Source organism: Canis lupus, chromosome 23, assembly GCF_048164855.1.
Source record: "Canis lupus baileyi chromosome 23, mCanLup2.hap1, whole genome shotgun sequence".
NCBI lineage: Eukaryota > Metazoa > Chordata > Mammalia > Carnivora > Canidae > Canis > Canis lupus.
The window spans coordinates 22,536,613-22,647,189 of record NC_132860.1 but is presented as its reverse complement, the minus strand read 5'-3'; the positions used below and the strand labels follow the sequence as shown (position 1 = coordinate 22,647,189).

The window sequence follows — 110,577 nt, the reverse complement described above, 5'->3', positions numbered from 1 at the left end:
CACCCTCACACCCCGCCCACCTCCCCTTCCACCACTCCTTGTTCATTTCCCAGAGTTAGGGGTCTCTCATGTTCTGTCTCCCTTTCTGATATTTCCCACTCATTTTTCCTCCCCTCCTCTTTATTCCCTTTCACTATCTTTCATATTCCCCAAATAAATGAGACCATATAATGTTTGTCCTTCTCCGATTGTCTTATTTCACTCAGCATAATACCCTCCAGTTCCATCCACGTCGAAGCAAATGGTGGGTATGTGTCGTTTCTAATGGCTGAGTAATATGCCATTTTAATTCTTTAAATGTTGAAAGAGTAGAAATTTTAAACGCGTTTGTTGAAGGCAAAGGCAAGAAGAGAATGAATGATTATGAAGATTGGAAAGATTTGAGAGAGAACGGGTTGGCTTTTTGGGACCAGATATGAAAGGGAGTTGTACGATTGTAACAGGAAATAAAATGTAGAAGATATGTATGTGCGTGTGTATGTGTATATACATACATATGTGATGTGATTGCTGTCTTACGTGATTGCATATCTAATGAGTTTAAATCTGTATGAAGTGAAATAAAAAAAACTGTCTGTTGAGAAGGAGAGAGCTGGAGTTGGTGGATGTGCTTGGAAAAAATTAGGAAAAACTCACAGGGAGATGATGCTGAGCTAGATCATGTTGATAGTCATCAGGCAGTGTTGACAGTGAGCTTTAGTTTGATGATCATGAGATTATGGAAATAAAAACATACTTGGCTAAGGGACTTTCCGTCTTGATCTGAAGGTGTTGGGTTTTGCATACATACGTGATGGGAGGTCGGTGGAACAAGGGCAAGCAAAATACGTGTAAGAAAGCGGTTGATGTGATGAATCAGAATTTAACTTAGATTACCTAGGTTAAATTTAGTATCTTCTTCCATACGAATATCATATATATGCCATTTGCCATACACTCTATAGAGAATTATCTTTCTCACATGAGAGTCTAAGAAAAGACTCGCTGGTTTTATTTGTAGCTCTAACATTTGCTTACCTTGTGGCCTTTGGCAGATAAATTACCTTCTCTGTGCTCCATTTCTGCATCCTGAAAATGTAGGCAACATTATTACCTATCTCATAGAGTTTTTAAGAGCATTATAGAAGTGATTTCATGTAAAGTTGTAACTTGTGTAGTACTGTGAAAGTTTCCAAAATATTATTTTTTATGTTATGGAATTTCCTTGTTTGCTTTTATCTTAACCTGGGATTAAAATGTGTCAATTGTATATTTCCTCCACTAGAAGTCCTCTCTGTATTTACCAAGAGCAAACTTTATTTATTTATTTATTTAAATATTTATTTATTTATTTATTTATTTATTTATTTATTTTTATGTGGTTGGAACTAGAGGGTATTATGCTGAGTGAACTAAGTCAATCACAGAAGGACAAACATTATATGGTCTCATTCATTTGGGGAATATAAAAATTAGTGAAAGGGAATAAATGGAAAGGAGAGAAAGTGAGTGAAAATGTCAGGGAGGGTGACAAAACATGAGAGACACCTAACTCTGGGAAATGAACAAGGGGTGGTGAAAGGGGAGGTGGGTGAGGGGTTGGGGTGACAGGGTAATGGGCCCTGAGGGGAGCACTTGACGGGATGAGCACTGGCTGTTATGCTATATGTTAGCAAATTGAACTCCAATTAAAAACAAAAACAAAAACAAACACAAACAAACAAACAAAAAACAAGGGCACACTTTTAAAGATTCCCCTTTCAGTGCTGAGAAGGGGCTGGAGGCTGAACTGTGTATATCCATTTCCATATCATTCTCCATGATGAGGCACCAAACCTCAGTCTCAGAGAACATTCTGGTCTGCAAATCCCAGGTGGTAGAGTGTAAGGGAAATCAGGAGAGTAATTGCAATTGGCGTAGGGTTAGTGTGCTGGACACACTGCAGATTGAGTGTTAGGTTTTCCACCACTGACTTCCCTACATCTCAGGCCTCTTCTCAGCGCCTGGCATCTAAGAGTGTGTCACCTGAGCAATCACCTGGTTGGCACCACAGCTATGGTGGAGTTTTAGCTGTGAACTGTACTGACCTTGGCTCTGCCAGTTATCCAAAATGAGATCTTAGGTAAAATTTTCTCTCAGAGTGTTGGATTCTAGAGCAAAACAATAAAAAACAAATGAGGAGAATGCAAATACTTACTCAGAAGATTATTCTAAATGAGATGAACTGTGTAAAGCCTGACGTCTAGTAGGAGTCTGTCATTGTTAATTATCCTGTTATTTTCCCATTGTATCCCCACTTTTCTTAGTTTCTTTCTCTGTATGTACTTAGATTGTAGTTCTCTCTGGTCAAATCAACATATCAAATAATTGCATTATTATTAATATAATTTTTATACAATAGTATACAGTCTTCGGTATTCAAATGGGAATAGCAGTTTGAAGAGATTCCAGATGCCCAAGGGTAGGACGACTACAGGGTATCAAGTCTAGGGAATCTTTCTTAAAGAGATGAGCACTGGGAGTATCTTTCTTGGCAGATAGGAAAGAGGAGAACTAACCGGAAGGAGAGAGTGCAGGAAGAATTACCATACAATATTCTCAGGTTCACTATACACATTTTGTTTTTCAGACTCAAGATCGATTCATGAGACCACCCTGGCCATGTACAACCTGAGTAGCTACAACACAGGTGACTTCACCCTCCTGGGCATCCCTGGCCTTGAGCAGTACCACGTCTGGATCAGCATCCCCTTCTGCTTTATCTATCTCGTGGCCATTGTGGGCAACAGTATCCTCCTCTACCTCATTGCCGTGGAGCGGAGTCTTCACGCACCCATGTTCTTTTTCCTTTCCATGCTAGCCATTACAGATGTGATCTTGTCTACCACATGTGTCCCCAAATCCCTTACCGTCTTCTGGCTTGGTCCCCAGAAAATCAGTTTTCCTGGTTGCCTCACCCAGTTATTCTTTCTGCATTATAGCTTTGTCCTGGACTCAGCTATACTCCTGGCCATGGCATTTGATCGCTATGTGGCCATCTGCTTCCCCTTGAGATATACCGCTATTCTGACCTCCAGGACCACTCTCAAAATTGTTGTGGGAATTTCCTTCAGAAGTTTCTGCATTTTTGCTCCATGTGTTTTTCTTGTAAATCGTCTACCTTTTTGCGGGACACGCATCATACCACACACATACTGTGAGCACATAGGTGTGGCCCGGCTCGCCTGTGCTGACATCTCCATCAACATCTGGTATGGCTTTTGTGTTCCCATCATGACAGTCATCTCAGATGTGATTCTCATTGCCGTTTCTTACACCCTCATCCTCTGTGCGGTCTTCCGCCTGCCCTCCCAAGATGCCCGCCAGAAGGCCCTTGGCACCTGTGGTTCCCATGTCTGTGTCATCCTCATGTTCTATATACCAGCATTCTTCTCCATCCTTGCCCATCGCTTTGGCCATAATGTCCCCCGGACTTTTCACATCCTCTTTGCCAACCTCTATGTAGTTATGCCACCTGCACTCAATCCTATTGTCTACGGAGTAAAGACCAAGAGTATCTGGGACAAAGTCGTTCTCTTGCTCTTCCCTCGTGGGACTCAATGATGTAGGCCTGAAATCTGGGTGGGCAGGGTAAGTTCTTAGTGTATATTAGCTTAGAAACCTAATCTGTAGCCCTAGGTCCAGAGAAGGGACACAGATGAAAAAATTATTTGGTAATCAGAGCTGTGGTTTTGCCTGTAATTTTATTTTTTTTAATTTTTTTAATTTTATTTTTTTTGCCTGTAATTCTGGTCAGATTTTTACTTACTCATTCAGTTTACAAAAAAGTATAATCTGTGTCTGGGCAACTGTGTATATATATTTTGCAATTTCTTCTTATTGCTATGAGGTAATTACAAAACTCTTAATGAAAATAATAAAATTGCATCTCCTTTTCATGACAAATATTTTTCTACAGAATCTGAATAATCTTTATCCAGCTCCATAGATCTTAGCTGTTTACACATCACTGAAGATCAAGAAACTTCTATTGTGATGACGCTGAGGTTTGGGACTTTTACTTTGGTTACTCCAATCCATTTCTAGGCAGCTTCAAGCACAGGTTGTGGCACGTAATAGGTGCATAGGGAATGTTTATCATACAAATGAGTGGCAAATAATCATGAAATCAAAGTTAAGACTGCAGGCATTTATTGTGGACAAAGGAAGAAGGCAATCGGGAACCTAAAGCTCATTTTTCACTCAATCTTGGAAAAGTCGAATGAGATATGAGTGGTCAGAGGCCCCTAAGAATAAACGTAAAGGTGATGCTAACTTCCTATGGCCAATTAGAAGGAAAAGTACATACAGTATAAGATGTGGGTTTGAAACCCAGGCAGTTGGAAGAACCGGTGGCCCAAGTCTCTTCTTCCTTTTCATACCTCAAAGAGATGTCGTCCAATGCTAAACATGTCTCTTTATTTGTATGATTCTCTTTTCAAATCCAGCATGTCTATAATTGGGTCAGAGGGAGTCACTCAGTCTATGTTAAAGAATAGCTATTTTTGGTGTTTGCCAGGTGTCAAGGGTAGTTGATGTCTGCTTTTCTCCCAGATCCAAGGTGTCCTCAATGCCTGTTGCTTCTTTCTATACAATCTCTTCAAGTCCCCAGGGAGTGTGAGGACCTCCTCTCTCCCCATAGTGATCCCCACACTTGTCACTTTCCTCTGCAATGGAAATGCCAGAGTTCTACATGGTTTCTCTACTTCTACTGCTTTCCCATCCTTTTCACATGGGATTAGATTCATCATTCTACAGTAACTCTCAACATATAATTGTAATAAGTAAGACTGCTTTTGTGGACACAGACACTATAGTTTGAGTGTATGTTCTTTTCCTATGTGACAACAGTCACATATTTTCCTCCAGAATTATTGGGTATATTTTGAACACCATACATAGAGATGCTATGAAGTAAGTACAGGAGGTAGTGGAGGCAGAGAAAAAAAAAAGCAGTGATGAAGATTTTTTTTTAATAAGAAAAGGATTAATATACTTTCCCTCTACCAAGTGTTCCTATGCTTTTATTACATGAGGGTAAAGAATTAAGCTGTAGTCTACGTGAGAGATAATCATGATTCAGTTTCATAATCCGTAGTGAATATAAACTAGAAGACAGTGAGATGTTCAGAGAAGAGCGACCTCTCCTGCTATGAGAACAGAAGGGAGTATCATCAGAGAGCTCGTAGAGAGAAGGCCCCGGTAATTATTCATACTCTTGCAGAATATAGTTTCAAGCAACTCTTTCGTCTCTCATCCCAGTATAGAGCTGTTAGAACATCCTAAATTTCTAATCAGTAAAAGCAAAAAAAAAAAAAAAAAATGATATTTTTCCTAACAAAGTTGGGAATCATAAGAAGAAGCCAGTCAAATTGGGTTGGGAAGAGTGCATGGTTCAGGAAGAGGACCTGATGTGGCTACAAAGGCAGAAGGAAATGTAGACAAAATAAAATATCCTTATAACCTGCAGCCCGTTGACAAATACTTGAGGCAGGCTGAGTATGCTGATTCCCAGGAAGCTCCCAAGAGTCTGAATGTTACTGCCTTTCTAGAGGGAGAAACATCCTTAGTTTTACAGTAGCAAAGCCTCCAGAATGCTCTGGAGTCTTCCTTAGCAAATGAAAGTCCTTTTGGAACTTCCCTCATTTTTACTCCTCTCCCCTCCCCCTTTACGATCCTGGGGCAACAGTTCTTTCCGCACAGGACTGCTGTCCCTGTGCTTTATAATAGCACCTTGGCATTGAAGGTGTTTCAAGAATTCTTTTTTGGCCATCTGCTCTGGACCCCAAACATTACTATTCAAGTCACATCAAAATCACATCAACCACCTTACGTGTCCTCGACCCGTGGTGCAAACTTGTTGAGTACTTTCCTCTCCAGGGGTTTTTCAGGGGTATGATCTTAATGGAACACTTTCATGTGGATTGCTTGGGCTGCAATCTTCCAGGCTGGGGCTACTCTATGGGGAGGAGAAAGCTTGGCTTGGCTGGAAGTTATAGTACAATAGCCAGAATGATAACGATGAGGTAGCAGAAGGCATGCTGAGGACGAAGCACAAGCTGATACCCTGCAACCCTCCCCAACCAGGTGGGGTATGTGTGCCGTTCCTAGGCACTCCTGGCTGCCCTAAAGTTAAAGGAAGGAACAACGAATACATAATAGAGATGACAGCCCAGCCAGACACGAATCTTCCACAGTTTACAGATGTCTTAGTGATTTGCAAGGAAAAATATATTACCAATAACCTCACTTTCAGAAGGAAACTCTCAACTTGTCTTCATGTTAATGATTTGTTAGAGGGAAAAACAACCTTAACTTGACAATGGTAAGATCATGTAGGATCTTGTAGGTCCTCTTTAGGATGTACAAGTTCTTTTGAACTTATCCCCTTTTTCCTTATCTCCAACTCCCAAGTCCTGGGAGTTATTGTAATCTCCAACTGATGATATAAATCAGTCACCCCTCACAACCCTGGTGCAGCAGCTCTTTCTGCCCACAGGTCCTGTCCCTGTACTTTAGTAAAACCATCATTTTGTACAAAAGATGTCTCAAGATTTCTTTCTTGGCCATGGGCTCCAGAACTCACCTCACCTACATTCTGAAACTACATCAGTAATAAGACCCAGAAACTTGATGCCCTCTCTTTATTCCTGTCTTTATACAAAGTTGCCTGTCTTGGGCACAGGACAGCCTCCTAAGTGACTAACATGGCTGCCAATCTTCAGAGTCCTGTGTGGGGTTTCCTCCTCATTGGGCTAATGTGATCCCCTCCCCATCCCTGTTCTAGCTGCTTCTGGCAGAGAGACCTCCCCTAGAAACCGGCCTAAACAGTACCTGATTGAATTAAAACCCAACCAGGGACTATTTCCTAGGGAAGTTGGCTGAAAAGACTTCATATGTTGGAATGTTGCTTAGAGCCATGATGGATTTAAATCTTTACTGTTTTCTGTCAATATCCTCCACTAACTACTTAAGTTACACAACTGGGTGATTTCTTTGATCTTGTAAAACTTTTCTAGTGTTTCCATGGGTTTAGAACGTGCGGTTCAACATGGCCTTCATGGCAGGGCCTTTGCAGCAAGGCATCCTCGGTCCATATGCTGGCATACATCACAGTCTAGAATGCAAAGGGGAAGCAGGAGAGGGCAAGCCTCCCTCCTCCAAGGCCTTCAGGGCAGGCGATGATCAGAGCAATCTTGTTGAGGGATGGCTCCGGTCACTTTGACATCAAGAACCTCTAACATATCCTGCAGGCGGGAGACCACACAGGTAATGGGAGTTGGAGGGGCAGATTTTCTTGGTAATAGACCTTCTCTCTTCAGTCCCTAAAGACTCTGCCTTGGGATGCTCTTTAACCCACTGGAAACAATTCAGATTGCAGGATTTATGAAAAAAAAAATGGTGACTGGTCATCTCTGAGGTTGAAGCAGGAGAGCTAGGTTCTTATCTCACCTAGTAGAAGAATGAATCTTGCGGGCAAAAGAGAGCGAATAAAGTGATAGAAGTTTATTAAGCAAAGATACAGAGAAAGCTCTCAGGGGTGAGAGGGGGTCCTGACTGTTGCCAATGTGGGTCTCTTCTGATAGTCTTTGATTTAGAACTGACCAGAGAGCTTATGGCCTTAGCATTCTGTGACGTCTTGGTTCGAGTAAGGACTGGTGATACCATCTTTAATGGCTTCTCTTTTGGGGGGTCTGGTTATTCTTTGTTGTCACAGATGACTATCAAAAAAAGACCTAGGGCAGAGTGGTCTGGTTTGTTCCCTTATCTCTGGTTTCCTTACATCTCAGCATTTTGGGGATTTCTGTGAGCCTGATCCCATAGCCCCCTACCTATTTCTCCCTTCCTAGCTCCACCTGTCCCTTACTCCAGGTGATGAAGTTTTGAACTGGGAACCCTTTTTCTCTGTCTTCTGGCAGCACCTCACCTTTTCTGCCTTCTTTTCCTCTTGTGTCTGTATCACCATGGGTGTGGCCTTCATAATTGGCTTCTAAATCATCCTTGGTGCCTCTCCCACCAGTGGCTTCTCCTCCTCCTCCCCTTGCTCTCCTGGAAGAAAGAACACTCCTGGACTTATCACCTCCCATGTCCCCACCAGTGCCCCAGGTAAAAACTGGCAGTGGGGAACATACTGATTGATTTTTTAAATGTTTTATTTTATTTAAATTCAATTTCCCAACATAGTATAACACCCAGTGCTCTTCTCATCACGTGTCCTCTTTAATGCCCATCACCCTGTTACCCCATCCTCCCACCCACCTCCCACTCTGCAACCCTTTGTTTGTTTCCCAGAGTTAAGAGTCTCTCATGGGTTGTTTTCCTCTCTAATTTTCCCCTCTCAGTTTCCCCCTTCCCAACTGATTTTTCAGTGGACCCAGGTGGAACATAATTCAGTATTTAAACTAATTGAAACTTTTTATTCTATAAGCTTTACTAAAGGTCAAATAGCTGGTGTTATCTCTGTTGCAAGTTGTTAGCAAAAGGATGATTTACAATGATAATCTTCAGTCTCAACATTTCCATGGGTAATTGTTAAGATAGCTTTCAAAGTCTTTGGTCATCTGAAACTGTATAAAAAGTTTTGCTTGGGTGATAAATTTGGATTGAATTAATTGGATATCTAGGTCTTTCCCAAAGAGAATGGAATACTAAAGCAATGATTACCAAAGTAGGTTTGAAGTTTTGACTTATTGCAGAGAAATAAGGATATTTGAGTCTGTTGGAAAACATGTTTTGTGCTGAAATGGTTGATAAATTTGCCATCTAAGGAATTCTGGTGTAAGAGTTCACACTTGGTTAGTACTTAGTTTTCACTGGACACTAAGGTTTCTAAGAGTTAAAATTCTGCTAAATGTAATTAAGACTGATGGAAATAAGGGAAACAACTCTGAACAAAAAAGTTGTAAAATGCTTATGAAGGGAAATCGTTAGAAAGGAATTTTATATGTGACCAGGACTTAGGTTGACATGAATGGATTTTAAAAGTACTTTGGGGAAAGATTGAAATTCTACTTTTCTCAGTTCAAAGGAAAAAGTTTTCTTAAATCGTTTGCACTTGATAAGAAAAGGTAAACAGAGATTTTTTCCTTCTCTTTTATCTGCCCAGAAAACCAGGTTCTAGGTTTTATCTTTATCAGTTCTCTGTTTTCTTGGTTAAAACGTCTCAATATTAAAGGAGCTCAGTTTTGCTAACAACTATATAGCTATACATTGCCTTTGAAATGTCTTATTGCCACCTTGGTTAAATAAATAAGTTCAATTTTGCAATGATCTGTAACCCTATTTATTTACTCATGTGCTTTCAAAACGTTCTGAGGTTTTTGAACAAACTTCCCCAAGATTTGAATTGTAAAGAAAGTCACATTGACTCATAAGGTCTTTTTATTTGGTATGTCAAGTTGCTCTGGAAGCACTTATTGTTGCTTAATAAGTCTTAGATTATGCTTGGGTAAATGCCATTTTAGAGATGATATGCAATTTATAAAGCTTTAATATGTTCTAGTATAAGGCCATTATTTGATCTTCTTTTTTTTTTTCATTACTTGATGTTCTAATTATTGAAGTGTTATGTGTCACAGAAATAATGATTTCCTTGCCAGCTATATTGTAACCTCTCATCAGATATTTAACCATGTCCATTTTTGAGTCTTTTTGTCATTTGTAGTTATAGTTCTTATTCTCTTGCAACACAGGTTTCATCTTAGGAGATTCATCAAAAGGGCTTTTGACAAATGCAGGCTTTTGATACCTTTAAAGTCCTAAAGCTAAAATTGGTATTTCCACAACTTCCTAAAAAGCTGCATTCAGACTAAATACGAATTAGTAACATGGAACTAAATGAGCTTAAAAAGATGAGTATAGTTTGTGACTCTTGTTTGAATCTCATTACAGGACACGATTGGAAACACTAGTTATTTTACCCAGGCTTTGACTGGAATGTTATATTTGAGAGAAATGCATAGACTCAGATACAGCTAAACAGCTCTAAGGAGCTAAAGTTGACTTTATGAAGCATGAAGACAATAGAGCCTTTTGGAAAGGTTGGCCAGATGCCTTCTTAAGAGCTGCCAGCACCTTACCAGGTGAGTAAAGAATGTCACTTCCTGGCAAGTGCAAGAACCTTAGGATACTTTGGGGACCTCTTGAAGAAGAATTTGCCCAAATCTATAGGTATTGCAGGAATGTGAGATGGCAAGTACTTGGCATGGCTTCTGGCATGGAGAGACTACCAAAAGGTCAATCTGATTCCTTATAAAAAATATCAGCAAAACAGAGTCTAAAAGACCTATATGACTAGTCACTATTCTTACCGAGTTTATATAAATCATTAGGCCAAGTTTGTTAGAATTAGACTTGCTTTACAAATGAATTAGTACTGATTTGGTTATCTCTGATTTAAATGGAGGGTTATTATAGACAGAAAATGTGTCAATAACACATCTTTCTGGATACTATATTCTAAGCACTGAGACTCAAGAAAACTGGATTACTACTCTTTTACTATTAGGGCTTCTCAGAAGTGAGATTGCCTCCAAACCACCAATATGATTCTGTCCCTTTGAATTACTCTATGAAAAGCCCTTTCTCACTGTAGACCTGTCAATATATGGAGATTATAATGGTCTGTTAAATTATTCCCTTGAGGCCAGGTGAATTCATAAATCTCTAAATGCACACACAAAACATATCCTCCCTAAAACTAATCTGATGGTCACTAGCAACCACCATATAAATGACTGGAAGTCTAATACAGCAGGGGTTTTAACTTTAAAATGGAAGGGCCCCTACTGGGTCATAATATGTACTCTCACTGCAAAAGAGTTAGAGGGACACTCTTCATGGGCTCATATATAGAGAATGAAACCTTATCTCCTTCACATGAAACCAATGAGCAAACTAATGTGCCTTCTTATTCCTGTTAACCTGTGGAAGACCTCAAATTTCTCTTCAAACAACAATAAAGGACTGGAGGACAATTTTAGTCAACGATCAGGTCTTTTTATTCAGACTTCTATTTCTTACTATAATACTAAACCTTCTTTTGTTGTCTTTTCTGGTGCCTCCCTGCCTGGTGCCAAACTTCTAGCTACAGATGTTCTTTTCTACTCAAGGAGGTTCATATATGATGTTTACCTTGCATTGGCTGTCACTGCCTTTGGGAACTCCTATATGAATCGCCCATTTGATCAGTGTTGACCCATAGGTAGGGATATCTCTATGCCTCTATTAAGTAGGAAGAACTTATGGAGAATAAGACCTTCCACCCTCATCAACCTTAAAGATTTAAGGTTGTCAAAATTGTTCATAGGGGATTGATATATGAGAAACACAGGCAGAAGGAAATGTAGGGAAATTAAATGTCTTTATAACCTCAGCCCATGGAAAAATACTTGAGGCAGGCAGAGTATAATGTTCCTCCAGGAAATTCCCAACCATCTTAATGTTAATGCCTTGTGAAAGGGAAAAACAACCTTAGTTTGAGAATAGCAAGACATATGGTATCCTGCGAGTCTGTGTTAGAGCATGAAAATCCTTTTGGAACTTCCCTTGTCTTTACTACCCCCCACCCCGACCAACACCTACTCTCCCGAGAACTATATAATCAGTAACTCCTCACCATCCCAGGGCAGCAGCTCTTTTTGCCCACAGGTTCTGTCCCTATGCTTTAAGAAAACCACATTTCTGCACAGAAGACATCTCAAGATCTCCTTCTTTCTTCGCCCTCAGCTCCGGAACTCAACACCACTTCAAACCACATCAATGTGGCTGCTAATCGGGAGGATAAGAGCTACTTAGGTACAAACTGAGACCTGTCCTCCAAGCTCCTAACATTGTCAGTGGGCACATCTAACAGACCTTCCGCAGGAAGATACTTTATTATTCATATTTGTTTTATCAGTAAAAGTGGTATGAGTGTTTCATTTGGGTTGAGTCCATTAAGGAAAACATGAAAAAGTTGCCAATGAAGCTACCAAAAGGCAGCAGGAGCCAGGACTCAGAGATGAGAACAAAATGGGATATAGCAAAGGGTGGGTGTGACCAGATATACATGGTAGGAAGAGCAGTGTGTAGAGGGGACACTGTGGGGGAGGAGCACAAGAGTAATAAGCTGATCCTTTAGGAAGCCATAGAGTGATGTAGATAAGAAGTGATGTAGGTAGGAGCCATGTGTGATGTAGTTAAGACATGAAGGTAGCTAGACAATGAGAGAATTTGAGGAGATATTCAGAGGGAACAGCAATACATTTTTATAAAAAGACCCTGAATTCCTCCTGAGTAGTGAGGTGACATTTGCTGAGCCTAGGAACATTGAGAATGGGCACAGGGGTGGGTAGTGGATGCATTTTGGAGATTGATGGGTTTCAAGTAAAAAAGGGAGGCTCAGAAAAAGATATTACAGAATGGTAACCACTGGATTTACCAATGAGAACATACTGACTTAGGCCATGAAAGGAAAGAGCATCCAGGATCTGCTTCACTCCTGCCCAATTATAGAGATGGTGACAATCAACTATCCTGTTTTCTAGTATTAATGCTCACAGCCACATACCTACTACTCTCCCAGGACAGGGAGGCAGGGAGGTATGAATATCCATTGCAGAGCCTACGAAGGCCCCACTTTGAAGAGCAATAGAACATCTTGACATGGGCCATGTGGTCATTCTAAGAAATGTCTGGTGAGTCTCCGCTGTGTTAGACATTTTCACAAGCACTCGTCAACCTAGTTTGTCAACCCTTCTATAATCGCAAGAGGTAGGTACTATATTATCACCTTCTTACAGATACTAAGTGTTTTGTCTGAGCCCTTTATCCAAGGAGTGAGGTCAGGGGGCAAGAGTTTGAAGCTAGATGATGTGACAAGTGGACAACTGCAGGGCCATATTCCCACAGGCATGCGGGCTCATGTGCAATGCAAAATAATAAATATCCAGAGGCAGTATCAACTCCCAGGCTTGGGCATGGTTAACATAACTTCTTCACACTTTCCCCTTGAGAGTAAGAGGATGCCAGGGTCCCTCAGGCCCTATCTATTTACTTCTTTCCCAAATTGAATATTGGCCAGAAATAATAAATGAGCAGGGATTCCATCTTTCGACCATCCCTTGCTTTCTCCTTCACTTATTTCTTTGCTTGCTGCCTGCACTTCTTGCAGAGTTTCTAGCTGGCTGTCGGCACTACTTTTCTTCTTCCCGTGTGGCCCAAATCTCACGATTTAGGTGAGTGTTAGCTGTTTGAGGGGTGTGGCCTGAACCAGGTATTGGACAGAAAAAAAAGAGGTGGGTGAGCACTTAGGGCTCAGTTTCCAGGAGCCATACACTGAGACAGTCTCTTCCTTTCTGGGGTGATTCCCACATAGAATCCCAGGTCATGGTTACCAGAATTGCACAGATGCTCCGTCAAATGGATGACAAAAATCCAGACAGATCGACAGCTATACACCTGATTTGAGCATGGCCAAGCTAACTCTTGTCTCCAAAATTCTGGGTCAGACATGTGACAAAGACCCACCACTCTGACCTAAAGGATGGGACTAAGTCTGCAGTTGTGTGTGTGTGTGTGTGTGTGTGTGTGTGTGTGTGTGTGTATGCACATACATGCATGCATCAGAGGCTTCTGTAGGTTTGGATGCATCTATCTGCTCTGTTCTCTTCTTCACCGAGTGATCTGACAGTGAAGGATGATACAGATGATAGCAAATGTGGTCTATAGAGAGACTTACAACAGTCCGTGCTTGCTATGGGCTAGACACTGCACTAGGGAGTGGTTTGGGGGCATGCCTTTTATGTCCTAATAATAACTAAGAATTAGAGCTATTAGACCCTTTTCAAAAATGTGGGAACCAAGGAATTATACAGTTCAAATAATCTCACCTATATTCACACATTTTGTAAATCGAGGAGCTGGAATTTAAATGCTCAGCGAACTAATCTGGCTCCACAGCATACCCATGTGCCAATATTTCCTTGTGTTACTATGTGCATCTGTGTCGTGTGTGTGTTTCACCATAATATCCACATAAATATTCACGCATTTAATAAAGTGAATACTAATAATTTATATCATCCAATACCTATTCATATTTAAATTCCCACAATTATGCATTATCTCGCATTCCTTGTTATTTTTGTAAGCAATTCGATAAAGAATTGCTTTGTTGGTTCATTCTCTTAAATTTCTTTAGTCTAGAGAAGTATTTTTCTCATCTAAGCACCTTCCACTCTGTTAATAGCATTGACTTATTGAGCAGACCAGACTGTTTCATAGATTGCCCTGACTTCTAGATTTGCCTGGCATAAACGACAAACCTCAGAGATGACACAGACTATGTGTGCCCATGTGTGTGTCGTAAAGGCTTTGGGTGACTGTGAACATCTATTGTGTCTGAGTGCATGACACATAAAAAGTAGACAAGACCCCTCCTCACATGGGTATGAATGAAGGATGCCTGCAGACAAGCTGAAGAGCTGGGACCGACAGCACTGGGTTTAGGGTCCTGATGCTGGGTGCTGTTTCAGGCTGTGAGCAGCACATAGATGGGTGGGTTTTCACATGAAAGCTGAACAACCAAATCATATCTCTACTATTGGCGAAGGGTGAGTCTTAGGCCCCCCTGAATGCATAAGAAGGAGATGAAGGTCACTCAGCCAGAGAACAGGCATACTGAGCAGATGGGGGTTGGACTGTGGCCACTGTGTGAACTTGGGGTGTGCTCCCGAGTCTAGAACCTAAAATAACAGAGACACTTTAGAAGAGGGTTTCTGAGGCTTCCAGAAAAGTGTTTTTCTGTATAGATAAGGGACAATCAGAGAGGAAAGAAGAGATCATTCTAATCATTCTACTTCTGTTTTACCAAAAACAGATGGGTGGAGACCAGAAGTGTTGGTTTGACAGATGCTGGTCTGGTGAGCTGGGCCTAAGAATGAATGAAAATGGGGGCTTGGCAGGAGGCTGAATGTGAGCTTTGTCCATCAGGACTCAGAGGTGGAGGAACAGCACGAGCTTCCTGGCACTGCTGCTCCTGGTTGAGTGGCAGGATGTATGGTGGGTAATGTGTAGAATATAAATAATGTTTCATGCAAGACATTGCTGGAGATGCAAGGAGGTACAGGAACCTAGTATTTAAAAGACCAATTCTCCAAGTAAACATTCTGGGAATTCACTCAAGAAGTAGCGGTTCCAAAATCCAATTGTGAAATAGGTTGTTTGTTTTTTCATTGGTATGTGTGCATGTGCTTGTATGATGCGTGCAATGTGTGTAGGGTGAACATGTGCAGGTATGGTGTGTGTGTGTGGTGCAAACATGCGTGTAAGATGTATCTGTGATACATAAAGGGTGCTGGGGGGTGTGTTTTGCAGGAGTATGGGTTGGTGAATCTACTGTGGTAAATTGCATAATAGATTGTAAATATAGACCAGAGAATGTTTGAGATTGTGTGTCTGAGACAATAACTGTTGTAACATCTGTGCATCTATCCAATAGAATATGGATTTGCAAGGAAACAATCCTTCTTTTGGAAAGAAACATTGACAAAGTGTATTACTAAGTCAACATAATAGAATGTTATGCAGCTGTTTAGTGTAGAGGGTCTTGAAAATTATTTTTTGGGTGGGGGGGGTAGACCAGAGACTCATGAACCTCATCTCTATGGAACTTTTCTAAATTTTATTTAAGTTCTACATGTTGTTCAGCATAGGCTAAGAACTCGGCCTCTGTTTTTTGAATTAACTAAATTTTTGGATTTTTACCTCATCCAAAAGAATGTTGATCACACATATGTAAGAGCCATAGCCATCCAGCAGATTTAAAAGAGCAAATATTTATGGTGAGGCAAATTTTGATATTCCACATGACAGGACAAGCAAATCATGTCAAGATCTTGTCAAGACTAACCATCCAATAGTGTCTATAAAAGACACAAAAATTATTTCCACCATAAAAAAGTATACACTATAATTTTTAACTTTTATCAGAGGTATGTTATATCATGAGAGAGGAATTGCAGCCAGTCTGGAAGGCTGCCTGGAAGAGTAGTGTAAAGTAGCCGAGATGGCTAGAAGAAGGAACATCTTCTCTTGAGGTAGAATGACTATAGGTCTCAACATATCTGAGACAATCCTAGTTTACGCAAACTACCTGCTGTTGTTTCAACACAAAACTTTATTTATTTCAAAAGTATTCTACTTAACTGATATGGTCTTGTCGTATTTAGGGTCAAAAATGATGAATGGTTGGAAATGAGAGTGACTCAAGTGACCCTAACTCTCCTCTACTGCCCTCTGTCTGTCCCCAGGACCTGTATTTAGGTCATCATGTCTGCCATGATCATTTTCAACCTGAGCAATTACAACCCAGGACCCTTCATTCTGGTGGGAATCCCCGGCCTGGAGCATTGCCATGTGTGGATTGGGATTCCCTTCTGTATCATCTATGTTGTGGCCCTCGTGGGAAACTGTACCCTTCTCTACCTCATCACAGTGGAACGTAGCCTTCATGAACCCATGTTTTTCTTTCTCTCCATGCTGGCCACGACTGATCTCATCCTGTCCACAGCTGGTGTTCCCAAATCACTCAGTATCTTTTGGCTTGGGGCTCGAGAAATCACATTCCCAGGGTGTCTTACACAAATGTTCTTCCACCACTGTAGCTTTGTCCTAGATTCAGCCATCTTGATGGCCATGGCATTTGATCGCTATGTGGCCATCTGCTCCCCCCTGAGATATACCACTATTCTGACCCCCAGGACCATCACCAAGATTGCAGTGGGCATCTCCTTTCGAAGCTTCTGCATCATTCTGCCAGTTGTATTCTTGCTTACACGTTTGCCTTTCTGCAGGACACGCATCATACCACACACATACTGTGAGCACATAGGTGTGGCCCGGCTCGCCTGTGCTGACATCTCCATCAACATCTGGTATGGCTTTTGTGTTCCCATCATGACAGTCATCTCAGATGTGATTCTCATTGCCGTTTCTTACACCCTCATCCTCTGTGCGGTCTTCCGCCTGCCCTCCCGAGATGCCCGCCAGAAGGCCCTTGGCACCTGTGGTTCCCATGTCTGTGTCATCCTCATGTTCTATATACCAGCATTCTTCTCCATCCTTGCCCATCGTTTTGGGCATAATGTCCCTCGTACATTTCACATCCTCTTTGCCAACCTCTATGTAGTTATCCCACCTGCACTCAACCCCATTGTCTATGGAGTGAAAACCAAGCAAATAAGAGAAAGGGTCATCCTTTTATTTTCTACCAAGAGTTCAGAATGATGTTTAAATATGCTATGGGAAAGCTAAACCTTTTATAGAGGATATTAATGTAAGAAGAAAGAAAAAGTAAGCTAATAATATTCAAAGTGAGAACTATATACAGGTGCTTTTACATACCTGGGAAATGGTGTGATTTTTATGAAGGAGATTATTCTATGTATAAAAAATTCCCTGATGATCTGTTTACTTGTGGAATATGAGTTCACTGAATATGAATAGGAAGAAGAGGTCAAAACAGAGAACTGACTTACTTTAAAAGGAAAACACGTAAATTCTGAAATAGAGATTTGCAACTATAGAGAGAAAAATCTGTTAAGTAAGTCAGAAACATGAAGAGAGAGACTAAAAGTGAAAATATCAAAAAATAAATAACACTGAAAATATCACTCACTCTCCCGAGAACTATATAATCAGTAACTCCTCACCATCCCAGGGCAGCAGCTCTTTTTGCCCACAGGTTCTGTCCCTATGCTTTAAGAAAACCACATTTCTGCACAGAAGACATCTCAATATCTCCTTCTTTCTTCGCCCTCAGCTCCGGAACTCAACACCACTTCAAACCACATCAAGGTGGCTGCTAAGCGGGAGGATAAGAGCTTCTTAGGTACAAACTGAGACCTGTCCTCCAAGCTCCTAACATTGTCAGTGGGCAAATCTAACAGACCTCCCGCAGGAAGATACTTTATTATACATATTTGTTTTATCAGTAAAAGTGGTATTAGTGTTTCATTTGGGTTGAATCCATTAAGGAAAACATGAAAAAGATGCCGATGAAGATTAGTCAAGCTACCAAAAAGCAGCAGGAGCCAGGACTCAGAGATGAGAACAAAATGGGATATAGCAAATGGTGGATGTGACCAGATATACATGGTAGGAAAAGCAGTGTGTAGAGGGGACACTGTGGGGGAGGGGCACAAGAGAAATAAGCTGATCCTTTAGGAAGCCATAGATTGATGTAGATAAGAAGTGATATAGGTAGGAGCCATGTGTGATGAAGTTAAGACATGAAGGTAGCTAGACAATGAGAGAATTTGAGGAGATATTCAGAGGGAACAGCAATACATTTTTATAAAAAGACCCTGAATTCCTCCTGAGTAGTGAGGCGACATTTGCTGAGCCTAGGAATATTGAGAATGGGCACAGGGGTGGGTAGTGGATGCATTTTGGAGATTGATGGGTTTCAAGTAAAAAAGGGAGGCTCAGAAACAGATATTACAGAATGGTAACCACTGGATTTACCAATGAGAACATACTGACTTAGGCCATGAAAGGAAAGAGCGTCCAGGATCTGCTTCACTCCTGCCCAATTATAGAGATGGTGACACCCAACTATCCTGTTTTCTAGTATTAATGCTCACAGCCACATACCTACTACTCTCCCAGGACAGGGAGGCAGGGAGGTACGAATATCCATTGTAGAGCCTATGAAGGCCCCACTCTGAAAAGCAATAGAATATCTTGACATGGGCCATGTGATCATTCTAAGAAATGTCTGGTGAGTCTCTATTGTGTTAGACATTTTCACAACCACTCGTCTACCTAGTTTGTCAACCCTTTTATAATTGCAAGAGGTAGGTACTATATTATCACCTTCTTACAGATACTAAGTGTTTTGTCTGAGCCTTTATCCAAGGAGTGGGGTCAGGGGGAAAGAGCTTGAAGCTAGATGATGTGACAAGTGGACAACTGCAGGGCCATATTCCCACAGGCGTGCGGGCTCATGTGTAATGCAAAATAATAAATATCCAGAGGCAGTATCAACTCCCAGGCTTGGGCATGGTTAACATAACTTCTTCACACTTTCCCCTTGAGAGTAAGAGGATGCCAGGATCCCTCAGGCCCTATCTATTTACTTCTTCCCCAAATTGAATATTGGCCAGAAATAATAAATGAGCAGAGAATCCATCTTTCAACCATCCCTTGCTTTCTCCTTCACTTATTTCTTTGTTTGCTTCTTGCTCTTCTTGCAGAGTTTCTAGCTGGCTGTTGATACAACTTTTCTTCTTCCTGTGTGGCCCAAAACTCACCATTTAAGTGAGTGTTAGTTGTTTGAGGGGTGTGGCCTGAAGTAGGAATTGAACAGAACGCAGAGGTGGGTGGGCACTTAGGGCTCAGTTTCCAGGAGCTATGCACTGAGACTGTCATTTCCTTTGTGGGGTGCTTCCCACATAGAATCGCTAGTCATGGTTACCAGAATTGCACAGATGCTCCATCAAATGAATGACAAAGATCCAGACAGATCCACAACTATACACCTAGTTTGAGCATGGCCAAGCTAATGTTGTCTGCAAAATTCTGGGTCAGACGTGTGAGGAGGACCCACCACTCTGATCTAAAGAATGGGGTTAAGTCTGCAGGTGTGTGTGTTTGTGTGTGTGTATATGTATATGTATATGCACGTATGCCTGAGAAGCTTCCTTTGGTTGGGATGCATGTATGCTCTGTTCTCTTCTTCACCGAGTGGTCTGACAGTGAAGGATGGTACAGATTATATCAAATGCGGTCTATAGGGAGACTTACAACAGTCCATGCTTGCTATGGGCTAGACTGCAGCAGGGAGTGGTTTGGGGGCATGTTTTTTCTGTCCTAATAATAACTAAGAATTAGAGCTTTTAGACCCTTTTCAAACACGTGAACCAATGAATTATACAGTTCAAATAATCTCATCTATGCTCACACATTTGGTAAATCGTGGAGCTGGAATTTAAGTGCTCAGTGAACTGATTGGCTCCACAGCATACCCATGTGCCAATATTTCCTTGAGTTACTATGAGCTTCTGTGTCATGTGTGTGTGTTTCACCATAATACCATAGACACATTTAATAAAATGAATACTAACACTTTATATCATCCAATACCTATTCATATTTAAATTCCCACAATTACGCATCAGCTCCCAATCCTTTTTAGTTTTGTAAACAATTCATAAGAATTGCTTTGGTGGTTCATTCTCTTAAATTTCTTTAGTCTAGAAAAGTATTTTCCCCATCTAATCACCTTCCACTCTGTTAATAGCATTGACTTATTGGGAAGACCAGGCTGTTTCATAGATTTCCCTGACTTCTAGATTTGTCTGGCACAAACGACAAGCCTCAGAGATGACATTGACCATGTGTGCCCATGTGTGTGTGTTGTAAAGGCTTTGGGTGATTGTGTGAACATCTGTTGTGTCTGAGTATATGACACATAAAAAGTAGACAAGACCCCCCCTCACATTTTTATGAATCAAGGATGCCTGCAGACAAGCTGAATGCTGGGATTGACAGCGCTGGGTTTAGGGTCCTGATGCTGGGTGCTGTTTCAGGCTGTGAGCAGCACACAGATGGGTGGGTTTTCACATGAAAGCTGAACAACCAAATCATATCTCTACTATTGGCGAAGGGTGAGTCTTAGGTGCCCCTGAATACATAAGAAGGAAATGAAGGTCACTCAGCCAGAGAGCAGGCATACGGAGCAGATGGGGGTTGGACTGTGGCCACTGTGTGAACTTGGGGTGTGCTCCTGAGTCTAGAACCTAAAATAACAGACACTTTAGAAGAGGGTTTCTGAGGCTTCCAGGAAAGCGTTTTTCTGTATAGATAAGGGAAGGTCAGAGAGGAAAGAAGAGATCATCCTGCTTCTGTTTTACCAAAAGCAGACTGGTGGAGACCGGAAGTGTTGGTCTGGCAGATGTTGGTCTGGTAAGCTGGGCCTAAGAATGAGTGAAAATGTGGGGCTTGGCAGGAGGCTGAATGTGAGCTTTTTCTGTCAGGACTCAGAGGTGCATGAATAGCAGAAGCTTCCTGGCATTGCTGCTCCTGGTAGTGAGTGGCTGGCTGTATGGTGGGTTATGTGTAGAACATGAATAATGTTTCATGCAAACACATTGCTGGAGATGAAAGGAGGTATAGGAACCTAGTCTTTAAAAAAGCAATTCTCCAAGTAAAAGTTCTGGGAATTTACCCAAGAAATAGCAGTTTCAAAATCCAGTTGTGAAATAGGATTTTTATATTTTCAGGTATGTATGCATGTGTTTGTATGATGTGTGCAATGTGTGTAGGGTGTACATGTACATGTATGGCATGTGTGTGGTGTGTATGTGTGTGTGGTGCACACATGTATAAGATGTATCTGTGATACATACAGGGTGCTGGGGGTGTGTTTTGCAGGAGTATGGGTTGGTGAATCTATTGTGGTAAAATGCATATTAGATTGTAAAGATAGATCAGAGAATGTTTGAGATTGTCTGAGAGAATAACTGTTGTAACATCTGTGTATTTATCCAATAGAATATGGATTTGCAAGGAAACAATCCTTCTTTTGGAAATAAACTTTGACAAAGTGTGTTACTAAGTCAACATAATAGAATGTTATGCAGCTGTTTAGTGTAGAGGGTCTTGAAAATTATTTTTAGGCAGGGGGGTAGAGCAAAGACTCAAGAACCTCATCTCTATGGAACTTTTCTAAATTTTATTTAAGTTCTACATATTGTTCAGCATAGGCTAAGAACTCGGCCACTGTTGTTGAGTTGACTAAATTTTTGGATTTTTACCTCCTCCAAAAGAATGGTTAGCACACATATGTAAGAGCCTTAGCCATCCAGGAGCATTAAAAAGCAAGTATTTATGGTGAGGCAAATTTTGATATTCCACATGACAGGACAAGCAAATCTTGTCAAGATCATGTCTAGACTAAGCAACCAATAATGTCTATAAAGACCTAGAAATTATTTTCAGGGACTCCTGGGTGGCTCAGCAGTTGGGCGCCTGCCTTTGGCTCAGGTTGTGATCCCTGGATCCGGGATCGAGTCCCGCATCGGGCTCCCTAGGAGGAGCCTGCTTCTCCCTCTGCCTATGTCTCTGCCTCTCCTCTCAATCTGTGTCTCTCATTAATAAATAAATAAATCTTAAAAAAAGAAATCATTTCCACCATAAAAAAACTACACACTATAATTTTTAACTTACATCAGAGGTATATTATATCATGAGAGAGGAATTGCAGCCAGTCTGGAAGGCTGCCTGGAAGAGTCGTGTAAAGTAGCCGAGATGGCTAGAAGAAGGAACATCTTCTCTTGAGGTAGAATGACTATAGGTCTCAACATATCTGAGACAATCCTAGTTTATGCAAACTACCTGCTGTTGTTTCAACACAAAACTTTATTTATTTCAAAAGTATTCTACTTAACTGATATGGTCTTGTCGTATTTAGGGTCAAAAATGATGAATGGTTGGAAATGAGAGTGACTCAAGTGACCCTAACTCTCCTCTACTGCCCTCTGTCTGACCCCAGGACCTGTATTTAGGTCATCATGTCTGCCATGATCATTTTCAACCTGAGCAATTACAACCCAGGACCCTTCATTCTGGTGGGAATCCCCGGCCTGGAGCATTGCCATGTGTGGATTGGGATTCCCTTCTGTATCATCTATGTTGTGGCCCTCGTGGGAAACTGTACCCTTCTCTACCTCATCACAGTGGAACGTAGCCTTCATGAACCCATGTTTTTCTTTCTCTCCATGCTGGCCATGACTGATCTAATCCTGTCCACAGCTGGTGTTCCCAAATCACTCAGTATCTTTTGGCTTGGGGCTCGAGAAATCACATTCCCAGGGTGTCTTACACAAATGTTCTTCCACCACTGTAGCTTTGTCCTAGATTCAGCCATCTTGATGGCCATGGCATTTGATCGCTATGTGGCCATCTGCTCCCCCCTGAGATATACCACTATTCTGACCCCCAGGACCATCACCAAGATTGCAGTGGGCATCTCCTTTCGAAGCTTCTGCATCATCCTGCCTGATGTATTCTTGCTTACACGTTTGCCTTTCTGCAGGACACGCATCATACCACACACATACTGTGAGCACATAGGTGTGGCCCGGCTCGCCTGTGCTGACATCTCCATCAACATCTGGTATGGCTTTTGTGTTCCCATCATGACAGTCATCTCAGATGTGATTCTCATTGCCGTTTCTTACACCCTCATCCTCTGTGCGGTCTTCCGCCTGCCCTCCCGAGATGCCCGCCAGAAGGCCCTTGGCACCTGTGGTTCCCATGTCTGTGTCATCCTCATGTTCTATATACCAGCATTCTTCTCCATTCTTGCCCATCGCTTTGGCCATAATGTCCCTCGTACTTTTCACATCATGTTTGCCAACCTCTATATTGTTATTCCACCTGCACTCAACCCCATTGTCTATGGAGTAAAGACCACACAGATCCGACATAAGGTCATCCTTTTGTTTTCTACCAAGGGTTCAGAATGATGTGTAAATATGCTTTGAAAAGGTAATATGTTTTTATAGGGGATATTCATGTAGCACAAATAAGAAAAAGTTAATCTATTTAAAGTGAATTGTTTGTAACTGCTTTTGTGTACCAGGAAAATGGCATGTTATATACGAAGGAAGTTGGTCTATGTATAAACATTTCCTTGATGATCTGTTTGCTTGTGGAATATGAAATTGTATAGGATATAAGTAGGAAGAAGAGGTAAAAACAGAGAGCTGACTTACTAAAAGGACAATGCAATACAACTGTGCAAATTGATATTTTCAGCTGTGGAAAGAGAAAAATGTTAATTATGCCAGAGATGATGAAGAAGTAAGACAAAAAGTGAAAATATCAATGAATAATTCTTTATTTAGGGGATCTGTAGGTGGATTGAGAATATTTACAATAATATTCAATACTCATTATTATTCATGATGTGCATTGGCAGTTCTCTTTCGGTGCCCCCAACACATGAAATATTTCAGTACAAGCACTGTGAGCAGAATAATCTACCAGCAGTGATGCAATGAAGAGGAGAGAGCATATACTTTTCAACACCAATGTTTATCACCCCAGTGCTGGCAGAGGACAGTAGCTTCTAGGTTCCAAGACACATTGAAGAAGGGAACTGCAGAGATTGGGTCAGGAGATCTCATGCCAGTTCGCTGGGACAGTAAAGTAGATATTTAAACCCACTGGCCTGGAGCCTGTGGAGCCCTTGTTTACAGAGTGTGTTTCCTGGAAGGTGAGAGAGAATCAAATATCAGACACATAAGTGTGGTACAGAAGAGATAAACAGAGGAACTCTACAGGGAAGTAGCGCATGCATGAGAAGGTGCATCTAATTACACAAGGATCACATGGCACACAACACCATGTGTCATACTCGAAGAATGATCTAGAGTTCTTATGATAAATCTTTCATTTTTTAAAAATTATCCACTGCTTTAGAATTATCTGTTGAGTACTCACTGTATTGCAATGAGCCTCTAAGCAGTCGCGATATAAAGGTTAGTAATACAAAGAGACTCTTCCCTGCTCTATGGAGCTCATATTATTAGGAGAGAGATTCACAAGAAACATGAAAACAAATAAATTCCCTACCTTCAAAGAGTAATGTAACTGAGAGAAAAATGAAGTGAATGCAGTGATGCACTACAAGTGGGCAAGGAGGACAGTGGCAAAGAGGACAGCACATGAAAAGGTCCTGGGACTGGAAACAGTGTGACATGACTGTGGACAGAGGAGAGGCATGTGTGGCTGGAGCACAGTGAGGTGGGGGCGGGGGGTGTCCAGAGGAAGGAGGAAGAGGAACATGGTCAGGTCCTGTGGGACTGGAATCATCCAAACTTCGTTCTAGGAGGAGGAAACTGAAGCCTGCAGAGTGAACATGACTTCTCTAAGGCACACAGCAAGGCACTTATAAATGCAGAGCTTGAATAGGGTGTCAACTGGGTGTCAAACCCCCAGTTCAGAGATTTTCCCACTGCACATAACCTCACTCCTGAGAAAACAATGCCAGAGGGAAGAAAAAATAAGTAGGGATATCAAGGCCCATTTCTCTAATTTTGGTGAAGTCTGTGTTTTTATTATGCCCCATCCTACTAACTGAGGATTCTGCTCTAAGTACTAGCTTGCTAAATGTGCTCACAAATATCAGGAGATGACCTCTAATTAATTCTCTAAGAACATGGATTAGCTAAGAGCTGATATTTTTTAAAGTTTACTGAGGAAATCTAAATAAACAGATCCTGAGCTAATTTAAACATACATACCTATTTCATCCTGTTAGTAACTCAAAGCCATGGTTGTTCACCAACACACAGGAATGGCTCCCATGAAAGCTTAATGACCCAGACAAAAGCAGCACAGCAAGGGTCTTCTGCACTGTGTTCCTTACCTTCTCCCACCCTCTGTCTTTGGACCAGTTATTTTTATTATATTTCTACCCCTCTTCCCTGGAGGATTCGTTCATTTATTTTCATGACATATTATCTCTGTGTTGGTAAGTCTATATCCTAGTGTTCATATATGATCTTCTTGATAAATCTGTGTCTTTTTCCCACCTAATAGGGCCAGTATTAGCTTTAAACAAATAATGTGGATCATGTGGCTTGCAGATTGTAAAATATTAATCTAATGTTAGCTGTTAGGTTAGTATTCTACTACTTACCACTGCCTTTGTCTTTGTCATCTGGAAAGAGAATTTCATCATCATGTTTTGTTCTGAAGTCATCCTTATCATTTAAAAACCTCCTTCCACTTTACTATTTACAGGAGTAGAAAACAGGTTAAGCCTGGTGTTTCTTTTCCCTCAAGGTCAAATCTACTGCCCCATGTGCCAATGGCTTTTTGTGGTGAGACTGGCAGCAAACATTCTGTTGCAGTGTCAGGCCATGAATGACATTACATGTTCTGCTTGGATTTAATAAAGAATACTTATACAAATATCAGCAGGTAACTTTCTCACACACAAATTGACTTATCCTATATCTTTTTTCTTTTTCCAAATTCCTTATCCTTATGTTAGATATGAAATTAAAACCATACCATTTGGAGAATTGGAAGGTTTTACCTTCCCATTTTCAGAATTTAGAGCTGTGTCCTACAAATATTAGGGGTCCATGGATGTGTCTCTAAATCATCTCTTCCGGAGTTACCAGATGTCAGCATTCTTTAGATGTCTGTGTTTACATTTTTGGCACCTCTTAAATCTGAGCCCTACTCATTCCACCATTCCATTGGCCAACACCTTAACCAGACAGTTACATAGTGTACCTAGACCAGAGAGTGCACATATAGTTTAAATTATAAGGCAATGACGTCAAAATGTAGTTATTGTGCTTAGAAGAATAATGTAGGGGGGCACTTGGGTGACTCAACCTGTTAAACATCTGACACTGGCTCAGGCCATGGTATCTGGGTCCTGGGATCCAGCCTAGCATCAGACTCCATGCTCAGTGGGGAGTCTTCTTTTCCATCTCCTTCTCCGTGTCCCTCTGCTTCTCCCTCACTCATTCTAATATCTCTCTCAAATACATAGCTGAAATCTTTTTTAAAGATTTTATTTATGCATTTGAGAGATAGAGTATGAGTGAAATAGAAAGCATGAGCAGGGGTGTGGTAGGAGAGGAGGAGCAGAGGGAGAGGGAGAGGCCAACTTCCTGCTGAGCAGGGAGCCTGACATGGGGCTCCATCCCAAGACCTTGTAATCATAACCATAACCTAGGTCAAACACTTAACCAGGGATCCCTGGGTGGCGCAGCGGTTTGGCGCCTGCCTTTGGCCCAGGGCGTGATCCTGGAGACCCGGGATCGAATCCCACGTCGGGCTCCAGGTGCATGGAGCTTGCTTCTCCCTCTGCCTATGTCTCTGCCTCTCTCTCTCTCTCTCACTGTGTGCCTATCATAAAAACAAACAAACAAAAACACTTAACCATCTAAGCCACCCAGGTGCCCCTAAATAAATAAGATATATATTTTTTAAAACACAAAAAGTATGTAGGGCTTATTACAAATGAGTAATGGAATGGATTTACAAGGTCTCAGAAGTAAGGAGGAAGTTCAAAGTTTTTATGCTGTCCATCTGCCATTTTGAAACTTTTTTAAAATAAATACACAATGATTTATCTAATTTCAGTCCGGTGACATTCATGAAGTATCTGCTATAGGAAATAAATGCATACAGACTGGCAGTAAATAGAGATAGTAAGTACTACCCACATTGCTTACAATCAGAAAGCTTATGGGTTGGTAAAAAGAACGTATTACCTGTATAGATACTTTGCTCAGCTAATCTTATGCATTGCAATGAATGGCAGATGATGTTAAGGGAGCACAAAGGAGCATACTCAACCATTCCTCAGAGGCAAAGAAAGCTTTCCCGCAAAGTTCATTTCTGTGACTGCTTAGAAGAGCACAAAGCGCCCGGCGAAAGTCGAAAGTCGAGCACATCGACTTCTGCACTGCCCCCACCTGCACGAGGAAGAGCTCGCAGTCGGGCCTGGCCTTCTTCAGGTTCCCGCGGGATCCGGCCAGATGCCAGAAGTGGGTGGAGAATTGTAGGAGAGCATATTTAGAAGATAAAACACCTGATGGACTAAATAAACATTATCGATTATGTGCCAAACACTTTGAGACCTCTATGATCTGTAGAGCTATACATTTTGCAGAGGCATCAGAAAACTAAAGAAGGATTGGGTTATTTTATTTCTCAAAATTAACTGAAGCAGATACTTGTGAAGTCATTGGGAGAGTCCTTATAGGACAGTTCTTCGTGATATGCAATACCAACAATATTTGATCTTACCAGTCATTTGAGCAATCCACACAGGAGACACAGAAAACGAATAAAAGAATTGAGTGAAGATGAAATCCGGACACTGAAACAGAAAAAAAGTTGATGAAACTTCTGAACAGGAACCCAAACATAAAGAAATAAACAACAGCAATGCTCAGAACCCCAGTGCAGAAGAAGGGGGTGAAGAACAGGATGAAGACATTTTACCTTTGACTCTTGAACAGAAAGAAAACAAAGTACCTAAAATCTTTCTTTGAAATTTTGATTCTTATGGGACAACAAAACATACCTCTGGATGGGCATGAAACTGATGAAATCTCAGAGGGTCTCTTTACTCCTGATAACTTTCAAGCACTGCTGGAGTGCCGGATAAATTCTGGTGAAGAGGTTCTAAGAAAGCGTTTTGAGACAACAGCAGTTAACACATTGTTCTGCTCAAAAACACAGCAGAAACAGATGCTAGAAATCTGTGAGAGCTGCATCCGGGAGGAAACCCTCAGGGAAGTGAGAGACTCTCACTTCTTTTCCATCATCACTGATGATATAGTGGACATAGTAGGGGAAGAACACTTGCCTGTGTTGGTGAGGTTTGTTGATGAATCTCATAACCTGAGAGAGGAATTTTTGGGCTTCTTGCCTTACGAAGCCGATGTGGAAATTTTGGCTGTGAAATTTCACACTACAATAACTGAGAAGTGGGGGTTAAATATGGAATATTATCGTGGTCAAGCTTACATTGTATCTAGTGGATTTTCTTCCAAAATGAAAATTGTTTTTTTAATAAATTTATTTTTTATTGGTGTTCAATTTGTCAACATATAGAATAACACCCAGGGCTCATCCCATCAAGCACCCACCTCAGTGCCTGTCACCCAGTCACCACCACCGCCCACCCACCGCCCCTTCCACCACCCCTAGTTCGTTTCCCAGAGTTAGGAGTCTTTCATGTTCTGGCTCCCTTTCTGATATTTCCCACTTATTTTTTCTCCTTTCCCCTTTATTCCCTTTCACTATTTTTTATATTCCCCAAATGAATGAGACCATATAATTTTTGTCCTTCCCCGATTGACTTATTTCACTCAGCATAATACCAAAATGAAAATTGTTGCTTCTAGACTTTTAGAAAAATATCCCCAAGCTGTTTACACACTTTGTTCTTCCTGTGCCTTAAACATGTGGTTGGCAAAATCAGTGCCTGTTGTGGGAGTATCTGTTGCATTAAGAACAATTGAGGAAGTTTGTTCGCTCTTCCATCCATCTCCACAACTGCTTTTGGAGCTTAACAATGTAATTTCTGTCCTCTTTCAGAATAATGAGCAAAAGGGTAAAGAACTGAAGTAAATATGCCATTCTCAGTGGACAGGCAGGCATGATGCTTTTGAAATTTTAGTGGATCTTCTACAAGCACTTGTTCTATGTTTAGATGGTATAAATAGTGATACAAATATTAGATGGAATAATTATATAGCTGGTTGAGCTTTTGTACTCTGTAGTGCAGTAACAGATTTTGATTTCATCCTTACCATTGTTGCTCTTAAGAATGTTCTATCTTTTACAAGAGCCTTTGGGAAAAATCTCCAGGGGCAAACCTCTGATGTCTTCTTTGCAGCCAGTAGCTTGACTGCGGTGCTGCATTTTCTAAATGAAGTGATGGAAAATATTGAACTTTATCATGAATTTTGGTTCGAAGAAGCCACAAATTTGGCAACTAAACTTGATATTCAGATGAAACTCCCTAGAAAATTCCGCAGAGCACAGCAAGATAACCTGGAATCTCAGCTCACCTCTGAAAGTCACTATAAAGAAACTCTAAGTGTTCCAACAGTGGAACACATTATTCAGGAACTGAAAGATATATTCTCAGAACAGCACATCAAAGCTCTTAAATGCTTATCTCTTGTGCCCTCTGTCATGGGACAGCTCAAATTTAGTACATCGGAGGAGCACCATGCTGACATGTACAGAAGTGACCTGCCCAATCCTGACACACTCTCAGCTGAGCTGCATTGCTGGAGAATCAAGTGGAAACACAGAGGGAAAGATATAGAGCTTCCATCCACCATTTATGAAGCCCTACATCTACCAGACATCAAGTTTTTTCTTAATGTTTATGCATTGCTCAAAGTCCTATGTATTCTTCCTGTGATGAAGGTTGGGAATGAACGCTATGAAAATGGGTGAAAGTGTCTCAAAGCATACCTGAGGAACACTTTGGCAGACCAAAGGTCAAGTAACTTGGCTCTGCTTAACATAAATTTTGATATAAAACATGATATGGATTTAATGCTAGACACATATATCAAACTCTATACAACTAAGTCAGAACTTCCTACAGATAACTCAGAAACCATCGAAAATACCTAAGAGACTTTTAAAGTAGGCTTTCTCTTATGTTTGATATTTGGAAAACTCTGTAAGAAATTTGAAACATCTTACAGAAAGAAAAGCTGTCGGGTGTATGTAGGCCACTTAATCACCGAATATCTTGACTTATTGACCTCTCATTAAGTACATTAGCCATTGATAATCTGCCTATTTAAAACGGCCCCTGATTGAACTCCTGTGCTTTGGAGACATAACTGTTCTTCCAGAAGATAGCGTTGAAAGTGCCACATTACACTTCTACGGGATCTCTGCTACTAGCACTTGGGAATTGTTTTAGTTAAGTCATTTTAGACATAACATTTATTATCACTGGATCCAATTGTCGGGTATTGAGCTATCAGTTCTTAGGAGAAAATAGATTTTGAAGAGGTGTGGGCAGAAGGAGTACATTTTGTAAAATGTTACAAGGAAGCTCACGAGTGACCTTTGAATAGTAGGGGTGTTAGTATGTTAAAAATTTATAATGGAGTTAAGGGAGTTACCAGACAGAGAGAAAAGTGAGCTTGCCAAGCAAAGATTGCAGTGTTTGATAAAGATTTTGTCTTTATCAAACGAACTTAAAGGAACAAGTTATACTTAAAGTTTGAATGAGAGAACCTGCCATTGTTCCACATTGGGTTGTTGCTGTTTACATTCCTTTGTTGAGCCTACATCCTCATGAGCTGTTTAACAAGTATATGTTGAACACCTATGTCTTCGTAAGCTTTTTAGCAGGTGTATGTTGAACACCTCTGTTCATGGTCAAGACAGGATCAGAGGCCATGGATACTGACAACTGATTTGTCTGTTTTCCTCTGTCTTTTCCCATGACTATTATCTACTGCCTCATCTTGATTTATAACCAAAACCTGAAAAAATAAAAATAAAAAAATAAAAATAAACAAAACCTGGAAAACCTACAAAGATAAGTGTTTTGTGGTTATCTAGGAATAATACAGAAAATATTGCTGTTATTTTTGGTGAAGAAAATCAATTTTGTATAGTTTATTTCAACCTAAATAAAATGTGAATTTTGTTTAAAAAAAAGAAAGAGCACAAAACAGTTGAGCCACAAGAATAAGGCGAACAGGACCTGCCAGCCAGAGGGGATCACCTGAACCTAAGGTGAGAAACCATGTGTATCAAAAATCTGTTTGTCTAGGTTGCTGAAGAAAGCATCCATAGTGATGATGGCATTGCTCAGGGGAGTTGTAGGAGTTCAGCAGTGAGAAATAGGGGAACTCATAAACTAATCTTCAGTGAATCTAGGAAGCTGATTGGAATATCAGTAGATGAGATTTGTAAACTATCCCATAGCTTGATACTCTTTGACATTTGAACGTTAATAACTGTTCACACATTCTTTGCTTTCTCTTTTAAACTAATTAAGAGATAGTTATAGAAGTCAAACAAATGGATATATGAATATGTGCCTTATTTCTGTTAGTGTCATATTTGTGGATGAGCACTGGGTGTTATTCTGTATGTTGGCAAATTGAAGACCAATAAAAAATAAATTTATTATTAAAAAAATAAAAATAAAATTGTGAATGTGATATGAGTGTGTATTCAGGTTAACTTCCTACTATTTTATTTCCAAGTATAAACTTGGGGAGACACAACCTAGAGTAAGTCAAGATCTACTGATCTACCCTAGCTCATTCCTCTGCTGAAGAAAACGACTGAATCATGAAGGTGGATATACTTCCATGGGAACATATAGAGAGAGGCCTCTAGAAAAATTCTTCTCAAAATATCAATGAGGAAGGACCACTTTTTTTTAATGTCCCAAAACTGTAGATTAAGGTTTTTGTAAAATAAATTTCTAGAAAAATACATTTTTAAATAATCATAGAATACACAATCTCATTTCTATTATTGTATCCAAAGGCATAATATGTAAGTATTATTAGAATAAACAGAGGAAACAAAAGAAAGATTTGCAGAAATGTACATACTGTTTCTTGAAAGTGTGTATTGTGGTATTTACCGAAAATTTGTATTACATTGTGTAATTTTGTCATTCTGCAATTATAGTTAAACAAAAAGCTATGAGTGGAAGAGTGAAAGCCTCACAGTAAAATCCATTATATCCTTTAAAGCCATGTCATGCCATGCATATCATATTTAAAGTTTTAATGCATCAAATGAACTTTTATCTTTCTTCTTAATTTACCTAACATAACTTGGCTTGATGTCAATGCTACTTGTAAGCAATAATTTATGACTAAACCATTTTTTGGCGTATTGTTTGCTTAGGTTCTGCATTTCTACCCTTAGCAGTAGGCAAATGTGTCTCTAAAAGGTCTATTTTTTTAAGATTTTATTTATTTATTCATGAGAGACACAGAGAGAGGCAGAGACATAGGCAGAGGGAGAAATAGGTTCCCTACAAGGAGCCTGATGTGGGACTGGGATCATCCCCTGAGCCAAAGGCAGACGCTCAACCACTGAGCCACTCAGGCTTCCCCAATATCTGTGCATTCTTCAAGAGCAAATGAAATATACTTTTCCAGCTTTATTTGTTTTGTGAGTTGGCTTCTGTATCACTAACAAGTCCCTAAACATGTGATGTTATGTGGTCATTGTAAAATGGGCAGCCTGCTTAGGCACATACTCTGACAAACCACAGTACAGGATGGATTCCTCACTTGGAACTCCTAGGAATCAATTGTCATGTTTGCAAAGTGGACTTGCTGTTTCTGTCTCTGGACCATATCTCAGCCACTGCTCTCACATGCTCCTGCCCAGTGTATCCACACACTCTCTGCAAGGGAAAGGCCAGTCATGAGAAGAGTTTATTGGACTGTTCTAGAATATTGAAACACATGATTACTATAGTAATAAGGATGTTTTTGTTGTTTTTTGGAAACCAGTAGGTTTGTTCTGTGACAGTGTAAATACGGAACAAGTCATTCAAACTAGGTCTAAAAACAAATATAAACTGTGGGGGACATATTTTGAAATATCTGGTGTTATCACATCCTCTTCTGCCCTGATAAATGGAAGGCAGGGCATTTTTGAGAGAGGGAAGATTTGTGAAATACTGTCTACTATGAGGGTCCAGTAGCTACCCCATGTGGGTCCCGCAGGCATCTCAGATAGCCAGAGTTTGTCCTTAAGCTGACACTGTAAGCCACACACTGTAAGCTGACACTGTAAGCTGAGTAATGTGTCAGCTCTCCCAGGCTCAAACACCCTGCTGGTGCTCCGGTTTGCTGCTCTACTCTTCACACCACCTCTTGGGGAAGGTCCATGAATTGTCATTGTATAAAAGAAAAAAAAATAGCTCAAAGAATAAGACACTTGCTCTAGTCTGTTTAACAGTGGAATCTATCCCATGTTTGCCTGATTCAACAGCCCAGGCTCTTCCCCCACACTGCTTTGTCTGTATATCGGGCTAGGGGGCAGAAACAGTGCTAAGTAATGAGGACTGTCCATGTCTAGGTGGCAGCTGGGGTTGTTATTGTGCAGCAGGAAGCATGTCTCCATCTGAGTCTGCTGTGCCCCACCCAGGGCTCTACAGAGACCTCCCTGCTTGGTCTCTTCCTTTCCAGGGCTCTGAGTCCATGAGGCATGGAAACCTGGGGGGACTAAGAGAGTCAGCAGAGATGACTGCAGACTGTTGCAGATCCCTCATTAATAGTGCACAGCTGAGACTCACAGGTTCTCAATCCCACCAGGGACACAAGGTCCATGCCCCACCTGATGCCCTGAGAAGAGACCCATAAATTCTTCCTGCCCACACCTGCTCTCCCCAAGGCTTGCCTGAGAGTACCTTCAGAGTCCTCAGATCACTGATGCCCTAACTACTGAATGGACAGGCTGGAGCAGCAGGGACTGGAGCAGCACTGCATAGATGGAGGCTGGACGTCTCTTCATCATTAATCCCATCTCCCCAGCAGAGAGGTGAGAACTCCTGACCCATCAGCAGTAGGAATTCCTCAGCCAAGATCAGTGTCATGTACACAGGGTCTGAGGGCTCTTGAAAAGCTCATCTTCCTTGCCCTACCTGGATTCATCTCATAGTGAGCCAAGTACTGAAAGTCCTGATAGCAGTGCCAGCCCTCCTGTGAATCCTTCAGAAATACTTTGTCCTGATAGAAATGTGGTGTTTAGACTCATTTTCAGAGAACAGCTCTGGGGTGCCAGGGAGAGCATGGGTGGAGGCCAGTTGTGGCTGTTAAGTTTGAAAACTGGAGTGAAGTGTCATACTTGCTTGTCACTGTTTCTGGGTCAGAAATATGTGGAAGGTACAGGTTGGGAACCAAGGAAGAGAGATTAAAAGATATTCTCTATTTTATTTGGGAATTTTGTATTTAATCTACTTTTCTTGGCTCCATGATTCCTGTAAAGCAGGTGCATTTATTCTTACCTCAATATATGTAAAGGAAATAAAGGCATAGAGAGGTTGAATATCTTGTGCAAAGTCCCACAGCTGGTAGGTGGCAGACTAGGGTCTGAACCATATACTGTGGCCATGGAGCTCACTCCAAATCTTAACCACTATGCTAAAGGGGGAGTACATGGCAACAAGTGGATCGTTGTGCCTGGCTTCCCTCTCACTCCTACCTCCACAGAGAGCATGAGGATCATGAATTCTGATTAAACCAACGGCCAAAGTGCTTAATCCGTTCACTCCAAATCATATGACAAAGCTGGGACTGAACACATGCTGCCAGAGTTCAGTTCCCGAACTCTTCCCCTCTGCCTTCTTTCTGTGTGACTGCTTCCAGCTGCATTTAATACATTCCTTGTTCTGCTCCTCCCTGGACGGAACACTTGTGCCCCCAGCCCCTTAGGCAGGACACAGTCTGTGAGCCACTCTGAGGAGAAGCAGGCAGCGTGAGAAGGATCATCAGCACAGGAAGAGGGAGGACACAGGCTCTGGCTTGGAACCCACGGGGGCGAGGCCACAGATGGATCAAGGTGAGTCTGAGTCTGTGTCTGGTTCATGCAGGTGTGTGTGTCCCAGTGCCCCCAGTGACTCATGCCAGCAAGACAGCATGCCTGTGTGAATGGAGTCAGAACAAGGACCCCCTCAGAGTGGGGGGATCCCAGGTCAGATGAGCTGCTGAATCTGTGTGAGTGGCAGAGTAGCTTCTCCTGCCAAGAGGAAAAGTGCTGTCTGCTGGGAACAAGGCAAAGACTTCCCAGGCAGGAAAGGGTCCTGGACTAGGATCCAGGAGACCTTATTCCTTGTCCCAGCTGTGTGTGACCCAAGCCTCACTGTGCATTGGTTTCCTGATCACAGAAAGGGGCATGGACGGTGATGGCTGCGTGCATCGGCAGGTAGGAGCAGCTCCAGGGCTCCAGGCTGTGGCTCAGAGACACAGTCTCCTGCCCAGGAGTCAGGGGGAATGGCAATCCCACTGCCACCTCCGTCAGCATGTCCCTTGTGAACCCCTGACCCTGAGAGGACACTGAGGTGTGGAGGCCTGGAGATGAGGTGAGAGACCTGGCAGAGAGCAGAGCGGGCAGGGGAAGATGAGAAGCCGCTCCTCTGTCTACAGCCAGACACAGCAGAGCTTGAAGCTTGAGGTTGGGAGGAAGGTTCTCAGCCTCGTCCTCTTCCCCTTCACTTAGACTATGAGAGGAAGTAGAAGGAGCAGAGGTGTGAACTGTGGACATGGGCCATATGGAGCAATTTCCCTGGAATTTTGCTATTCTGAAGTATGCTGGCAGGGCCCACACCTGAGTACAGGACTTTCTTATGGGGCCCCTGCCTTCTATAGGTTATATTTGCTCTGTGGTCTTGGGAGTGACGTTCTCAGGCCTAAGGGAGTTTTCATCTTTCTTTCCTTGGAAAGGCTGGGCCTATCTTGTTAATCCTGAAAGGGTGTTCTCAGTGTTCAGAGGAGCCCAGAGGGCCTGGCCCTATTGTAAGAGAGGCAATACCAGAACCCAATAGTTGGCATAGCCTTATTCTTCAGAAGGAAGATCTGGTTTCTAAACCAATCAGATTTTTATTTGGGAAAGTCTATCCTCATTTATTACTGATTCTTCTCTGCAGGAGTCAAAACATGGGGGTGTGAGAGAAGGCCCAGGAGGAAGTGCTGCAGAGAAGCCTGGAGCAGACACAGACTGTGGGATGATTGATAGCTTTCCCTGGTGCCACCCTATTCTCTGCTCACCTGCCCTGGGTTCCTCACTCTCTGGAATAGCTCAAAATACTAAATACAATATGTCATGAGTTCGTGGACATAGCTGTGGTCTTCAGGTAGACTGTGGAAAGCACAGTATAGCTTAAACCTTTTTCTGTAGGCTGTTCCTTATTCACCTAAAGCTGAGAAGTAAAGCTATCCAAGTCCATGATTTTTACCTGCACTGCCATAGTGGCATCTGATCCCATTCCCTTCCATTGCAGCCCAGCCTCCATGCTCTGCCTTGTTCTCTGGGTAATCAGAGCTCTTCCAGACTGAATTCTTCAGAACCCAATGGGTCTGTCAATGGACAAAGAACAGAAGGAAAAAGAGCAACAAAGCTGAGTCAGGGGATGAGCGTTTACACTGGTCAAAGAAGGAATGAATGAATTTTCATGACCCAGTTACTTTGAAGTATGATGAATAGAGCTGGAGGGAGGAATGTCAAAGCCATGGGCAGCTGGGACAAGATACCAGATAAATTGGAAGGAAAAGACTGTTTGGGAGAGTAGATGAGCTAATAAAGTGGATTCTGGAGAAGGACTTTGGAAGACAAGTTTTGTCTGAGCATCTGTCAGTGAATGAAAGGAAAAATAGCCCTTCCACATCTCCAACCTTCCTACTTACAGCTTCATTGGGGTGGATGAAACATGGAGAATATTGGTGAGATTAGGCTTGGGTGACATGAGTAACTTCCTGCACAGGCTATCAGGAAAAGCATATTCCAATGCTCTTCTGTGCCTGGGCTGATTAGGAGACATTCCACCCAGAGAAGACTGTCAGAAGACTGTAGTTTTTTAGTCAGATGAGTTTTGATTCAAATCCTAGTTTTATTTACTAAATGTGTGACCTGTAGTAAGCCTGTTGACCTGTAAGAAACCAAATTCCTTCATTCATTTTATGGGAACATTAGCAAATCCACAGGTAGCTAGGGAATCCACAGGTCAGCATATGGCTCTCAGCAAATGCTGTAGCACCCAAAGTCCTGACCCTCATCACCACCTACCTAAAATCTCTGGGGAACTGGTGATTGCTTCTCACAGGCCTCATTCATACCCTGCAGGGACAGAACCAGGGTGAACGAGGAGATGGAACTGGATCCTGCACTGCCTGTTCTCAACCAGACTGTGCTCACCTCTGGGCCTGGGCCTTTTGTCCTGTTGGGGGTGCCAGGACTGCAGACCTTGCATGCCTGGCTTTCAGTGCCTGTGTGTCTGCTGTACATGGCTGCTTTGGCAGGGAATGCCCTTCTCTTGGGGCTGGTAGCCACTGACAAGACACTTCAGACACCCATGTACCAGCTGCTGGGGCTTCTGGCAGCCGCGGACTTGGTTCTGGCCACATCCACAGTGCCCAAAGCTCTGGCTGTGCTCTGGGGCCTGTCAGGGGAGATCTCCTTCGCAGCCTGCCTAGCCCAGCTCTTTGTAACCCATGTGACCTTCATTGCTGAGTCTTCAGTGCTCCTGGCCATGGCCATAGACCGCTATGTGGCCATCTGTCAGCCTCTGCGCTATGGGGCACTGCTTACCCAGCGTGTGGTGGGCATAGTGGCAGTAGCCGCAGTGACCCGTGGTGCCTGTGTCATGGCACCTCCAGTGGCCTTGCTCCAGAGACTGCCTTACTGTGGGCAGCGGGAGCTCCCCCACACCTACTGCGAACACATGGGTGTGGCTCGGCTGGCATGTGGCGACACACGCCCCAACGTTTGGTATGGCTTGGCCACCACATTGCTGTCTCCAGCCCTGGACTTAGGGCTCATTGCTGCTTCCTATGCCCTCATTCTCCGTGCTGTATGTCGCCTGCCATCCCATGGTGCCCGCTGCAAAGCCTTGGGTACCTGTGGGGCGCATGCCAGCGTCATCACTCTTTTCTACACCCCTGCCCTCTTCTCTTTCCTGGCTCACCGTTTTGGCCGCCACACAGTGCCCAGTCATATCCACATCCTCCTGGCTAACCTCTATGTGGTGGTGCCACCTGCCCTTAATCCTGTGGTCTATGGAGTACGTACCCAGCAGATTGCTCAGAGGCTCCGGTACTTGCTTCGGCTCTGGTGGGCAAGGGCAGTAAGGGATGTGGGCCCCGAGAGGGCCTCCCGTGGCAGTGAATGAGCACCTGTTTGCTGCAGGATGTGCCCTCAGATGGCTAAATGGTGCTGTGAGGCTCCTCTGCCCAGAATGCTAAAGAAGGTATCTTCATTATCTGCCAATAGGTGGCGCTCTGGTCACCCCAACCTTGTTTCATTGAATGAACAGAAGGCATACTGAACTCACCTCTTCTGGCCTGTGCCTAGTGTGGCTAGAGTTTTTCTGGTTTTTCTAACTATGTATTCATCCCCACAGTTACGTATCACACACATAGAACATGTTGGACCTGGACTGTGGCAAACAGGGAGGCCCAGGACACAACCTGGAGATCAAAATCTCATCTTTCTCCATCACTCTGCCCAGCCAGCACCAAATTAAGTGAAAGATGGCTTTGTGTAGGGCCTTCGGTGTGTGTGTGTGTGTGTGTGTGTGTGTGTGTGTGAGAGAGAGAGAGAGAGAGAGAGAGAGAGAGAAAGAGAGATACTAAGCAGGAACTCCATGTTTGCTGAAGGGGTGAAAACAGAAGGGGCTGAGGAAATGGTACAATATGAATAAAAGAGAACATAGCTCTGGAAACTTGACACAACTTTTTTTTGTATTTTTTTCTTTTTTTATTATTTAAAAAAATTTATTGGAGTTCAATTTGCCAACATATAGTATAACACCCAGTGCTCATCCTGCCAAGTGCCCCCCTCAGTGACCATCACCCAGTCACCCCACCCCCCCGCCCACCCACTTCCCCTTCCACTACCCCTTGTTCATTTCCCAGAGTTATGTTGACACAGCTTCTGACCTGGCTGATTCATACCTCAATCTTGGAAAAGCTGCTGGCTCTGGGAGGGAAGACAGTGGACTGCCCCATGCTACCTGCCTGAACTATTTCCCCTCTCTGCTCACAAGCCTAGCTTTTCTATGCTTTCCCAACTAGTTCCAATCACCAGGTTGAGTTGGCAAAACAGGAAGATGACCCTAGCACCAGTTGTCATGCTTCATGCTCTGTGTTCTTGCATGCTTTCTCCTCTCCATCCTTCCTTCCATAAAGTTCTAGTAACACCCACCTGTGGACAGTGATTCTGGAGATGCTTCTTGCTCCATGCAGCTTAGGGTGCCCAACTCTCATACCTCCCTAACCTCTGTGGCTCCCCTGGACCCATGGCTATGGCAAGGCTAGGCCAGAGGAGTTGATGGAGAGTGGATACCAGGCCTCAAGCAAGGAGTCAGAAGGTGAAAATCTGTAAAACAAGATGAGGGTATAATCTTTCATCAAAGATTGCCCAATGGAACTCAAGGTGTGTCTTCCTGGAGTCATATGTTCATTTAAGCTCTCCAACCCCTTCCCTAAAAGGAGAAGTAGAGACTTCATATGCTTCTCTCTACTGGGTATCATGTGTTGGGCAAAGGGCTCTAAAGGAGGGGATGCATTAGCAAATGGCCTTTATGCTAAATGCCTATGATATCTGAACTGGGGGAGCAATGACAAGTAGGAAATACCAAAGGATACAAATTGCTCAATGGAAAAATGGGGAAAATGCAGTCTTCATAGGAAATCTGACATGTCCTTAGGTATTTGGAGGGTTTAAAACTCACTGCTGCCTGGGAAGTACTCAAGAGACATAGTGGAAGAAGAAAGAACAGTTTTGAGTGTCTGGCACTAGGAACACTGAGCTATGACCCAGGAACCAGCTCTTCCTTTTCTTTGGGGTACCCTAGGCAAGAGCCCAGAGGACCAGAGGCTTAACAAGAAGATACTGGCCAGGGGGGCCTTCTTGAAGGACAGGCAGTGGAGGCTGTTGGCATCAGGAGCTGGGATTAGGAGAAACATTTGAATAGTGGGATGAGATGGAAACCTTTGGAGTGCTTAGAACAGTGAAAAAGACAGACTTCTAGGTGTGGGGAGGGCATGCGGCAGAACAAGCCAGCACAGGGCCGCACAGTCCCTCCAGGTATACAGCTTGGTCTTCCTCCAAGGGCCCTTGGTTACCAAAATGGCTTTTGTCCTAGAGATGGATCAGATGGAGTTACTAAATATCAGAGGAGTACTCTAGAGTATTCATGTTGAGAGAAAGACCGTAAACCCTCCTGAAAGGGACCCATCCCAAGGCCCCCACAGCCTGTCTCAGGTTTGCCTTATTCTGTTTGGACAGGAGAACCCAGCAGGATGAGGATATATCTCAGCTTGAGGACAGATGAGAGAGATCCTGTTCATGTAAAAAAGTCACTTCCACCTCATTTCTGGAAGCACAAGAGTGTCACAGCCTCTTCTCCCACGCCCCACCCCGTCCCCTCCCCACCCCTCTCATGCGCTCAGTCCTTTCAGGTGTTGAAATCTGTATCCCTCCTACTGAGACCATTCACTTGGACTGGAGATAAAAGGCTAGGAGGACTCAAAGGTCTTGTTCCCCTTCTATAGCAGAAACAAGATGCAGCCTGCCCTGGCCCTCACAGTACCCTTACTGCTGCTGCTCCTGGTGCTCCCAGGACAGCCTCAGGTACAGACTGGGGGTGGGGAGATCTCAATCAGGTGGGGAGGTGGTTCTGGGTTTTGGACTGGCTTCCCTCACCATTCTGATCTGTATCAAGAAGCCCCAGGTTCTGAGAGAGAGTGAAGGTGGAGAGGCCTAGGGATGTCTGGAACAAGGATGGGATACCCAGTCAACTCTGACTGTTGCTGGGCTTGGGTAAGCATTGAGTGAGAGAGGGAAAACAAGGATGAAGGTTAGAGAGGAGGATTTCTGGGCTGTCCACCCTGCTCTTCTATGAGGCCTCACTTTCTGCAGAAATCTGCCACCCTTTTCCTGTGTGAAGGATGCTGGAGCTGAGGGAGGCCAGCCTGGGCTATTATAGGCATGTGCCCTCTGCTTCATCATCCCCAGAAACTAAACCACTGGGCTGGGGTTGCAGACTGAAGACATAGCCAAATTAATTCCCAGGACCAGAGAAGCTACATGTGGGACTATTCAGAGAAGGACAGGAGTCACATATCTTGATTCTTGAAGAATCTGTAAGAACCCCAGCTGATTCTTTTTTTAAACTCTCAGTACCTCTAGTTTTTCACCTAAAAAAAAAAAGAAAAGAAGAAGAAGAAGAATTGAAGTCATATGTTGTCACATTCTTGTGAATGCTAAATATCAGTCTGGTGCCTCATGGTGCTACTAACATCCATCTCCTTTCTTTGACAATTTGGAACTCTGTTCTTGCTGTTTCGAGACAAAGTGAACTTGTGGTAATATACTATTCTCCAGAGTAGAAGTACTGTAGCCCCTAAACTGGTTCCCTAGGGACTTCTTTTCAGAGCAGCTTTCTTCTTCTCCACAGAGCCTTGAGGAAGAGTTTACTCCCAGCTCTGTGAACTGCGGCCAGAGCCAGCCAGAATATAAGGTAGAGTGAGGGAGGCCCTACTGCTAGGAGCTGGAAGGGGGCTCTGCTTCGGTTCTGGGAAGTCAAGGGAAGAGTCGCTCAAACTCATGGCAGAAAGGAACCCAGACAGTCATGAACAATCTCCTGTGCAAAGAGAGCTCTTCTCTGACACTCCAAAGGAGGGTCAGCTCTTCTGCTTCATGTTCCTAAACAGTACATTGTTGCCCCAGCATGTTTGATTATGCTTAATGTATGATGGTCTTGCTTTTGCAGCTGGTGAAAAGTGTGCCAGGTTCTGAGGATGAAGATGGCCTGTGCCACTGTATAGTTCACCTGTCCAACAATCTCATTCCACTGAAGCAGCTGGAGCAGCTACAGAGTATAGCCCAGGAACTCATGGACAAGTACAATCAGGGGCTATCCAGGGTGAGCACTGGAGCTGTGGGCCAGGGCCAGCAGTTATACAGGCACATTCTCTCCTGGATGCAGCATGAGGATGAGCCAAGGTGGAAGAGAAATTGCTGAGTGAAGCATAGCCCTCATCTTTGAGATGAATCCTGAGTATGAAGGAAAAATTAGGTACTATTCTTGGGATTCTCAGTGGCAGTCACAGTACAGAGAAGCTTGTGTAGGATGTGCTTCCTCCACTAAGAGGCCAATTCATGGGTATAGGTGCAGTGGGAGATGGGAATACGTCATAGGAAAAGAAGAAGGAAGTGGGATGACCAGTATAAGGGAGACAGAAAAGATCTGGAGTTGAGTTAAAATAGGGGCAATATCTGGAGAGACTTGTGGGTCAAGCTGGTGAGCTGTGCTTACACTGTAAGGTTGAGTGAATGGAAATATGACATTCAGCATGTGATGTGAGCAGTTGCTTTTTGGAATGGCCACTCGTGGAGCCCTGGGGAAGGTTGATGGGAGAGGGCCTGGAAACTAGGAGTCTGTCCATTCATTCACTCACCAAGACACCCCTGAGGTGTGGCTGTAACCAGGAAGGGGGAGACAGAGTCTAGGCATACCCGGGAAACAGTTATTTTCCCTGCAGTGAACAGAGGGACATGAATGTCCTCATTTGTGAGATGGAGATAACACTAATACTTACTTGAGGTTATTAATGGAATAAAAGAATGTATGGATCTGAGAGTATTTTGTTGGCTGTGTGGAACTGGAACTGGGAGACTGTGAATAGAAGAAAAGAGCTATAGGTCTTGAAGTTTGAGGGAACTGCCTGTCCATGCCCCGCACCCGGGTTGGCGAGTAGGCACACACCATTGAAGGTTAGGATAACCAGGTCCGGGAAATAAACCGTGCCCTGAAGGCCGGGAATCCCATTGCCTTTGCTTCCTCCTAGGAGACCCCAAACTACAGCCTGCTACGCCTCGAACTGGAGGGAGCACGGAAGTTGGTGGACCAACTTATGGCCAAAGGAGAAGTTTGTGAGGCTGAGAACCTCCTCTCTCAACTCCAGAGCCAAGTACGTGGATAGATTAGAGAATCCCTCTTCCCTTCATGGCATCCTCTCTTATTTAATCTCATAAATTTGATGATTTCCAAAATCACTTACTTCTGGAGAAAAGCGACACTGAGCTGAGTAATATGGGAGCCTCACTTCAGGTCTTAAGAACAGTTTGTGACTTATATCCTTGACATCTCGTTTCCATAGGTGGCTAATGCCAGCCTCACACTCAAGCTTCTGGCTGACTCTGACCAACGTAGCCTCTGTGCTTTCCGCCAGAAGGTGGATGTCCTTGAGGGCCGGCTAAGTGAGTGTGAGAGGACGAAGAGGCAAGAGGACTCTGGTCCACCCCTGCCACCTGGTGAGGCATCACTGAATTCTTAAGATCTCACCTCCCCAAAGACAGAGTTTGGGAATGTAGGATTGGCTATGGTATGCAGGGTTGGACAGTAAAGGTCTTGGTATAGGATGAATCTTTTGTTTCCTTGCATGGTACATCACTAAGGGATGCAGACTCTCACATACAGACATGCTAGTATACACAGATAGATAGAAACACACTTATAATCAGACATGTGCACTGTCCTGTATTCGCACAAAGTCACGCCTGCTTATATACCTGTACATGCCCTCAGGTAGATGGACACATGCTGAAATGCACGCATGGATATCACACTTTCATTATCCTCTCCCTGGAGGTTGTGTGTTTCACTCCGGTTTCTACCTTGGCTGCTCTCTTCTCTAGGTTCTTGTGCCCACAGAGGCCTGCAGAAAGTCAGCAGACCCTTTGTGGTGCAACTCAACTGGAGAGGCTCCTCCCACAAGGCAGGTGTCTGGGGTCGAGACTCAGGACCCAATCCAGATTCTTTCCTCTACTGGGTGGCCCCTCTGAGTTCAGATGATAGGTGAGTTCAAGATGGTTTCCATTTTGCAACCAGTTTCATTCCAAATGTTCTCCACATTACCCTAACAGGGTTCTTTATGGCCCCAGCCGAGCTTCCTCTCTCCATTTTAGGTATGCCCCTGGACAACCTTGGCCTAGGCCAGACAGGTCACTTCCTAGACCTCCTTTCAGGATTAAGGATGGCCCAGATGGCCCTGAGCTACCTCAAAAACCCACTGTCTGAAATTTCTAATCCCATCATAAACGAAACTGGTTCTATCTGTAGCCTGATCTAATCTCAAGAGCAAATTCTTCCCCGCCTGGCTTCAGAATCCTACCTTCTTCCTAAAAGATGTTTACAGGATGAGCTTGACCATACTTGAGAGATGGACTCAAACGGAGCTGAGTTTAAATCTCAGCACTTAAGCTAAATGAGTCTGGAGAAATGCATTCATGTCTCAGAACCACTCTAGCCATCTAGAAAGTAAGGATAGTTAAATTGTAAGAATATCATGTGAGATTCCATAGCAAAGTGTGAACAGCATAGTAGGTGCTGATAGATGTTTTTTAGATGAAAGAATTGCTAACTAAATCCATGAGTAGACAAATGAGCCCTTCAATAAACTGGCAGCCTGTCTAGGTAGCTAGGCTCAGTGCACAGGCAGGGTTTTTAAAGTCAGGACGTGTAGGAGTATGAGAAAAATCCAGCTGAGCAGGAGATCATGGGAGGGAAGGATGAACATGGCTTGAACCTGAAGAGTCTCAGTGGAAGCTCATCTCAGACAGATTAGTGTTACTTATAATATTGATCCCAATTCCTACAGGTACTTTGTATCATATGAAGCACATTTACATGACTTTGCTTTTTAAATCCTTTCAAAATATCTCTTTATAAGGCAGGACTTGTTGTCCAATGTTAAGCTGTGACAATACTCATAATTCAGGGATAATTTAAAGTACTTTCCAAAGTGGCCTCATGAGTATAGATCTCCCCAACTTCAGCTCTCGAACTATGTTTGGTCACAGGACACTGGTGTCTCAAGAGCAGGAGGAAAGCAGTGGAGTCAAGGGTACAGAAAGTCTCCATAAAGAAGAAAAGAATAATAACTATTCCTTGATTGCTTACTTTGAGATGAATATTCTACTAATTGTTTTATTCACATTATTTTGGTCAGTCCTAACAATCAATGAGATAGATTCTTTTGGTATTCTTTTTTTTTAAAAGATTTTATTTATTTATTCATGAGAGACAGACAGAGAGAGAGAGAGATTGAGGCAGAGACACAGGCAGAGGGAGAAGCAGGCTCCATGCAGGGACTCGATCCCAGGTCTCCAGAACCAAGCCCTGGGCCGAAGGTGGCGCTAAACCGTTGAGCCACCCAGGCTGCCCTCTTTTGGTATTCTTTTTATGGATTTTAATTATGAGGTGAGAGACTTTCAACAAATTATTTAGCAAATTATTTAGGTCTCTTTTTGAGACCCGGTCTCCTAATCTGTGGGAATACAAACTACCTTCTGGTGTTTTCACTATAATTAAATGAGATAATGCATGCACAGTGTCCATGAGGCATTATTGAGTTTGATGTCACTGTTATTACTGTTACTGATTTTCTTACAGTTATTTTTTGTCACAGTATGTTGTAAGTAAAAGAAGAAAGATTACAAATCAGTTCTGTCTGATTCCAAAGCTCCCACTATTAATTAGAACACTAGTCTGTTCATTTTTATTGGCATTGTGTACCCTGATGATTCTGGTGTGGTGCTTGGCCTAGGTACTTTGACTCCTACCGGCTGTACAAGTCCTATGATGACCTGGTACTGATGAAGAACTATAAGGAGTGGACAATGGGCTATGGTGATGGCAGTGGTAATACTGTGTATGAAAACTTCATGTACTTTAATTACTATGGCACACATGACATTGCCAAGGTGAATCTTTCCTCCAACACCCTGGTGCTACAACGCCCATTGCCCAGCGCCACCCACAACAACCGCTTCTCCTATGCTGGTGTGTCCTGGAAAGACATAGATTTTGCTGGTGATGAGAAGGGGCTGTGGGTCCTTTACGCCACTGAGGAAAGCAAAGGCAACCTGGTTGTGAGTCGTCTCAATACCAGCAACTTAGAAGTGGAGAAAACCTGGCACACCAGCCAGTTTAAGCCAGCTTTGTCAGGAGCCTTCATGGCCTGTGGAGTGCTCTATGCCATACGCCCACTGAGCACCCGCCAAGAGGAGATCTTCTATGCTTTCGATACCACCACAGGGCGGGAGCACCATCTCAGCATCCTGCTGGATAAGATGCTGGAAACCCTGCATGGCATCAATTACTCTCCCTTGGATCATAAGCTTTATGTCTATAATGATGGTTACCTGGTCTATTATGACCTCAGCTTCCGGACACTGAAGCACAGGCCAGCTAGAAAGGTCTCTTGGCTTTCTACTGAACCAAATCCTGTCATTCCCAACAAAACTTCCAGGCCCTGAGACCCGGGGTGGGGGGGCAGAGTATTGGGAGAAGCATGTCTTCCTCACCCTTCAGATGAATCACCCTCCAAAAAGGCCATCAGTATACTGATTGGAAAATGTCGATTATATCTTTATAGTTGATAATTCTGTAGAATTAATAACTCAATCATCACATTAAAGTTCTTTTTAATAAAGGCCTCAGTAAATTAGATTGGGATTTCATTGGGAAACAAATACTAAAACTAACAAACACCTCTTTACTAGAATCCCAGAATTGTAGGAGCTACACTCCAATTTTTAAAACAAATCTATTCTGTGTTTTGAAAACTGTGAATCCAGCTCTGACAACTATAAAATTCCATTAACAAGGCTTAGCATAGTAAGTCTTAAGTTGAGAGCCTCTGGTCTCAGTGCAGAGACCTAGGGCAACTGGTCATTAGAATGGTCATTATCCTCAGCTTCCTGTAGGGTACCTGGGAAGACAGAGGCCAGTGTCTTGGTATGAAAATCAATGATTCACTGTCCTGAATCATCTCACTTTGAGTGAAATTCAGTGAGGGACTTAGGTCTGAGTCCCATTCTAGGAAGTGAGCAGCTATATGGCTGAGGATGAGGAGGGTTTGACATGGACTGAGCTGGTGGTCTAGATATTCTCAATAGAGAATCCTTTGGTGTGACACAGGAAGTCCCCTGGCAAGCCGTCTGTAATTTCTTTGCTCATCTTCAACACACTGAGAACATAGAGACCCAAACATTCCACATCTGTTACTTACCTATCTGTGTGATTCAACTCCCTTCCATGAAGTTGGATGGAATGTTCAAAATTTCAGACCCCAAAGTCTTCAGTCACCCAGAGGGTACCAGATTACTTCATACACATTGTCTTATGTTTACACTTCTGCATATACAAACATTCACAAATATACATCCAATCAGACATATGGGTTCTTATTCATATGTATGATATTTCCATCTACATAGACATAAGTACACATTTTAACACATCGACTAACAGAAAATTCATCTACTATGCAAATAAGATCAAGCACTATCCTCCAAATCTGCATGGAACTAAGAATCTGGTTTAGTTGCCTAAATCTGTCCTGTTAGGTATTTCACTATGAATCTCTTCTACCGTCACCTCTTGATTTATAGACCTCTCTCTTTCTAATGCTTTGACACAAAGGTGGGCACTAAAGACTGGGCTAAGACATTGAAACAAATTTTTCTAAAAGTTCTGCTAAAATGATGTGTAGAAAAGACCAAGTGATAAGTGAATAAAAAATACTTTGCCAGTAAGGGCTCACTCACCTTTAATTTGAAATGCTCCTCAGAAAGCCTCCCCAGCTAGCCTTGCTCCTGCTTTTAGGATAGAGGAAATCTTTCTCCACATGAGAGCACTCTCACTTAAGTCCAGAATCACTAAACCTAGAGTCAGAGAGGACCATGACCTCCTCTTCCACTTGTGAACTTTGTTCTTGTTCCCTTTTCCTTTGTAAGGCCTTACTTTTTTGAGATCTCTAACAAAAGTAGTAAGATCCCTCTTACAGGAGAGATTCCATTCTTCCAGGTATGCAGTTTTATCTATGGTTTCAACAAACTATATATATATAGTTATATAATGATATATATATATCATTATAACAAGCCTGCCGTCTCAACAGGGACCCACACAGCACCACAGAGAAGCACACATCTCACATAAGCAATCTGGTCTTTTTTTTTTTTTTTTTTTTTTTAATAGTTTCATCCTGAGAACCTGACCTCCATTTTCTGGAAAATGACCTTGTTTTATTTTATTATGAAGATCTGGTGACGCCACCCCCACACATACACAAATATGACTCCCTGACAGAGACTGTGAGACTAGAGTTGACTTCACAATATCCCTTTTTTGAAGAAGTTATGGTTTTGGTGGGTGGGGCAGAAGGGAGGGGCAGCCCTGGGTGGAGTCATCTTTACTTAGCCCACCTAGTACCAACTATGAATCAGTAGCCACGACAGGCCTCAGCTAGGCCACATCTGGAGAACTGGGGTGGGGGGTATAACATCATAAAATACCTGGCCCCAGCCTGGTCACTCATCCCTTTCTCAGCAACAAGGAAACTAGCCTTTGGCTTGAGAACACAACAACTGAGACGGGGGCCAGCAGAAACACTCCTCTGCCCTCACCCCTTCTGCCCCGGTTTCCACCTGCTCACCATCTGCCTTCCCACTGAGGTCCATGCCGCATGTCATCTCTGGAACACCCAAGATGGCCCAGAGTGGGCATTCTTCAGGTATGCCTGCAGACAAGAACATTTCTTCGAGTGTCACCCGAGTGATAGTGAAGACAGCAGGCAAGCAGGAAGATTTTATGATAGCTGATGACACCTCGGTGAGGCAGTTCAAGGAGAAGCTATCCACCCACTTTAAGTGCCAAATGGACCAATTAGTGTTGGTCTTCATGGGCCGCCTTCTCAAAGACCATGACACACTGAGCCAGAGGGGCATCCTAGATGGCCACACCATTCACTTGGTCATCAAGTCCAAACGCAGCTCCAGATCCCTAGCACATTCCTCCCGGAACCTGTCGACCAAAGAGCCCTGCCACCAGGTCAGAAACACTGAAGGAAACACCAATGGGGTATACCAACCTGCGGGTGTGAGTCACACCCCATTGGAATCAGCCCTCCTTGTGGAGCCTGATGCTCCCAAAGTGCATTCCCAGGATCTGGAAGTGAGTGGTCCAGAGTACATAGCACAGATGCTACAGAATCCTAGTATCCAGCAGCTTCTATCTAACACAGACCTCGTGAGACAGTTCATCTCAGAACACCCAGACATGCAACAACTGATGCAGCAGAGCCCAGAAGTCTCCTACATCCTTGACAATTCTGACATTCTATGGCAGACTCTGGAGCTGGCCAGAAACCTTGCCATGATTCAAGAGATAATGCAGATCCAGCAACCTGAGCAGATTCTTGAGCATCCACTGAACCCACAGTCACACCTGGGCTTAGAGACATTGCCAGGTGGGGATAATGCCTTGGGTCAGAGTTATGTTGATTGCAATGACCAAATGCTCAACAGTTCACAAGATCTTTTTGGGGGCAACCCTTTCCCAGCTCTCCTGGAAGGACAAGTTTTGCAACAACTTCAGTCCTCGCCTCCATCTCCACCACCACCCCAGGAACGGCAGGACCAGCTTCCACAGCTCCCTACAACCCGAGTCATCTATACTAGTTCTCATGGTTTATCCTCCATCACCTCGGCCAGTGTTACCCCCAACAAGGTGAACCATACTCCCAGTACCCATACCACCACTATCTCCACCAAGGGCCCGAGTCCTACCTGTCCCATTCAGCAGCCGGCTAGGGTACCAGCCTTACCCAGCATAGAGCTCACTCAGCAGCCCCAGACAGAGGACATAGATGCCACCATCTCTCTAGATAGCTCTGACCAGAAATTAGAGGATGACCTCCAGCCTTCAGATGAGCAGACCAAATCCCAAATCACCGGAAGTATGATGCAGTTGCTTTTGAACAACCCGTACTTGGCAGCCCAGATGATGTTGTTCATAAGTATGCCCCAGCTGAGTGAACAGTATAGGCAGCAGCTGCCCACATTCCTACAGCAGACACAGCTTTCCGACATGCTTATAGCCCTAGCCAACCCTAAAGCATCACAAGCAATATTACAGATCGAACAAGGTCTGCAACTCTTAGCCACAGAAGCTCCTGTTCTTCTACCCTGGGTTGCACCCTACCTTTGGGGCCTGGGTTGGCTTCCTGCACCCAGCTGTAGCCACCCTGATACAGTGCCCTGGGCCTGGGATGTGCCAGATATTGCTGAACCCAAAGGTCCTGAATGCTGCCACAAATCTGGAACAGGCCTGCAGAGTCTACAGTCCTTAGCTGGAGACCCTTCTCATCTTCTGCAAGCCCCTGAGATTCGTTTCAGCCAGCAAATGGAATCTCTTCAGGCCATGGGATTTGGGAACCACCATGCCAATCTGCAAGCACTCATTGCTACTGAGGGGGACACCAGCGCTGCTATTCGCAAGCTCAAGAGATCCCATGGATTCTAACCACCATGCCTACTTTTTTGCTTGTTACCTGCCTGATGATCCATTTGACCACATCATCTCTCTCTTCTACCTCTTCTGCTGCTTCCAACCAGGAAAGGCCCTGGAACAGGAGAAACCAAACAATGCTTTCTTCACTGAAGAATAGACCATTGGCCATGGGTAGAAGATCTGTCAATAAAATGGCTACTCCCACATACCCCCATCTGAGGTTTGGCTTTGTTTCTTTTGCAAAAAAAAAAAAAAAAAGGAACTATCTGTGTGTACGATTTCCCTGTCTCACCTACGGTACATACATGAGCACATACACATACCACATGCATATGTCAATTTAGAGATAGAGAATCATAGTTGCATGCATAGAACCATAAGCTCAGATACTATGCTCACATATCCAAAAACATGTATACATAGCCTCAAACAGTGTTGCACACATACACAACGTCATACAGTCAAAGATTCACATTGATAGACACAGATATTCAGCACACTGCACACACAGCTATGGACATGCATAGAAGCATACAGATGCCTAAAGATGCATAAACAGACTCATCCATGTGTAGAGGAAGATAGTCATACATACCCATACAGAAAGGGAAAATTGCTATAGATAGACACAGGTATGTAGTCATAAAGACTTCCTCAACTTTCCAAGTCCAAATTGTTCAAGTTTAAAAGTGGAAGAATGGCCTGGTGGACCAGAGTAGGAAAAGTCCACATTTCAGTTAGGTCAAGGTAAGTATTTGTCCTCTTTAGGAATCTCTTACTAACTGCCATCGTCACAATCATAGGACTTTCCTGGACTGTTACTATTCACTCTTGAGCCCAGAAAGATGGAGCTGCCGACCCTGACTGCATATTCCGTCGCCAAAACTCAGACATCTGGGGCATGGCAGATTCCAAGAATATACATCCTTCAGCATAATTAATATCCGTAGCTTGTGTTCTCTGTAGTTAGCCAAGGCCCCATCTCTTCCTCTTCCTGCCTCCAGAGGAGTATCCCAGCCAGTTGGTGTGTAAACAATTACATAAGCTAAATATTATTTTAGGCGTTGAAGAAATAACAGTGACCAAATAAATTTCCTTTATTTATGGAGTTTACTTTCGTGGGGATAAGACTGTATTCTACCTAACTTACAAATAAGTGTTATTAGGGAAAATGAAGCAGGATAAGCTCTTCTACAAGCAGGGGTAATCCAGGAGATCTCTCTGTAAGGCAATAGTTGAGCAGAAATCAAAAGGAAATGGGAGAACTGAACATGCACTCCCTTGGGAGAAATCTATTCCAGGCATAGGAGGCTACCTAGGGGTAAAAGCATAAGGAAGGAATGAATATTCTTGAGGTATTTGAAGAATAACAAGGAGATGCTGTAGCTGGAGTGGAGTGTGAACTAAACAATGGGAGGAAAAACAGAACATCAGATAAATCAGGAAGAGCTTTGTAGGTCTGATGAGGACACTGAATTTTACTAGGAATGTAGTAGAAAATCCATGCTTAATTTCAAGCGAACAATGCAGGAGTTTCGGTGGGTGGGTCTGGCTGCAAAGTGGGGAAAGACTGTAGTAGAGGTAGAACTATAAGTGGGTGCACTAGTGAGGCAGCTTTTGCAATGGAGCAGGTGGGAGATGGTGGTGTCTGGTGCAGTGGAGGTGGTGACTGGTATTCAGATTCTGGTCTGCAAAGGGTACCCACAGAAATTTGTGTACTTCTCACAGACCACCCCTCTTCCAGCCCTGACACTGCAATCAGCAAGATTGAAGGAGAACCCACAAAACTCATATAGATCTATTGCCAGACTCCCACTCCACCCCCTCAAACTAGTAAAAAGATATGTCTCAAGAAAGAATTACATCTAAAATGGATTTTCCACCTTCCCATTAAGATGTTTCTATCCAATCAATCTTTTAAAAAAAATTTATGTATATATGTATGTATGTATGTATAGAGCTCGAGTGGGAGGGAAGAGCTGGAGGGAGATAGAATCCCAAGAAGACTCCACACCAGGCATGGAGCCTATTGTGTGGCTTAACTACCTGCTTGAAATCGGAGTCGACCTCAAAACCCTAAGACCATAAGCTGAGCCAAAACCAAGAGTTGGAGGCTTAACTGAGTAAGCCACTCAGGCTATCCAATCAATTAATATGATTGAACTTTATACCCTGTTTACCACAGTTTACATGAAAGCCCAAGCTCTTTGCATCATTTTTCTGATTCTTACCCCAATATGCTCTGAAAATCCCTCATCTGACCCAATTTTTCCATTGGTCATCAATTCTCCAAACCTTTCCACCCACCATCTAGAACTCATAATTTAGCAACAGCAAAACCTACTCTATCTAACTTTTCCTCTAAATGATCCCCACCTTTGTGCCATAACTGAAATCTGACTGTCCACTGACAGTCTGTATGCTCTGTCCTCCATCCTCTTATCATGAGTAAATTTCTTTGGACCTAAATCAAGCTCTCCACTAGGGCACTGATCTCAGTCTCTCCAATTCATCTACACAACAGTTTACTTTTGCAATTATTTTCTCTTCTTTCTGCATCATTTGTCCTTCCTCTATGTTGTTCCCATCAGAATAAAAGCATGATATAATATTGTCCGTCTAAGAAAAACATCTCTATCCCCATGTTTCTACACAGACATCGTACCCTTTCTCTTATGTATAATACTCTTATTTAATCCACTTCATTTCCAACTCACTTGCTTTTTTAAAAGATTTATTTATTCATCACACACACCCACACACACAGAGGCAGAGACACAGGCCAAAGGAGAAGCAGGCTCCCCACAAGGAGCCTGATGCAGGACTTGATCTCAGATCCAGGATCACGCCCTGAGCCGAAGGCAGAGGCCCAACTGCTGAGCCACCCAGGCAACCCCTCACTTGCTTTTAAATCTACTTCAGCCAGATCTCTGCCCCCTCCACTCTTCCAAACTCAGGCTCATCATTGTCCTCCATTCTCTTGCCAAATCTAATAGTTTTCAGCCTCTATCTTCCTTTTTTTTTTTTTATTTATTTATTTATTTATTTTTTTTTTAATGTGATTTTTTTTTTATTGGTGTTCAATTTACTAACATACAGAATAACACCCAGTGCCCGTCACCCATTCACTCCCACCCCCCGCCCTCCTCCCCTTCTGCCACCCCTAGTTCGTTTCCCAGAGTTAACCCACCAGCATCATCCAATACCATAGGTTACTCTCTTCTTTCTGAGACTCTTCATTTGCTTTTTTCCCCTTTCTCTCTTTTCTGACTATATATTTTATTTCTTCTCAATTTCCTTTGTGGAACACATCTTATATTCCAGACTTGTAAATATGTAGTTGCTCATGCCTTCGTCTTTTTACCTCTATCATGTTACTGCTACTCACGAATCTTATGATTTTAAATACCCTGCCACGGCTGATGAACTGTAGACTCACAATAGTGAACTCCCTCCCTTCATGTCCATTTGGGTATAAAATAAACTTCTCAAATGTACATAGCATTGAATTCTGGGTTTTCTGTTTAACAACTTTATTCCTCGGCCTTTTTTTTTTTTTTTTTTTTTGTCAAATCTCAGTAAATAGCCAATCCATTCTTTGCATTCTTTTGGGGAATAACAACAATCTTTTTAAAAAGCAAAATAAAAACTTTATGTCATTTTTGGCTCCTCTTTCATGCTCTAGATCTTGCCTATCAGTAAGTTAATGCTCTGAAAATATATTAAAAATTTATAGCTAATGTTGAATCAAAGAGAAGGCAGAAACCTAGAATGCCAGGAAGAGGAGCAATTCAAGGTGCAGCTGAATTTGGGTCTTTACAGGGACAAGGGAGGATGAGCCTTTCCTAATTGGGCAATCTGAGGTGAGTCTCCACATACCACATACAGATGTGTGGAAGTAGGACTCTTGGCCTGAAACGGAAGGGTCAGCCCGGACCGCTCACAGTGAAGAAGGCATCAAGATAAAGGTAATAAAAGAGGTAAAGGTGGGGGGGGGGAGGGGTAGTTCCTGAGGATACAGAGCACCTTGGAGGAATCTCAAGAATCCATTGTGTGAGGCTGTGATGTCAGCGCTGAGGTCACAGAGGTCACCTGATGGAGTGGGTTCCGGCCCAGAAGGCTTCAGGGGTGGCTGTTAGCAAGATGAGGGCGGTTTGGAGCCCGGTATAAGAGGGAGGACGGGGCCACAGCTGATTGGTATGTATGCCCTGACCCAAACTCTTCTTCTTACCTTTGTCCTTCACTCATCAACCGTAGACCTCTTTCTCAGGGCATCCAGTGTCCCTCTTTTGACCCTGACACCTCTCAGATCCATAATCCTCCACAAGCATCCAATCATAGGACCTCAGTTTACTTCCGTGGGGATAAGACTGTATTCTACCTAACTTACAAATAAGTGTTATGAGGGAAAATGCAGACTCCCTGTGCCCTTACCCTGAGACCCCAGGCCCTCTTCCCGCTCACCTTTCCTTCTTTCGCCACTGCCCAAAAGGATGATTCAGTACCCCCATCCCAATCCCCCAGCTGTGTCCCCACAGACCTGGGCCTCCTGCTGCCCACCATGGCCAAAAGCGGAGAGGCCCTGCCACAGGGCAACCCAGCGCCGATCCAGGACCCCCGCCTCATCAAGGTGACAGTGAAGACGCCCAAGGACAAGGAGGATTTCTCAGTTACAGACACTTGCACCATCCAGCAGCTGAAGGAAGAGATATCCCAGCGCTTTAAGGCCCACCCTGATCAGCTGATCCTAATCTTTGCTGGCAAAATCCTCAAGGACCCTGACTCACTGGCACAGTGTGGAGTCCGAGATGGCCTCACTGTCCACCTGGTCATCAAGATGCAACGCCGCACCATGGGCACTGAGTGTCCAGCTGCTTCAGTCCCTGCCCCAGCCTCCAGCCCTGGATCGTTCCCTCAATCGAGCTCCATTTACCCAGCTGATATGCCACCCACCTTTAGCTTAGGTGTTCTCACAGGCCTCAATGGGCTAGGCCTGACCTCCAGTAGCTTCCCTGACCAGCCAAGCTCACTGATGTGGCAGCATGTGTCTATGCCTGAGTTTGTGGCTCAGATCATCGATGACCCTTTCATCCAGGGTCTGCTATCCAACACAGGCCTGATGCGCCAGCTAGTTCTCGACAACCCCCATATGCAGCAGCTGATCCAGCACAACCCCGAGATTGGGCATATTCTCAACAACCCTGAAATCATGCGGCAGACACTGGAGTTCCTGCGCAACCCGGCCATGATGCAAGAGATGATGCGTAGCCAGGACCGGGCGCTCAGTAACCTGGAGAGCATCCCTGGTGGCTACAATGTGCTTCGTACCATGTACACAGATATTATGGATCCAATGCTGAATGCAGTACAGGAGCAGTTTGGTGGCAATCCCTTTGCTACTGCCACTACTGTTAATGCCACCAGCAGCAGCAACCAACCTTCGAGGACAGAGAATTGTGACCCTCTCCCCAACCCCTGGGCTTCCACATATGGAAGCTCAGGGGGCAGGCGAGGCAGGCATCCTGGAGACCAGGATGCACCCGAAACTAGAAACAGGGTTCCCAACATTCTGGGTAATATAGGGCTCTATGACTATCTTCAGCAATTACATGAGACCCCCCAGTCCCTGGGAACCTATCTGCAAGGGATTGCATCCACCCTCAATCCCAGCCAAGAACCACCACCACCAGGAAATCGTATCCCCCCAACTTCCTCCTCCTCCCAAGAACGTGAGTCAGGCCAGCCTCTCCCCAAAGAGTTAGCAACCATCAAGGGAAAGTCCTCTTGCCCATCATTCCTAAGATACCCCCCAGAGAGCAATACTGACCAATATGGAAGCCAAAGTGGTGCAGGGAATGGCTCCACTAGCCACAGCACCAACATGCCTGATCTTGTCTTAGGGCTTGGGCATTCTGCTAACAGGGCACCATTTGTTCCTTCACCACTTTCCTCTGTGGCGGCTACCCTCGGCAGCCCCGAGCATGCCTGGCTGCCACCACCAGCTTTTCCAAGATCTCTGAGGCCTACCAGCATGAGCCAGGTCCCACAGTTGCAGGATGAGATGCGCCGGCAGCTGCCACTGCTGCTGCACCTTCAGGCAGCCATGGCTAACCCTCGTGCCATGCATGCCCTGCTACAGATTGAGCAGGGTCTGCAGGTCCTGGCTACTGAAGCCCCGCGCCTCCTCCTCTGGTTCATGCCTTGCCTAGCAGGGCTGGGAAATATGGCAGGCAGTACAGAGCCTAGGGAGGGTGCCCTTATGCCTGAGGATCCCCCTCTCGCCCCAGCTCCTGAGGTTCCCCCAGCACAGGGCTCTGTGGAGCTAGGTCTCCATTCTACCCCCTTCCTCCAGATGTTGCAAGCTCTTGTTGGTGCCAATCCGCAGCAGCTGCAGCCCGAGATTCACTTCCGGGTGCAGCTAGAGCAACTGCGGGCAATGGGCTTTCTGAATCCCGAAGCCAACCTCCAGGCCCTCATAGCCACTGGGGGTGATGTGGATGCTGCTGTGGAGAAGCTGAGGCAGGCATAGGAGCCCTAGGTGGTCAGACCATATCTTTTCCTCTGTGCCTTTCCCCTGTACCCCACTACCCTAACTCCCCCGTTCTTGAATGCAGCTGCACTATGAACCAAATCCACTATGATGCCCTTTACTGTGGAGACAATGTTGTTCCAGAGTCATTGAGGAAGAATGAGAGCCAGAAACAGGGTGGGGGTGCTGGGAGTGACCCAACCACCCCTGCCACTGTACCATCTTGGGACCCCAGTCTGAGCTCTGCTTATGCCTATCTTGAGATGCAATTACATCCAATCTCCAGTGTCTGCTGCTGCCTGAGTCTGTTTTTTTGTGGGCTGGTGGGGAAGGGGACATATGGGAGAAAAGCTGGCAATAAGAGCTGTGTTTGCATGCATGGGAGGACTTGGAGGATAAGCTCAGAGGTTTGAGGTTCAAAGATTCATGGAGAACAAAGGAGGAGGAACGGAGGCCTTCAGCTCCCCTGGGGTCCTTCCAGAGGACTCCCAGATCTTGTGTCCTGGAGGAGCTGCCTCCATGTACTCTGTTCCTTGGCACGTTCCTACCACCAGCCTGCCTGCAAAGCGGGCACTGTTTCTAATTTCTAGCACCCCTGAAGACCATCCCATAGGTGGCTCTCACTTTCTGGATTTGAGGCTGATTCCTGGGTAGATAGGGAGCCCCAAGAATTCAGGCTGAGTTCTAAGATTCCCTAATCTCACCAAGGTTACAAAGTACTCTTTCTGGCAACTGCCAGCACAGAAATGGAATACTCACCCTGTGCTCAGTATTTTGTCAGCGATTAGAGTCAAATGAGTCAGAGACACCTTCAGAAGGTGATGGTCTGGGGGCACAGAGCATTCAAACTGTATTTGAAGACTACTCATTATACAGAATACAAACTGTGATAGGTGCTGTAAAGAGCGGGAGCTATGTGGGTAGCACATGGGCCTGAGCTTGCCTGGGGAGACGGGGAGGGCTTCCTGAGTGCCAGCTCCAAGCTGAAATCTTAAAAAGTGGTAACAATGAGGTAGCCAAAAATGGGACAGGAGAAGGGAAAGCATCCCAACCAAGACAGCGTCGTGGGGCAGATTTATTTTTAACTCTTTGAGGAACCTCCACACAGTTTTCCAGAGTGGCTACACCAGTTCACATTCCCACCAACAGTGCAAGAGGGTTCCCCTTTCTCCACATCCACTGCTGGGGATTTACCCCAAAGATAGATGCAGTGAAACGCCGGGACACCTGCACCCCGATGTTTCTAGCAGCAATGTCCACAATAGCCAAACTGTGGAAGGAGCCTCGGTGTCCATCGAAAGATGAATGGATAAAGAAGCTGTGGTCTATGTATACAATGGAATATTCCTCGGCCATTAGAAACGACAAATACCCACCATTTGCTTCGACGTGGATGGAACTGGAGGGTATTATGCTGAGTGAAATGAGTCAATCGGAGAAGGACAAACATTATATGGTCTCATTCATTTGGGGAATATAAATAATAGTGAAAGGGAATATAAGGGAAAGGAGAAGAAATGGGTAGGAAATATCAGAAAGGGAGACAGAACATAAAGACTCCTAACTCTGGGAAAGGAACTAGGGGTGGTGGAAGGGGAGGAGGGCGGGGGGTGGGGGTGAATGGGTGACGGGCACTGAGGGGGGCACTTGACGGGATGAGCACTGGGTGTTATTCTGTATGTCGGCAAATTGAACACCAATAAAAAATAAATTTATAAAAAAAAAAACCCTACAATGAACTGGAATATTCTCCGATCTGTATCTTACATATGTTTATATATGTGTATTTATGGTGTTTTTTTTAAATTTAATTTACTACTGCCACACTTCAGTTGTTTTAACTTTGAAATAGTGACAAAATGTTCAATGGTTGACTCATTATTCATTTGCAAAATACCATTGTCTAATTTTTTCTATTTTTCTGCATACACTTATGTACATGTCAAATTTCAGAAAAGGCCAAATGACATCTTGATTGGCTTTCTACTACATTTATAAATTAGAGAGAATTGAGAATTTTAGTTTTTTAATTTTTTTAAAGATTTTTATTTTTTTGAGATTAAGTGAGTGAGAGAGAGAGCATGAGTGGGGGAAGAAGCAGAGGGAGAGGAAGGAGCAGGCTCTCCACAGAGCAAGGTGCTTGACGTGGGGCTGGATCCCAGGACCCTGGGATCATGGCCAGAGCCAAAGGCAGATACTTAGCCCACTGAGCCACCCAGGCTCTCCCAAAATTGAGAACTTTACAAATGACAATTTTTCCTTTTAGAATAAGGAATGTTTTCATTCATATTTCCTGTTTCTCTATAAAGAAGCGTAGCTTCTCCCAATTGCTGGTGAATAGAAGAGGTGGGGTTGGGAGTAGATGAAATAGATGAGGGGGATTAACAGGTGTAAACTTCCAGTCATAGAATAGCTAAATCATGGGGATGTCATATACAGCATAGGGAATATAGTTGGTCATGTTGTAATAACGTTTGGTGACATAATGTATAAAATATCAAAGCACTACAATGCACAACTGAAACTAACAGGGTATTGTATGTTGATTATACAACAACAACAACAAAAGGACTGCAGTTTCTTTATATTAGTCCTACACATGTGGGTTTATTTAAATGTTACATTTTTCTGGTTCTTTTGAGATTTTTTTTCCATTATATTTTCAGGATGGATATCGTTGTGATGAAACTGTGCTATGACCAAATACATTATAAATTCTTATTTTAGGGGTGTCCGGGTGGCTCAGTTGATTAAGTGTCTGCCTTTGGCTCAGCTCATGATCCCAGGGCCTTGGGATGGAGCTGAATCAGGTTCCCTGCTGAGCGGGGAGCCTGCCTCTCTCCCTCTGCAGCTCCTCCTGCTTGTGCTCTGTCTCTCATTTTCTGTGTCTCTGTCTCTGTCTCTGTGTCTGTCTCTGTCTCTCTGTCAAATAAAATCTTTAAAATAAAATTCTTTCGATGAACACCGAGGCTCCTCCACAGTTTGGCTATTGTGGACATTGCTGCTAGAAACATTGGGGTGCAGCTGTCCCGGCGTTTCACTGCATCTGTATCTTTGGGGTAAATCAGTGGAATTGCTGGGTCGTAGGGCAGGTCTATTTTTAACTCTTTGAGGAACCTCCACACAGTTTTCCAGAGTGGCTACACCAGTTCACATTCCCACCAACAGTGCAAGAGGGTTCCCCTTTCTCCACATCCTCTCCAACATTTATTGTTTCCTGTTTTGTTAATTTTCCCCATTCTCCCTGGTGTGAGTTGGTATCTCATGTGGTTTTGATTTGTATTTCCCTGATGTTAAGTGATGCAAAGCATTTTCTCATGTGCGTGTTGGCCATGTCTTTGTCTTCCTCTGAGATTTCTGTTCATGTCTTTTGCCCATTACATGATTGGATTGTTGGTTTCTTTGCTGTTGAGTTTAATAAGTTCTTTATAGATCTTGGAAACTAGCCCTTTATCTGATAGGTCATTTGCAAATATCTTCTCCCATTCTGTAGGTTGTCTTTAGTTTTGTTGACTGTTTCTTTTGCTGTGAAGAAGCTTCTTATCTTGATGAAGTCCCAATAGTTCATTTTTGCTTTTGTTTCTTTTGCCTTCGTGGATGTATCTTGCAAGAAGTTACTGTGGCTGAGTTCAAAAAGGGTGTTGCCTGTGTTCTCCTCTAGGATTTTGATGGACTCTTGTCTCACGTTTAGATCTTTCATCCATTTTGAGTTTATCTTTGTGTATGGTGAAAGAGAGTGGTCTAGTTTCATTCTTCTGCATGTGGATGTCCAATTTTCCCAGCACCATTTATTGAAGAGACTGTCTTTTTTCCAGTGGATGGTCTTTCCTGCTTTGTCAAATATTAGTTGACCATGAAGTTGAGGGTTCACTTCTGGATTCTTTCTCTATTCTATTCCATTGATCTATGTGTCTGTTTTTGTGCCAGTATCACACTGTCTGGATGACCACAGCTTTCTGGTACAACCTGGAATCTGGCATTGTGATGCCCCCAGCTATGGTTTTCTTTTTTTAAAATTCCCCTGGCTATTCAGGGTCTTTTCTGATTCCACACAAATCTTAGGATGATTTGTTCCAACCCTCTGAAGAAAGTCCATGGCATTTTGATAGGGATTGCATTAAATGTGTAAATTGCCCTGGGTAGCATTGACATTTTCACAATATTAATTCTGCCAATTCATGAGCATGGAATATTTTTCCATCTCTTTGTGTCTTCCTCAATTTCTTTCAGAAGTATTCTGTAGTTTTTAGAGTATAGATCCTTTACCTCTTATTTAGGTGAGCAAAACATCACAAATTGCTATGTTGGTAAATCACTGTCTGTATCTGCATGTAATTCAATCTCCCTTTCTCCTTCCTTACCAGCCTCCCTCCTACCGTTACTTTCTTTCTTCCTTCCTTTTTTTTTAAGATTTTATTTATTTATTCACGAGAGACAGAGAGAGAGAGAGGCAGAGATACAGGCAGAGGGAGAAGCAGGCTCCATGCAAGGAGCCCGACATGGGTCTGGATCCCAGGTCTCCAGGATCAGGCCCTGAGCGGAAGGCGGCGCTAAACCGCTGAGCCACCCGGGCTGCCCCCTTTCTTCCTTCCTATATGTATTTTATTTAGTATTTGCTGGCAATGGGGTTACAGAGGCAAATAAGATAAAGTCCCGGTTCTCGGGATCCCTGGGTGGCTCAGCGGTTTGGCGCCTGCCTTTGGCCCAGGGGGCGATCCTGGAGACCCGGGATCGAGTCCCACGTCGGGCTCCCGGTGCATGGAGCCTGCTTCTCCCTCTGCCTGTGTCTCTGCCTCTCTCTCTCTCTGTGTGTGACTACCATAAATAAATAAAAATTAAAAAAAAAACATTAAAAAAAAAAAAGTCCCGGTTCTCATGGAGCTTAATTCTAGTGAAGGGAGATGGAAATATAAATGAATAGAAAAGAGGAAATGATGACATAATGCATTTTATACAAATAATTAAAATCTACTGATAAGATTTGGAATGGTTGGGAAAGGCTTGGTGAAGAGATGATTTGAAAGGTAAGAAGGACAAGCCTTGTAAAAATTAAGTGGATAAGCATTAAAGCTTTAGGGATTAGCAATTACAGTGGCTCTAAGTATGGGAAGGCACTTGGCTTGTTTCAGATATAAAAGGGAGGCAAATGTGGCCAAGTTTTATAGAAAAGGAGGAAATCATCATCAGGTAGTTGAGATGAGCAGGAGTCCATGCAGGAGAGGCTTTGTGGCTAGACAAGGAGTTTGGATTTTATTGCCAAAGTAATATGGAGGTAGTCTTTGCTACTTCCATTAGAGGATCTTTTTAGGTTTAATTCAACAAATTTATAAGATTATCATAAACCAGACTTGGCTCAAACCTACTCAGTGGGTTACAGGAAGCTCACTAGTAGGACAGAATGAGGCATTTCTCTTTTAATGGGACTACTTAGAGCACTTCATGTTCAGTTAGCCTGGCCACCAGGAGCCATCTTCTCCCAGGTGATAGTTTTGGTTAAAAAGAATTAAACTCTCATTAGATATTTCTGAAACAAATTACTGACAAGGAACACTAAAACTGCATAAAATACTGAGCTTTTATGGCCACCTAGGTGGCTCAGTAAGTCAAGAGTCTGCCTTCAGTCATAATTTTAGGGTCCGGAGATTGAGTCCCATGTCTGGCTCAATACTCCATGGAGAGTCTCCTTCTCCCTCTCATTCTATCTCTGCTGCTCTGCCTTTTGTACACACACACTCTCTCTCTCTGTCAAATAAATAAATATTAAAAAATACTGAGATTTTTATATAGTTTGATCTAATAAAACTCTTAGCAGAATAGGATAACCTTAGCCAATCTCTGTGAAGAATATGGGAATGAAATATGTTTTCTGGAAATTACATCTTAATATAATAAACCTTAAATCAGGTGCATAAAGTCAGCATTTCAGTCCAGGATTAGAGTCCTGGGTCTAACAGAAGATACCACACTTTCCTCACCAGTCAGTCTGCTTGGAGCTGTCTTCACCATCTGCAGCTGAACATATCTCTGGGCATTTGGTCAGCCCTGACAGGTAGATCTGTTCTCCCTGTCTCGAATCTAGTTAACGGATGTGACCACAGGATATGCTGAAGATCGATAGTGACTGTAGTATTGACTTCATACTCAGTATTTGACAAGTATCTGCTCTGTGTCAGATACTTTGGATTGTACTTTATGTGAATTATCTCCTCAAATCTTCAAAACAAATCTGTGAAAAAATACCATTTTATAGATTATGAAAGCCAGGCTTTAAAAGAGTGAATGACTTGTTGAAGATTATTAAGTGGTAGGAGTGGGATTTAAACCAGGGTTATTTTCCTCTAGAGAGTTCTATGTTCAATTTAAGTTTTAAATTGATTAAATAAAAAGTTGATACTTTAATTTTCTAATTATAAAAGAAATATAGTTACAATATAAGATATCCCAATAATGTCAGCTTCTCAGGAAGGATGAAGGGCGATTCCTGTGTTGAAGAACTCAGTGGACAGTGTGGGCAGGGCTCCCTCACTGAGACAGAGTGTGTAAATGGACTGTCAGGGCCATCAGTGGGTGCTTGGGAAGGAGACATTCTGGGTCCTGATAATAGGGCCTGAAAGAGAGGAGAGAAGGGATGCTTCACCCCACAGGCCATGCATAGAAAAGAGGAAATCCCTGGGAGCATGAAATATGAGAAAGCAATTCTAGACAATGTCATCCAGAATGTTCAACACCTGTTACATATTATTAGCTAATGAAAATCCAGGAATGTTAGTTTGAAGATCCAGTTATGCTAGGTGAAATCCAAAAAAATTCTGCAAAGGAATTGATTTTGCTAATAATATTTGTGTGGTAGGAGTTGTTCTGAGGTCTGGGCATTCCCAAGAAAAGTACTTGCTTGATGCCAGACTGCTCAGTCTGCTTGCTGCCAGCCAGCCACAAGGCTTGCTTTATGAGGTTGCCTCAGACTGAGAAGGTCTTTTAAACTCAGGAATTACAACTTGTTAGAGTCTTGATATTGGTGGGATACAGGAGATACTCATTCAAACTAGTTCTAGTTTAAGAACATCTATCGATATCCCATAAACATCGTAGCTGTAGACGGTTCTAGATGTTCATGTTTACCAAATCCAGCAGAACCTTTTGAAGGTGGTATTATAGGCAGCCAAGTGCTCATGTTGTAGTCCTTGGAAATTCCAGAATCGGAAAAAGGGTCAATTATATAATAGCAAGGCCTAGCAGCCTATTGTATCCATCTTCACAGTAAAAAACACAATTGTTGCAGATTTGACAGACTTTACCTGGGGTCCCACCTGCTTGGAGTAATCAAAACAATCAAAACGATCCCTCGGTGGCTCAGCAGTTTAGCGCCTGCCTTTGGCCCAGGGCGCGGTCCGGGAGACCCAGGATCAAATCCCACATCGGGCTCCCTGCATGGAGCCTGCTTCTCCCTCTGCCTGTGTCTCTGCTTCTCTCTCTCTCTCAGTCTCTCTCTCTCTCTCTCTCTCTTTCTCTTAAATAAACAAATAAAATCTTAAAAAAAATAGCTCAGAGGATCATCATTTTCTCCTTTTGCAGCTGAAATATGTCAGCTCCCAAGTAACAATTTTCCTCTTCAAATTGTATTAAATCTAATCATTGTTGGGACGCCTGGGTGGCTTAGTCAGTTAAGTATCTGCCTTAGGTTCAGGTCATGAGTCCTAGGATCCAGTCCCACATCAGGCTCCCTGCTCAGTGGGCTCTCTCTCTGCAGCGCTCCCTCTGCAGCTCCCCCTGCTTGTGTTCGTGCTCTCTCTCTGCCTCTCTCTGTCAAATAAATAAGATCTTTTAAAAATTAATCATTAAGTCATAAAGACCTAGAGTAAACTTATTACTTTCTTATCATTTCTTTTGTCTCAGCTCTAACCCTGGAGGGTTGAGATGATGGTTTATGTCTGAGTACAACTGAGTTCACAAGTTTTTGGGGAACATGATGCTATTTTTCTTAGAACCATGTCAATAAGTTAGTCAGCCTGGTGGGCCTCAGAGATGCAAGCTGCCCTCAAGCCCTGCTGAGGGTGAATGGACTAATTATATGTATGTTCATTCTGTTCATGTAGAAACAAGGGAACTTGTGGCCTTGACTGGGCCATGATCCATATACAGTAATTAAGTGAAAAATAGGTGACTAGAATCAGCACTTCCTAAGCCAGTTCTTACCTTTTCTTAGCTATATTTGCTTGCCAATCTCAGGTGGTATGATTTTCAACAGTGAAATAGCCTGATGCAAAACAGGCTTTCTAGACAGAAACATTTAATTTTTTTTTTCTATTGCTATTTAAGTCAAATTGTAAAGAGAGCCAACCTCAGACAGGTAGAAGAGACCTCTGCCCTTCCCCCATTCAAGTCTCCTTCTCAACTGTGACCTCATCACTGACATCACTGACATAACCCCTAAGGCTGGCCCTGGTGAAGGATAGCTGACACCCCTATGGGAGCCAGGTGACCTCAAGGCTACATTAGGAAGAGGTGTCCAGAGGCCGTGGGTGAGTGGACATCCCTAAACACCTACTGGTCCCTGCACCCAGGTGTGCTTAGTGCCATACCTGGGCTTCTACAGGTCTTCAGGGGCTCCTGCATCCTGCTCTTGAGATAATATGGCTCGGGCTAGGGAAGAAGCAAGGGACAGCCAGCTGGTGTCTGGTAGGGAGCCGACATCACGCATCATCAGAGTGTCAGTCAAGACCCCACAGGACTGCCAAGAATTTATGCTGGCAGAAAATAGCAGTGTCCACCACTTTAAGAAACAGATCTCCAAACGCCTTCACTATGACACTGACCGATTGGTGCTCATCTTCACTGGAAAGATCCTCCGAGACCAAGACATACTGAGCCAGCGCGGCATCTTTGATGGCACTACGGTCAACTTAGTGGTGAGAACCCGTCTGAAAGGAACTCTGCCTGGTCCTGGAACTCTTCCAGGCCCTACTGACCACTGCACGCATCACTCTGAACCCTCTACCTCGGAGAGCGCTGGGATGCTGGCCAGGCTGGGCCGGCTGGCCCAGAGCTCACCTGAGCTGACTGACTTTCTTGGCCAGCTGGCTCAACTCCTAATGGCTGCACCCGAGTCAGTGGTGCAGTTCTTGGAAAACCCTGTGATTCAAGGCCTGGTCAATGAGAAACCAGCCAAGGCCAGACAAGCTCCTGAATCCTCAAGGCAGAATCCTCAGAAACCTGAGCCAACTCTTAAGGCTCTGGAAACCTTGCAGAACCCAGCCCGGCAACAAGAGCTCCTGCAGGCAAATAAACAGGATCTAGAGGCATTGACGGCAGTGCCAGGTGGTGACAATGCTATGCGTCCAGTCTGCTCTGATATCCAGCAGTTCATGCTCTTCACTCTGGCCCCCCTGGTTGCCTCCAAAGGCCAAAACCCAGCTTCAGAGCTTTGCAAAGAGGAGGCCAATGCTCACAGCAATACTGACACTACCATCACCATCCCCACAGCCTCAGCACCTGCCAGGCCATTGACCCAGAAGGTCAGGGCAGGACAAGCTACCCAGGCCAGGAGCGTGGCCTCAAATCAGACCCATTCAGGATGTGGGCTTAGAATGCCAGATATAAACTCAGGCCACAATCTTCTCTCCCGAGAGCCAGCAGCCCATAGGGAAAGCCACTTTAACCAGTCAGCTGAGACCCTCGCCCTCTGCCTTGTGTAAAGCCTTGCATGTCCTACAGCAGAATCCAGCTCTGCTACACCAGTTGGCAAGTGGAAGCCCCCTACAACACCATCTGCCACTACTTCCCATCCTGACCAACCCTCGAGCGCTGCAGGCCTTGATACAGATAGAAAAGGGCCTGCAGATACTGTCCAAGGAGGTGCCTGGGCTGGGACGTTGTTTGTGGGACCCAGGTAGGGAAACTAGAGAACCCTCTGAGACTAGGGATGGAGGGCAGGGTCAGAGAGCAGGCTCTGTGCAGCCCACCTGGGCTGTTCTTCAGCTTCTCTATGCACTAGCCAAAGCCTGTTCTCAGTCCACACAATCTTCACTATCCTCATTCTCCCTCCCTGAAGGCTGCTTCCAGCAAGAACTGGAGCATCTGAAGGCCATGGGTTTTGCTAACCATGATGCCAATCTACAGACCCTCATGGCAGCGGGAGGAGACATTCAGGTTGCCATTGAGAAACTACTAGGGCTACCAGAGGCCCAGGTGCCACCAACTGATGCCTACAGTGTACCACCTCATGGAGAGGGAGGGAAAGGAAGGGAAAGGGGAAGGGGAGGGGAGGGGAAATAGCGTATTTTGAACTCCTCTTACTCAGATCATGTGCACACTTGAACAGCCCTCCTCACTCACTGCCCAAGCCTGTTCCTCATTAAAAAGATTGCTTGGATCTCACGTGTGATGTCCAATTTGGGGGTATGTGGGCAAAAAGAATGTTGTTTGGGGGAGATATTTATAATGTTATAGGGTCTTGGATCCAGGCTGCACCTATTCTCATACCCTTAATCTCAGTGTTTTCCAAATTTGAACATGAGTTTGGGGTAGTCCTGAGTGTTTTCAGCAACCTAGGTTCCCACCAACATTGCCCTTATCATCACAAGCCACCTCTGCTCCAACTTCAGAATTACTCTGAAGGAATTCTGGCTTTTTCCCCCAGGAAGCCACTCTCTCTTTCACCAAATGTCTCTATCTTCAGGTCCAGTCTCTCCATATTATGGAAAGCCTGTCCAACTTCCCTCTCATCTCAGGCTCTATCTCTCCTACCGGCCTGACAGGATATTGCTTTGTAAAGTGAACTCCGACCACTTCTGAAGCCCCATCCTCTCCTCCTGGGTAGACTTCTTGCTATTACATTGTAAAATGGTTGACTCTACTGTACCACCAGCCATCCAACTTCTCTCTCTTTTCTCCAAAGAGAAAAGAATTTTCTCTGAATTCCTCCAAAGTTGGCTACATCTCCCCATCCTCTGCAGTCACTCCCAGGATGGTATGGAAGTTTCTCAAAATTCTCTCATTACTCATCTTCCCATTTTTTTCTTTTGTACAGATGACCTACTGACCCGTCTTTCTATAAGCTGCTTTATTGAATCTATTTTCTCATCCATTTTTTATAGAGTGATATTTCCTGAGAGTGTGCTACATGGATTCTTTATTCATCTTTCAGAGAGTTTGATCATGTCCATGGCTGTGGGTCTTACTTCTGTGTTCATGGTTCCTTCATCTCTAAGTCTATTTGTACTTTCCATAGCCTACCAGCCTTTTCTTGGGTGTCACAGAGGAAACTCTGGCTCAGCATCTTTCCTGGGCCCCATTCCTACTCTAAGTTCTGGAGTCCCTGTGTCTTCATGAAAGTCCCCAATACTTTCCTAATCCACCCATTCTCTTCTGTAAACTCTCCTATCATAGAGGTGATTCACAGTGCAGGCACATGAAGTGTGACCCAGAGCACCAGGGGCTGTATGAAACCATGCAACAGGATACCACCTGATGAAAGAGAGGCACAGACCATATTGGAAGTGTTATTTTGGGGGAAATCAAGGAGTGCAGATTCAGAGCCAGATCCAGGGGTCAACTGACCCTAGCTTGAAAAACAAATAAATCTCATGCTTCTGGTGGCTGGGGAGGATAACATCTCTGAGCTATACACCGTGACTCAGTTGTTTTGTGACACTGCATGAACCTAGAAATGAAGGTTATGGCAGTCAGGGACTATGGATAAAATATCTTTGGGACTACATGTCCCAACAATGATCCTGATACACAGTTTACTCTTCATTTCCCCATGGTACCAGGATTTTGGTCTGAATTTCTGAGATCAGTGATGCACATTGGGTCCCAGGGAAGAATGAGAGTCTGGGGGTGAAGTGGGCATGACGGGCAGAGCAGTATCCCAGGCTCCTAGAAGTATGCTTCCTCTATCATGTGGGCTCCAGTAGCCAGACACCTGAGTGAGGTGGGAAATCTTGGCAATAATGTTAATAGTCTTCCTGGGGACTGAACCTTGCTACCTCCAGTCTTCTAGAAGCCTTACTGACTTCTACAAATCACCCTCTCCTTCTAGGAACTATTGCATTTTAGTGTCAGGATGATAAAAAGAGCCAAAACCAGAACTTTAGGGAGTGGAGCTTGCTGCCAGAGATGCAGAATCCTTCATCTGTTATCTATGGTATGTGAAACTTGGATTTGGTCAGTAAAGGGAAGCCATGGGGTGGAACCACCCTGTGCTGTATCCACAGAGTATCAATCCAGAGCATAGGTGGCAGCAAGACTCCTGCACCAAGGTGTTAGCAGCTGTGCGATCCTGCACCCCTCCTCCTCTTCTAGTCTCCAATCTACCCCCTTTGACCTTTCTCCTCAGAGCTCTTCTCAGGCCACACATATATCTAGAAGAGAAGGATAGCCCAAGAGTTATTTTTTAAAGATTTTATTTATTTATTCATGAGAGACACACACAGAGAGGCAGAGACATAGGCAGAGGGAGAGCCAGGCTCCATGCACGGAGCCCAATGTGGGACTCTGGGATCATGCCCTGACCCAACGGCAAATACTTAACTGCTGAGCCACCCAGGGGCCCTAGCCCAAGAGTTATGATGGATGATTGATGACTTTGTGCCTGAGATGAGGGAGCACTAGGCTGCAAACCACTGGACTTGTGGCCTAATATCGGGTACATCATTTGCCCACTCATGCACCTGAATTTCCTTACCAGTACATCAAATCCCTTAGCACTGTATGGTCCTGCAAATCTAGTCCACAGCTGGGTGCATTATTTTTTATTTTTTTTTAAAGATTTTATTTATTTACTTGAGAGAGACAGAGAGAGAGTGGGTGGGCACGCATGAACAGGAGGAGGGGCAGAGGGAGAAGCAGACTCCCCACAGAGCAGGGAGCCTGACGTGGGGCTCAGTTCAGGAGCCTAGAATCATGACATGGGCAGAAACAAGCCACCCAACCAACTGAGCCACCCAGGTGCCCCTGGGTGCATTTTAAATATTACCATGGGAGTCCAGAGTCCTAAATCCTGGCCCTGCCCTTGATACCTACTTCCTAGGTTACTGACCCACACTTTATTTCAGGAAAGATGTGAGGTTCATGGCAGGTAATTAGTAGTGTGAATGGTAAGCAGTTGTCCTGTGAGGGGGACCTTTTGATCAAATTCAACCAGCATCTTAGGGGAGTAAGCATAAGGCCCACAAAGAATTTTGCTGCATTTCAGGAGCAGAACAGCAGTTCCCTTACCCATTCTCACCCTCAGCTCTTTTTATATATTTTTCTATGTTCCTGAAATCATTACACTACTGAGTCTCTTTACCATTTATGACCTCAACAGACAAAGGGACTTCACTTTTGTTGCTGTTTGTTTGTGCAGGTTGGGCATCCTCACACATATCTCATACTGGATAATTCATGAGATATGTTCTATATAGTTGCATAACCTTAAGACTATTAGTCTCTCTGAGTTACAGGCTCTTAATTTAAAATAGAGATTATAGCTACATTTTGAATCATTGGGAGCAGCAACTGGGGACTTATTTGTGTATTTTAGAGCTGAGGTTACAAGGGGAAAGGAGGATTATTTAAAAATGCATTTGGATTTTGAACAGGCCTCCCTGAATCCTTAATGAGGGGTAATTTTATGGCTAAAAGGAAAGGGATTTCAAAATTGAAGACCAGAGGAGAAAGAGGAGAAAACATAGTTTCAACAAGCACCATTCATATCCCAAGCACTATCTAAATATTTTAGAGATGCCATATTATATAGTTTTCATAACAACCCTGTGAAATGATACCAGGAAAAACAGTTCTAAAAGTTATGAGTTGGATAATAATTTTCAGAGTTTATATAACATTTTCATTTTCATATTTTTGTTTTTTTAAGATTTTATTTATTTATTTGACAAAAAGAGCACAAGTACAAGCAGGGGGAGTGACAGAGGAGAGGGAGAGGGAGAAGCATGCTCCCCTCAGAGCAGCAAGCCTGATGTGGAACCCGATCCCAGGACTCTGGGATCATGACCTGAGCCGAAGGTTGACGTTTAACAAACTGAGCCATCCAGGCACCCGACATTCTCATATTTGTTGATCATTTTGCATGTTAGCTACTACCTTAAGTTCTCTACATTCGTTAACTTATTTATTCATTGCCACAGTATTAAGAATTAGATATTTAAAGAGAGAGAAAGAGACAGAGAGACACAGAGAGAGAGAGAGAGAGAGATTAATATTATCCATTTGATAATTAGACAAACCAAGACATAGGAAGATTGAGTACCATGATCAAGGCTATAAAACTAACAAGCAGAGGAACCAGCATTCAAACCCAGGTACTCTAACTTTAGACTTTGTGTTCTTCCTCTGTGAGATTTCTGTTCATGTCTTTTGCCCATTTCATGATTGGATTGTTTGTTTCTTTGGTGTTGAGTTTAATAAGTTCTTTATAGATCTTGGAAACTAGCCCTTTATCTGATATGTCATTTGCAAATATCTTCTCCCATTCTGTAGGTTGTCTTTGAGTTTTGTTGACTGTATCCTTTGCTGTGCAAAAGCTTCTTATCTTGATGAAGTCCCAATAGTTCATTTTTGCTTTTGTTTCTTTTGCCTTCGTGGATGTATCTTGCAAGAAGTTACTATGGCCGAGTTCAAAAAGGGTGTTGCCTGTGTTCTTCTCTAGGATTTTGATGGAATCTTGTCTCACATTTAGCTCTTACACTGTTGGTGGGAATGTGAACTGGTGCAGCCACTCTGGAAAACTGTGTGGAGGTTCCTCAAACAGTTAAAAATATACCTGCCCTACGACCCAGCAATTGCACTGTTGGGGATTTACCCCAAAGATACAAATGCAATGAAACGCCGGGACACCTGCACTCCGATGTTTCTAGCAGCAATGGCCACGATAGACTTTGTGTTCTTCATCACTATCCAAAGAATTGGAAATTAGATTAAATTTACCTATTTTTTTTTTAACTTGGACTAGCAGAGAATATTCTCACTATGAAGCCCAGACTCATTTCATATGTGGAATTGACTTGATCTTTAGTAAGTCATAGAAATATTTGCAATGAAAGAAAAAAACATTAAGCGCATTCTACACTGGCACTATCATACCTACTCAGATTTTCTCCAACACCTGCTTACTCCTAATGGCAAAATATTCCCAAGAGTAAAAATATTATCATCTCTCTGGGCTCTTCAGAGTTACTCCAAGAGCCTCAGGAATATGGTATGTTCAGTGTGATTTTTGATACCTCTGATTCATCTGATCTTCACTTTCCTTCAAGTGCTTCCTTGCCTGTAAACACATTTCTGTAATATCAGAGGTCTCCATTCGTGTCAATGCATCATGACAGCGACCATACCCATTCATTTTCCTTATTATCAATCTATGCTCAAGTTTCACATTAAAATTTTCCCCAAGTGAAGGAATCTCAGCAGTCGACTCTGAATCTCCTTGGTCCTAGCCCCATAGATGATTGGATTGAGCACAGGAGGCACCAGCACATAGAGGTTCGCCAGAAAGATGTGCACATTCTTGGGAACTCGGTGCTGGCCAAAACGATGGGTGAGGAAGGAGAAGAAGGCAGGAATGTAGAAGACCAGGATGACCCCGAGGTGGGAGCCACAGGTACTCAGAGCCTTGTGCCTGGCATCTTGAGATGGAAGGCGGAAGACAGCGTGGAGGATAAAGCCATAGGAAATGGCAATGAGGATGGAATCCAGACCCATGGCCAGCAGGGCCACAGTCAGCCCATAGACAATATTGACAGTGATGTTGCCACAGGCCAGGCGAGCAATGCCCATGTGCTCACAGTATGTATGTGCCATGACATGGTGACCACAGTAAGGCAGTCGCCTCAGCAAGAAGATAAATGGGGAGACAATGGCCACACTGCGGAGGAGGCCAACAAGGCCAATTTTGCCTATTACAGTATGGTTAAGAATGGTTGTGTATCTCAGTGGGTTGCAGATAGCTACATAGCGATCAAAGGCCATGGCCAGAAGAACTGAGGACTCCAGAGCATAGATAGAATGGACACAAAACATCTGGGCCAGGCATCCACCAAAGGAAATTTCTCCAGCATGGAGCCACAAAATGGCTAGCATTTTGGGCACGGTGGTTGAGCTGAGAGCCAGGTCAGTGAATGAGAGAAGACACAGGAAGAGGTACATGGGTGCATGAAGAGCACTGTCTGTCACAATGACCAGGATGAGGGCAGCATTCCCAGCCAGTGCTACCAGATACATGGCACAGAAGGGGATGGCAATCCAGATGTGAGCCCACTCCAGCCCTGGGATTCCTGTCAGGAACATGATGGCTGGAAGACTGTCATCACTGAGGTTGGAGGTTGACATTCTGCTTGGTAAGTAAAAGGTTCTATCCAAGAGGTGATGGAATCATAGTATGACTGCCCTGTAACATCAGGTCCTTGGTTCATTAATATAAAATGACCTTTCTGTGAAACAATTTTTTTTAAACCAAGAAAAACATTTGTCACTAACTTGCTCAAGAATCTTAAAAACTCTCTCAATATAGTCTGCTCCTTTTTTTTTTTCATTCTGCTCATTCATGTACTCATCAATCATGTTTTGAGTTCTATATTCTGAGCACCAAACTAACCATTGAAGCATCTTTCCAATCTGATCCTTCATAACTTACCACCTATACATCCTGCCCAACATTTAGTCAACTCACTCGGAGGGGTGTTCCTTGCCTCTTTCCATGCCTAGGGTGTCTTCTGGCTTTATTTTCCCCTTCTCTGTTTTCAAAGCTTCAGTGAATGTTTTCCTTTCTCCCAGAAGCTTCCCTTTTTTTCTGGTCCATAATGGTCTTTTATTTTTTTCATTGTTCTACTACTTTACACAATCCCATTATCTGAGACTATGCCTTTATGCAATTGCAACTTCCACACCAACCATGCCTTTGGCTGGACCTAGACATTTTGATCAATGTTCACTTAAGACTCAATGTTTACTAGTCAATGGAATGTAACATTCACTTTTGGACTTTATAATATAATAATGCAATCACTTTATTTTCTGTGTTTCTAATGCATCTTCATATATATATATACACTACATAACTTCATTTTGTACCTCAACTGGAATGCCTAGAAAGTAGTTAAGTCATCTCAATATGCTCACATAGCACATGAGTGAGTATCCACAGTTATTTGAGTTCTCATCAGGGTACAATAGAAGAAAGAAAAAGATATATCATTCTATTGAGAGACAGCAATCTCTACTCTGGCAAAGCCAGCTAGTGGTGCTGCATGTCCATCAGTGTGATGGCTGGATATTGAGGCTAGATGAGAATGCCAGGTGCTGACCGAGACAGCTCAAGGGAAGAAACAGAGTGTCCTGGGGTTGCTTACTGTAAAGATATTCTGGAAAGAGAATCTGTTTTTGCTCTGGAAGGCTAGCTAGTACTTAAAAACATTTCCCTTTAGTAAACACATTTTCTACTTAAAAGAAACCTGTGTGGGATTCTGAGAAACTCGAAATTAGTCCTGATTCTCTAACAAAATTGATGTGTGACTTTGAACAAATCTTCCATTTCTTTGGCCTGTCTTAATTTGGAAAAATCAATGACTCTATATTCATTCTCTCTTTTCCATCTGTTCCTTATGTGGCATTGGAATAATCCCATAACCTCTTTGGGCCTTTTTTTTTTTCATCTCCAAATTGGAAATGGCATCACATGGTTTATCACTTTCTAAAGCTTATGGTTGAGAAAAAAATAATATTCATGAAAAAAAGTTCCGATATCCCAAATAATTGCTCCCTTTTTTCAAGCTCTTTATCGCCAACAACTTTCCAGAGAAAATAGAGTGTGATACCTACCATTTGCTTCAACGTGGATGGACCTGGAGGGTATTATGCTGAGTGAAGTAAGTCAATCGGAGAAGGACAAACATTATATGGTCTCATTCATTTGGGGAATATAAATAATAGTGAAAGGGAGTAAAGGGGAAAGGAGGGAAAATGAGTGGGAAAAACCAGAGAGGGTGACAGAACATGAAAGACTCCTAACTCTGGGAAATGAACAAGGGGGGGTGGAAAGGGAGGTGGGCGAGGGGATGGAGTAACTGCGTGATGGGCACTGAGGGGAGCACTTGACGGGATGAACACTGGGTGTTATGCTATATGTTGGCAAATCAAACTACAATAAAAAAAATATACAGGGCAGCCTGGGTGGTTCGGCGGTTTAGCTCCTGCCTTCGGCTCAGGGCGTGATTTTGGAGACCTGGGATCGAGTTCCACATCGGGCTCCCTGAGTGGAGCCTGCTTCTCCCTTGGCCTGTGTCTCTGCCTCTCTCTCTCTGTGTGTCTCATGAATAAATAAACAAAATCTTAAAAAAAAAATATATATATATATATATACAAAAAAATTTTTAAAAATAGGGTGTGATAGGGTGTGATAGTGGAACTTGCTTCTCCCTCTGCCTGTGTCTCTGCCTCTCTCTCTCTGTGTCTCATGAATAAATAAACAACATCTTAAAATATATATATATATATAAATTTTTTTAAATAGGGTGTGATAATCATTTGCACCCCTAATCAGTGGGAAGACAGTGTCCAGAGAAGTGAACTGATGTCATCCAGATAACAAAGCATGTTCATTACAGAGTTTAAATTAAGGGGCCTGATTCAAGTTTCAAGTTTTACCACACCCAAACATCCATGATATTACCAATATCTAATTCCTATCTCTTTCAAGCAAGGCATTTTGTCTAATATCAATTCATAAGGTTCCTTTATTTGTTATCTGAATTCTAAATGTGAAGAGAATTAGGGAGTCCCTCATATTTGCATAGAGACTTTCACTGATGACATCAATTGGTCTTAAGCTTGGTCTTGATGCATGCCTTGACACCTGGGGAGAGAGGCTTGGATGGTGGATGGCAGAGAGCTGATATCACTACCATCTTCCCTTCCCTTCTCTTATCAGCCTATTCTTGACCTTTAAGGGTGATTTCAAGTTGAATTATAAAATAGTAGTACTCTGTGACCTTCTGGGATGTGAGAAGCAGAAAATCTAATGTAAAAGCAGAGTTGGATTTTTCCCCCCTCAGGAAACGATGGGATATGGATATTGAGGAAATGCCACTCTGGTCCACAATGGGGGCATGCTTTCCAAATTGTTTCAGGGTCTTGTCATTGAGGTCCCCCTCTCTGACCTAGACTTCAATGATTTAACTCTGTGCTATTTCATTTAACCCAGTTGTTGGGTAGCCTGATAAGAAGAACATACCTGTATGGTAGACATGCACTTGCAAGTGGAGTCCACTGAGGCTGGAGCTCTGTGAGTGGGTATACTGAGTGTGAGGCTGTGTAGGCACACAGGGTGATGGAGAGAAAGCTTGTGCAGGAGATGGGTATCTGATTACTCAGTGTTATTTAAGGAGGTTAAAGCTGCGTTTCAGTGCAGGTTCATGTGGGTGTGGTAGGAAGAAGCAGAGGGGTCTGAATGTGTAATCTGGGTTGAAATGTCTGATCTTTTCTTTGTTCTCTGTTTCCTGGGCTCAGCGAATGTCTTTAACTCGGCTCTGTGTCCCAGCCTCCTCTGGTCAATGAGCTTGATAAGCAAGTTTATTTATTGACTCTGCCTATGATGCTCAGGAGTATAAATCAAATTGGCCTCCTCCAGGGATTTGGCCTGTGATGCACATTTGAGAGAATGAGGAGGATTGATAACATGAGGAAGAATTAGGAGAATCTTCCTTGACTTATCCAGAAAAAGTGGAAATGAAATATCTGGTATATTTTATGCTTTATTCTCCCTTCTCACCTCTTAATTTTTTTTTCCTTCCTGTCTCCTCATTTTCTTTCCTTATTTTTATTCTATCTGTTTTTTTTGAACTCCATCTCTCTGTGAATCCTCCAGAGTTCTGTGATGATAGGCAGCAAACAATGATGGTGAGCATGTGCATTCATACATCATTATAACCTAGGCTTCACTTACAAAACACAAGTTCAAAGGTAAAATTACCAAGAATTTCATGATGATAACAGAATGCTAGGGAATGCATAAGGCCATTCTGAGAATGAGCACTATGCAAGTGTCCATTCATTTGCCATGAAGCTGGACTGGTATGAAGTGACATCATCTATACTCTAGGTAGATTCCCTCTGATTTTTAACTTCATCCATCCACCAGGTCCCTGAGCTAGCACTTCAAGGATTAACTGATCATTCTTCAATGACTTTAGAGTACTCTTCTTTCTTCCCTTTTAACATACCTCTCTCCTCTCAAACTAATTCAATCTAGTGGTCTTCAAAAATCTTACTGGCGGGGATCCCTGGGTGGCGCAGCGGTTTGGTGCCTGCCTTTGGCCCAGGGCGTGATCCTGGAGATCCGGGATCGAGTCCCACATCGGGCTCCCGGTGCATGGAGCCTGCTTCTCCCTCTGCCTGTGTCTCTGCCTCTCTCTCTCTCTCTCTGTGACTATCATAAATAAATAAATTAAAAAAAAATCTTACTGGCTATTTCATAAAATAATTTTCAAAACACTATATTCCCCTTTACATTGACTCTGAGAATTGTCATTAAAAGTTTAAAGAGTAGAAAAAAATGTAATTTCCAGTACATTATAAATTTTGATATTTAAAAATAAAAGTCCTATATAACAATTTTTAATATATCCTTTGGAAACTCTGTGCCCTAGAATTTCTAACTCACCACTGCCCATTTAAAAGTATATGAACGAGTTTTTCTTAACTGTTAGAAATTTGAAATTATTGCTTTGTCTCTTTGAAGTTGGTCTATTTTCTCACATGTATATTTTTGTTTGTATATCTCATTATGATAACTCTTACATGCCAGTAATAATACAAGAAATTATAACAATAACCTTCAAGTGTTACAATGTTTTATTAAAACAATTATAGTCATACATTCACAAGAGCAATATGAAAATATTTAAGTTTTATAAATTATAAGTATAGGCCAAATTTGTTTTGGAAATATTATCCTTAGTGAGGTTGATAGAGCTTTTATCTTCTTCCAAACTACCCCATATATTAACAAGTCAATATTTATTCAATGAAGTGTGATTCATACTTAATTATTCTTAATTTTGGCTTTATAAAGGTAAGCTCTGAGAACCTTTGTTTATATAAGTACTTCAGTTGGGGGTGGATGGAGTTTTGTTTCTGCATTGTGGCAGTCAAGCCGTAATTGAGAGTAATTGCCTTAATCAGTAATGGTCCTAAGAGAGGAGGTTCTGGCAAAGGACAGTGTCCTCATAGTCTGGACTCAGATCTCTGAAGAGGGATTCCAGCCAAATGGTAGTGGCATATCTGAAGGACATGATGAGGTTGGTTCAAAATAAGGGGCAATATTAAAATGCCACTTGGAACCTACTGTCTGTATTAGAATCAACTGCTGTTGTCAATGAAAATAACAGATGCTTGGGTGACACAGAACAGAATGCGCATAGGATAAACAAATCCTCTGACCCTGTCCCAGGGTCTAATTGACCTCTACTGCCCTCTACTGGTTGAGTCTTAGGACCAGCCAGCAGGTGAAGGACAAATGTCCCATCCTAGGCATCCCCAAGCAAGAGATCAGAAAGGTTTGAAGCTGAGAGGCAATAGCATAGCAATTAACACAGTATCCTATAATTCATATGTGTGCATGCATGTGATATAACCTGTGTTATATCTGGGGACTGAGGAAATATAAATCATATGTAAAGATCAGGTATAATTCCATTCATTTTTTTATACCTTACAATAATTTTTAAATTAACATTAAGTGTAAGAAAAACGTACATCACTAAAACAACAGGAAACATTTCATAGGATTAAATAACTTTAAGATTGAATGTAACTCAAAAATATTTATATAATTTGATAAAAATAGTTTTAAATGAACAATACTTAAATTTTCTAACACACATCTTCTCTACAGCCACACATACACATGACATAATGTTTTCACCTTAAAAAATCATCTAGTGAATTTTGAAAAATATAGTTCATTAAGTATGCCAGTTATACTTATAATTACTAAATGCAATAATTCACCTATTTGGGGAGATTTTTCTTTCTAGTTAACAACATAATCTAATGATAGATATTTAATTACAGTTGCAAAAATTCCTTGAAGTTAAACATATGAAAAAAGCAATATTTACTGTTTGAATCTTTCTTTAATTTTCTTTCATGTAACTCTCTGCTAAGGGTTTCACTTTTTAAAATTTATTTTATTTTATTTTTTAAAAAGTTTTTATTTATTTATTCATGAGAGATAGAGAGAGAGGCAGAGACACAGGCAGAGGGAGAAGCAGGCCCCATGCAGGGAGCCCGACATGGGACTCGATCCCGGGACTCCAAGATCATGCCCTGGGCCAAAGGCAGACACTCAACTGCTGAGCCACCCAGGCATCCCACTTCTTTAACTTTAGATCAAGGATGAAAAAGACAAAACGACTCCTACTGTCCTGTTTTTTAATATCTTTATATTTAGAACATACAAACACTGCCAAACTACTCAGCTCAAAAGCCCTGCATTGCTCTTAAAATCAATATGCATAAGCAGTAAAAGCAAGCCTTAATCAAGTATATGGTGATTTAGTTACTCATTGAAGAAAATTTCTCTGATGTTCAACAACAGGTGAATGGGTAAGGAAGATGTGATATGTATACACACACACACACACACACACACATATACACACAGTGGAATATTATTCAGGCATCAAAAAGAATGAAATCTTGCCATTTGCAATGATACTGATGGAACTAGAGGGTATTATGATATGGATGGAACTAGAGGGTATTATGCTAAGTGAAACAAATCAGTCAGAGAAAGATAAGTCCCATATGATTTCACTCATATGTAGAATTTAAGAAACAAAACAGATGAAAATAGAGGAAAAGAAGGAAAGATAAAATAAAATGAAAACAGAGAGGGAGGCACCATAAGAGACTCTTAATTATAGGAAACAAACTGAGGGTTTCTGGAGGGGAGGTGGGTGGAGGGATGGGGTAACTGGGTGATGGGCATTAAGGAGGGCATTTAATGTAATGAGCCCTGGTGTTGTATTCAACTGATGAATCACTAAATTCCACCTCTGAAACTAAAAATACAGTATATGTTAATTAAATTTAATTTAAATTAAAAAATTAATTTAAAAAGACACTTGCTTGCAGAAAGCACTCTGCCTTCACTTTATCTTTTCTTCCCTCTGAGCATGAGCAGGGACAAAGTGATTCTCTGGTGCCTCTCCTAAAAGGACACTAATCCTATCAGACTAGAGCCATACTTTTATGACCTCATTTAACTTTAATCACCTTCTAAAAGTGCTATCTTCAAATACAGTTATATTAGGGGTTAGAGCTTCAACACATGAATTTGGGGGGATGGGATACAATTAATCCATAGCAAATACTATGGATAAAAATAATAAATATCCACAGATTAACACAATATAAATTCCTGGCCTCAAACCTTAGCTTTATCCAGCAATCATTCTGCTTGATCTGGTGTTAATTTCCTCTATTTTCCTCACTAGATATTGTCTCAAACATCCATTGTACCTTTGGAGTTTGTTCAGGATGTAGAATATTCAGGATACAGAATATTTAGGATTCAGTGACTACTTAAATGAATGCAGGGAATTAAGGAGAAAAATATGTGCGCAATGGCATCTGTTTTTTTTGTTTTGTTTTGTTTTGTTTTGTTTAGTCAGTATGAGAGTTAATTTTATGTGTCTATTTGACTGGTTCCCAGGATGCCTGAATAGTTGACTAAACAGTATTTTTGTTGTGTTTGTAAGAGTATTCCTGGATATAAATAGCTTGGTGGACTCAGTAAAGCAATTTGCTATCCCAACATCTGTGACCATCATCCAATCCATGAAGGCTTGAAAAGCAAAAATTTGGAGGAAGAAAGACCTAGGCTCTTCCTGTCTGATTGCTTCAATTGAGACATCATCTTTTTCAGTCCTTGGTGCTCCTGATTCTCAAGTCTTCAGATCTATACTAGAACCTATACCATTAGCTGCTCTGGTTTGCAGGCCTTAAGATTTAGACAGCATTACACCACCAAATTCCCTAGGTTTCCATTTTGGAAATGACAAATCATGGGACTTTTCAATCTCCATAATTACATGAACATGTGTCACTTCCTTATAATAAATTCAACATCTATCTATCTATCTATCTATCTATCTATCTATCTATCTATCATCTATTACCTATCTATCTTATTGATTCTGTTTCTCCAGAGAAGCCTAAGTAATACTGACCATTTAAAAAACTTGTGTCATTTATTGAGAAATAGGAACTACCAAGAACAAGTTTACATTAGTATTTGGGATATGCTGTCTTCCAAATTCTATGCAGCAGCCAATGATAGATATCTAACTGTTATTTGTAAAGTAATTATAACTAAACATGTAGATTTTAAATCTGATTTTTTCCAAGATCATCCAGTAAGAATATATAGTTAAAATTGAATCAAACTTTAGAAAGAGCTGAGGAGAATACTAGTATTTAGGAGAGAAAACAGGAGAAACATTTGTAAAGGCAACTGAAGAAAGATGAATGTGGAGATAAGCAGAGGACCAGGGAAGTGTGGGATTTAGTAATTCAAGAAAAGAGAAACAGTCAAGAAATAAGGAACAGCCAGCTATACCAATATTTCAAGTAAGAATCCAGCATATTTAGTAATATTGAAGTCAGTGGTGACAGTAGAAGCACAGTTTTATGGTATGATACTACTAAAACATTGTCAATTAGTGAATGAGTAAGAAGAAAGAAGACATAAAGGAATCATATGGCAAATAAGCATGTCCTTGAGCAACTCATGGTATAGTGACTCACTCAAGGCTGTATCACACATTCTTCTACTTGTACTGCCCAAGAAATGGAAGAAGATTGAGTATTCCAGCCAAAAATCAATGGTTAAAAGTAGTAGAGATGAATTAAGACTAATTCCTAAGGATGATACATGCCTGAGTCATTTCCCAATTTTTAAACAAAGGGTAATGTGTATGTTTTGAAGAACTTATGCAAGAATATTTGGATTTTAGAATGATAAGCCTGTCAGCCAAGGGAAGAAATTTATGTATTCTGGCAGAGCTGGTGCAGGAAAAATCAGGAAGTTGCTTTGGTAATTCAGATGGTGAAAGTCTAAACTCAGGCAGACATGATATATATGAAGTGGCAGAAATGTTTGTAGAAAGAGAGGCTATGAAACTTGAAAATTAAATGGACATGGAAATGTGAGTAAATAATCAAAGAGCAGTGGAAGATTTTAAGCCAGGACTAAGAATGACAATGCCATAATAAGAAAAGTTACAGGAAGACATATGAGCATTTGCCTGTCCTTTCTCTGTGAAGTTAGTATTTCCCTCCTCAGTCCTAGCATTCTCCTCCACAACTGACTGGAGACGAGATTCTGATTTCTACCCTGTTTGTTCATTTTTTGTTCCAAAAGTGGAGTAGCTGATGGTGAAGGGAAATGACATTTGTTGCACTCTTGCCATCTTACAACCTAAGTAAATAATGAGGAGATTTAAGATAGTATCTCTTCATAAGGAAGAAGTAATTAAAGTTTAAATCATGGTTTAGGTTAACATCATCTAACTGATAAGTGACTTGCTTGATATTCATAACAAGTCTGATTCCAAAACCATTTTCTCAAATATAACAAACTTTTCCCCATTTTCCCAATGGATTTCTTGGTCCCCATGTCTGCCAGCAAAGAAATAATATGGAGTATGGTGGGGACAACTGTGAAAATGGCAGAGTAAGGACTTTGGAAACTTTCCTGTTCCATTGAGACAATGAAAATTCTGGCAAAAAAAAAAATGGTTTGAATCAACTTTTTCAGAATTCTAGGCATTAAACAAAGCCTTGCATCTATCCATCCAGGGAGGCTGTCTTTAAGAAAAAATGGTTGAATTTTTGTAGGATAAGTGGCTATGTATCATTTTGATTTGCCCTAATGCCCTTCTCCCACTCTCCAGCCCTGCAGTAGCCTTAAAAAATAACAGCCAGAATTCACAGTAAAACCAGTGGATGTCAATGACATCCAGAGGGAGCAGATAGGCTGGAATTCTTTCAAAATCTCCTTCCCTGAAAATTGTCGTTATTTGGCCTGATAGTTCCCCTGAAGACCACTCTTGCAAGGCTGTCTCTATTTCATCTGATCCATAGCTCTCTTAGTGTAAGCATTCTTTTTCCCTATGGGTAATTTTCAACAACAATTACAGGCAATCAATTAACTTGGAAGCTGCCTATGATAGTGGATAACAGTTGGAGAAAATAAGAAACTAACCAAAAAGTAAAGACAAAATGTTTAAGAATGTGATATTTATAGGAACTTTGTATATTTTTGACACATCTCTGAGGATATAGAAGGCCATGTGCATATCCAGGTCTCTGCATTTGCTGATGACTGTAGATATAACCAGAAAAGACCTGAGAAACCCCTGTGGTCTTATCCTTGTCTCACCTTGAAGCTCTGCACAAGTAGGAAAGGAAAGGCTAACATAAAGTTTCACACTCAATGTCTGAGTATTAAAGTTTTGCTCCAACATGCATATAGAGAGCAGAGATAAAGACTTCCTGTTTCCAAGTATGTAAGGAAATCTCTTTCCAATTATTAACTAGCAGAGACTTTAGTGACTACAAATAAAAATGAATTTGTGTTACAGAATTAACTAAAAAAACACTAAATACCAGCAGCAAACAACGAAAACCAAAAGAGAATGAGGAAAGAGAATGATTCTCTGAGTTGCCACATTATGTTATTAAAAATGTTCAGTTTTCAGAGGCAACTGGGTGACTCAGTCAGTTAAGTATCTGCCTTCAACTCAGGTCATGATCTTAGGGTCCTGGGATCGAGCCCCACATTGGGCTCCCTGCTCAGTGGGTAGCTTGCTTCTCCCTTGCCACCCACTTCTGCTCCCTCCCCCACTTGTGGGTGTGCTTTCTCTCTCTCTCTCAAATAAATAAATAAAATATTTACAAATAAATAAGTAAATAAATAAAATGTTCAGTTTTCAACAGGTTATGGGATGTCAAAAGAAACAAAAAATTATGGCCCACACACAGGAAAAAAATTACCAAGAGGAACTGTCCTTGAGGAAGTCAAAACATTGGATTTGCTAAACCATGACTTTAAATCAACTATTTTAAATATGCTCAGAGAACTAAAGGAAACTGTGATAATGATAATATTAATTAAGAAATAGAAATTATTTTTAAAAAATTATATACAAATTAGGGGCTTAAAAAGTACAATAATTGAAATAAAAATTTACTGTAAGTTCTCAATAGTACATTTGACTATACAGAAGAGAGAAACAGCAAATGTGAAGATTGGTCAATGGAGATTATTCAGTATGAGTAACTAAAAGAAAAATAATGAGATTATTCAGTATGAGTAACTAAAAGAAAAAGAAATTGAACAGAGCCTCGGAGACTTGTGATACATCATCAGGAAGGCCAATATATATATGTATGAAAGTCTGAGAAGGAGCAGAGGGGAAGGAGAGAGAGGAAGAGAAAGAAGGAACACTTGAAGAATTAACATTCAAAACTCTCTGAATTTATTGTTCGTTGGTTGGTTAAGCATCAAAATCCTGGTTTTGGCGCAGGTCCTGATCTTTGGGTCATGAGATTGAGCCCTATGTAGGTCTCTGCACTCAGTGCAGTCTGCTTCAGATTCCTTCTCCCTCTGCCCCTCTCACTCATGTGCTCTCTCTCTTCTAAATAAATAAATAAATAAATAAATAAATAAATAAATAAATCTATCTCTGACTTTGATGAAAATATTAATTTACAGAAGCTCAACAATTTTCAAGTGCGATAAACTTAAAAGTACACTTAGTCACTGAAGTCAACAAGTGACTATTTAGAAAGGCAGTAGAACTCTGATCATTCTTCTATAAATCCTTAGTAAGGGATACATTTATGACAAAAGGAAATAAACCTCACAATCAGAGGAGTGGATAGGAATGGAGGAAAATATGGTTTTACTGAGTGCTAATCATATACCAAGCAAAGCCTAACTTTATGCAGCACTTATATAATAGAATAACAAAAATTATGTGAGATGAGATAATACAAAATTGCTCTTAGATGAGTTATGAACCTAAAATAATGTTTTGAGAGGTTATGTAACTTTTACATCTTACATTCATTTCTTGAGCATTTTATGCTTTAGACACTGTTCTAAATTTTCTACATACACTCAATAAGTTATTTTATACTCACCACAAACTCCAGAGTTAGATATTATTATTCTCATTTACACTTGACCAAAATAGGCATACAAAGATTTTGCAACATGCTTGAAAGATAAACCTAGTGAGTGGAGAAGCCAGTGTTCAAACCTAGGCAATCTGTTTATACCACTTCTGTTCTTGTGCTCTTAAACATGGCACAAAGCCTTGGAGTTCATTCAAATGCACTCCAAATGTTCTCTTTGTTTGTTTCATGTCCCAGTAGAATATTTCCAACATGAGATTCAATGTGAAATCCAGACAGGAATGCCTTTCTTCTTGGCTAAATATTGTACTTACTGAGATGACAGAAAAAAAATAATAATCTTTTTCCAAGCAACTTAGAATTATTCATGCAGCACATTCATCATCATATTCAACATAACCAATTTGCCTGGCCATTTCTCTTTCAGTGCTTCCTTTCCTGTCTACATTATAGGGTTACATCCATGTAAAAGCTTCTAGGCAATTATCTTGCTCATTTACCTTTCTTTATCATTTCCAAGTGCTACTTGGAACTCACACTGAGACCTTCCCCAAGTGAAGCAGTCTCAGAAGCCGACTCCGAATCTCCTTGGTCCTAGCCCCATAGATGATTGGATTGAGCACAGGAGGCACCAGCACATAGAGGTTCGCCAGAAAGATGTGCACATTCTTGGGAACTCGGTGCTGGCCAAAACGATGGGTGAGGAAGGAGAAGAAGGCAGGAATGTAGAAGACCAGGATGACCCCGAGGTGGGAGCCACAGGTACTCAGAGCCTTGTGCCTGGCATCTTGAGATGGAAGGCGGAAGACAGCGTGGAGGATAAAGCCATAGGAAATGGCAATGAGGATGGAATCCAGACCCACAGCTAGCAGGGCCACAGTCAGCCCATAGACAATATTGACAGTGATGTTGCCACAGGCCAGGCGAGCAATGCCCATGTGCTCACAATATGTATGTGCCATGACATGGTGACCACAGTAAGGCAGTCGCCTCAGCAAGAAAATGAACGGGGAGACAACAGCGATACTACGGAGTATGCCAGTAAGGCCAATTCTGCCTATGATGCTACGGTTGAGGATGATCATATATCTCAGTGGGTTGCAAATAGCCACATAGAGATCAAAGGCCATGGCCAGAAGAACTGAGGACTCCAGAGCATAGATAGAATGGACACAAAACATCTGGGCCAGGCATCCACCAAAGGAAATTTCTCCAGCATGGAGCCACAAAATTGCTAATGTCTTCGGCACGGTGGTGGAGCTGAGAGCCAAGTCAGTGAGTGAGAGAAGGCACAGGAAGAGGTACATGGGTGCATGAAGAGCACTGTCTGTCACAATGACCAGGATGAGGGCAGCATTCCCAGCCAGTGCTACCAGATACATGGCACAGAAGGGGATGGCAATCCAGGCATGAGCCCACTCCAGCCCTGGGATTCCCGTCAGGAACATGATGGCTGGAAGACTGTCATCACTGAGGTTAGAGGTTGACATTCTGCTTGGTGAGTAAAGGGTTCTATTCAAGAGGTGGTGGAGTCATGGTATGATTGCCCTGTAACATCAGGTCCTTGGTTCATTAATATAAAATGGCCTTTCTGTGAAACAATCTTTTTTTAGACGGAGAAAAACATACATTGTTTGTAACTTGTTCTCAATCTTAGAATACTGTATCATATATAATCCATTTTTCCATCTATTTTCTATTCTCAAAATTAATGTTTTGATTCCACATTCCAAGCCCCAAGCATACCTAACAGAATCCTTTGTAGGATACCTGGACTCCTAACTTTTAGTCCTAATCTGTCACAAAAATGTTGCAGATTCTTGAGAAAAATATTTTCCCTCCTGGGCAGTCTCCATTTATGAAGCACAATGAATCTGGAATCCAAGTCACAGCTTCTCAACCTATTCACTATATAGCATTAGATAAGTTCTACAATGTTTTTGAGACTCACTTTTCTCATTTATAAGTTGGAAATGACAGCACCCGGCCTCCTTCTCTCACACAATTTTTTGTGGGCAAAAAAAAAAAAAAAAAAAAAGAGTTAAGTATATGGGATTAAAATGTTTGGACACCAAAAATAACATCTTCCCCATTTGTGCAAGCTCTTTTTCCTGTATCCACATATTGGAATGATATAGAGTGTTATAATTATTCTACCTCTGTTTTACCAGGGGGAAGTCCAAGTTTAGAGAAATAAACTAATGCACTCCAGATCACTAAGTATGTTACTGTCAGATTTGAAATTACATCTTAAGTGTCCCGATTCAAAGTTTGGTGTTTTCACCTTACTTAGCCTCACTTATATGGCCAATACTTGAATTCCTATCTTTTCCTTGCCAGATATCCCAATATCAGTATCTAATGCAATCACTTTACTCATTATCTGGACTTCAAAGAGACAGATACTAGTGAAAGCTGCTCCTATTTTCCAGGGGACTTTCACTGATGGCCCCAGCCACTGGAGGAAAAAAAGGATGGGTGGTGGGGTAGAGAGCTGGAGTCACTATTACCTTCTTCTGTCCTCCCTTTCCAGCCTATTCTTGCCAGTAAAGGAAGATTACCAAAGATTACTGTAAGGAAGCTACTACTTTGTGAGATACTCTGCCACTCTGAAGATACCAGAAAGCCTAGGTACAAATAAGGTTGTTTTTCAGGGAAACAATAGGAAAATGACATTGAACTGGAGCAACACTCTGGGTGGAATGTGGGCATCCTTCCAAATTCATCCCACTCAGCCTTGGCTCTTGGTAACTATCATGCCTTGGAGACCTAGGCTTTAATAATTGAACTCTGAGTTCTTTCTTTTCACATATTTTTTTCTGTAATATTTCAAAAACATACCTGTTTCCAGTGACATGTGTTCACAGATTGAGCATGCTGAGGCTGGAGCTCTGTGATGGGTGTCACATGTGAATGTGGGGCTGTGCGGGAGAATATGTGGTAGAGAAACAGTTGGTGCAGGTGATATATGCCTGAATGCAGTGGTTTTTCTTTTTGGGGATGTGAAAGCTGTATTCTTGTGCAGGGTGTATGGATGTGATTTGGGGGATGATGGGGGCTGAGTGTGGAATCTGAGTTCAAAAGTCCAATCTGCCCTCAGTTTTGTGAGCTCACTGAGTATCTTCAGCTTAGTTCTGAGTTCCAGCCTTTTCTGATCAAGGGATTTTGTAGGCGAGGTTACTTGTTGACTCTCTCTCTGATGCTTGATTATAAAAACCCAAGGCTATTTTCTCTAGAGATTTGATTCACGGTGCTCATTCTTAGGGAGATAATAAGGAGAGGTTGAAGGAAGAGAAAGAAATGACGAAAGAACATTTACCATAGGGAATTTTAAGGAAAGTTGAAATAAAATGTAGTAAGTTTTATGTTTCCCTTCTTACTTTCCCTTTCCTTCCCTTTTCTTCTTTTTCTCTGTTTTCACTCTTAATTGTGATACGTCTCTGAATTTCCATGTGTAGTGGTCCATGGTATTTTGTGTACACATGGCATCGTGAATGCCATATATATAAATATGGTGGTAAGAAATGGTGGTGGAGAGGCTTAGGCTCCATTGTCTCATTAGACTTCATAAGTTCAAAAATAAGTTAGTAAGAATTTTAGGAACATGGCAGCAGTATACTAAATCTAACACAGGACTCTTCTGAGCACAGGCATTATGCTACTCTGCAGATTTCACACCCACAGAGCTCATCTTAGGAGTGAAGCCATCAGTTCTCTAGCCAGATGCACTCAGATTCTATGACATTACCCATCTATCGAGACTTGACACCATGGTTTGCATCAAAGCCTTCTGAGTGCCGTACTCTTTTCCTTTATTCATGCTTGTCTTCTCTCTCTTTTTAAAGATGTATTTATTTGAGAGAAAAAAAGAAAGAGAGTGAGCACACACAAGACAGTCAGGGAAGGGCAGAGGGAGAGGGAGAATCTCAAGCAGACCCCATGCTGATCAAGGAGCCCCATATGGAGCTCAATCTCACCACCCCAAGATTATGTCCTGAACTGAAACCAAGAGGTAAGATCTCAATCTACAGAGCCACCTAGGCACACCTTCTCTCATGTAAATACAAACCAGTGGTCTTCAAACTTTTTTGCCTACGTACTTTCCAAAAATTTTTGAAATAGTATATACTTCTTCAAAAATGTTGACATCTAAAAATTGTCATTTAATATTTAAATATTAGAAAAAGATATAACATACAGTATAGTATGAATACTGATATTTTTAAGATAAAAATACATCAGCCTTTTAAGTGTATCCTATGGAATGTAAACAGACTTGAAATTTTCTGCCTCTCATTTATTATCCATTTAAAAATAAATGAACAAGGTTTCCATAGCTCTCATAATTTTTTGCTTTTTAGAGAGAGAGTAAGAGTGGGAGGAGGCAGTGGGGCAGAGGGAGAAACAGAGAATCCAAAGCAGACTCTGTGCTGAACATGGAGCCCATATGGGGCTCAGTCTCAGGACCATGAGATTGTGATCAAGAGTTGATCATAATCTGAGCTAAAATCAAGAGTTGAACGCTTGAACTTGGCCACAGCAACTTCTTGCAAGATACATCCATGAAGGCAAGAGAAACAAAAGTAAAATGAATTATTGGGACTTCATCAAGATAAGAAGCTTTTGCACAGCATAAGAAACAGTCAACAAAACTAAAAGACAACCTACAGATGGGAGAAGATATTTGCAAATGACCTGTCAGAGAAAGGGCTAGTATCCAAGATCTATAAAGAACTTATTAAACTCAACACCAAAGAAAAAAACAATCCAATCATGAAATGGGCAAAAGACATGAACAGAAACCTCACAGAGGAAGACATAGACATAGCCAACAAGCACATGAGAAAATGCTCTGCATCACTTAACATCAGGGAAATACAAATCAAAACCATAATGAGGTCCCTCACACCAGTAAGAATGGGGAAAATTAACAAGGCAGGAAGCAACAAATGTTGGAGAGGATGTGGATAAAGGGGAACGCTCTTGCACTGTTGGTGGGAATGTGAACTGGTGCAGCCACTCTGGAAAACTGTGTGGAGGTTCCTCAAAGAGTTAAAAATAGACCTGCCCTACGATCCAGCAATGCACTGCTGGGGATTTACCCCAAAGATACAGATGCAGTGAAACACCGGGACACCTACACCCCGATGTTTCTAGCAGCAATGTCCACAATAGCCAACCTGTGGAAGGAGCCTCAGTGTCCATCAAAAGATGAATGGATAAAGAAGATGTGGTTTATGTATACAATGGAATATTCCTCAGCCATTAGAAACGACAAATACCCATCATTTGCTTCAACATGGATAGAACTGGAGGGTATTATGCTGAGTGAAATAAGTCAATCGGAGAAGGACATACGTTATATTCCCCTCATTCATTAGGGGAATATAAAAAATAGTGAAAGGGAATAAAGGGGAAAGGAGTGAAAATCCGTGGGAAATATCAGAGAGGGTGACAGAACATGAGAAACTCTTAACTCTGGGAAACGAACAAGGGGTGGTGGAAAGGGAGGTGGGTGGGGGGTGGGGGTGACTGGGTGACGGGCACTGAGGGGGGCACTTGATGGGATGAGCCCTGGGTGTTATTTATGCTATATGTTGGCAAATCGAACTCCAAAAAAAAAAAAGTCATAAATTTAACATTGTTGCTTTGTCTTCCTGAAGTTGGTCCATTCTCCTACATATTAATTTCTGCGCTTAAATATCTTGTGATGATCACTCTTCTTTCAGTGTTTGCAATGAAAATTTGTATGCAAATGAATTCTTTATTTTTTTTAATCATTAGGCTCTGAGTACTAAGATGTTCTACAATAACAATTATTTTAAGTACACATTAATACAAACAATATAAAAAACCTTTAATTTCATAAATTATTGAACATAAGCCTATTTTTAATATAAAGCTTTTAATAGAATTTATGTGGGTTTTCTTATTTTTCCTTCAGTGAATTTATATATTAAAAAATCAATATCGATGATATGAGACAAGGTTCACCCTTAGTTAATTTTTATAAAACTAAGTTCTGGGAACCTTTGTTTTTATACCAATAGCTATGAGTGGAAGGAGTTTGAATACCCTGGCACACTGCCTTCATAGAGATTCAGTAAGTGCTGGAATTAATTTCTGGTGTGAAAAAGGAGATTCTGGTTATAGAAGCTTAAAGGAGAGTGCCCACAGAGCTAGGGCCCAGACTTTCAAGAATGGACCACTGAGAGCTGGAGCTGGTAAATGTGAATTATATGACAAGACTATTTGGAGGTAAGTGTGGGAAAAGAAAAAAACAAAACAAACAGAGTGGAACCAGTTGCTTTTGTCAGAATCAACTGCTGTTGCTAAGGATAAAACAGTTGCTTGAGTGACAATGACAGGAGCAGAAAGCTAACAGGAAAAGTAAATTCCTTCTTCTGACCTCCTGTCTACATCTAATGGCTCCCATTGGCAGAGCTCAACAATATATTCAATTTTAGAACTTCCAGATACTGCCAAAATAATGCAATTTAAAGCCACATGTTATTCTTAAAATAAATATGTGTAACACAAGGAAAGAAAACTCTAGGTGTTATGTGGTGATGTAATTAATAAAGTGGTTTGCCCTGAATCAGTTATTGAAATTACCCCTCTAATTGTTGTTTATAGGAGGGGTAATGCACCAAAAAAGAACAGGAGAATGCATGAAATTGAATTAAATTTTTTTCTCACATGACTGAATTTTTATGGCTAAGTTTATAATCATAATACTAACATAGTTAAAATTAATATCATAAAAACTGATCTCTCTATTTCTCTTTTTTCAAATTTCTTTCTATCAGATATGGTTTTTATGGCAACTTAGGATTTGTTCTTCCATCATCAAGCTCCTTGGTGGTATCTGTCCTGAACCATTCTTGTCACCTAGCTTTTCTGATGTTAGCTCTAAGATGGCTTGATACTCTAGAGAAAAAAAATCACAAATATCCACAGGTTAATACAATGTAAATTTACAGCTTCATACTTTAGCTTTACCAAGCAATTATTTTATTTGACAAAGTTAATTTTCTATGTTATTCCTTTTAACTGCCATTTCAATAAAGTTAATTTTCTATGTCATTCCTCTTAACTGCCATTTCAAATACCTACTGCTCTCTTAGAGCTTGCTGCACTATTTGTACTAAACAGATGTTTAGAATTTAGTGACTTCTTAGATGCAAAGAATGCATGAGAGAAAGGATGATAGTGTGGAATGATAGTTAGGTTTCTGGCTTAGCTATCAAATTCATGCTATGCACTGAGAAGAGGAATCTATGGAGAAAAAAATTTATATTCATATTTTGGGCATTTTGATTTTAAAATTCCCATGACACAGTCAAATAAACATGCCAGGTAGTCATTTGGAAAAGAAATAAATTAGAGCAGAATATACAGATTATTTGATTAATGTGTTTCAAAGATAGCGAAAATCTGGTTGGTTTTCCATGGTCATTCAGAGAGAGTATATAGAGTCAAAACTGAAGCTAGCTTAGAAAAGAACGATGGGTAGTGTTAATAGGAGACAACAGAGGGAGAGCCATTTGTAAAGGAAACTGATATGAGGATCAAGATATGAGGAGGACCTAGAAAGAGTGCCATCATTGGTCCAAGAAAGGAGAAAAAAAAAATCAAGAAAGAAGTAAAGTCAATTGTATCTGTCTCTGGACTGAGAGTCTATTGTATTTAGTAGTGTTGAGGTCAGTGGTGACTTTCCAAGCATAGTTTTGCAGTGTGACATTAATAAAATATAGTCCATTATGTACTTAATGAAGAACAAGAATGAAGAGACAATGAGAAGAGGTGGTGGCCCCTGAGCATGTCCATTAGTAGGTCACAGTGTATCCACTTTCCCTAAACTGTAGAAGGTTGCACTTCCCCTTATAAGATTTGAGGACTAGAAGGAATTAGATGTTCCAGGTTAAAAGTTAATAGGTCATGAGAAGTAGATAGAATACCTAAAGAATTATACATACCTCTGTCATTATTTAGCTTTTAAAATAAGGGAGAACTGTCTGTTTTGAAGAAATTAAGCAGGAAGATTTGGTTTTTAAAAATCACTCTGTTGATAGAGGGACGGAATGACTGGGTGGTGGCAGATTTTTGTGCAGGGGCCAATAAGTAGTCTCTTAGTAATTCAGATGTTGAAGGTCTACTTTAAGGCAGATACGGTATTGATGATATGCCAAAACAATTTGAAGGAATGTTACAAGATGCGACAACTAATTGGACAACATAGTTTAGGTAAAATAATTAATGATGCCTAGAAATGTTCAGGCCACAGCTGATAATGTCAGTGCCCTTAATAAGGAAGCAGGACTAGAAAATAGTGGGCCTTTGCCTATCGTTCCTAGTGAAATCAGAAAACTCTTTTTGGTTCTTATTGTCCACGCCTGAGCTTTCTCCAAAATTCTGCTACTGACTGGAAACAGTACCTCAGATTCCCATGCTGTCTGCTCTCTCTATTACAAATCTAGATTAATTGAGACAGGATGGTACTGATGTAAGGGGTAAACATATAGGATAATGGAAAAGAATTAACATTTCACAAGTAAACTCATATATATATGTAAACTCATATATATATTATAATATATATGATCAGTGGATTTTTAACAGTGGTACTAAGACTGTTTAATGGGTAATAATAATATTTTCAACAAATGTTGTTAGGATAATTGGATATCCACATGAAAGAGGCAGAAGTTGGATCCTCCTCTCAACCTGTATACAAAAATTAACTCAAAATAGATTTAAAAATATAAAGGGTAAAGCGTAAAACTATAACACCATTAGAGGAAAACTATTAGTGTATTAGACACTGGTTGTTTTGGTATAATACCAAAAGCACAAGCAGCCAAAGAAAAATAGATAAATTGGACTTAATAAAACACAAACTTTCTGTGCTAAAGACAGTGTCATAAAACTGTAAAGACAACCCACAAAATGGAAGAAGATATTTGCAATCATATATCTGACAATAGCTTCCTGTCCAAAATATATAAAGATCTCTTACAGCTCAACAACCAAAAGTCAAATGAACCAATTTAAAAATGGGAAAATGATTTGAATAGACATTTCTGCAGAAACAGACATACAAAGAGGCATTAAGCACATGAAAACACATTCAGCTTCATCAGTCATTTGGGAAATGCAAACCAAGACCACTATGAGATAACATTGCACACATATTAGGAAAACAAAACAAGATTTAAAAAAAAAAAAAAACCAGAAAATAAGAAATGTTAGCAAAGATGTGGAGTAATCAGAATCCTCAAACATTGCTGGTGAAATGTAAATTGATGAAGCCACTTTGGAAAACCATTTGGCTTTTCTTCAAGCAGTTGAACATAAAGCTACCAGATGACTGGGTAATTTTACTTTTGGGTAGTAAATACTCTAAAGAACTGAGGACGTATTTTCACATAAAAGCTTATACAATTAACATTCAAAGAAGCATTATTTGTAGCCCCAAAATTAGAATAATCCAAATACCCATCAAATAACTAATAGACAAAATGTGGTCTGTGTATACAATGGAAAATTATATCAGAAATGAAGCACTGATACATAACGAACCTTGAAAACATGCTAAGTGAAAAAAGCCAAACGCAATCAGCAGCACATTTTATTACATTTAGTTGAAGTGTTCGAAATAGTTAAGCCCAAAACAACAGAAAGTGGACGAGCTGTTGCCAGGAGGCTAGGGTAAATGAGAAGGGGGAGTCACTGCTAGTAGTAATGAAACTTCTTTTTAGAGTGATGAAAATGTTCTGTGCTTAGATATTTGTGATGACTGCACAACTTTGCAAATACACTAAAGATCACTGACTTGTACACTTAAAAACTGAATTTTATGGAGTGTGAATTATATGGTAATGGCAAAATTGTAAAAAGGAAATTATAGAATCACATCATCTTTGAAACTTAAAAGTTCCACTGCCTGGGATGCAGCTGCTTTTGCAACACCATAGATGTGACACCATACATAAAGGAGATGTAAGCCCTGGGTTTGATTAGGGGTACTGAGGAAGGGGTCAGGTTTGTCTCCCAGATATTCATTGGTGGCCTTATGGGAAGGCCAGATGTTTACAGTCATAGGATGAGAGAGAACAGTTTTAATTTATTTTATCCTTTTTCTTCTTCTGTTTTCTCTAGTTATTTTTGAGGTAGATTGCACAGAGAAAGGCAAAGACAAGACAACCAAATATGAAAGAAAGGATAAGGGGCAGGGGGGAGATTAAAATGGTAGTGATTAACAGGTAGATGATGCATGTTCCAGGGTCATTGCTAGATGAAAAATTCTACTAAGTTTTCTGAAAATGTTAAGTTAATAAAGGAACAGTCTATGTTTGGATGCAGCCCTGCCACTCAGTGGTATTGTAAGTTTGGACCTAATTTATCTCGTTGGGCACTCATTTTTCTCATCTGTAAAATGGAAAGTGGACATTATTTCTTAAGATTTTATTTATTCTTTCATAAGAGTCACAAAGAGAGGCAGAGATATAGGCAAAGGGAGGAGCAGGTTCCTCATGGGGAGCCTTGATGCAGGACTCAATCCCAGGACCCTGGGATCAAGGCAGCCTGAGCTGAAGGAAGATGCTCAACCAGTGAGCCACCCAGGTGCTCCTGGATATTTCTTTCTAAATGTGGCTATTAGAATAGAAATAGACAAATCTAATAAAGTTCTTGATGGAGTGTAAGGACCGTTGCAAACACCCAGTATCACTGATGATGATTATTGGATTTCTATCACCTATGACCCAAGCCAGCCATGCATTCTGGCTTCCAAAGTCCCCTAAGAAGAGAGCCCTGGAGTGGGGACTTGGTGTGGAAAAAAGAAATCTTGGGGCTGAAGATCAGGATGAATGAGCTATATTCTTAGCATACCATTTACTAACACTGGGCTCCCTGGCGCTCACACCCTTTATCTACTAGAGCTACCTTAGAATGCCCTTAAGAGGATCTCAGAAGCCATGAAGACACGGTGTCGGGGCAGGTAAGCCCTGCTCAGCTGGGAGGAGAGGAGCTATTCCCTTGGCTTTGGCAAGCAGATCTGAATCAACCATGGGAACAGACAGTAAGGAGTGTCCACCGGGATCCAACCATGAATAATCTATTCCCAGCAGGGCTTGGCGGGAGGATAATTAATGGCTTACCATAGCCACTTTACTGCTCAGAGCCTGACAGGCAGCTCCCATGAAATGTGGTATGTATAGGGTCTTTGGCAGCCTTGGCCTAGCTTGGGGAAAACACAGCCCATCCTTGTGGAGCATTTGGCATATGATGTTCTCAATATTCTCAAGAAGTGTTCTTGGCCTTATTTGTCTTCTTTCTTCCTCTCCATGTATAATGTTCTAATTACTATCTTCCTAAAGTTCATTCTCTGGTCTGGAATTCCCTTTCCCCTCCCTTGACTCTCCTATTTCCATAGTATTTCCTCTATATTCTTTATCTCCTTATCTCTATCTCTTTCCTGCTCTCTATCTCTTCCCTGCCTTTCCATTCTTCTCTCTTTGTCTCTTTATCATGTCTCTCTTCATCTTCTGGTCCACCTTCTGCTTTGCATGAACACAGAAAATAAGGAACAGAGTAGGACATTCAATTGAACTCTAACATCTCTAAGTAGGACAGGAAGGATATACTGAAACTGACCTTCTGCAGCACCAGGCTTTTACAATTAAGACAATTTTAGACTTCCTTAGAGTGGAACATGTGACGTGATGGAATGAAATCTAGTGGTGAGTGCTCAAGAAGAGACTGACTCATGTATCTCTAATCTGATTGTTCATTGATGTATTGCTGGCTTTATGGCAGAGAGAAAGAAAGTCCCCTTAGCCAAAGGGACATAAAATAATAAGTTACTCAGTGGTGAGTAATTCCATTCAAGTATTAGGAACTAGCCATGAGAAGTAGAGGGCCTCTAATGCCTAAATTCCAAAGCTAATAGGTATAGCCCCCTATCAGAGAGTATGCAAAGGGTTTTGGGCATTATGAAATATTCCTAAATGTAGCTCCCTCCCCAAATGGTTGATTCTGAAATTCCACAGCGCAAGGAATGGCAAATGCATAGATTACTCATTTATCACCCCTCCTCACAACCTCATCTGGGCTGGTGTAAGGCAGTTTTTCTAATTGTCTACTCCTATTGAACTTTAACACACTCTGAGTTGAAAAACAAGGGTCTGTTATGGAAATAAAAAATGTTATTCCTTAACAACACAAAGAAAAAAAATAAGGTAATGCATAGAATGTTTTCAGTGTTATAATTTTTCTCTCAATAATTCTCAAACTTTTGCAAGTTACTTCTGCTTGTCCATACCACAATCTATTCTGTGGTAACAAATGTTTAAAAATACATATTTAAGTTTATTATGAATATACTCAATAACTTTTGTGCTTTTGGAAAGCACAATATAATATTTATCTTCCATCTAAACATGCTTTTAAAATAATAACAATAATGTCAGTGCTTCTATAATGCTTACAGTGGGCAGGACCTGTTCCAAGTCCAAGTTCTCGCTGTCTTGTCCTCTCTTTGTTTCTCTCTTTCTATCTTACGTATGCATGTCTCCATACCCATAGAGCAGTTCTCTTTTATCCCTGTCTTAAAAGTAAAGAAACAGGGAATAGAGTTTAAGAAATTTATCTAAAAAAAAAAATGGACAAACATTATATGGTCTCATTCATTTGGGGAATATAAAAAATAGTGAAAGGGAATAAAGGGGAAAGGAGAAAAAATAAGTGGGAAATATCAGAAAAGGAGACAGAACATGAAAGACTCCTAACTCTGGGAAACGAACTAGGGGTGGTGGAAGGGGAGGTGGGCGGGGGGTGGAGGTGACAGGGTGACGAGCACTGAGGTGGGCACTTGACAGGATGAGCACTGAGTGTTATTCTATATGCTGGCAAATTGAACACCAATAAAAAAATAAATTTATTAAAAAAAAATCTTCAGCCCTCACAGACCTTGTAAGTCAGGGCTTCTTCAGCAGAGGAGACCCAGGCTTGTGCAGTCGGAAAGCATCAGAATTCAGAACTTGAATTTAACTCAGCTCTTTGTCTGATCCAGGGCAAATTGCTTAACTTCTGCTTTTCTGTAAAATGGGAAAAATTATACCACATACTACATAAGATTGTTGTGAAAATTAAGTGGGACAATTATGTAAAGAAATTTACTCAATGCCTGGCTCATAATATATAAATATGTTGTATCCTTAAAAAAATAAATAAAATAAAAATAAAAATAAATAAAAAATAAAAAAATAAAAAATAATAATAATAAAAAATAAATTTATCTAATGTCACTGGAGTTCAAACCCAGGATTTTCTGGTGCCATGCTCTTTACTAGTATTTTCCAATGCCTCCTGAGACATTTTGATTTTCCCGGGGTCCCGCATGGACTATCCCAGCTGAATTGTGGGCTGTAGACCATGTACAGACCTCAGGGTAGAAATTGGATTAGGGAAATCTAGTTCAAGCCACATAACTGCCTCCCAAGAAAACCTGGTCTAATTCTCATCCTCCCAGTGTATTTTAGCAAGAACATCCATGTGTAATAACAATTTATAAACTTTTGTGTTCCTTTTCCTCCCTAGGAACAACGGTAGTCTTAGACACAAGTTGTAATTTCTCCAAAAAAAGGGGCTGTCCCCAACTTCTCATGGGTGCCTTCGGAATCAATGCCTCTGATGCTCCCACCTTTATACTGACAGGCTTCCCAGGAATGGAGTCCATGGAATCCTGGCTATCCTTCCCTCTCTTTCTATTCTATGCTGTCTCCATTGTGGGAAACACTTTGATCCTCCTCATTGTTAAGGAGGAGCAGAGCTTGCACCAGCCCATGTATTACTTCTTGTCTCTCCTTTCAATCAATGACTTGGGAGTGTCCTTTTCCACATTGCCAACTGTGCTGGCTGCCCTTTGCTTCCATGCCCGGGTGATTTCCTTTAATGCCTGCTTAGCCCAAATGTTTTTCATCCATCTCTTCTCTTGGACAGAGTCTGGAATCCTTCTGGCTATGAGCTTCGATCGCTATGTGGCCATCTGCAACCCCCTGCGCTATGCTACAGTGCTCACTAATGCCTGCATTGTGGCAATGGGCCTGTGTATTGTCCTCCGAAGCTTTGCCCTCATCCTTGTCTTCCCACTGCTGCTGCACAGACTGCCCTTCTGTCACCCCCAGAATATCCTCTCCCATGCCTACTGCCTTCACGTGGATATGATTAAGCTGGCATGTACTGATGTCTCCCTCAATAGCCACTATGGACTTTCCATTGTGCTATTCACCTTTGGCCTGGACTCTGCACTCATATTCATCTCTTATGTACTAATCTTACGATCAGTGATTGCCATTGCTTCCCGAGAGGAGCTTATCAAGACACTGAACACATGTGTGTCCCACATCCTAGCTGTGCTCATCTTCTATGTACTCATGGTGTGTGTGTCCATTGTTCATCGCTTTGGTGCTGGTCTGCCTCATGCTGTCCATATCCTCATGTCAATTCTCTACCTCTTTGTGCCTCCCATGCTCAATCCTATTATCTATTCCATCAAGACAAAGGAGATACGTCGCAGGCTCTTCAAGATGCTCTTTAGGCTTAAGTCCTGAGTCTTGGGTAGAGCTAGAAGCCCTGGAAGATTTGGTGTTGGAGGTATAACCGTTCAGACACCAGAGGAGAAGAGAATTAATCCAGAGATAGCTAGCACCACACTTTAAGTTATAGAATCAATGATTAATCATTTAGTCTGATATATTGGGCCAACACCTGCCAGGACCACTTTGGATCTTATCTATTAATCAACTGTTTCTATGGCCTTGAGACACAGAAAAATGGTCTTTTTTCAAGAATAGCCCAAAGAATGTCAAATATCACTACAGGGTGAGATTATTTTCTGGAGGAGCAGGGAATGATCTTCCAGATATTGGGTGACATGATACTTGGACTTCTGGTTATGGGCCTGTACAATTCTGAAAAAGACAGGGGCAAAGAGGTATACGAGTTTAGCTCAGGTGATTAGTTTCTGATGTTGTCAAGAGCCAGAGCTCTCCCCATCATGCTGTATGAGAAGTCAAGTTTTAAAGTCTGGCAGCTGTGATAGTTAATATTACATATGAACTTGACCGGGCCACAAAGTGTCTAGATATCTGGTTAAACATTATTTCTGCATGTATCTGTGAGGATGTCTCTGGATGAGATTAGAATTCAAATTGGTAAACTGAGTAAGGTATATCACCTTTCTCAATGTAGGTGGGCCTCATCCAACCCATTGAATTCCTGAATAGAATAAAAGTCCAAGTATGAAAGAAAGAAATCTCTGATTGTCTCTAAGTAAGGTCATTAGTCTTCTTTTGCTTTTGGTCTTAGGCTTGGCCTGAAACTTATACCATTGGTTTTCCTGGTTCTCAGGTCTTTAAATCTGGGCTGAAACTATATCATCAGTTCCCTTGGGTCTGGAATTCTGGGTCTCCATAATTGTGAGAAGCAATTCCTTCTAATAAATATAATAAATCCCTTTATATATATATCCTATTGGTTCTGTTTCTCTGGAGATCCCTGACTAACCCAACAGCTACAATATTTAAGTAGTCAGTATTAGACTTTAGGATTCTTGGTATGTTCTTTGCATATGGGAGATCCTGAAATATGTAGGTTTTGTCAACCTCTGGTTTTGTCAACCTCTACTGAATTTTTTTATCTTTTTAAATTTTTTAAATTTATTTTTTATTTTTATTATTATTTTTTATTTTATTTTTTTTTTTACCTGTACTGAATTTGACACCCCTGTGCTTATATCTCTCCTATGACCTTTCCCTCTTTCAGATCTATTTGCTTTCCCCTCATGGAATCTAAGCTCCTTAAAGCAGCAACTTTGTCAATGACTTTGTCCATCCACATCAGACAGACTATAGGCCCTCCATTCAGATAATGTCTGATGATAATAGAGCAACAGTTGAGGAATAAGTGAAAAATGGATAAATAAATAAGGACCAATGTAAAAGAGAAGAAAATCATAAGTGAATAAATTAATGAATGAACTTATAAACTAATAATACATTTTGTTTTTTGTTTTTCTTAAGTAGACTCTATGCCCATTGTGGAGCCTATTGAAGGTTTGAAATCACAACCCTGAGATCAGGATCTTAGCTGAAATCAAGAGTCAATGCTTAACCAACTGAGCCACTCAGGCACCCCTTAATACATTTTCTTAAATCAGAATCTCATGTCAGGAAACATTTCCTCTCCCTCTATACCACATAATTCCCCCTATAGAGAGAAGCATAAATTAGAGGTGATATCTTTTTCTTTATTTTTTTTCATTCCTCCAGCTTTATTGAGATAATTGAAATTGACATACAATGTTGTATAAGTTCAAGTTCTATAATATGATGATTTGCTGCATGTACATATTGTGAAAACATCACCACAATAAGGTTACTTAACCCATCTAGAGAGGTGACTTCTTGAGTAAGTGAACTGAACCTCTCGGTCTTAATTTTCTTATCTGTAAACTGGGACACTGATCTCTGATTTATTAAGTCCTGAGTCTTGGGTAGAGCTAGAAGCCCTATGTTTGTTTTTAAGAGTGAATAAATTAAACTGCTCTAAAAATTATATAGTAATACACATAGTTTATTTACTCATATTATTTTTACTCAGCAAAAATAAATACAAAATTCAGTGTTTAGGTTCAAAGCATCATGAGTATAAACCAGAGCCTGAATAAATATTTTGTCTAAGACTTTTCTTGAACCCTAAGTAGCACTGTTCTATACTCACTTTATGTCTCCACTGTACTTGGAATGTACTTTAATATCCATTTGGTTGGGTAGTTTGTCTCCTCCACCAGATTCTAAACAACTCATGGCCAGGGACAATGTCTTATTCACGTTTATACTCTTCAATCTCTAACATAGGACCTGAAATATACCAGATATACCCCAAAGAAGTTAAGAAATGAGTTAATAAATGATTATATTTGTATATGTTTACATACTAATCATCTCTTTATGTTTCAATGAATTGTCATATCCTAAAATGTTTTACTCTAAAATAGATCATAATTTTATTAAAGAACAATTTTATACAAATACTTTCATATTGTTCATAGTCTAAATACCACATGAATTATGGATGTTACCAGAATAAATAAAAAATAAATTATATCTGAAGTTTTCAAGCATGCCAAAAATGTACCTTGCATATTTATACTGCTCAGACCTTATATACTGTAGAGAAGGTATACCCATAGTAATTTCAATAGAATACTAGCACTGTGCCTGGCCTTTAACATGTGAGTAAAGAAGTATTTTTTGAAACAATGTTGCTATTTAATGATCTTGGCTCTATCACAAATATACCTTATAATGAGGTTATTGCCTTAATAAGTGGACAATATGCTTTCAGTAATAATACCTTTGCTTGCCTCTTTAAGTCTAAAGGAATTTGAAGCAACCATTTGGCTCTTTTATGTATCTATGAAAGGCTGTCTAGGAACATCTGGGCTGTTTTCCACATTACATTCTATAAATGACAATACTCAGTATTCTTCTTTTGACCTTAGAAACCTTCTTGGTCTAAGGGCGCCTGGGTGGCTCAGTTGGTTAAGGGTCTGCCATTGGTTCAGGTCATGATCCAGGAGTCCTGGGATCAAGCCCAAAATAGGGTTCCTCACTCAGCGGGAAGCCTGCTTCTCCCTCTCCCTCTGCCTGCTGCTCCCTTTGCTTGTATACATTCTCTCTCTCTCTCTCTCAAATAAATAAATAAAATATTTTTTAAAAGAAATCTTCCTAGTTTAAAAGAAGCTCAGCAGATGTTTGCTGCTTGCATCTTCTTCTATTCAGTCCATTAAATAGAACATTTATCACTCTGTCTGGATCTGTAACTTGCAAATGTGGAGGTAAGTCTCAGATGGTGACCTAGTTTACTGATGAGGACTGTGATCACACCAACACTCTCACCATCACAGGGCTCTGGTTATCCAGGTCATCCTATACATTTCATCGGAGGTCTTGGCTTCTTTATTCTCTTCCTATGATGCAATTTCTACTGCTCAGGTAGTTACATGGCTTCTCGTCCCATTCTTTTATTTTTTAATTTTTTAAAGATTTATTTATTTATTTTAGAGAGAAAGAGTGAGAGCATGAGTGAGTCGGGGCAGAGGGAGAAAATCTCAATCAGACTCCCCACTGATCATGAAGCCCCACATAAGCTCCATCTCACGACCCATGAGATCATGACTTGAGCTGAAACCAATAGTCAGACGCTCAATTTAATGAGTAACTCAGGTCCCCCATCTTATTCCATTCTTTAGAACCATAACATGAATTGCATGTGGTCTCTTTAAGCAAAACTAGGGTCACCTGCTTGTCATGGACTGGAAGTAGGTCCAAGGGCCATCCAGTCTATGAGTATGCTTGAGTTGTTGGAAGCAAATGCCAGTATATTTATTGTGTGGAACAGAATGTGAAGGCATTCTCCACCTCGGTGCTGGTTCATGGAGAACCTCCAAGATGCACACCCTGAAGGAGTGTAGAGGATAGGAGGTATCACTGAATGAGATCTGGGTCCCAGGTGGGGTTATTTGACTTTCTGCCCCTCTATGTAATTGTGGAACCTCAGATGAGGTCCCACAATCCCTTCTGTGCCCAACTCCCTCAAGTTCTGCATAGCACACCTCAAACTGCTGTTTGAAGATATGTGGGGTGCTATATCTCCACCCCATAAGGTGCTTCCTGTGTCTGAAGTCCAAGGAATGGGTCGTGGGAATCCCAGTCTATAGCCAGTCAATTCGAAGCACAGGTAACAACCCTAGGTTGCTATTGACATCCGAAGGGAAGAGCAGTCTTGTGGGACTGAGCCTTTCATATTGGGATCTGTAGCTACCTCTAGGTAGATAGCGTCAGAAGAGGGTTAAATTGTAGGTCACTGAGCTAATGTCAGAGAATTGCTTGATTATGAAGGAAATCCCCCCTCCACCCCACATACATGCAGTGTAATTGCTACCAAACATTTAGGGTGCTTAGGGCAATGCATGGCACAGGAAAGTTTCTCTACAAACAGGAAAAGGAGAGAAAAACAGTATTGTATAGAAATGAAAAAAAAAAGTGGTATGCAACTTAATAAAAATAGCGTCCTAAAATAAAGTGTGACAAGAAAGTCCTCCCCAGCAAACAAACATGGATGATGGAAAAAAAGTAAGATATGTGATCCAGGAAATGGAATTCCAGCCCCAGGAGAAGAGTAGGACAGATTTCTTGCTGCCATCTCCATAAGAGACCTGAGAAGCAAGAGAACAGAGGGCTTCAGGGAGAAGTTACCAATATTTAAAAATATTTAAAATTAAATTCCACTTATGAGTGAAATCATGTGGTATTAACAGATGAACATAGGGGAAGGGAAGGAAAAATAAAATAAGACAAAAACAGAGAGGGAGGCAAATTATGAGACTCTTAACTCTAGGAAAGAAAGGGTTGCTGAGGGTTGCTGCAGGACAGGTGGGTGGGGGATGAGGTAACTGAGTGATGGGCATTAAGGAGGGCACATGATGGAATGATGTATGCAACTGATGAATTACTAAATTTTACTTCTGAAACTAATAATACAGTGTATATTAATTAAATTGAATTTAAACAAAAAATAATTTAAAAAAAAACATTTAATAGAAGAGTGGTGTGATTAAGAGGGTGGACAGATTCGAGGCAATAATAAACTTAGTGGCTTCAGTGATTAGCCCAAACTGTAATAACACTCACTATTGGCCATAGATGTTTCCATGTTTCCTGTTTCATACTTTCTCTCTTAGCAAATTGCTGATATTACCCCAGGCTCACTCTAAGCTCATGATCTTACTTTCATTTCAGAAGAAGGTCGATGTGATTACACAGGAATTCTCAACTTCCTATCACTAAGTTTGCACTTACCTTCTGTTAAAAGATAAACTGAGGTAAATTAAAAATTTTAAGAGTTCATTTGAACAAAAACCAGCTCAAATCAGGCAATATCCAATCTTGCAAATAACAAGGAGCTCTGAGGAGCTTACAAAAGAAAGACTTCTATAAGCAGAAGGGAGCTGGAACAAGGAAGTTACACTAGGCAAAAAAGTGGGTTGGTGGGGCAGCCCAGGTAGCTCAGCAGTTTAGCACCGCCTTCAGCCCAGGGCCTGATCCTGGAGACCTGGGATCGAGTCCCACATCAGACTCCCTCCATGGAGCCTGCTTCTCCCTCTACCTGTGTCTCTGCCCCCCTCTCTCTCTCTTTCTCTCTGTCTCTCATGAATAAATAAATAAATAAAATCTTTTTAAAAAGTGGGTTGGTTATTGAAAGATTAATTTTCTTAAAATAAAACAAGATGAAAATAGAAAGGGGGACAAACCGTAAGATAATATTAACTCTAGGAAACAAAATAGTTGCTGGAGGGGAGGCGGATGCAGGGATAGGGTAACTGGGTGATGGGCATTAAGGAAGGCACTTGATGGAATGAGCACTGGGTGTTGAATGCAACTGATGAATCACTGAATTCTAGCTCTGAGACTAATACAGTATATGTAAACTAAATTTAATTTAAATAATTTAGAAAAACAAAAACAATAAAAGAAAGACTACTTTCCTTTAGGGCAAGACAAAAGTCCGTTAGACAGATTACTTCACTAGTGTTGATCAGAGGATTCCTGACTGACTGGTTTAAGATTCTCTTCCCGGAATAACAAATCTATAACTAAGTCTGTCTTTGGTGATGTGGAGCTTAACATAAGTGACTCAATGTTGGGCACGCTGTCTTGCTTTTAACATTTCTTTCTCCTGTGTATAGCAATGGCATCCTTCTTTTCCAAATTTCTTGGACACACAATTGAGACCATTTATCGTCTGGCTTTGATGGATTAATTTCTCACTATTTCCAACTTATTTTTTTAAGATTTTATTTATTTGACAGAGAGAGAGAGAGAGAGAGAGAGAAAACAGCACGCAGTGGGAGAGGGAAAGGGAGAGGGTGGAGCAGGCCCCCAACTGAGCAAGGAGCCCAATGTGGGGCTTGATCCCAGGACTCTGGGATCATGACCTGAGCTGGAGGTAGACTCTTAACCTACTGAGCCACCCAAGTGCCCCTCCAGCTTATTTTTTAAGCCTTCTAAACCCTTCCTTGTTATGTCTCCCATTCTCCTCTCCAGTGTTGCTTTTCAAGCCCTCATCTCTGTGTAGGGCTTGTTATATCCTCCAGAAACTATCCTTCTTTTATTCTTTCCCTGTCCTCTCCCTTCTGCCTGAGACTCACTGTATTTGTTTTATATTGCTTCTGTAAGAAATTGTCACAAATGTGGCAGCCTAAAACAATAAAAATTTATCTTGTAGTTTCTGTAGGTCAGAAATCCAGAAACCTTACATGTTGAGGGTCTTTCAAGGTGATCATAATGATGGTGGGGCTGAGTTCCATACTGAAAGCTTTGGGGATAAGCTGCTTTGAAACTCATTTAAGTTATTGCTTGAATTCATTTCCTTGTAAAAGTAGGACTGAAGTTTCAAGTTCCTTGCTGGCTATTACCTAGGGACTGGCATTTGCTCCTTTAGGCTGCCCACACTACTCTCATGCTATTCATTCACCAGCCCCCTCAGGTCACTGTGGACCAAACACTTCTCCATTTTGAATCTGACTTCTGCCACATTTTTCTGATTCCAGTCGGAGAAAGTTCCCTACTTTTAAACACTCATGTAAACCAATTGGGTCTACATGAATCATCCAAAAGAAAAAAACCCTTAAGGTCTATAATCTTAATTATAACTTCAAAGTCTCTTTTGCCATGAAATGTACATATTCATAGGTACCAAACTTGGACATCTTTGTGGGGGGCATTCTGCATACCACAGTCACTTCACATAACTTTGTTATGTTAACAGTAACTCACATAATTTGAGAGTCAAGAGATGCACCTGGAAATCTTTTCTCACTGTCTTAGACTATTGCAAATTTCCCTCCTTTGTTCTGTCCTAAAATCTACCTTGGACCTTTATCATCAGTCACTGAAGTATTTATAAGTATTTCCTTAGGAGTCTCCCCAACTGGACTATGAATTGTTACGTTTATTTATCTACACATTCCCTAAGATTAAAATCATGTCTACTGTTGAACAAATGACTCGATGTATAGTTACTTTTATCCACATACACCTTATTCCACAGATCTCTAGGGTAAGAATTGTGACCTTGTTGTAAATGAAAAGAGTATTTTTTTTCACATGGAAAATTATAAAGAGGAAGACTCATGACAAAGGGTCAGTAGACATAAGATACTGATAAATCCACGTATATTGATCAGGGCTTGGGTGATTGCCTGACCTTCCTCCATGACCATCAGTGTAACTGCGAGAAGGGATAGGAGGGTATTAGGTGATGCACTGCATCTTTTGGTCTGACTTATCTATGAGTGGAAGTTTTGAAAAGTTACTGCATTTTCAGCCTGGTTTGTCCCACACAAACATTAGGTATCTAAGGGGTTCTTTCTAAACCCAACTTCTTTTAATGTCTTCCCAGTAAAACCAATGTACATGTTCCATATTCCCAGCAGTCCGTGAGTACCTGAGCTGATATAAGCTCAAGGGACTTCCCAGATGCAACCTTATATTCTCAGGCCAGGGAGTTGGCAGAGGTAATGGGGTAGGGGTTTGGAGCAAGGCATGCAGAGCACCCACTACGGTTCTTCCTTTCTCTGCACCTTCCTTTTGTGGCGCTCTCTCAGGTAGGTAAGCTGGAGTGTCAGACACTCTGGTCTCAAGCTTTAAGGCACATTTACTACCTGTTGCTCTTATTCTCTCAAATCCTGCCATGCTTTCTGCTTCAGACTTGACTTTCTCAGCAGGGCGCCCCCATCAGGCTGTACTTGGGTATAGACACCTTGATGTGAACAAACACCCCCTCACTTTTTTCAGAATACTAGGTCTCAGGGGCATATATAAAAAGACATTGGCTGCTTTGGAAGTCACTTGGCAGGACCTTACTCGGTGGTAAAAGACCCTAAAATCAAGGACATCTGCATATTGTATGCAGAGACAAAAATGTGTAGGAAGAGTTTTCAAGTAGAGAAGACAAAGCAGTCCTAAGAATACGCAATAAAGGGGAAAACGCATCCTGCAAAGAAAGGTTAGAGGAGTCCTAAGTCAGATGGAGGTTTGACAAAGGCAGATGAGTGGCTGGATGTGAAGGCAGAGATCAGTCTCTAGAACTCAGGGTTTCAAAATCCTGAAAGTTTTCACAACTACCCACTTTTGGATCTTTACAACCCCATTAGCTCAGTTTGTTAGCATCTCCAGTTTACAAACAAAGAGACCAAAAACCCAGAAGGGATCAGTGACTCGGTGAGTACATCTTCTGTGTGAGACCTTGCGCTAACCACAGAAGGGACTCAACAACAAATGAAAATCAGGGCTGGGTTCTTGGAGCTGAGGAGTCAGGTGGATTCACAAAACTATAATGCAGGCCAGGCAGAGAAGTGGGCACAAGAAGAGATGCAAACCTATAGCTGTGGCAGGGAGCCATGTTACCTCTGCTGGTCATGACCAGCAAGTATTCACAGCAGAGGGCGTTGCTAGTCCTGGGTCCTGGAAGATGGATTGAATGGGGATGTTCTCATACTCAGGGAAGCCTTTGGGAGCTGAGGGGCTACAGTTCTTATTTGGATGACAGCAAAGAGATCAATCTGGCTATCTTGAGGTATAAGGAAGGCAATTTTGATTATTGAGACCAGATCTACTGATTTAGTACTGACTACAAAGGCCTTTAATTCTAGACTAGTGAGCCTGGATTAAATCCTTTGGTAATGAGGGAGCATTCAAGGTTTCCAACTGGAATAGTGCCATTTTCAGATCTGTCTTTTAAAAATATTAGTTTAGTTCTGCTACTCATTAAAATAGTCCTACTGCAGAATGAAACAGAGGGAGGCATAAGGTTTATTAGGAGGCTGTCATTTTGGTACAAGAATGTGATTCCTTGGGTCTGGAGGGGGGACTGTGGGTGGAAAGGAATGGGGAAAGGTCCTGACAGAGGCATTTTAGGGGTCAGTATCTTCCTTGGGTTTTACCTGGTTTAATGCAATAGATACAGGAAAGAAAATCAAAATGATATTTGGATTTTGAGTTTCAGTCTCAGGCATAATGGTGGTATTATTCAAAGAGATGGAGAACACAGACAAGAAGCAACTTCATGGTATAAATGAATGATTATTAATCCAGGGGCTTTCAGAAGTGAGGTTGTCATTTGGTTCTGAAAGACATTATTAAGAACTAACATTTAGTAAATTAAATGATTCAGGGAGAAAACTGATTATATAAGTTAACTGGATAGAAGAATGCAAAGATGAGTGGGTATCTAGTGCTTCTTGTTGAATGCCTGGAAGGTTATCTTTGTGGATGGATATCTTTCTACCCATTTATCTTCTGTCAGGATGAATGGATAAAAGAACCAACAAATTATAGGAGTAGGAAGCTGGAGAGTCATGATAAGGTAGTAAATGTTCAGTACCATGAGAGAGTGGAAAGAGGAGAGTTTATGGTCTGATGAATAAGTGAAATGCTCAGAAAGAGGACAGAATACTCAAGAAGGTAGTGATCAGGGCAGTTTTGTCTTAAGTCTTGAACAAAACGATGCCCAGAGACTGATGAAAAGAGTTCATAGCTTTGAATGTGCGAAGGAGCATCGTGGCAATGGGCACAGGTGTAAAGGAAGCAAAGTGACCTGTTTAGCCAGCTGGATAAACAGAAAACTCAGACAACTGCAGAGATCTTAGTGACAATGAAGGACAAGGATAAGTGGTTTGGTGAGCAAGACTGGTTAATGCTATAAACTAAGGGGTTGGATGATACATGAGAGTCTTAAAATATTAGGTCTAGGCCATAAATTAAACTGTATGTTTGTCTTTTTTACAGGCTAGTGGTCCTAGAACCTAAGCAGTAGTGCCAACATGGGAGGTAAGCCCCACAACAGCTCAGACTTGCCTCCTTTCACCCTGTCAGGGTTCCCAGGGCTGGAGACATCCCAACATTGGATGTTTCTGCTCTTTGGTATCCTCTACATTGTCTCCATTGTGGGCAATGCCCTTATCCTTTTCATCATCAAGGAGGTACAGAGTTTGCATAAGCCTATGTACTACTTCCTATCCCTGCTGTCAGTTAATGACCTAGGTGTGTCCTTTTCCACACTGCCCACC

At 41.8% G+C, this 110,577-nt stretch overlaps 9 protein-coding genes, 1 long non-coding RNA gene and 2 pseudogenes across 12 annotated transcripts; 9 read left to right on the top strand and 3 right to left on the bottom strand.

Moving 5' to 3' along the window:
* The first annotated feature begins 2,640 nt into the window (after window positions 1-2,640).
* LOC140615266 (olfactory receptor 52H1-like) lies at window positions 2,641-3,582 on the top strand. Its single transcript, XM_072795184.1, has one exon. It carries the CDS (start codon window positions 2,641-2,643, stop codon window positions 3,580-3,582), a length of 942 nt encoding a protein of 313 aa, XP_072651285.1.
* A 12,736-nt stretch (window positions 3,583-16,318) lies between these two features.
* LOC140615477 (olfactory receptor 52H1-like) lies at window positions 16,319-17,351 on the top strand. Its single transcript, XM_072795343.1, has one exon. It carries the CDS (start codon window positions 16,330-16,332, stop codon window positions 17,284-17,286), a length of 957 nt encoding a protein of 318 aa, XP_072651444.1. The 5' UTR covers window positions 16,319-16,329; the 3' UTR covers window positions 17,287-17,351.
* Window positions 17,352-22,583: 5,232 nt separating this feature from the next.
* Window positions 22,584-23,531, top strand: LOC140614910 (olfactory receptor 52H1-like). The gene has a single exon (XM_072794333.1). It carries the CDS (start codon window positions 22,584-22,586, stop codon window positions 23,529-23,531), a length of 948 nt encoding a protein of 315 aa, XP_072650434.1.
* A 1,236-nt stretch (window positions 23,532-24,767) lies between these two features.
* On the top strand, window positions 24,768-30,735 carry LOC140615265 (52 kDa repressor of the inhibitor of the protein kinase-like; annotated as a pseudogene).
* A 1,881-nt stretch (window positions 30,736-32,616) lies between these two features.
* LOC140614908 (uncharacterized) lies at window positions 32,617-65,555 on the bottom strand. 3 transcript variants are annotated; one of them, XR_012015630.1, is made up of 7 exons: window positions 65,370-65,555; window positions 63,152-63,402; window positions 50,688-50,759; window positions 47,364-47,488; window positions 39,487-39,660; window positions 36,524-36,644; window positions 32,617-32,968 (listed from the first exon to the last, which is right to left on the bottom strand). It is a non-coding gene; the product is annotated as an uncharacterized lncRNA (long non-coding RNA). The 3 variants fall into 3 exon arrangements; XR_012015629.1 differs by lacking the exons at window positions 63,152-63,402; window positions 65,370-65,555 and adding an exon at window positions 54,527-54,672 and having other exon boundaries at window positions 32,638-32,968; XR_012015631.1 differs by lacking the exons at window positions 50,688-50,759; window positions 63,152-63,402; window positions 65,370-65,555 and adding an exon at window positions 47,902-48,289 and having other exon boundaries at window positions 32,640-32,968.
* On the top strand, window positions 48,534-50,855 carry UBQLNL (ubiquilin like). The gene has a single exon (XM_072794330.1). The coding sequence runs from the start codon at window positions 48,815-48,817 to the stop codon at window positions 50,657-50,659; it is 1,845 nt and encodes a 614-aa protein (XP_072650431.1). The 5' UTR covers window positions 48,534-48,814; the 3' UTR covers window positions 50,660-50,855.
* Window positions 54,690-57,466, top strand: UBQLN3 (ubiquilin 3). The gene is made up of 2 exons (XM_072794329.1): window positions 54,690-54,844; window positions 55,172-57,466. Exon 2 carries the CDS (start codon window positions 55,209-55,211, stop codon window positions 57,174-57,176), a length of 1,968 nt encoding a protein of 655 aa, XP_072650430.1. The 5' UTR covers window positions 54,690-54,844; window positions 55,172-55,208; the 3' UTR covers window positions 57,177-57,466.
* Window positions 65,556-65,587: 32 nt separating the features above from the next.
* LOC140614907 (ubiquilin-1-like) lies at window positions 65,588-67,463 on the top strand. The gene is given in 2 exon segments (XM_072794331.1): window positions 65,588-66,789; window positions 66,791-67,463. Coding segments are annotated over 2 exon segments (1,641 nt in total). The 5' UTR covers window positions 65,588-65,806; the 3' UTR covers window positions 67,449-67,463.
* A 4,592-nt stretch (window positions 67,464-72,055) lies between these two features.
* LOC140614903 (olfactory receptor 52D1) lies at window positions 72,056-73,505 on the bottom strand. Its single transcript, XM_072794327.1, has one exon. It carries the CDS (start codon window positions 73,503-73,505, stop codon window positions 72,549-72,551), a length of 957 nt encoding a protein of 318 aa, XP_072650428.1. The 3' UTR covers window positions 72,056-72,548.
* An 11,216-nt stretch (window positions 73,506-84,721) lies between these two features.
* Window positions 84,722-86,869, bottom strand: LOC140615476 (olfactory receptor 52D1-like). The gene is made up of 2 exons (XM_072795342.1): window positions 85,880-86,869; window positions 84,722-84,877 (listed from the first exon to the last, which is right to left on the bottom strand). Exon 1 carries the CDS (start codon window positions 86,867-86,869, stop codon window positions 85,913-85,915), a length of 957 nt encoding a protein of 318 aa, XP_072651443.1. The 3' UTR covers window positions 84,722-84,877; window positions 85,880-85,912.
* Window positions 86,870-99,046: 12,177 nt separating this feature from the next.
* On the top strand, window positions 99,047-100,084 carry LOC140615475 (olfactory receptor 51I2-like). The gene has a single exon (XM_072795341.1). The coding sequence runs from the start codon at window positions 99,047-99,049 to the stop codon at window positions 99,992-99,994; it is 948 nt and encodes a 315-aa protein (XP_072651442.1). The 3' UTR covers window positions 99,995-100,084.
* A 10,110-nt stretch (window positions 100,085-110,194) lies between these two features.
* Window positions 110,195-110,577, top strand: part of LOC140615474 (olfactory receptor 51I2-like) — a 2,833-nt pseudogene continuing 2,450 nt past the window's right edge.

Bases quoted from the DNA above. Each gene is read 5' to 3' on its own strand.
- LOC140615266 (XM_072795184.1), top strand. From the start codon at position 2,641: ATGTACAACCTGAGTAGCTACAACACAGGTGACTTCACCCTCCTGGGC.
- LOC140615477 (XM_072795343.1), top strand. From the start codon at position 16,330: ATGTCTGCCATGATCATTTTCAACCTGAGCAATTACAACCCAGGACCC.
- LOC140614910 (XM_072794333.1), top strand. From the start codon at position 22,584: ATGATCATTTTCAACCTGAGCAATTACAACCCAGGACCCTTCATTCTG.
- UBQLNL (XM_072794330.1), top strand. From the start codon at position 48,815: ATGCCGCATGTCATCTCTGGAACACCCAAGATGGCCCAGAGTGGGCAT.
- UBQLN3 (XM_072794329.1), top strand. From the start codon at position 55,209: ATGGCCAAAAGCGGAGAGGCCCTGCCACAGGGCAACCCAGCGCCGATC.
- LOC140614903 (XM_072794327.1), bottom strand. From the start codon at position 73,505: ATGTCAACCTCCAACCTCAGTGATGACAGTCTTCCAGCCATCATGTTC.
- LOC140615476 (XM_072795342.1), bottom strand. From the start codon at position 86,869: ATGTCAACCTCTAACCTCAGTGATGACAGTCTTCCAGCCATCATGTTC.
- LOC140615475 (XM_072795341.1), top strand. From the start codon at position 99,047: ATGGGTGCCTTCGGAATCAATGCCTCTGATGCTCCCACCTTTATACTG.